At 44.6% G+C, this 103,587-nt stretch overlaps 4 protein-coding genes across 14 annotated transcripts; 2 read left to right on the forward strand and 2 right to left on the reverse strand.

Annotated features, from left to right (window-relative positions):
- Positions 1-919: 919 nt before the first annotated feature.
- On the reverse strand, positions 920-9,999 carry COPS4 (COP9 signalosome subunit 4). The gene is made up of 10 exons (XM_054633939.2): positions 9,773-9,999; positions 8,500-8,579; positions 7,599-7,750; positions 6,501-6,604; positions 5,596-5,749; positions 4,304-4,454; positions 3,810-3,980; positions 2,420-2,535; positions 1,975-2,059; positions 920-1,472 (listed from the first exon to the last, which is right to left on the reverse strand). Exons 1-10 carry the CDS (start codon positions 9,847-9,849, stop codon positions 1,339-1,341), a joined length of 1,224 nt encoding a protein of 407 aa, XP_054489914.1. The 5' UTR covers positions 9,850-9,999; the 3' UTR covers positions 920-1,338.
- A 177-nt stretch (positions 10,000-10,176) lies between these two features.
- On the forward strand, positions 10,177-49,896 carry LIN54 (lin-54 DREAM MuvB core complex component). Of its 7 annotated transcripts, none has more exons than XM_054633931.2 (15): positions 10,178-10,347; positions 17,233-17,406; positions 26,035-26,768; positions 32,299-32,419; positions 35,031-35,176; positions 36,651-36,806; positions 39,060-39,276; positions 39,973-40,046; positions 40,221-40,418; positions 42,184-42,275; positions 43,460-43,531; positions 45,842-45,944; positions 46,138-46,275; positions 46,996-47,198; positions 47,516-49,896. In XM_054633931.2, the coding sequence occupies exons 3-15, from the start codon at positions 26,070-26,072 to the stop codon at positions 47,715-47,717; spliced, it is 2,421 nt and encodes an 806-aa protein (XP_054489906.1). In that variant the 5' UTR covers positions 10,178-10,347; positions 17,233-17,406; positions 26,035-26,069; the 3' UTR covers positions 47,718-49,896. The 7 variants fall into 7 exon arrangements, with proteins under 7 accessions (XP_077033130.1, XP_054489906.1, XP_077033129.1 ...); XM_054633929.2 differs by lacking the exon at positions 10,178-10,347 and adding an exon at positions 15,815-16,117; XM_054633932.2 differs by lacking the exon at positions 17,233-17,406 and having other exon boundaries at positions 10,179-10,347.
- A 178-nt stretch (positions 49,897-50,074) lies between these two features.
- On the reverse strand, positions 50,075-55,297 carry THAP9 (THAP domain containing 9). The gene is made up of 5 exons (XM_077177016.1): positions 55,195-55,297; positions 54,927-55,122; positions 54,555-54,840; positions 54,145-54,295; positions 50,075-53,822 (listed from the first exon to the last, which is right to left on the reverse strand). The coding sequence occupies exons 1-5, from the start codon at positions 55,272-55,274 to the stop codon at positions 51,872-51,874; spliced, it is 2,664 nt and encodes an 887-aa protein (XP_077033131.1). The 5' UTR covers positions 55,275-55,297; the 3' UTR covers positions 50,075-51,871.
- Positions 55,298-55,545: 248 nt separating this feature from the next.
- On the forward strand, positions 55,546-96,205 carry SEC31A (SEC31 homolog A, COPII component). 5 transcript variants are annotated; one of them, XM_077177020.1, is made up of 30 exons: positions 55,546-55,698; positions 55,927-56,202; positions 56,743-56,825; positions 57,365-57,488; positions 59,589-59,787; positions 60,842-60,937; positions 62,441-62,581; positions 64,015-64,157; positions 65,098-65,197; positions 66,374-66,535; positions 66,699-66,851; positions 68,606-68,842; positions 69,401-69,475; positions 71,545-71,595; positions 72,311-72,388; positions 74,590-74,665; positions 75,250-75,428; positions 76,900-77,026; positions 77,146-77,291; positions 78,897-79,070; positions 80,373-80,546; positions 83,014-83,106; positions 83,716-83,845; positions 84,809-85,162; positions 88,256-88,303; positions 89,771-89,829; positions 91,734-92,006; positions 92,396-92,515; positions 94,628-94,699; positions 95,606-96,205. In XM_077177020.1, the coding sequence occupies exons 3-30, from the start codon at positions 56,747-56,749 to the stop codon at positions 95,783-95,785; spliced, it is 3,843 nt and encodes a 1,280-aa protein (XP_077033135.1). In that variant the 5' UTR covers positions 55,546-55,698; positions 55,927-56,202; positions 56,743-56,746; the 3' UTR covers positions 95,786-96,205. The 5 variants fall into 5 exon arrangements, with proteins under 5 accessions (XP_077033135.1, XP_054489168.2, XP_077033132.1 ...); XM_054633193.2 differs by lacking the exon at positions 83,014-83,106 and having other exon boundaries at positions 55,547-55,698; XM_077177017.1 differs by lacking the exon at positions 83,014-83,106 and having other exon boundaries at positions 55,547-55,698; positions 88,256-88,294.
- The last annotated feature ends 7,382 nt before the right edge of the window (positions 96,206-103,587 follow it).

Raw genomic sequence — 103,587 nt, forward strand, 5'->3', positions numbered from 1 at the left:
CACAAGCTAAAAGAAAAACAACAGGCTCCAAACTAATAGTGACTGTGTCAGCATTTCTCTTGAAGGGAGAGAAAATTCTCAGCCAGTACCACTTCAAACAAGTTACAAGTAATTTCCCTTGGAAATTGGTGGTCAAAATACCCCCTTCAGCCTATTCTCACCACTTATGTCATCACTTTGCTCTTACTTTTATGATGCTGTTGTACTAAGATGTGCAGCACTTGCACAGCAAAGAACATCATAATTGGGTCTACACTCACCAGACAGTTTATTACTGAGTAGTAGTGTCAACACACCTCAAAAAGAGGCACTTCTTCACAAACAGCAACAAGTGTAAGTATAGCAAGTGTGCATGCTGCTCATTCCTGTTTAAAGATTTTGATAGCAATTAGTTTCTGCTGTGCTTGACACCCTGAAACTTATTAATTCCTTTCTTCAGGGATGTTTGCCTCATCAGCCAACTTGGTTTTGTTTCTCTAAGCTGTTAAAGAACTGAAAAATATGATGGATCTAAGGTATGGAGCTAATATGCAATGGAGTGGATAATTGAGTGGATGGAGTTTCCAACAGATTGGAGATAACCAAGGGTAGAAGCCTCTGAAGACCCTAATATTTGTCATGTTTCTTAAATGTGTGTACCTGGCAAAGCACAAGGATGGCTAAAGAGTGCCTGACTCCAGACTGATAAACATCAGAAGGGGCACTTTCATGCTTCATTGCTGTGCATCAGCATTTCAAGTTAGTCCCGCTTTTGACATGACACCTTGACTTGCATTTCATAAGCAAAGAAAGGAAAAAAAAAAGGTTTTCATTTAACATTTTCAGGAGCTGAAAATGCAATTACAAAAATCTATTTTATTTCAAGTTACTGTTTAAGAAAAATATGAAAACAAAACCAAAAAACCAAAACCACAAGTCCTTACAACACTTAAACCAAGTGGCTTATCTCAGCCTTTATTAGAATAATTACAACTAAAAGAAACATGGTGCTTCTATTTTCACAGCAGAACACGCACCATAGGAAGTAATGGGCTACAAAGCTATAGCAATACAGTGGAAAAAAAATAAAATTAAATAAACCAAACCCAAAGCTTGCTGCAGACATTACAGCTTCTTTAAAATGAAAACCACAGAGCAGAGTGCAAGGCAGAGGCAGCAAGAGCATCGAGCTAAGCTCAGAGAACTGGGAGCCTGTCACACCAAACATGGGATCAGCTAGCTGTGTCCTAAGCCATAGTGAAAGCACAAGATGGGGAAGTGAGGACAGCGTTGTGTTTGTTTCCCAGTCCTGCTCAGCTCCCCCTGCCGGCACAGCAGGCAGGTGACAGCGGGGCATGGTCACTGAGCCATCTGTGCCTCCATGGCCTGTGCTGTCCACTCCGGGGCTGTCTGACTGATCTTCTCCAGCAGGTTGTTCACCTGGAAACACAGGGACTGAATCTGCTTGTCCCAAGTTGGCAAAGCTTCACGGGCTGAAAAGAAAAGAAAAAACAACTAATACTCAACAAAGTAAATCTTAGCAATTCCCTTGCCTTGTCAACTGCAACCTTTCCTTTTGCCACTGCCCTCACCTAGCTCACAGAGGAAGCCTTCCTTGCAGTGACACCAGGATCACTTCTGTACTCAAAGGCTGCAATTATTTGGCTGCCTGTTACAAGCCTAAATCTTGTGTTGAAGGAGATTGGAACTGAGAACTTCCCGAAGGAAAAAGTTCATAGAAAGAGACCGATGGAATAAATTCACTCTTTCCTGTGGGTAAGGGGCCATGCAAAGCCCTCTGCAGGGAGTGGGTGAAGTATCAAGGTTGTCCTTTATGGCCAACTCTGCCACCTCCTGGCTGCAGCAGGATGAGCAAGCTCACTTCAGGCAGAAGGGATTATTAAGAAAGTTCATTTCCTTATCCTGGCAGGGACCACCTCAAAAAGCTCACTCTGAGAGGTGCTAAAAAATAAATTCTACTGTGGCTGCACTTACTCTCAAAGTGAACAATTCCATCAATCTGATCAATGAATCCGTTCATGCGACCTTCAGTTATCATCTGAGAAGCGATCTTCTCCGCCTAGAACAAGGAAAGATGTCAGAAACGTAGTCCATTCTCAGAGGAGTTCCAAATTATTCACACTTAACAGTCTTATGGGTTTTTAACCAGGTCCACACACAGGGAGGAAGGAACCTACAGACAGCACTCATTAAATGATTAGACAAACTGTCAGTGGCATCTAACTCCACTGTTGTTCATTCCACATTGTGCAACTCCCACTCATAAGATGTGCTGGACACTTAACCTTCCTCGTAACATGGAATGTTTAATTATTCCCTAATACTTAACTAATTTTACTAATATTTATCACAGATATTTTCTCATGCCATTCATACTCCTTGTTTAAAAAAAAAAAATAAAAAGGTAGGCAATGGATACCTTGGCTGCAGGGATCTCTAGTAATGCTCCAAGCTCTTCAAAGGTAATGTTGTTGTAAAGTTTGCTTGCAGATAGTAAGTTGTGTTCAATAACAGCTCTGTCCAGAATACTGGAACCTTTAGGGTTAGATGAGGGAAAAAACCCCAAAACATTACTGTAAGATTGAAAGATGGGTTTATACAGTAGAGCAAATGAAAAAATGCTTTTTTTTCCCTGAAGTGTTACATGTGCAGAAGGTCCAGATGCATCTTCCTTACATCCCTGTTAAGCTGTGCAGAGACAGCAGACAGAAACAAATGGATGGCACATGGCTGATTTTAAAACAGATAAACCCTTTATTTCATTTCTAGAGTAAGCAAGTGGAGCCCTTGCTGTAAGACTTACTGTCTGAATTGAGGGAGTTTGACCTCCTGTGATCCTAGCCTGACAAGTGGGAAGACCATAGGGGGTTTTCTTATTGTTCATTATGGCTCTTAGGGGTACAATTAACCTCTCTCTTACTCTGCTTGTGATAAATCCTTATCTGATGTCTCTCCCCTTGACTGAACAGTTTTCAACAATAAAACTCATTGGCCCCTTAACCTCGAGCTGAAGATAAACACATTATTAAATACCAGCTAACCTGCATTCTTTAAGGACAAACAGTACAGGTTATAAATAAACAACAAAGTCACCAAGGGAAGGAATGCAGCATATTGCTAGCAAGTACCTTTAACCCAGTTTTCACTTCTGCAAGTACATGGTTACTTATTTTTCCTTAATCAACAATTATTTTTCACTAGGAAGGTTTTCCTGATTCAGAGGTATTTCATGCTTATGTATTTTTCCATTTTTATATTCTTCCAGTCTAGAAAACTGAGACCAGTGTGTTTAGGATACCAGTTAAGTCATTACCTGACATTTTTTCTGACTGTTCAGAGGTTCAGGACTTAGTGTCACGTCAGTGGAGAGGTGTGTGAGGTCCAACCCATCCCCTGACTATGTCAGGAAGCAGTTCCAATAAGTGTATCATCAGTACAGACCATTTATGGCTGCATGCCTGTCATGGGTTTCTAGGCACCCTACTCTTAACAGTGCCTGAGAATCTCAGGAGGACAGAGACTCCATTAGAAACACTGGGAAGTTTTCAGTGAAGAGGACTGTACATGGACATGGAAAGAAAATGTGACAAGTTATCTTCCAGACAAGTATTTCAAAACCTTAATGGCAAATCAGAAAGATGAACTATATCTAAGAAGTTTTACTATCTAACTATACATGCTGAAAAAGATTTCTTAAATGATGATATAACAGCAATAAATTCTTTTCCATGACCCTTCTTGACTGATTTGGGAGGTCTAACTCCCATGGATGAACACCTAGCATTACAAGGTTTTAGAGAAGTGCGTACCATCAGCTGTAGTCGCTTTCTGGTGAGGCATTAGCATGGCTGCAAACTCTTGCAGTTGATTTCCACGGATAATTCTGTCCAGATACATTTTCTCCAAGATCCCATAGGCTGCAAGCTGCTGGCATCTTTCATCCTTGAAGAGAGTAGCAAGCATGCGGGAACGCTGTTGGCCTAGAAAGTCAAGAGGAATTCTCATAACTGACCACCAAAACACTGAGTACTTAGAGTTAAACAGCAGGAAGTCACCTTTTTTCCCCAATGCATGCAAATAACAGCCAACAAAGCTCTGCTGAAGAAGGAATTTGGTTGTGTCCAGTTCAAAGGCAAAGACACTGAACTAATCCAACTCTGAGCTAACAGTCTGCCAACACTTAATTCTGACATCGTGTTTACAACTTTGGATTCCTCACCAAATCTCAGTAATACAAGTAATACACAGGCTGACTTGCCCCAGGGGAAATAGTTTTTACACAGAAAGGTAAGGTGTATTTTACCTGCTGATGCCAAAATAGTACAATGCAGCGCGTGTTTCAGTGCCTCCAGGCGCTCAGTCTCATGGACTATGCTCTTGTAGGACAGCTCGTTGTACCTCTGGGCAGCCTCAATGAACTTCCTTCTGTAGTCCAGCACCCGAGCATAGCAAACCTAGAAAGGAAGCATAGCTCAGCAAAAGAAAAGCAGCAGAGGTGGCTGCAGAATACAGGTGTGTAAAAACTGCACACTGTCAAGTGATAGCTTCCATAAACATTGCTCTTCTGCTTCCTAGGGAAATCTGTGCCTTCAAAGAATTAGCTTGACTTGACAGGTCCTTGCTAAAGTATCAGGGAAATCAATTGAAAGGACATTTCCCACCACTGCTCACATGTTAAACACTGCAAATATTGAAAAGCCAAGTATTGAGCCTAAGTAATTGAAATATTGTACAGCTGATACTGCACTTGTGTGAGTTTCCCCTTCACTACTGGCACTGACAGCTACCACTTAGATAGCAATTTATGTTTCAAGTATTTGCTTTTCCCTTTCAGCAAGGGAACACCACCTGATATTTCTTCCTTTCTTTGTGCTTTTCTAAGATTCACAGAAAATATTTACACTTTCAACCGAGTGCACACTTCAAAATGTAACATGGGATGAGGAAAAAAAGGAAAGGGAAACCCAACAAACAAAAACCACCAGATGCTGAGTTACTGCTTGTGGCATATCTGCTTCTGTCACAGAATTTTAAACACCACCACCACGCTTGACCAATTCTGTTGCACTTAGTCATCACTGCTCATCACTTACTACAATGGTTTGAGAAATTTGTGTATGAACTATGTACACAGTAAACCCACAAAAAAGCAGGAATGTCAGCAGTTAATTTACTACTTAAGACTTTAAGCTACTTTTATGTATGGAACTTCTTGAATTACTGGGGCGTGGGAGGACTACTACTGTGTCTAATATTGGATGCAATTTTTTCCCTTGCTTAGATGTATAGACAAAGGTGGAGGCAATATTTCCAACAATATTTCAGATGCTTTTTAACCTACATTTATTTTCCATCAGTAAAGCTGGCATTTAAGGAACCATTACACATTTATCTCCAAATGGTAAGGAATGACTTGTTTAATAACTGCTGAGATGTGTCTCTCAAGCTCCCAAAACCATGTAGCTTTTCCCTTTGTTTTTCTTCCTCATGATGAAAGTTTTAATGGCACTGCATTAAAGCATCTTAATGTGGAAATGTCTCCCTTTAGAAATGTCTCTCTTTAGAAAGAGAAAGTAATAAAGCAGGTTAGACAACCTTATAATGGATTTGCAACTGTTCATTAGTTGATTCATTCTGAAGCAGGGAAGCTCGGTTGATGTAAGCTTCTGCTTGAACTGGGTCATCATCCTCCAGATACAGCCTGGCAATTTTCAGGTAGGTCTCAAGTTTATAATCTACATTGTACTGCCTGTAGAGGAAAGAAAAAAGCAAGTGCTCAGAGTTGCTCCAGAACTACCTTTGCTCTTAGCTGCTTTAACATTTGTTATGAATCCTAAGCACTTGGCATCATTTGCTTTACCCTGCTTTCTTCTTCCCTACTGCCAAATTAGTGCTTTCTGTACAGAGTAAGGAAATTTGAGATAAATGCCAATACAGAATTGGCTCCTGCAAACACCAGCTGAAATAATGCTGCCCACAAGACACAAATGTACACTCTCATAATCTGTTTTTTGTGGACTGGAAGTTTGCCACCAGTGGTGAGCCACTTAAGAATCAACCTTGCATTGCAACAAATAGGTGCTAAGTAAGCAAAACCTACAGCAATTCCTTCTATGTGCACAATGAGAAAGGGGGAAGGACTGCCAGAGAAAACTAACTGCAAGGGTTCTACACCTAAAAAACCCAAACAAACCAAACTAAAACAAACCCCACCTCACAAGCACACAAAAAAAGTCCCCAACTGCATTTGTTAATATCCAAATGCAGTTACAAACTATGCCTTCATTTTAAACTGAGAAGGTGGGCACGTGGAAAAACTGCAACCTTCCAATAACCTTAGAAACAATTCTGCAAAGTAGTATTAAAGAGTAGTTTATCAATTAGACTAATTAATAGTGGGTAACTTCTGGTGCAGCAAACCCCAAAATTCTCACTTGCTGGTCTAGTTCAGTACAGAGAGAGCAGGTACAGCTAACACCACAGAACTGGGTGTCACATACTTTTGCCCTGTTTCCAAAGGGATCCCCACCAACACTTGTGCTGCGTTTCTCCAGTCTTCTTCTTTCTCATAGATTGATGCAAGATGTTGCCTTATTGAAGCCACCTGAAGGACAATAAAGTCAACAGCAAAAGTAGCCATCATTTATAGAGCTTTTAAAAAGATGAAACAAATCTTGCAAGAACTGGAGCACCAAGAGTCACAAGCCATTTCTTGCAGTTACATCTCATATCATGCCTGTGAGGTAGGAATGAGGTGATCTGTGATTAGATCCTCACGAGAAACTTCTGCTTTGGAGAGCAGCTGTCAGCAGGTAAAGTATCAGTGCTTACAACCTGGGTGTGTGGGTAAAAAAAAAGAAATCATCTGATGTATTTGATTTAATTTATGCATAATCATGATGACATACATGCAAGCCTGTTTAGCTCAGAGTAAAAGCTGTTAAAAAAAAATAAAGAGAAGCAAATAAAAATCATGGCAGAAACTGCCTTGACTTTCTACTGCAATACTAGATCCTAAGGGATTCTTATATAAACAGCTTCTCTAAGAACTCTCAGATGATACTGTGCATTTGTACAACAAAACACAGAATTGAACTGAAAAAGCAGAGCAGCATATTTAGTAGTTAAGCAGAGTAACAAAAAAATATTTTTTCCTGGTAAAATTATTATGGCTAAAATAAACACACAGAGAAAATTTATTTCATTTGAAACAAAGCTATTTTTCAAGGTGCATGCTCTTCACACCACCTGTCTGTTTTACTACTTGGCTAAAAGGCAATACAGTGAGTAGCAGCCTATCTCTCCAGACACCTCCAGCAGCTCAAGGATTGTTTCACTGGAACAAGCCAATTACTGGAAGCAGAGGAATTACATGTCCATCATCATGATGAAGTGACAGTCTGTAATCTTTGCACAGTCCTAAGTGCTCTCTGCATTTAGCTCAGGTTTTCCATGTACAGGACTGAAAAACTGGACTCTAAGTAGAAATATTTGTTTTGAGCACCTTTTTGAAAGGTTTGAAATAGTCAGCAGACAAGGAGGGGAAAAACTAAAGCCAAAGCCACAAGCCAAAATCTGTCTCACCATTGATCTCTCACCTGTTCTTCAAATGAAATAACTCTGGGCTGTATCTTTTCCAAGGTGAAGTGGTAAATTTCTTTGGCTGTGCTGTCAGGGAGACTTGGAAGATGTGTACAGAAATCTGTCAGCAGCTGCCGTGAGATCACCAGACTGACATTCTCATTCACCACTGGTTCAGAGGTGCACAGAAGAAAAACACAGAATGGATGCAGTATTTTTCAGTGCCTTCACTACAGGTGATAATTTGCTTTTACACTAAATTTGAATATTTAAATTTTTTAAACTATGCAAATGAAGGGGATTTTTTTTCCTTTTTTTATACAGGTGGGTTTTCCAATTCTTTCAGAAACTGTTTACACTAGAGGTCACCAGAGTTCTAACCCCTGTCAGCTAAATGAATTTTTCACCTTGATTTATAGTTCTCAGTTGCTGAAATATCTTGGACAAAGTACCTGTTTGGGCTAAATCTCACTAAGCTTACTCTCAACTTTAAAAACATTATAGGAAATATAATTTACAGAGATGTTCCAAACACCCAGTGCAACACACACACACACAAAAAAAAAAAAAAAACCTAACAATTTCTTGGCAATTTCACAAATGGGTGAAGAAAGAGGCTGTCAGTTTAAATCCCACTTGGCATCCAGTACCAACTTCAGCACTCAACAGAGACAGCTTTGTTTTCACCTTCCACTGCTGACAGGTTGGAAAGCTGTAATAACCACAAAGCTTACAAATCCATTCCCTCTTCACTTCTGAATGTGCTGATGAGGGCTCCTCTTCCTGTTGTGTTTGAGCTCCAACAGGACAAAAACATATTGCATTTACACAGTCTCACATAGAGCTCACAAATACACAGCCCCACAGACCTCTAGCCTTCACTCACTGTACAACCACTTACACCACTTATGCACTTACTTGCTTCTACAAAAGCTTTGAGAGCTTCAAGCTGTTCCACACCCGACAGCTGAATGGCCTTTTCCAATATTTGACGGTACCTGTCCATAAATAGATTTTAAAAAGGTTGAAAATCACACATTTTTTCAAAAAGAACTTCTGCCTCTTTGTATACTTTTTGTGTCAGAGCCCTATTTTTGCTCATATTTTCTATCCCTTGAGGTGGCAATTCTCCAGTTTGTTCCCAAGTGTCATAAACATTCACCTGGAATTGGTACCTGGCTCTTCTTAAATCCCAGGACTAGATTCTCAGATAACAGAGCTCAATTATTTTGTTATCTAAGAACATATGTGCAATTTTGGAAGTTTAAAATAATAAAATAATAATTAAATAATATTTTTTTAAATAATCAAATGCCCAGGATAGCACATAGAAAAAGTAATGAAAACTGTATTTCTCATAGATTCAGATTAATCAAGGCAGTCAAACATTCAAAATGCCACATTCAATGTGAGTGAGAAATAGTGTTGTGATAAATATTATGTTACAGCCACTTGACAGCAACACAGGTGTACTCCATGTGTTTTCAAGTGTTTATTCCTGCAAAAAAATAGCAAGTTCTCTTTTCTTGTTTCAGCAAGCCAATGAAATTTTCCTCAGTGTGTTTGACACTGATGAAGTACTACATCCACGTGGAAGCCACATTTTGAAGGGAAAATTTCCAAGGTTTCACACGAAAACCCTAAAAGTGACACCGCCCCGCTAGAACACAGGCAACTGGACAGGGAGCCAAAGAATTCCAGGCGACAGATCCGCACCTGCCTGGACTCTCTCGAGTGAAAACCTCTGTGACACATCGCGCCACGAGAAGCTCAACCCCTAAGGGCTGCCGCACAAAACACACACCTAATGACAAAGGCAGTAATAAAATGGCAATAATAAAATGGCAATAATAAAATGGCAATAATAAAATGGCAATAACTGTCAACAATAACAAGAGAGTCGCTGGTACATCCATGGCAGCAGAGGAAAACAAACCCCCGGCCTCTCGCTGTAGCACACCCAGGGGCAGCAGCCGAGCCCTGAGGGGGCTGAGCAGACCTGCCCGTGAATGAAAAAACTACACAGCCATGAGGCGAAACCTTTCTGTCTCCTTTTTATTCGAACAAACGCGGCCGCTGGGCACGACTCACCCGCGCAGCGCACGGCGCCCCCCCACCCCTCACCCCGCGGGCGGCTCGCACCCCTCGCCCCAACGCGGGGAGGCGGCGGCGGCGGCGCCCAGCAACTCACTTTCCGGCCAGGTCCTTGTGGGAGCCGCTGGAGTTCATCAGCTGCGCCAGGTCCTGCCTCACCGCGCCCGCCGCCATCTTGGGAGCCACCTCCTCCCACCATGGAGCCGCGCGCGCCGGCGGGAGGGGGGGGCGTGCGTGTCACGTGACAGGGAGCGCGGGCAGGCCGCGGAGTGGGGGGGGGAAGCGCGGGCGGGCCGGCCCCGCGCGCGGTTTGGGGAGGTGGGGGGAGATATCCCACGGGGTTATCCCACGGGAATTACACCGCGAGTGGGATACGGCCGGGCCACCACCGCTTCCTCCGCGGGTGGTGCCCGCGCGCGGCCCCGGAAGCGGACGGCGGGGCGGGGCGGTCCCGGAAGCGTGGGGCGCTGCGCCGGCGGTTGCCAGGGCGGCGCGGTATTATGGGATGCGGCGGGGGAATGGCGCGGGGCGCGTGATTTTGAACAAACGCGGCGGCGGGATCGGCGCGGGCGCGGCCGCCGCCGCCGCGGCCGCCGGGAGCGGCACCGGGGGGCGCCGGCACCGGCCAGAGGCATTGCTAGCGGAGGAAGGAGAAGAGCGCCCGCCCGCCCGGTGAGTGCGAGGGGCGGGAAAGCGGCGGCGGGAGGACAGGGAAGGAGGCGCGGGCACTGCTGACAGCCGCCTCCCGCCGGGAAAGAACAGGCCCGGCCTCGCCGGGCGCTCTCCCCGTGGCGGGCCGGGCTCCTGGCTGGCCCCGCCGGCCTCCCCGGGATAGCGCGGACAGTCGGTCCCGGCCGCCCCTCCGCCGCGGGGGTGCCCGCCCGGCGCGTCCCCTCCCCGCCCCGCCGCTCGCCGGGGTCAGCTGCGCCCGGAGCCGCGGCGGAGCGGCGGGGTCACGGCGGCCCTGCGGCGTAGCCAGGCTCCCCCTCGGAGCGGGGTCTGCGCGGGAGCCGCCGGTGCGGAAGGGGTTGGGGTTCGCGGCTCGGGGGCGGTGCCGGGGCGGGGCGGCGGGGGCAGGTGCGGCGGGGGCGGGAGCGGCGGTGACGGGCTGAAAATGGCGGATCTTTCGAAATACGGCGGCGGCCGGCGGCGCTGACGGGCCCGGGCCGCCCCCGCCAGGTGAGAGCCGGCCCGGGGGGCGCGGGGGGAGCGGCCGCGTTGGCCGCACCGCGCCGGGCCGGCGGCTGCCGGGGCTCGGCGCGCCGGGCCCGGGGCTGGCGGGGCCCGGCTGGCCGGCCCGGGGACAGCGAGTCGGGCGGCTCCGGGGCCCGGGCTGCTCGGCGACATGCGCCGGTCGGGAAGAGCGGGTCGCTCCCGGGGAGCCGGCGGGGCACGGCCGCGGCGGTGTCAGCGGGATGCTCGCTCCGGCTGTGCCCGCGGAGCGGGTGCGGTGCTTGCTCAGCTCAGCCCGTGCCAGGGCACACCTGTGGCCTGAGCGGGCGCTGCCCGGCTGGGGACAGCCCCCAGCTCCCAGGGAATGTGTTCGCTTCTGGCCTCTGCGGTACGAGAAAAACACGGAGCTCCTGGAGAGGGTCCAGTGGAGGCCACGAAGATGATGAGGGGTTTGCAGCATCTCTTGTACGAAGAGAGACTGTGGGAGCTGGGCTTGTTTAGTCTAGAGAATAGAAGGCTGCTGTCATTAATGCATATCAATATCTCAGAAATGGGTGCCAAGAGGATGGTAGCAGAGTTTTTGGTTGTGCTGAGCAACAGGATATGGATAAATGGCCGTAAGCAAAAATACAAGAAGTTTCACCTCAGCTTGAGGAAGAGCTTTATGTTGAGGGTGGCAGAGCACTGGAACAGGCTGCCCTGGGAGGTTGTGGAGTCTCCCTCTCTGGAGACATTTGAACCCCACCTGACCGCAGTCCTCTGTCACCTGCTCCAAGTGGCCTTGTCTTGTCAGGGAAGTAGGACTGGATCATTTCCAGGGGTGCCTTTCCAACTTAACAATTCTGTGAATGTAGCCAGACCATCTTTTGGGACAGTCCCAGCTTTTCTTGTCACCATCTTGCTTTTATGAGGTATATCAGAATGTTTTAATTGTTTGTGGCCTTAACTTTGAAGTAGGTAATGTACTAATTATGTAATGCTTGATATTGAGGATTTGGGTTCTGGAAAGCCCTGTGGCATTGAGAGCACATGAAACTGTCTACTGGAATATACTGTAATCAGGAGGAAAGCTCTCAGACTTAAGATGTCAGGTGAGGAAAGGATAGATACTTAAATCACCTTTCATTAGTTTCATCCTTCTGAACAGTTCCTTGAAATTTATTACAGTTACTCTAGGAAATACTGGATATAGAGAAATAATTTGGAGTGTTCTTTGCAATGTTTACATGAAACTGGTAATAGCAGATTATTGAATCATTGAGTGTGTGGTTATCATCTTCACAATAGCTTTTGGCTTTTTGGAGGCAAGAAGAATAGTGAGTTATCAGCTGAATGTATTTCTTCTGGCAGTGGAATCTTTTTGTAAAATAAAACGCGTTAGACTTGTCTTTCTTTTTTTCTCTTTAAACTATTATTTGTCAAGACATCCAGTTTAGATATCTGTCACTGAGCTGCATGCCTTGTACTGAGTTGCACCAACCTAGAGAGAGAGGTGTGCTTGTATTGCTCTGTAGGCCAAACCATCTTGTAGGCTGGCTTGGAGAATGTGTTTGAAAACCCAGCCCAGCCTCCATAATGGGATAAAAAAGTACTTCATGCTCGTTGTGATGGGGTAAGCTTCAGCAGTTTGTTATGCAAGGCTGCTTGTTCAGTTTACATATCAAGAACTATCTGCTGATATTTGGTTTGCTTATACTTTGATGTCCACACTCAGACCATTTGTAACTGAATGCTCTGAACAGTTCTGTCAGAATTCTTGAGAAGTTTTAAATGCTTTCAGGTGGAGTAGCTGCTAACCACAGGTGCATAAGAAGAGTGATGTCAGAATTCAACCTTAGATAAGAGATGTTATGAGATGTTGTTATCTCATACACTACAGTATCTTTCATTTTAGATTTGGAAAAACTATCAGACCCCCCTCAGGTTATTTTCCCTTACACTTGTTTGAAAAATGTTTTCAGGGGGAACTAAGGTAGATTGGGGGGGTTGTGTTTGTGTTTTGGTTTCTGCTTCAGCAACAAAGTGTGGTTCCTTATCTGTCACTTGATGTGACTGTGCTTTTGTTCTCTATAGGTGCTGTAGAGGTAGTGCTCACCTGCTGTGAGAAGCACATCCTGATGTCCTGCAGAGGTTGTGCACCACAGCAGTGCCAGGGTGTGGTGGGCACCTTCATAGCAAGTACCTAGGAGATAAACTCAGGATTCTTCAGGTTTTTAATTATTATTCGCAGTTTCAGGAGCTTCCAAAGAGAAATGGAAAATGTTTCTTGAATTCTTGTTTCGAAGGTTTGTATTTTGCCAGGCCTTATATTTGAATAGCTTGGTTTCCTCAGTTGCTCAGAAAGCTGATAAGCAGCATGTGGCTTTCAGTACAGCCTGTGACTAGGCTTGCTCACCTGACAACATTAGAAGTCTGGAAAAGAATGTTCTTGTACAAGAAAGAGGGAGACTAACAGAATAATCCCTTGATTAGTCATGCGGTGCAAAGATACATGAAGTGAGAGATTCCCATGTTCCAGATCTGGATGTAGGTTGGTAGCTCCTTAATTTGGACATCACTCCCCTTCAGAAGCATCCTTCTGCTATTGGATGTGTTGCTGCCCACATGAGGGATATGCCCTGAGTGTTGGGCTCTGCTTTGATCTGTTGTGTGAGTTCCTGGTACATACTGAATCCCCATCTCTAGGGAGTGACTGTTTTGGGGTTTCTGTTCCTTTGGAGTAAGAGCAGTTTCTGGTACAGACTCAAGCAGTCAGTCTTCCTTGGGTGAAACTATTGTTCCTGTGAAAAGTCTTTCAGGTGTGATCCCTTCCTTGGTGCTGCTCTGGTGCTCACAGACTTTGAACAGAGCTGTCTCAGTACACTGACTCACCAGAATTTGTTTACTACTTTGTGGATTAGTTTTCTTCCTGGGTTGGACACCAGTGTCAGTGGCATGGAGAAAATGGGTTTGTGACAACCTACAGTTGGTTTTGGATGGCTTTGCTCCTGCCTGGCTCATTCATCTGGGCTGCCCTTGCAGTTACACAGACGTTTGCTAGCACAAGGAGGAAAAATGGATGGAAGCAAAAAGGCAGATGCCAAAGGTGGACAGGAGACCTTTAGCAGTAGTTCTGGATTAATACACACAGGGAATTGAAATATAGGGAAAGTAATGCTGCTGCTCATGTACAGAGAGTCACAAATGCTGCTGTTTGAAATAAACATGCAATAAATGTATTGCTAGGATATGGCTCACACTAAATCCTAGGAAGTTGTAGCAGGTGCTTGTTTTATTAGTGTATAATTATCTGTTCGTTGACATGTAAGGTTTTTTAGCTTTTGCTTTTCCTTTTAAAATTATAATGGAAACATACATTACTCAGAACTTGCCAAGGGAAGAAGAATCTCTTAGTAACTGGTATGTGGACAAGTTGGTTTGTTGGGTTTTTTCTCTGTCCAGTCCTAAAAAGAAATCAGCTAGCACCTCTATAGTAACCATGGCAGTAGAAACATGAACTTAAGCCATCTTCCCATGGAAAAAAAAATGGAACAAACCCAGAACCCTCAACTGTGTAATATAAAATTCTCATGTACATATCACTTGAGAAGTGTCAGTTTAAACACGTAGCAGTTGCTAATTTGTGTACCTTGCCCATTCTTCTGATCTGCTGCACACAGTTGTTTGTGTGGTGTCTCAGGCAGCGAGCAGTCACTTAGCAGAATGTAGAGTAATGGGAAGGGAATGGTGTGCGTTGGTTGAGGGAATTGTGGTTGCCTTGGGAACTCTTTTGTGACTATAGATGGTTAATTTGTGGTAGAAGAACACCTGGTATTTTCTTAAGTATTCCTTGTAACTGTTGGAAAAAAGACTGGATACTTACACTGATTATGTGTTCAGCATTTGATAAGGAGTGAGGTTGAGGTTTTTCCTTGCTATGGTTTGCCATTGGTGTTGTATTTGGTCAGCCTAGAGCCATGATCCTCTGGGAAGCATGCAGACAAACTGCCTCCATGACTTGTCTTATGTGGAGATTGGGAAAGAGAATGGAAATTATTTTGTCTGTGTTCCACATACCTATTTTGTTACTGTGTTAAAGCTATTTGCTTTCACTCTGCTATTACATATGCAAACATGGTGAGTTTGCAGTCTTAGATGATTAATTTTTCCACTTACCCTTGTTAATCATAGCTTCCTCATGAATTCATCTTTTTCTGGTTTCATGACACGCATTTTGTTAAAGCATCTCTCGCTCAGTAAGCTTAAACAAAAGCCTCTCTGTTGAACAAACACAGTGCTGAGTGATTTTATAATTCTTTGCTTTATGACAAAACAAACTTTTCAGTTTTAGAGATAAAACATAGAGTGTCAGAGAGAGTAAGAAAATGGGGAATGCCTAAAATGAATGACACTATTTTCCCCATCATTGGAAAAAATAGCAAAATTGAAGAACAGCATTTAATTAGGAGAAATGTAGTACAGCAAGATCACCTACATGCAGTTGTGCTCTTTCATTTACCAGCAGAGCAGGGTGAGTCTTGATTAGACATATACTTCTGTGGAGGCTTTTCTAACAAATGAATGAAAGCATGTCTGGTGTCAATAGTTTCTTAAGAAATGCATTTCCTATTTTTTTTGGTGTCGTTCTTTGTGAATTTCAGTTGCCTAGAATAGTTAATGTGCTTGTTTGTATTTGTCAAAAAGGGATGAGAGGACACAGCAAATAAGGAGATTACCTAGCCTGTTCTTTAGTTTGTTTTGCTTATAAAATGACCCAATAAAAGGATTTGTTTCTCTAAGATTTATTTGTTTTCCCGTTAAAATCAACTTAGGCAAACAAGTAACCTTCACTTTCTAAAGTGTGACATGATTCAACTTTGCATAGGTAGGTGTTCTAAATCCTTTGCACTAGTAAGCAGTCAAGAATCTCTGGGAACTATAAACCTTGTGCTGTTATGCACTGATCTTTTCTTAAAATAAGTTTTCTCTTTGCTGGGAGAATGCCTGGACCATTAAATGACCAGTGGATGTTTTTCCATTTGCAGAGATTAGTTTTGGTGCCAGTGCTGTGAACTGGCTACACTGCAATGACCAGCAAGGCTGTAGTCAGTTTTGCACTCAATGATATTGGCAAAGTTTGTCACTCCTGTTTCTTGTGGACAAAACAAAAAAGTGCATTTCCCCAGGAGAGAAGCTGAAAATAGGCAAGAGAGAGGCTACTTGTGAGTTTTTACCATCACTACTGGAACGACTGGGAAAAATAAGAGTTCATTCTTTGTTGAACAGGAAGGTGAGTTTTGGTGTTATGTCAGCAAAAAGAAATAGGTTGAATAAAAGGTTTTGACAAGTTGGATGTCCTGGATTCTTAACAAAAATTCTTTATGACATTGATAAATGCAGCTGCTATAGAATTTGGCCGAAAGACATCCCATAGTTGTTTTCAACTTCTGTTTCTGCTGCTGGCTTGGTTTCAGTGGACTTTAGAGTTTGACACAAAGCTGTTAGGGTGTGTGTCCTGAGCTGGACTGTGGGAGAATTTACCGAGTGACAGCCTCTGGTTCAGGTGTGTCCAGCTCTTTGTGGGTGTGTGGTGCTGTTCACTGTGCAGTGATGAACTAGGGCAGCTGAGTCACACAGAGAACCTGCCAGACTGCAGGTCAGCTCCAGTGTCCTGTCATATGTTAATCACTGTTCATCTCCAGTCCTCAAAATTATGAACTGACAAAAGCTGTCAAAAAAAAAAAATGGCAAAAGCTTCTTTTTGTATACAAAAATTTGTTTTAGATGTAATAAAGAGATCTTGCTGCATAAAAAAAAGCCAAGCAACTTTTTCCATGGAAAAAATACAGTTATGGCTTTGCATACTGTTGTTCCTTCACTTAGGAATTCTGAGAAGGAGATGAACATTCCGGATCTGTATCAACTCAGGCAGTGTAGTGGTGACTTGTCCAACGAGTGGTTGAGCGTGTCTGGCATGAAAATCAAATTTGGAAGGGTATCCTGTAAGGACAGATTTGGGGCTTTTCTCAAGGTGTGCTGCTTGTTTAGGTTGGGTATTAGGAAAGGGGTCCTGCCCCAGAGAGTGATGGGGCACTGGAATAGACTTCCCAGTGAGCAGCATGGAGAGTGAGTGCATCTAAAGAACTCTTCTTCCTAACTGGCCTTGGCATGTTGTGTGGAATAAAGCTTCTCCAGGGATAGAGTGAGATACAGTGTTGATATCTTGCCCTGCCACTTTCAGCATATTGAAACCAAGGCTGTAAGAGATACAGTGTAGTCCTAGTCACTCAAATGTTTCTTTCTGGCTAGTCCTGTCTGTAAGTTTTTGGGGGTTGTTGAAGTACTTATCCAAAGCTGTTGGTTTTCTTAGCTACAGCTAATGAAACTTATGAGTTTGTGTTTCAGAAGCTCTTCAACTTGTTATGTTACAACACCTGAGACTTCAGAGATCTGAGCAGCCTGCATTTGAAGTGACCCACGTGGTATTGGAGCAGGGATGAAGATGTCACAGAAATTCCTGTTTCTCCTGTTGAATTGATCTCAACTCAAAATCTTAATGTGGAATTTAATTCCACAAAGGTCAGTCAGCTATTGCACAGTCGTAGTTCTTTAAGTAAGTTTTCCCAAAAGGAATACCGAGGTGCTTTATCTAGAGACTGAAGCGGGAAGGAGGTGTTAATAGTGGTTTTTTTGAACGAGGGGATCTGAATTCGGTCCTGGTTTCCTGCAGGTGAGCTATTTATCTTCAGCTCAGCCCTTCTGCAAATGAATATATTCTTGTGGAGTGTTGACATGTTTAAAGCTGGTAGAACTGCTGAGATTGCAGCTAGAAGGATGTTTTCCTGCAAATCACTGCAAAGTAACTGTTCAGGCTATCTGTATTTTTGTTTTAATGCTCTACTTGAGTCAAAAATGAAGAAAGCCACCCTAGATAAGTTTAAAAAGCAGTAGTGGCCATAGCAGCTTTCACTGCTGTTCATATCTTGACAGCACTACCTTTAAAGCATGGCACTTTTTTATCTTAAGGCTTTTCTCTGGTTTTCATCTCTGTGGTGTTCTAACTTTGAAAAGGATTGTGATTGCATAAGACACATAAGGAATTAAGCTTTTAGGACAGAATTTTCTGTGCCATTTTAGCATATTTTTTTGAAATTAAATACTTCACTGAAATCGGTGTCATATGGGGGAGGGATGTTTCAGTTAGAATGGACTTCATGTATTGTACCTAACTGGGCAGTGCTAGTGTAGTGTAGGTGAGATGCACTTGGACCATCATTGTGCTTCCCAGCCAGAAGTCTCAGTAAATCTGGTAGTTTACGATTCTGTTGTGATGAACTCTTGTTCATAAATACAGCTCTGAAATGTACTCTTGCTGAAATTGCTGGCAGCAGGCCGGATCTTGAGGGTGTGCAATATGATAACACCTGCTAAAAGTCTGTGGGGAACTCGATATCAAGCCTATGGTGGTAGTTTTCACACTTGTTGTTTAGAGTGTTCTTGGTGTGATATTGCTGTGTCTTCTGAATTCTTCTGTAGCCTCACATTCAAGGGGTGTCTGGAGTTTAGAAAGCAAGACCTTTATTTCAAGCTGTATATAGAAGACAAAAATCTGCATTTTTTGGGCCTAGTGATAAGTACTCCTCACATTTCAGGTTTGTTTGGTTTTTGGTTTTTTATCAGTCAAGCTAAGTTCACTACATGTTTATTCAATGTAACTTTAGATTCATAATGCCTTACTATTGACCTACTAAACATGGCAAAAAATGAAATTGCTTGAAGTTATTTTAAGGTTTTCTACTTTTAATCTCACCCCAAAGTTTGTATGGAACATAAGATTAGAAGCACTTGATTAAATGTAAAGGGCCCTAGAATCCACACACCCAAATTCCACAAGAATTTGGATTGTTCACTGTAGTGAACACCTTGAGAACATATTTAGTGGTCATAGCACCTGTGCAGTTCTGTGTTTCAGCTTTTGTGCTATGGCATGTTTTGAAGATGACTAAAACTGCCATGCAAACCAAGGGAAAGGTGAAGGGGAATGTTCTTATTTCTAGTTTCTATTTTATTTTTAGTTTGCCTAAAGCTCTGCTTGAAAGTAGAACATTGTTTCCCATTACAGAAGGCAATCTGAACTGCTTTGAAGTATTCTGCTGCATGGAATGTTATTTCCAGTACTTTCCTGGAAAGTTGCTGTGAGTGAGGTGTGTGGTAAACAAGCAGCAAGTGTTTAAGACTTTAACTAATGACTCTGAGTGCTTGGGGTTTTGTTGTGTTTTGTTCAGTAATACTGCTCAGTACCTCTCAACAGCTGGAATGTTCTTCCTTAATAATCTTCTTTTGTAATAGGTAGTACCTTTGGGCAATGTAGTATTTTCTTGTGATGGAAAGAGGGTTGTCCAATCCAGAACTAGATATCCTAGTGTTTTGAAATGCTAGTTTTCTAGGAAACAATGCACTCACTTGTACATGTAACATAATTCAACCATTTGCAATTTGTATGACATGCTGCTTTTATTGAAAACTTAGTTAAAGCTTTTGTCCTTTTTCTTTTCACCTTCCATTTTGCCTGAAAGGCTCTGACTCATGGGGGTTTTTGGTTATGTACTCTTTCTAAGGTCCTTGGTAGTTTAATTGTAAAAATTGCTTTTGTACTTGGTGTATAATTGAATTTCTGTGGTAGCATGCTGAGATTCCTTCTATGTGAGAAATAGTTTTGATGTGAAGAAAACAGCTATAGGTCACAAGATAGCTGAGTCTTCAAGTATATTTGTAGCAGCTGTTGTGGTGAAGGAAGAAGATGCAGTTGTGTAAAACTTGTCTGTTTTGAAGACAGTAAGACATGAATATTCTTGAAAACTTTTTTTTCTTTACAGCATGTCTTCAAAGAACATAATCTTTTTCTTCCTCTGTGTATTGGGTTTTTTTGGGCAGGAGTGGGTGCTCATTTTGTTTTAAGTGTCCTTGTCAATATTTTGTACTATTATCTGTTAATTACAGCAGCATGGAGAGCTTAGTAACTGTTCCATGGTTGAATGATTGCAACATGCTTTTATTCTGCTCCATCCCAAAAGCTGGAAGATTAGGAAGAGGAAGAAGAGTGGGTGAATGAATTGCTACCACAATTCATTGATTGTTTCCACTGGATTGTACTTAAATTGTTGCAGCTTCCGGCTGCTCACAGAATCAGGGAATGGTTGGGGTTGGGAGGGACCTCTGGAGATCATTTAGTCCAGCAGAACCTAGGGCAGGCTGCATGTTTGTGTCTAGGTGGGTTTCTGCAGAGAAGGGCACTCTGCAGCCTCCCAGTGCAGCAGTTCTAGATAGTGACCCCACTATTCCTGACTCACCCCAGGACACCATTGGCCTTCTTGACCAGAGGGGCAAACTCTGCTGGCTTGCATGGAACTTCTCCCCTGGAACTCCTGGGTCCTCCTCCACAGAGCTGCTTTCCAGCAGGTCAGCCCCCAGCCTCTACTGGTGTGTGGTGTAGGACCCTGCACTTACTCTTGATGAATTTCATTAGGTTCCCCTCTGTCCAAATCTCACTGAATTGTAGCACAACCTCTTGGTGTATTAACCACACCTCCCAGTTTTGAATCATCCACAAACTTGCTGAGGATGCACTCTGTCCCTTCATCCAGATCATTTAACAAGTTCAGCAGGAGCAGGCCCAGTACTGACCCCTTGGAGAACCCTGCTGGCTACACACCTCCAACCAGACTCTGCTCCAGATCACAGCCCTTGGCTTCCCTCTTCTGATACCTTTAGTTTAAAACCCTCCTCACCATCCAGACAAGCCTTTGAACAAAGATCTCTTTCCTTTCTCTGTCAGATGGACCCCCAGTCCCTCACAGACCAGGTTTCTGAAGGGTCTCCCATGGTCTGAGCTCCCAAACCCCTGCTGGTGGTAAAGGGGGTACCCGGGGCTGCCTTAGCTCCAGCATCTTCCCTGCTGTGATGGGTGTTTCCTCTTCAGTCTGCAGAGCAGTGAAGCAGTTTGGCAGGGGCACCTCAGCCTCTGGGAGAAGTCTCTTCCTCCTGCCAGTCCTTGCTGTTGGAAGCCTCCATTCTTCAGCATTATTTCCCCTGTCCCTTCTGGGTGTGATGGCGGGGGAGTTTTTGGCTCTTTGGCTGTGGGCTGTGCTTGGAACCAGCCATCCAACCTCTTTCCTACCACCTGCTGCAGGAGATCCAACACCTGGGCACACCTTTTGCAGATAGGTCTGCTACCTGTCCCTGCCCTGGCAGAAAGGTCTGGGCACTGACACTTGAGGGCTGGGCATTTCAAATTGCTTAATCTCTAAGTATTAAGGTCCCAAAAAATCAGATTTCTTCAGCTCAGCAGCCTTCAGGAGTTTAAATATCTGGCAGGATTGGAGAGAGCAGATAAGCAGAAGCTGAAAAATTTGAAAAGCCTTTAAGCAACTAAAATGTGGTTGGCAGCATCTCATGCTTCTCACTTATATCATCAAGGATCCATTCTGTATTTCCCTTTTCCTCATGTTCTTGCCTTTGTTCTAATGAATGGACTTAGGAACAAAATATATTGTGTTTTTAAACCTTTGCTAGTTAAGGTTTAAATAGGCCAATTTTATGAACGTAACCATGTAATGTGGGATTTTTGAGTTTTAATATCCTCACATGTGAGCCATAGCCTGCTGGAGGTCCTCTGCTGCACCTTGATTGGAAAAAGAAGAGATGGTTTTGGCACATGTTTTCATTAGAGTCCACTGTACTTGCAGTGAACAATTATTTGTTAGGTTGTCCACTCTTACTTTTCTGCCATTCATCTGACTCAGGTTTTCAGCCTCATTTTTCCCTTTCTTGAGGGCATTGTTCAAGAATGTTCTTTGTTCATACTTCATTGTTCTTCTTCATACTTCTTTTTTATGGGTTTTTGCATGGTTTTAGCTCAGAAATTGCAAATATTTTCTCTTGCTGGCTCTTAAGGGTGCTACTCTCAAGTGTATCTGTCCCAGCTTTAAAGAAGTGCTAACAGATACTGCTGTATCTGGCAATGATACTTAGTTTCACTTAGCATTTTCCTACTGGTCCCAAGAGAATCCCTGCTGCTTCAGATGTGTTGCATTTATGAGGCTTTTGATTTTGGGTGCTGTGGGTTTGTTTTGTACTTCAAGAGGTGTTCATATAAAAGCTTTTACTGATTTGGTTTCCTTATTTTCTGGTGAAAGTGACACTTGGGAATTTGGTTAAAAAATGAGCATTGCCAGGTCTGGCCAGTGTTCCTAGATCTGTCAGGTTATACCAGAGTGCTCCCATGGCTGAACATCACCAGGCCAGCAGGCACAAGTGGTGATGAGTGCCTTGGCCCTCTGCTCTGTTGTCATGGCCTTGCTAACGTGCATCACCTTGCCAGGAGTTGGTGTAAAGCTGGTCTCAGCAGCCTTGTTTCTGTATAATCTGAATTTATAAACGTGTGTTTTGCTTGCAGTACATACATAGCCTTGCTGGTGGTTTTGTAACCTGTCACCCAACTCAAACTGCTCATGGTTGCAGGCAGGAAGGTTGGCTGTTCTTAGTGAAATGGAGATGTTTCTGCATGTAATAAAATGCAGTTATTGTAAAGTACAAGACATTTTTATGTCTTGCATTTTATTTACTTCTTTGTAGATCACTGTGCTTAATTATATTGATTTTTTAATTTTCCCTGTTTAGTGTGGCTGTTCTGGTATTTTATCAACAAAGATGTTGATATGATTGATCTCAGTACTTTTAACAGAGTTTCTTAGAGATTTTGCTGTGACGTGCTAGTGATGGAGAAAAAAGATCAAAATTCACAGATGCCTGTCAGACACCATTCTGTATTTTTGCCTACAATCCTGATCTTCTTTATCCTCTTCCTTACAAATCCTCTTTATCCTTTACATCATCATATATATATTTCTTCCTGAATATCAAAAACAGCAATCTGTTTTATGAGTAAGATGATCACAGGTGGTTTGTTCAAGCTGAGAGTTTGTTCCTCTCCTTCTCCTTACTGTTCCTCTGCCTTCTCCTTACTTTTCAGAGTTGCTGGTCCAGGACTTTGCTGACAGTATGCTTTAGTCTCTAACTTTTTTGTAATGTGTTTGGCTAGTTGGGTGTTCTGAGCTAGCTGTGTTTACAAATCTTCATTATATGAATTTTTCAGTGAACTTTTATTTAATTGTATGGCCTTTTTTTTTTTTTTTTTTTTTTTTTTGCTAAAATTATCTGTTTAGTAATCTGAACCTAGCATATTTGCTGAGTTTCCTAGTCTGAAGCTTAAACACTTGCTTAGTCTAGATTGGTTTTTGTCCTTCAGGCTTTGAGAAAACACATAGTGATGCATGTTTTCAAGGGGCTGTAGTTAGAGCTTGTGCATTATTCAGTATTCAAAACATAGCTGCTGAAGTGAAGGAAACTTTCAAGGGTTTAAATAGTTAAAACTATTTGCTACCCTTTCTTGACAATCTCAAGGCTGTTAGGATCTTAAAAGAGGTTGGCACGTTTTTACTGTTGGTAATCGCTTTAGTAGGGGAGCTGGAAAAAGGGAAACTGTATAAAAGCATTAGTAAAAAATAAACAGCTGAACTGTTGAGAAATCCTGGCTAGATACCAAGAAATAAAAATCTTCAGGGATGTTGAAGTTGCCTTTGACAGCAGCCTCTCCTATAGCCAGGATGAAATTTTCATTGTTGCCTATGAAGTATCTATTCCAGTCGTGTCCAACCTGCAGTAAAGAAATGGAGCCAGTGGGTTGTGTTATGGTTCTTCTTGGCTGTTGTTGAGCACACTAGCCTGAATACAATAATGGAAGCTAAGTTTAAAATTACCTGATAATTGCAAAATCTTCCTATGTGATTGTCATAAGTTGTTCATACAGTAACTATGAGTAATGTTTCTTTCCTTTTCACTTCTCAGTTTCTGATTCCAGACTAGATGTAATGTATTTCTTTTTCTTCTGCATTCTGACTTGCAGTGGTTAGTTTGGACTCAAAATGCTGTTTAAAAGCCTGACTCCATGTATTTTAATATAATTATGCTTTCAGCTGGATATAGGTATTTAATAAGCACTTACCACTTTGTAACATAACCAAATGGTAAGGATAAAGAATGCACGTAACTGATGAACTATAAAACTACTTAGATTATATTTAAGTATTTTATGATCATACTGTTAAAAGATGCTAAGAATGACCTTTCTTCTTGGGAAAAACATGTACAAATGGAAACCAAGAGCAAATTATTTAAAACTACTTATAGTTAGTTAGAAAACCACCACAGAGTGAGGTGGTTTTCCCACTGTCTGATTTAGATTATTCTCTCCTTTTCAAACTTGGAGGCAATCATTAATGGATTGTGCTTGCCACTTGGAGTCTTAACTTCTGGAGCCAAGCCCGATGTGCATATCGGTATAGAACAGGATGATGCTTTGGTTTGAGGTTTATTTTTTTTTTGTGTCTGAAATAGTTTGAAGTTTTACTATCTGAGCCACAAGCCTTTGCAAGTTGCTGAGGTGACAGTCAAGTGACACAGCTCAGAAGACCTAGTGACCTTAACATATGCTGTCTTCACAAACAGTCTACTTTTGAGTAATCATCTATGCAGTTAACCTATTTGACTTTAAGGCAGCTATATGATACTATTGCTAATGTGTCCCTCAGAGTTGGCTGTTTTGTCTAGGGCTGCTTACCAGGGCTGGCATCACTGTGCAGGCATTACTGGGGGACAAATGCTTTCCACAGGAGGTATTTCTGGCAGTGACATCAGATAACTTTGTATCTTTAAATGCCTGCCAGTAAGTGAGCCCTGAGTTTGACTGTGAGTGCAGTTCTTTCAGAGCTCAGGCTTCTTGAGTGTCAGGGCCGCTTGGTCTGGCTGGCACTCTGAGGTGAGGGGGGTCAGTGGCACCCTTGGCAGTCAGGGGGGCCGGGACTGCTCCAGCATGGTCTCTGGAGCTTGGCATGGAAACTGTGTAATTCTAGCAGGGCTTTTTCCCCCAGTCCTTACACTTGTGGGTGAAATGCAGCTGTTCTGTAGTTAGCTGCTCTACAAAACGGGCCCACAACAACTCCAGAGGAAATAATGTCACCCCCGCATTTGGTCAATGTTTTCACTGGCACGCTTCCTCATGAATTAGTATTAAAACTCAACTCTGCTTTCCTTAGCAAGTAGGAAACAGAATTTGCAAGGGTTTTATCCCCTTGAGCTTATAATTAGTACTCAGGAGCATGTAGGCCGACCCACATGGTATGCTCACCCATCTGAGGCCCAAGTGTGCTCCTGGGGTCAGCAAGTGCAGAAAATGCCTCATGGAGCTGATCTGTTTTCAGACTCTTCACACTGATACAGCTTCAGGGGAATGGTCCAGTGTGGCCATTTCCAGCAATGTCTGTAAGGTTTCTCAGCGGGAAATAACTCGGGCTTTGAATCTCATTGCAGGGGTTTGTTTAATATATAATTTGGGTGCTCTTAAAAAATTCCTTTTATTTTTCATATGGTGCGTTATTTGTTTTGTGTTTAGAACACCTTTCAAATCAATCATGAATTTGTGTGTTATATTTTCTGGTGAGTATTGAAGTAAAAAAATTACTGAGCTCTTCTTTTCATAGCCAGCATCAAGGGATTATCTCTTCATCTTGTGAGTGGCAGGGCTTTGGCTTGATCCTGTGATAGGTGGCTGTTGATTGACCTTTTGGGGTTGTTTAAGTCCATCACTAAACAGTCATTTGTTTTTCTGAGATTTCCAAAATAAGAATTTGGCAAGAATGTTACGTCTGGTATGGATAACAAGTGTCTTGAGCAAGATAACCTGGTAATCAATGTTGGCATGTATGAAAATCTGTTTCATCTACAAATCTGCATCATGATCTATTAGATCATTGCTTTATACTTCAGTGAGTTTAGATGTCTGTGCCCATATTTTCAGAGGGGAAACACTGCTTCTTTGTGTACTGTGGTGTGAAGAGTGGACTGGTAATGCCTTTATTTTACTTCACCGAATGATATGGTAAAGGTTTGATATAAGTTATTACAGAGACTAAATTCAGCTTGGTGTGTTACATTTTGATGACAGATTTTTTCCCATGATAACCCTCCTGTGCATGCACAATACTTTCAGTCAGAAAAAATTTGACTGCATTTTCTTCTTTGATAATATTATTCATAAAACTTGGAAAATATATGTTTTCTGGAAGCCAATAACTTTTTTAAATATTGCAGTACCTGCTCCGGCCATTGCTGCCACAGCTTCTAAAATGGAGGTGGTTTCAGCAGAAGTGAACAGCTTGCTCCCTGAGGAAATCATGGACACAGGCATAACTCTGGTGGAGGACGACAGCATCGAGGCTGTTATCGTGTCGTCGCCCATGGGAGGAGAGTCCATTCCCATGGAAACAGAACTGGAAGAAATAGTGAACATAAGCACCACCAGCGACTCCTCAGCCACGACCACAGCCACAGTCACCACGGAATCGGTTCCTGCACCCAGCAGCCACTCGGGAGATGCAGCACTGACCACCACAACAACCCCAAGCCCTGATGTGAATGCAGCTGTAAAGCCTGCCTTTCCAGGTGGCCTCCATAAACTCGGTGCTCAGACCCCTGTCACTATCTCAGCTAATCAGATTATTCTGAACAAGGCCACTGATATTAAAATAGGCAGTCAGAGTATTAAGCCGGACGGGCAAAAGCTGATTGTAACAACTTTGGGCAAGTCCGGCCAGCCTATTGTTTTAGCATTACCCCACAGCCAGCTCCCGCAGTCACAGAAGGCCGTGTCCCAAGCCCAGGCTGGAGACTCCAAGGTACAAGGCCAGCAGATCAAAGTTGTCATTGGAGGTCGGTCGGAAGTGAAACCTGTTGTGGGTGTCTCAGCTTTGACGCAGGGGAGTCAGCTGATAAACACTGCGGCCCAGCCCTCTGTCTTGCAGTCCCAGCAAGTAAAAACAGTACAGGTAAAATGAGTTATGCTGATGAAACATCTTCAAACCAGTTCTGTTGCTGCAATTGTTGTCTGTTTCCTGCACTGATTGACACACTATTGCTTTCAACCTTTGCATTTATTCTTTGTATTTAAAAAATACAATGCTGCTCTTAGCCCATGCTTTCATCTGTGGATGCGTTTGCCATTTTATGCTGTTTGCCTCTAGCTACTGTCTAGAAACATAGGGTTTGCCTCAGAGAAAGTGAACTATTCAGTAGATTGAAGATAATTTTCTCATTGTTTTCATTTTATAAAAATAAATTCTACATACTTTCAGGAAGTCTGAATTCAACTTTATATGCCTGTTGTTGTTTATTCAAAGTATACACTCCTTTATGGAAGAGTAGCTTCTGCCTATTACATTCAGTTTGTTTAAATAAATTCTCTGAAAAAACTTCTAGCATCTGAAAAAGAACAGAAGGGTGTATCTTGTCTGCCTCAAATCTAGTTATCTAAAGCTGAACATTCAAGGTTTTGTTCCCAGTCTCTGGCATGGATCTTGAGATATTTGAAACCACAGAGAATCTGCTTGGATCTGAAAATGTGTTGAAAAGACTTGGGTTATGACCCAAAGGGTCTGATTCTCATCTGTTATGTGGCAGAACTTCTTTCTGCAGTGAGGCAGAAATAAGACTTCTTAAAGTGAAGGACAAGTAGAGCTCAATGCAGGGGATAATGGAAAAATATTTATTTTACTGTCTAAATAAAATGAGAAATTAAACTCTTAAGTATGCTATTAAAATAATCGGCTGCACATAAAAATGACAAAGTTTAAAGAACTTTATTAGCCAAATGTTCCTTGATTAGTGTTTCATGGCAGGTGAATAAGATCAATTCTGAATATTTTCTTTAAACTTGCAGATGATTCCTTCACCAATTTCTACTTCTTTTTGTTGCTACATCATACCTGGAAACATATTTAATAATGACCATTTGAAACATAAATGATTGTCACTACAGTTTTCAAGAAAGTCTCTGCTCTTTAGTCATCATAGAAACATTTAAGAGTGGATCAGTTCCTGTTATTTGGCTTCATTATTCACTGCCAAGTGACAGGTACAGGAAACTGGGGAGAACAACTTAGCTGTGATGTGGTTTTTCCTTGCATGAGATGATTTGTGCTGTCAGTGACTGAAATCAGTGGCTTGGCCATCGAGCCCTTCAATTTGCCATTGGGAATTCTTACACATTCCTTAGCAGAAGCTCTTGCTAATGGACTTGCATCTGTTTTTAAATCTAGTTAATTGCAGTTTGGGAAATTTTGTTTTGTTGTGGTTTCTTTTTGTTAAGCCATTGGTTCTCTTTGCAAAACAGATTGAATTGTTAGCACTTGACATTCCTTTTTTCCCACAAGGAGAGGAGGAAGTGGAAATGAAAAGCAAGAATCCAAGGTTAGAACCCGATATTGCAGGGGAAATGATTGCATTAGCACTTCATAGACAGTGCTTTTCCCTGTAGAAAATTTCTGAAGTATCAGAGTGACATATGAGGCTGGGTGAGAAGAGATTCTGGCTCTGCTCTACCCTGAATGACAGGGGAGGTAACCCACACCTCGAGTCCCTGTCTTTAGAAAATGAAGTGATTCTTTTACCCCATCACCCTGAATGAGCCACTTAATCTTTCAGTGAGTGGAAAAGGAGGCTGTGAGCCTGACACCCCGTGGATCTCCTGTAATTTATCTCTTGTGAATCACCTATTTCAGATGGAGGGCAGCACAAGACTGACTTGGTGCTGAGAATGAACTGGTGCAGATTAGATGACAAAGAGCTCTTATCAGTTCTTGTGGTCACTACCATAAAGGCTTTCTATATGGTTAGAGAAACTCAATTGCCTTGACATCTAATCTAATCTTGTAATCTAATTGTGATAGTTGAAGTCTCAGCACCTGAGGCATAATTGGTAGAGTTCAGGAAAATATTTCTTGGAATTTGACTCCTCTGCTTACAGTTCTGGATGTATGAGACTGTGAGGTGTTAATTGTGGCAGGGCCTTTGGCCTCATCCATACCCAGAGGTTAATTACTGTCCTTATAGCAGCTCATCCTGATTTAGCTGAAACTAGTGCCACAAAAGTGTGGAAAAAAACTGCTGGGCAAGTACATCTTTCAGCCTGTGGCTCCTGCCTGCCTACAGCCTTAAAAGTGGTGGTGTGCCTGCTGCTCTGCTGCTTTAGTCCAGGTTTATGAAGCAGGAGTTTGGCCTTACACGTGACTCTGAGCCAGATGTCCAGCCATATCACCATGGCTGCTGTTAAGTCTGCCTTGTGCTTGTTTTGTGTGGTAACTGGCTCTGGTTTTAACAGTGTCCATAGCATTGTTGCTACCATGGCAGGGCAGCTGCTAAGCCATTGTTGTGGCCTTATTTCATCTTTGAAAAGGGACCTTGTGCACTCCATAATCTCAAACTCCCATTCCTAGCTCAGTTTCTTCATCTCTGAAGTGAAGGTGTTCTTTTCTATTTCTAGAGTCCCTGATTTTTCATGCTATGCCAAATATAAATTATATAGAGAGTGGGTACATGGACAGGCTGCCAACAGGTCATCTAGGGAGTGGATTTATTGCTCCTTTGTGGTAGCTGACTGTGGATATCCAGCAGTAAATGTGAGGTATGAGTGTGCCTGTATGAATAGAACAGAGTCTGAAAACAAAGTCCAGCTGTATGAACTTGCTAGTTCATCTTTAGTGAAGAGTGTTTAGGAAGACAGAACTTGACCCTTGAAGTCAAGTTGCCTGCAGGGAAATCTCTTGACTTCTGTAGGGGAAGGAAGGTTGGTGTGTGCTCCTAAGTATAATAACATTGCTACAGAAGAGCTTGTTGCTCCAGGGAATGTATTTGCAGTCTAACTCAAAGTAACTTGCAGAGGGCATGCTTAGCTTACATAGGCAGGGGGATAATGCCAAGCTCCTTGTGATCAGCACAGGCAATGGCAGAGTGCCTCAGAGAACTTGTCCATTCTGAAGTATCAAAGGGACATCTTGATTATTTCCTCTGGCTTCTCCAGTCTTTACTGAAATGGGCACTGAGTTTCCCAGTGGTGGAAGAAGCTTCTCCCTGGTAGCTGGGGTTATCCAGTGCCATAAACCTCAGAAATGCTTGCTTGGCAGCAGGTAGGGCAAGGAGGGCTGGTTCTCATTTATAACCAACCACATTTATCTTCTTGCTGTTTCCTAAGCCCTGAGGGGATTCACTTGTTTGTTAGACCTCCCTCTTTATAGACAAACAGTTCACCTAAAAAGCAGGGAAAAATTTATTTGAGGAGCATACTGCAAATCGAGTATAAGGGAAGCAGGGCTACTTGTGTTGACCTGTTATTTTAGGATTTTAAAGTTGGGGTTTTTTTTTCTGAAATACTTGGTGTTAATGATCAGTAGTATTTTACACCCATTCATGTAAGTCATTTAAGCACATTTATTGACTGTTACTGGGAAACAACTGCTGTTCTCCAGAGCTGGCTGTTCCTGCTGACTGCTCATCATGTTCTGAGCCAGACTTAGCTCTGACTTCAGAGAAAAAGCAATAGCTATTGAGTTGCAATAATACCTTATGGCAAGGTAAGATTAATTTAAAACAGAAATCTCAAATCAAGCAGATGAAAGGTGTAGAATTGATGAGAAATTAAAGCATGTCCAAGCTGAGAAAAAAAGTTACGGATAAAATGCCTGCTCATCTATCAGCTGTGTTTGTGCTAAGGTAATTGAATCCTTGAAATTTAAAAATGGCTTTGAGTTAAATTTGTGAGCAGGGCTACAAATTAAGTTTCCTTCTTCAAACAACTTATGTTTCCAAGTTTTAGTTAATGTATTTCCAAAAAGAACAGGTTTATTTCTCCTCTGTTTCATTTTAGCACCTTGACAATTGTATATCACCCATCAAGCACCTACTGTGCCTGAGGAGCAGCATATTTGTTCTGAGATGGAGCTTTTCTCTGAGGAGCACTTGTAGTGTAACTGTGGAGCAGCACATGGCTTCCTTTAAATAAGATCCATTCTCTGGTGGTGCCTGGTGTCAGAGCTGCTCCTTGCTGGCTTCCCTGGCCAGGTGTAGCTCGGGCACACAGAGGTGCCCTTGGCTTTCCACAGCAGCCTGGAGGGCTCCAATGCCATAGCAGAGGGAGCTGCAGCTTCCCTGGCTGTGCCATGGCTGTGCTGCTGGGAGCTGGGGCAGCCTCATGTGTGCCTTTTGTGGAGCAGCTGAGGAATTTGTTATGTGCTGCCGAATACTTTGCATGTTTTTGCCTTATGTAGTTGTAAAAAAAGGTGTTTTCAGGCAACAAATTCTATAGATAGGGTTTTGTGGAGGAAACCATAACTTCCAGCCTACTCAATTGCTTCATTTGAGCATTTGTAACTGTCTCAGGCTGTCAGAAGTAGCTGTCAGCTCTGAATCTTTGCACATCAGGCACATTTCTGATTTGGCTGCTTGAGTAAGAAAGGTGGCTCTGTGCCCTTGAGAGATGGCTCCCCACATGGATGTTAATGTGGTGCCTCTCTGATATTCCTGGAGTTGAAGGCTGGTGCCTATGGGATGTGTTGGAGGAGAAGCAGGATGTGCCTCACCTGTGGGGTGGGTAGGTGTAAGGGCTTCAGTAAATGTGAGCACACAGCCTTCCTCACATAGACTCAGGCCACAGCCACAGGCAGCCCCTGCAGTCAGCAGGTTAAAAGTCTTTGGAAAAAGTCAGCCTCTAAATTGAACTATTCACTAGCTGGATGTCAATGTATAAAAACTGTTGGAATAAATGCAACTGGTAGTTAACTTCTCTCAGTGTGGAAGGGGAGAAAAATCTTCTTTAAAACTTTTAAGACTATATACTCCTGGTTACGAGGATTTCAAGCTGAAGTGATCTGTTATTGAATTGCTGTACATGTTCTTGGTCCAGCTGTGTTTCAGGAGACTGGATTGCAATCCCCTTGTACCTGGAGGTAGCCAACTGATTTGTTCTTGGCTAGTGAGTACTCAGAACTTTCAGGCACTGATGATCCATGTGCTTTTGGGGAACTGTTGCAGAAAACATTTTCCCCATTTGCAAAACAAGTGTGCTGCTTTGTCAAAATGGTCAAGAGACGTTTCAGAGCAGTAGTGGTCATATTTAAATCCCTGGGGACAAGTTTTGTCCTGGTTGGCTGAAAGGGAAGTGACTTCATTTAAAGCTTCGAATACTGAGAGTTGTGCATTTAATTTTGACATTTTTATGTAGACCAACCACACATAAGAAATAATTTCAGCATCTTGAAGATGAGATGTTTGCACAGAGAACTATCTTCTGAAAAAGTTGAGAGGGATTTGGCTATCCTACTTTGGTAGCTGGCATTCTGAAGTGTCCAGGATAATCTCCTAGTTCTTTCCATAAGGAGAAGTGGAGATGAAATGAAAGATACACAGTTATTCTTCTAATTATGTGTGCAAGTATTGCCCTTTTTATTTTTTAATGTACTTAACAATACAATAATTTAGATCCAAAATGCTCAAATTACTTTAGATCTTTTTTCCTCCATCTTTTAGATTGCGAAGAAGACTCGAACCCCAACTTCTGGCCCGGTGATCACCAAGCTGATATTTGCAAAACCAATCAATAGCAAAGCTGTTACAGGGCAGACCACTCAAGTGTCACCAGTCATTGCAGGTTGTACTACTTTGACTTGTTTTGCTTTGCCATTTTTTAAAGGCTTTTCAAAGAAATGGTAATTGTCAAAATTCTTCTGTCTCAACATTTTTACTGTAGTTTCTGTCAAAGTACCTCAAGCAATTGAAAAAAAAAAAATCAGAAAACTTTTTTGCTAGAAGCAGATAAATGCAGTTGTTGGTACCTTTATACTCATTTAGAATAATCTTGGTAATTGCAGAGTTGCTTTTACTGCAAGGTACTTTTACTTCATGGATTTTGGGGAGGAGAAAAAAAATACCCCAGTGCCACAGAAAAGATTACTTGACGAAGAGAAAGTATTTTCAGAAACATTTTATAAATACACAGGGGGAAAGGGAGACACATGCTTTTGTATTACTTTAATCTGCTTATAGTTGGACTTAAATGTAATACATGCAATTAACAGAAAAAAAATGTTTGAATGAAGAAAGTGAAAAAAGCTGTGTTGTTTTTGTTAAGTTGCTCACCTACTTCAAAAATCACCATTGCAGAAGTGTCTAGGAAAGTAATTAAGGCAAATAACAAAGGGTCTTTCTCTTTAGAAAACAACTCTATATATCCTTAAAAAAATAAAAGTCCAACTGACCACAGAACAACAGCAAAGGCACCAACAAAATTAAAGAAAAAAACATAGTGTAATACCTTGTTTATAATGACTGTATGTTGCTAAACATCTTAGGCATCTAATTTTATCTGAAAAAGGCAAATGTAGGAAGCTGGATTCATCATTAGAGCTTTGAAGGATGTCTAACTGCCTACAGATTTATCAGTCTAAGTAGGCCTAAAATCTCTCCCAGGTATTTTTCACAAATTTGTTAAGTCTTTACAGCACTGGGACTTGAGCTGGTTTTAAAAAGGATGCAACTGTCTCCTGTATTCAGAACACTGAGAGATGCCAGCGAATGGCACAGAGCTGGAACATAATCTTTTTCTTGAGTTGGCAGGCTGCCTGCAGCCTGACATGTGTTTCAGGTGAAAGAGGAATTCCCCATCCCAGTCCCCAGTTTGTCCCCTTTCTCAAATTCCCTACCAAATATATAGACCTGTAAGAAGATTGCTATGCTTATAAATACTTGAGTTAAGTTGTTTGTGTTTTTAAAAAAAACAATCCAAACAAACAAAAAACCCGACCCAAAAACATTAAAAATGACTTGCAGTTTTTAAATCAGTACTTTGAAAAATCACCTGTGCCTGAGCCTTCACTAAAACTATCACTGGGAGGTAAAGTTGCTTCATTAATTGAGAGGGAAATCTTTATATATTGGTTTTTCCTTCACCATTCCAAACAGCCAGCACAGCTTGCCAGCTTTGAGAGACTGGCATCACTTTAGAGAAGGTGTAACATTTGTGTTTGTGTTTTGATTTTTTTATGCATGTTTTCATGAATCTGATAAATATTTTTAATTGCCTGGAAATTCCTGCAAGCTGAGGTGGAAGTTGTAATCTGGAAAGACTTGTCAGTATAAGCTACCAGATTCTCTTTGGAAGCTGATGCTAAGGAGGAGATGTAGTGAGAAGAGGAAAGCTGTCACCAAGAAAATAACTCAAAGGATTGAAACTTCTAGATGTTTTTTTCCCCCACTGCTTTAGCAGCTGCTGGCAGCTATCTGTGCTGTTAATTAGACTGCACAAAAGTGGTTATTTTAGAGTACACAGACTGCAGAGGAAATCAGCTTGCCATGAGGATAGTGCTTTTTCTTGTTAGTTCCAGTTGACTTTAATTGTTATGCCACCAGTTGATTTTGGACGGAAAAGTTATGCTGGTATTTGTTTGTTTCTTATTTTTATAAATGTAGTACAAGAGAATGGGTGACAGAAGCTATGACAGAAATGAGTCTGAACCAAAGTGGAGCAGAGGAAAGCTCAGTGGTCAAGCATTCTTTGGAAAGAAACTTAGAAAGTATGGAAAAAAAAATCTGGGAGTTTTCAATATTCCTGAAACTGATGTCATGATATGGAGCTACTGTTTTTGATGTTTACTCTTCTTTGGCATTGTAAAAACAGAGAGAGTTTATGACACACACATGAAAACATGGGTGGTAGCGTGACTAAAAACTGTTAGGCAGTGAAAGAGGCAACCATCAACAGAGAAAAGAAAAAAAACCTCAGAGCTGATTGTAGACAGACCAAACATCTTTTTCTTGGTCACTGTAACCCAGCTGGTGTTTGATGGCTGAGGTTTCAAAGGAAGTAGTCCCCCCCACCATGGATGCTCAGTTTCTCTGGGCATTGGCAGCAGCCCAGGGCTTTCCCAGGAAGCTGCCAGGTGTGTGTGGTGCAGGTGTATTGGAGAGCTCTGCTCCTCAGGATGCTGTCCTGGCTGTCAACAATTGTCAGCTGAATGGCACAGAAAGCTCAATGTCCATTTTGGCTCTTTTTTTAAGCCTGAGCAAGCTGTCTTTTTGTTTGTAATAACAGCAATTATTTTCTTCTTTGTTGCTAAATCTAACTTAGAGTGCCAGTGTCCTTCCTGTCAGGTCGTACACTCTCAGAAGTAGGGATAAATTGCACAAATGGCAGGGAAAACTTTGCTTTAAAAGTGACTGTGACCAGGGATAACTGGAGCTGATGGTATCTTCATTGTTTATAGGTAGGGTTTTTTCACAGTCTGCTCCAGGGACACCACCAAAGACAATAACCATCTCAGAGAGTGGAGTCATTGGATCATCTTTGAGTACAACAACACAACAGACACCGAATAAAATAGCTATCTCACCACTCAAATCCCCCAATAAGGTAAGGACCTGTTCTGGCTGCAGCCTTCTATCCCTCCTGCACAGTGGTCTGAATGGAGCTCTCTGTGTCTATGCTACAAGCTGTTTATTATTACTCCAGACATAATAAACATGTCTCCAGAGTCCATAAAAATATCTCCAGAGTCTCCATTTTGCATCACAATGCTCTGTGGTAATGCCCTAATTTAGATTTTTTTTTCAACTGGCTCCCTTATTATGGTTTTAAGCAGATATGCATTACTGCATAGTTCCCCATTCCTGCCATTTTTTGCCATTCCCTAAGCATTGATTCTGAGAGCAGCTGTTCCCTCTTAGCCAAGCACTCAGACTATTTTTAATGCCTTCATAAAACATCAACAGGCTGTTCAAGAGGAGACCTCAATAATATTAATAGGTCAGCACTTATTAACCATTCCTGCTACTGCAAAGGCAATTTAGTCTTCCCAGATCACTTGTGAGGTAAATGAAATTTGCAGTGGTCCTTACACAGAGCTGGAGATTGGCACAGGTCAAGGTGACACTTGTGTTTCAGATTTGATAATTGTCTTGAGAAGAGGAATATTGCTGAAGAAAGGGAGATAGAGGGACAAGATGTACAGTGCAGGCCAACTAAAATATCATGAATAGTAAGCAAATTAAGAATAAAGAATTATTTTAGTTTGGCTATGCTTTAGTGTTGTAATGTTATACAGGTGCAGTAAAAGACTTGTGTTTGACAATTATTAGTAAGAGAAACAACATAAAGAAGTTAATTTTTATTCTAAAGCTACTTTTTTAACTAGGAGTGAGTGTGAAAAGACTCTTTAGGGTTACATCTTGAATTTACTGTTGATAAGCAATTCTAAGTATCTGGTTTTTCTTAAAACATAAGGAAGTTCAGAACAAAAAGTAGAAAACCAACCTTGGAAGGGGTGTGGTTATATAGAGTGTTTATAAACGCTGCACTCTGCAGAAATGTGGTCAGAAGACTGGATCTCTGGGAAACTGCAGTGTAGATTTGAAAGTACTGATGTTCTTATACTTTGACTGAATCAGTAGTGTGAGGTGAGAATTTTCTTTCCAACAGCTTTTCTTTGAAATTCCTATTTATGATGAAATAGTCATTGAACCAAATAGAATGCCTTTATTTAGAAGATCCCTCTTGACAATGCTCAGGCTTTAATGGGATAATTTCCTTAAAAAAACCCCAACAAAACAAATGGAAAGACAACCCCTTGCTCCCACCCAGATGCTGTGCTAGATTTCTGCAGGAACCTGTTGGTGCTGGACACCAGTGATGCCTTCAAGTTCCTCAGGGCTCTGTTTGCTGTTGTCACAGCCAGACCCGTGTGAGTTGTGGTTAAATGCAGGACCCTTGTTCACAGAAAGAGCTCTGTTCTGGTGGAGAGCTGTGCTGTCCTGAGGAGGGGAATGTGTATGTTCAGGGTCCTGTATCCTGCCCAGAGGTTTAAACTGCTTTTTGTTTTGCCAAGCAGCTAACAGTGGTGTCAGTGGCCTCCCAGCCTCCCAGCTCCCCCCAGAAGACGGTGGGCGTCCCACTGAATGTAGCGTTAGGACAGCAGATCCTCACAGTGCAGCAGTCAGCACCCTCCTCCCCTGGGAAGGCCATAGTCAACCACACAACCACCCAGGTACAGACTGACTTTCCTTTGTCTTCTGCTGTGTCTGTGTCATTGCTTGCTGGGAACTGCAGTGTTGGACCACGGCTTGGCAGCCGTCTGTCCGCCGGTGTTCTTGGGATGGTGTTTGCTTAGGAACTGGCAGAAGTAATGCCCCAAGGAGTGTATATGTACTTCTTCAGTTGAGGGGTGCAAACCAGTGCAAGCCCATACAATCTGTGCTGTTAGAAAGTAGCTTTCCAGTCTGGAAAGCCCCACTTGGTGCAAATTCTTGTTTCTGTGTACTGAATCTCCCAAGTCACGTGAAGAACTCTGTGACACGAGGAGGAGTTCTTTGGGTGGTTCTCTCTCTTCTGCCAGTGTTTCTATTGCCACTGCCTAGGGCTGCTTTCCAGGTATTTCTGAGGTTTGCAGCAGTGGAGTTCACATTCCTGCTGTAGAGGTCTGAGCTGAAACCTACAGAACCAGAAATTATTTATTTCCTATGTCTCATTTCTAGAAAAATGGGCTTTTCCATAATAGCTTTTATAAATGATTTTGCATTAATTAATCACAACACAAAACTGACCTTTCTTATAAATGACAGTTTTTGCTCTTTACCTCTTTTGTGATCTTAGGTAAATCTTTTTCTATCACAATATCTGTACTGTTGTTGTGGTAAACATGAAGGAATGTGTATGGGTGTAAATATATCCAGAGTATGGATATAGCTGGGAGTGGACACACATGTACAGCATGAGACCAGACAGACAGATTTTCTCAGTCTTATCTTACTGATACAGGAAATAATTGGAAAGCTGATATGGGATTATGGACACCACAGAGATTTGAACTGTTTTTTTCTCCAGGGAGAACTCTCTTCTGAAATAATTGTTAAAAGGTTAAGTGTCTCTACTGCAAGCACCCTAAGTGAGAAAATGGAGATGTCTGTGGGAGTTCTGTTGCAAAGCTATCTGACAGAACACAAGGGCTTCACTGGGCTCAAGAACATGCCTTTAGAAGAACTGTCCCTTGAATTTTACAATTTTCCCAGTTGTCCTTGGATAGCAGCTGCTCTTTTGTGTACTAGAGAGAACTGGTCTCCCTTTGACAATGTCTGTGACCATACTTGCACATAGTGCTTATTTTGATGCTCTGGCTTGTTAAGGTATAAAATGTCTTAAGAAAAATCAAAAATCCCAAGAAAACATCTTTTAGAAGAGCAGGGTTGTTTTTCTAGTAAAATGTGTGCAAATTGAGATTTCATTCATGTAGTTGCTGAAAGCTGGGCAAGTGGGAAAATGTTCTCATAAGAATTCACGTCATATTTACAACCAAGTGTAGTACTTAAACTTGATGTCAAGGACAATATGCTTTATACTAATAGTAAAAGATACTGAGAATAAAAAGCTGAGCTCTAAAAAAAAGTTAAATGGAAGGAGAAAAAGGAAGAAATCAAGTTTTGAGGTTGAGCAAGTCTGGGAAAAGAGGCTGTTATCAAACCAGTAGACTTATGGATGTGTATAAATGAAATAAAACTTTCTTGTTATTAGTTTTTAGTTTGAGAAAAGTTGGAAAGATGAACTTTTGCAAATTCCTGGTATACTGATACTCCAGCTGCAAGGTAGCACAGGTCTGCTGAGCTCCCTTTCTTTCAGCATTTTGCCTTTTTTCTTAAGGAATTTGTTTTGCTACTCCTCATTGTTCTTGCTTCTTTCATTTCTCAGCTTGTATTCTTTCTGATGTCTATCAGTTATGGATTCTGTTCCCTTTTCCTCACAAGGGTTGCACAGTGATTTCTGTGGATTAATTACAAATTTTCTTAACAGGAATCTGTACACACACAGATAAATTATGATGCAGTCCAGACAAACTGTTCTGCAAGTTCTTACCATGTGCTTTTAATAGTAGGAATATTTCTATATTTGGTTGTTTGATTGTGGAGGACAAATTGAGCCATGTTCTCTGTAGTCACTGGAAATAGTTTTGGCAGATGTTGTATCTTGTGAAGTGGCCTGAGTCACCCTACTCATGTAAATACTAGTTTACTCTGGTGTTTGGTGTAGAGCATTGAAAATGAAACTGAGTTTTCTCTGAGATGTTGAGAGGCATTTAATCTCTTTGCATCTGTTCTACTTTTGAAAGCAAAAAGAGGGTAACTGTCTTCCCTCTGAAGGGTATGAATGGTATGCTAGAGTTGCTCACTAACAAATTGAGAAATAAACATATTGATGTTCTTTCTGTCTTTGTACAAGTAACTTTGTGCTGTCTGTGTTGGCTTAACAGGCTGTGAAATCAGCAGTGCAGACCATTACTGTAGGAGGAGTGGGTACGTCTCAATTTAAGACAATTATTCCCTTGGCAACTGCACCCAATGTTCAGCAGATTCAGGTACCTGGAAGCAAGTTCCATTATGTCAGACTCGTTACTGCCACAACAGCCAGTAGTTCAACACAATCTGCCAGTCAAAATCCCAGTACGAATACTCAGCCTCTGCAACAGGGTAAGTGCTGCTGGGGACATTGTCTGAAGCCTCTGTTGGGTCTTTCTTTCATGTTTGTTCTGTAACAATTTAAATGAATACATAACAGAGATCTGTGAAGACTGCCAGATGTACTTGGTTTTATGGTAAGACTTCCATAAATTCCATATTCTGCCGCTACCTCTGGTCTGTATGTGAAAATGCTCCTTTGTGTCAAATTGCTCTGTAGTTGGGCCTGAATCCTGGGAGCATTTTAGGTTGCTTTTCCCTAGTTGAGCAGATTTTTAGGTGGTTCATGGCCTCTCTCATCTCCTCTATATGAAGAGGATGAAGGCAGGACACCGCACAAGCATATTGTCAGAACTCTTGTAACATGAAGATCCTTCCATGTAAATTGCTTTAGAAGTGTCAGGTGTTTTTGCTGGTTTCTGTCCATGCTTTCCAAAGGGGTGATGGAATAAAAGATTTCAAAGGGAAAAGGGATGTAAGGAAAATCCAGTGTCCAGAGGCGGTCTGCACCCTGACTGGTTTTTTAATCCACTGCTGTGAAATGTGTGCCAAAGACCTGTTTACAAAGGTGTTGTCTAGACCCAAGTGTTGCATGCCATGAGTCACAGTGCTAAGTACCTCTGTGTTATGCACATGTGAAAGTCTGAAGGGCTGAACTATGGATTTGGAGTGACTAACACACATTCCTGTGATGTTTCTTGACCCCAGCGAAGCCCGTGGTGGTGAACGCAACCCCCGTGCGTATGTCAGTTCCCATAGTGCCAGCACAGACTGTGAAACAGGTGAGTTGGCTTTAAGTCATCTAAGAGTCCTGACCTGGTTTGGCTGCACAGAAAAAAAGTCTGCTTCCAGCTCTGTAAAGAACTGTTCTACTAATCAAAGTGTGTTCTGAATGACTGAAACACTGATTTCATAAAGATTGAAAGATTCACTGATTTCAGCTCTTCTCTCTCCAGGTGGTGCCCAAACCAATCAACTCAACTTCTCAAATAGTCACTACCAGTCAGCCCCAACAAAGACTTATCATGCCAGCCACTCCACTGCCACAGATCCAGCCCAACCTCACCAACCTCCCCCCAGGCACTGTGCTGGCACCAGCCCCTGGCACAGGAAATGTTGGCTATGCAGTCCTTCCAGCTCAGTATGTCACACAGGTATGGCCTTTCCCAGAGATGGTTATGCAAATGTTGCTCTTGTGGAATATTCTACCTTTCCCTTAAAGGTTTCTCCTCTGTGACAGCCACCTGACACTGAGGCAACAGTTTCTGTTAGGGATCCTTGGCAGACTGATGGCACTTTAATTTCAATCATGGTTGCAATTAAAACTTTGTTTTCTCAAAGGAGTTTTTATTAGCATAATAGCACAGCATTTCTGTCAGCAGAATCAGTGTAGTGCAATTTTGAGTGGTGGAGTACAGAATTTGGAATGCCAACTCACTCGAATCACCTAGATCTCAACTTGGAATTTCTAATCACCTAGACCCTGCATATTGGGTCAGATCTTGATACACAGTTTGCTTCATCACTTTAGCAATCATAACCTAGACTTGAAAATCATATGAAAGACTACAAGTCACTTGGTCCTCAGAGGAAGCAGATGTCAGTGGAGGTGACCCTGGCCACTGGTGGTCACAGGGCTCAGTGTCCAGCAGCAGTTCCAGTCCAAGTTCATCACTTAGGACTTGGAACAGGTTGATTTTATAACTCCTCTGTGTGCTGTTACACTTCCCTGTTCCCTGACAGTCACCACCACCTGGTTGTCTGGGCGCCTGAGACTTCCATGGCCAGTAAGGAGCAGAGTAATTAGCCTGGCACCCAGGAATCCTGAGACCTGCAGTGAGGGGAAGAAGAAATCCTATTGGTTTGTCTGCTTGGTTCACAGGACCTTCAGGGCCTGATGATGAGGAGAAAGGGAGCATATATGTGACCTGCTTGGTCACAGAGAATGGCTGTTTTCATTATAAAATGGTGTTAGTTAATGCTAAGCACATTGCCAGGGGTCAGAAGCAGCTGGTACCAGTCACTCCAACTGAGGCCTAGGGATTAGTTTTTTGCTCTTTGCCAGGATCTGACCAGGATGAAAAGAGAATAAATGAAATGTTCTGCTGAAGGCTGAAGTTTGTAGAAACAAAGACTCTGATAGCTCCTGGCATTACTGGTACCAGACTGGTTTCTGTTTGCCTTTTGGTTTTGTCACAGTTGCAGTTTGACCCTGAATCTTGTTATTGTGTCCTTCCAGTCTAGTTCTCCAAATTTTACTTGAAACTAGCATCCGTTGGACCTCTCCTCTGAGGTTTGTGTTCCAGTCACAGCTTGTCCCCGTTTGCCTGGCCCCAGCAGGTCTATATCTTGCCACGTGCCAATATGTCCCCAAAACCTGTCCCAGCAGGAGCAAACAGCTGCTTCTAGGTAATGCTAAAGAAGGTTGCCCAGAGCAGTGTTGTTTGGCAGGTTCTTATGAGATTTTGGTTTCTTAATGTAAAAAGTAAATGGTGGGTTCAGGTATGCAGAGGAGCTGGAATGCAAATCATTTTGCTTATTTTCATAGTAAGTGGCTTGTATATAAAGGAAGCTATTAACTTGTGCAGGAAGTGATTCTGCTCTATTAGGGGGAAAATGAGCATGTTTTTAGGAACAGGAGCTGTTTGTGGTCTGAACATTTCTGTGTGTTAACCCTGTCATCTGTATGGATCTAGACACTGTAATAGACAACAACAAATACAATCCAAAATAGTATTTTTATGCTAAGTATGGAGGCAGGAAGTTGCCACTTGGTCCAAGTTCTATAAGTGTCTAAAAGTGTTCTTAGAAGCAAGTTATTTTTGTAGCAATATCTGGAAAGCTAATTTAAATACTAGCAACACATCCTCTTGTTTATAATTTCTTTCATGTCAGGCATTAACCTTTTTGTTTTGTTAGCTCCAACAGTCATCCTATGTATCCATAGCAAGCAACACTGGCTTCACAGGGACATCCAGTGTCCAGTCCCAGGCACGGCTGCCATTCAATGGGTAAGAATTCTGAAAAAAAAAATCCCAAAACCTCTAGAATAGGCTGCTTGAATAAGCATGAGGTCTTGGAGTTTGGTTTGGGGAATTCTCAAGTCTGCTGTGTGTGATTATTACCTCTGACTGAAGGGTATGGATCTCTCTGACATTTGAGCCAGTCTCTTGATCAAAGCTGTGTTTTCCTTTATGTTTTTTGAATTCATGTAGCAGGAAGTTGACCTGAAAGCTCCCTGTTGCTCTTGTTTTTTATTTGCAACAGCACCTGTGAGCTACAGGCCTCAACTATTTCTCAACATTGCTGCAAAGTGGTTCTGGACAATATATAAGCTAGGTGCTTAACACATGCAGAAATTCAGCCAAACAGCAAAATGGATCACGATAGGAGGCTTTGGGTTTTTTCAGTCTTGCATTTTTCCTTTAAGGATGAGAATAACAGCTAACATATATTATTTTCCCTTTGCCAATCCAGCAGGCTTAGCTGTTCTGCACAGTCCTTTTGTGTTACTGTTTGCTGGAAATTGTGAACATGAAGTTGCTTTTTGTTGCTGCAACCTCAACTGATGCAAACTAATCCCAAATCCAGATGCAGCTATTCAAATGAACGGGTTTGATTTAATCTCCCTGGCATTACGTGCAGAAATTGCTGGATAGGGATGGAACAAATCTCATCAGATGTGATTAGTGTCACAAAATCCAAGTCTTAGGAGCAGTTAAAGACTGTGTCTACTATAGAATTTATCTGAAAACTGAATACTGTGGTTTGACTTGCTTTCCCATTATTCCAGAGGGGGTATTTTTTTGTTTTCTTTCATTGTTTTAATTCCAAGGAGAACAGAAGAAAAAGCACAATAATGTTATGTGAATTTGGGTTGGATCTGATCCCACTGCACTTGAAGGGATTCTGGGGAAGGTTTCCCTGACTCCAATTTTTTAGTTATGCTTCCTCTAGCTTTAAAGCCTAATTTCTACTTCAGGCATGCATCCAAATTTGCAGCAAATAATCCATCTCTTTCTGGGTTGGAAAGGCACTATTTATAACAGTTACTTAAACACAGTGAGCCAAAAACCTAATGCAAGGGGAATAGAAAGATTTTTTCCAAGTTTTTATTATGAGCTGTTTACATTAATTTAAAATAGGAAGAAACTGATAAAACTGTGTGTGTATAAATGCCCTTTTCTCCCCCCAGAATAATTTCTTCTGAGTCTGCAAACCGCCCCAGGAAGCCTTGCAATTGTACTAAGTCTCTGTGTTTGAAATTGTAAGTACAGCTTGGTACAGTTTTTTTTCTTTTAAGCCTTATTTTTAACATCACAAATGTGCACCAAGTATCAGAATATAATGGTTTGAAGTATATCAGAAATTTTATGTTTAGATGCTGATTTATGGTGGACATTGGTGGAGATGTTGCAGAGCCTGTGTCATTTTGCAGCTCCTGTGAGCTATATGGACCATAACATATAAAATTGTCTTATTTTGCATCATGTACCATGGTGGAACCAATTCCAGTCAGCAGTTCTGGTTGCCTTGTTGGTACCATGAGTGAAATGGTATCTCTTGGTATCATTTGTGAGCATTTACTGTACTTTGGTGAAGTGCATCAGTAATACCATCCTAGATCAAATACTTCAGAAAAATTGGGCTGTGTATATTTTATTAAAGAGTTGAATAGACAAGTGATTCTTCACTGATAGGTCTACCTCTTGCTTATCCATGAGATATTGTGCTGTTCCATTCCATGTATTTGTAAGAATTTGACACAAAAGCATTTGGAGCTAAGGAGAGTTTCTTCACCTTGGTCAGAGTCAGTTTACTGATATTTCTGGGACAGGAATGGGAGGAGATACTGAAATTAATCTGTGGTTCCCTGAATTCTAGACAATGAAGAGGAAATCAGGGGTGTGGTACTTGAAGGGGAAGTGATGCAATGGCATCTGAACCCAAGTTAAGAAGTTTGTTTAAACTCTTAAGCTTGGATGTCTTTTTGTGTAGTGCACCCACCTCTATATGGGAAGGTGTGCCCTGTGTTACCTGGCCTTCTCTATTGCATAGCAGGAAGATATGTAGCTGTTTTCCAGATATTTTGCATACATGACTGACCTCACAGTGCCCAATGCATGTTAGAGGTGTAGGGATTAGGTTTTGGTGCCTGAATGTGCCCTAAAAATGCTGGGAGAGGAATGGCATCAGTGGGAATAATTTGCACCTTCAGAATACTCTTAGGAAGCAAACTGTTCTTGTAAATCTCTGATGTTACCTGTTCTGGGCATTGGTGAGAGCAGATGGTTAATTCTTTCTGGTACACGTGCTTTCTCACTAGTAAAACCTTTTTTTTTATCTGGAGGGGAACTTATTTTTTCCCAAATGCTCATGTAAGGTAGGCACATGGCCTATTCTACTAAGAAGTCAACTCAGTTAAGTTATTTGCTCTGGATTTATGCTGGCCCTGGTTCTTTTGGAAACCAGGACTATTCTACCACTGAATTTTAAAGAAGAAAGGAGAGCTATTACAGGTTGTAAAAGCTTTTGAATTAGTTTGTCCCTGGGACCATTCAAGATGCTAAAAATCTCCAAAATCCAGTTCAACCTGAAAAAGGGTTGCAGTGAGCTACAGGGCAACCCTAATCTCATTTATGTCGTGCTAGGCTGGGCAAGCCACAGAAGGCCAGTTTAGCAGTGGGTTTAGGCTCCAAAAAATGACCACACACCCCCAGCAGGATTTGAAAAGCAAGTGAAGAGGATCAGCAGGTTTTTAGGAGGTGGTCCTGGAAGTTTTGAAACATGTTGGAGTTTGTTGTGGCCTAAAGCCATGTTTGAGCTGGGAATGAATGTGGAATTTCTATGTATTAGATCTGTGAGTCTGTGGGTTGGTGAGATGTTGTTTTTGATGGGAGGCACCAGAGATACATAAGAGGCATGGCAACAGGATTGGCTTTCCCTGTCCATGTTTTGCTGCTTTTTGTTCATATATGTGCATCCCTTTTTAAAGTCTGCTTTATCCTCATTCAGATCCTTCCCCTGATCACCTGTGCTTCAAAGTCTAAGATGTACCAATTGTTATTTCTTTTCTATTCTTCCATCCCAGCTTAAGGCCAAAAGTAACAACAAAAAACGCTCCTTGCTGGGTTAGTTTGCCTGTGAACTGTCACTCCAATTACTTGCCTTTTGTTTTGGCTCTCTGAGGGCTCCTGGCTGGACTGACTGGGTCAGGAGCTGGCTGTGAGGTGGCTGCAGCAGACTGGCCCTCAATATGTGGGTGAGCCAAGAGTCTCTCTCAGAAAAAGTCTCATTAACTTCTCTGGCTTCTTGGGAGATCTGTGCTATATGATGAGCTCAGAGAACACCCTTGAGCTCCTCCTGTGTCTTTAGACAGCAGGCTAGACTTGCACTAGAGGATTTTGGTTCTGCAGTGAGGTTGGTACTGCTTGTGTGTGTGGAGTTGAGCTTAGGGTGACCCTTACCCATATTGGTGCCAGAGTAGGGACTTCTGGTACTGCAGTGTGGGAGTCAATACTCACACACCAATGTAATGGTCAATATTTACAAATGCCTTCTGCATCTTCTGTTTCAGGTATTGTGACTGTTTTGCAAACGGTGAATTCTGCAATAACTGCAACTGTACAAATTGTTATAACAACCTGGACCATGAAAACGATAGGCAAAAAGCAATAAAGGTGAGGGGCCTCTTCCCCTGTCCCCTGGGATCAAAGTCATTTAGCTTCTTTTTTCTGAAGCTCCAGAGTGGGGCAGAGTGGGTGTATAATGCCCTGATCTCCTCCCACATGTGCAAGGCTTAAGTTCTTTAATTGCACCTCTAAATTCTGCTCCCTGCATGCAATGACTGACCCTTTGGGTCTGCATTGACAGGCCTGCCTGGACAGAAACCCTGAAGCCTTCAAGCCCAAAATAGGGAAAGGAAAGGAAGGAGAATCGGATCGGAGGCACAGCAAAGGGTGTAACTGTAAACGCTCGGGATGTCTCAAAAACTACTGCGAATGTTATGAGGTATGAAGCATTATCTCATTTGAAAAATAGGAGCTTTTCCCCTTTAGTGTAGTGACTTCTCTCTTTTGTTTGTCTCTTCCTTGTATTGCTAAAATATTTTCTCTTCTGTTTGTTTCCATTCCTGTAATGTTACCTCTTCTCCCAGAAGTTTGCACATAGAAAGCAATGTACATGGAAAAATTGGTTGCTACTGTTCTGTAATTTTAATTTTAAACAATTTAGCAACTTTGAACTTAGGCTTGGATTTGTTCTTTACTGAATAGCACCATTTCCTAAAGAAATCTACTGTACCAAGTCCCTAGGAGGAGTTGAAGCAGCATCCCACAGATGCTGTGGGATAGAATGTGTCTGTGGAATTCAAAAGCAGAAGTTGTTACTTCATCTGCTAACTGATCAGTCTGTGGATGTAGAGACAGTGTAGAGACAGACTGCCCCTTCTCAAAACTCAGCTGTCTAAATTACACCTGAAACTGGAGGTTGATGAAGAAAGGGTTGAGTGGGAAACCACTTATTTACATTCTATGCTCTATGATTCAATTGAAGTATACATCTGGGACATCTCAACTTGAGGTAAGAATTTAGAGAGAAGACCACTGCTTGGGAGTTTGCTCTAGTGGTTAGTTGGTAAGAGATTAAAATAAGATCTACTTTTTGTTGTGGTTTCTCATAAGGGGAGTCAAACTTGCAACAGGTTTCTTATGTTTTGTTTGTTTCTTTCAGGCAAAAATCATGTGTTCTTCCATATGCAAATGCATTGGCTGTAAAAATTTTGAAGAAAGCCCGGAGCGAAAGACATTGATGCATTTAGCAGATGCTGCAGAGGTCAGGGTGCAGCAGCAGACTGCTGCAAAGACCAAGTTATCTTCCCAGATCTCAGACTTGCTGACAAGGCCAACACCAGCACTCAGCAGTGGTGGTGGGAAGTAAGTTAATGCTGCACCCTCTTTGAGTTGTTTTTGATGTGTGTGACAGGTATGTCCCTGCCATCTCTGAGCCTTGTTCTGTGTAAGCTGTAAAGGGGGGAGCAGTCAGGTGAATGGAACACTTTGTTCCTGTAACAGTAGGGATTCTGACCCACCAGTTCCTTTGGCTGTTAACTGAGGCTTATTCACTGTCTAAAGGCTCTTGGAAGCAATGGGACAGGTGAAATCCCATCAGTCCTTGGACCAAAAAGTTGCCAGCCCTGGAGTTAGTCCCTTTGTGTTTTTGCAGACACTAAGTGGATGTTCCTTTGTTTCAGGCTGCCGTTCACATTTGTCACCAAGGAGGTGGCCGATGCAACCTGTGAATGCCTCCTGGCACAGGCAGAGCAGGCGGAGAAGACGGGCAAGTCCAAAGCTGCAGCAGAGCGCATGGTCCTGGAGGAGTTTGGACGCTGTCTGATGAGGGTTATCAGCTCTGCAGGGAAGTCCAAAGGTGACCCTTGTGCCATGAACTGCTGACTCGTGCACATGAGCCACAATGAAGCGGACTGAACAGAACACTTAAGGCACAGGGACACTTTGGTTTAGCATAAAGGATGGATTTAATAATATTTGTTAATTTGGTGCTTGTTGTAAATTGACCCATGTAAGATTGAAACGAGAAATTCTTTTATAACAAGATGTAGAGCCTTTTAAATCTTAGCTAAATCCTCTTCTATGTCAGACAATGCCTAAAATTCAGTTCTTCTTCCCAATGTACAGCTTTTACCCTGGGTTTCTTAAAAATTAGATGTGTTCTCCCCTTTTTCCCAGAATAATTGTCTGAAGGGCATATATAAATTATTATAATATATATTATTTACAGTGTATGGATTTGCATCACTGTGCATACAGGAAAACACAGGTGATGTCAACAGCCAGGTCATGCTTTTGCTGACAGGCCTGTAATATGGAGGTACCAGTGTATCCAAGATAATTCAGAAAGGAAATAGGTAGAAATAAGCATATAAATGGAAGGTAGTACTTGTATTTAGGACCTGACACAGCATGTCCCTGAAGTGCATGGAGCACTGTGAGATGCATAGGCAATAATACAGAGGGGTTGCTTGCAGATGCAGCACTGAGCAAGTGGTGGAGAATGTTTCTGGAGCAGGGCCCAAGGAGTATAGAGGTGAATGGCATTACAGGGAATTTTTGATAGGAATGGGGCAGAGTGCTCAGGTGTTTCTTAAGCTGGAACTTGAAGCCTAAGAGAGTGGCCTGTCCTCAGCAGTGAGGAAGAGCAGCCACGCCACAATGCCAGACTGTCTGCCCAGCGTAGTGTTACCTAAGTGTGTAGCAGATTGATGCTGTTGTTTGGGTGAAGCTTGGTTTTTCAGAGGTCTGCAGCAGCCTGATCCCTCACTGGAAGAAGGGCTGTGCAGTCCCTTGTTTTCTAGTATCAAGCTGTAACCTTGGGAAAGTGTTTAGGCCTGAGAAGCTGAAGTCACTGGAGATGACAATCTGCATCTGAATCGACTTGCAAATGCAGGTAAGGGATCATGTTCAGCCTGCTGTGGGTATTCAGGATGCTGCTTCTCTCCATGCTGGCAATTTACTTGGCATAAGGGCTCTTTTAGTGTTGTTTAGAATAATTGTGAGAGCTGTGATCAGAGAAAGTACTATCACAGAATCAGGATTGCTACAAAACCAGACACAAATCCTTTTACACTAAATGGGGGGCAATCAGCTATAGCTGGGCACAGACTAAAGCAGGGTTTTTTTTCAGTATTTGTTACAGGCAATATCAGATCACATTTTTGATAGTGGAACACATTAACCTGGTGGGTTACTTACCTATCATGAACATCCATTAACCATGTTTAATCACAGGCATTTTTATTACCTGTCTCACTGCAGCCTGAACTAGCTATTTTTTTTCCAAAAGGGATTTTGCATTCCTTCTATACAACTGTAAATACAGAGAAATGCAGGGCCAGGCTGGGGAGAGGTAGGGGCTAGGCACACCAGCAGCAGAGATTTGTGCCTCTGTGTGTGAAGGCAGTAGGGTGGGAGGGTGCTTCACCTCCCAGCCCTGTGCACTGCACAGAAGGCCCTTGACCCTTCTCTGGTGCCTCCTTGAAATGCCTGGGAGGCATGAAGGGCTTGGGAGGCAGTCAGCAGCAGTGATGGGCTCACAGACCAGGTCTGACCTGCCTGAAGGGCTCTGTCTGCTAAGGACATCTCCCTGAGCATAAATTGCAATGTTTGTGCAAATCTCTGAAAAGGGAATCCACCTCTCCTGTAAGTAAATGCCACATTTTTTCATTATTAGGACTTGGATTTACTAAAAAATCAGTGCAGTAACTTTACCTGTAGATAGTGCAGATATTCTGTTCCCTTCTAGTGACCTAATATAGTCTGTCCAGTAAGATTTGTATAAATGTAAATTAGTGTAAGTGAATAAAGTAATACCTACTTACGTTATTTTTCAAACAGATTGCAATATGCCTTTTGTTTAGACTTCAATCTGTGTTAATTTTGTATATATTCAGTGTCTTACTCTAAATTGCACCTTTTGTGATGTGTATTTATATACAGTGTGCAAAAGCACTTGTGAAATTTAGATTACAGTTGTAATTATGTATGATGGCATTGCTGGAGAATATTTTGCTTGTAAAGACTTTGAAGGTGCAATCAAATGCTCTTAGTTCTTCTATTTTGTTTTGAACAAGCTTTCTCAAATATTAAGCTTGGATTCCTCTCTCCCTTCTCCCTGGTGTAGAGTGTATGAATTGGTTTTTGTACTTCCTTAGCCATTTGCATCAAACTGCTGGACAAGATTAACAGTCAAGTTCATCCAGTTACATAAAAAATAATTGGGAATGGGACAAGGATTCATTTTATAGTTCTGTTTACATCCAAAAGTAGAAAAATTAAATTTATATTTACAAGACCTATTCAAAGAATACACTTTTCTATATTGTACAAATAAAGCAGTCAGATAAATCACAAAAAATAAACATTTATACTATTCTGTAAATACGATTTTTTTTGCACTCCTTTGCTTCAGCACTGACAAATATACACAGAAGGTTTGTCACTGAAATATCAGAATAAATTGTAAACACTAGGTCCACTTCTGATGCAAGTACTGACTTGGATTTTCAGTGTGAGACCAAATGCTACCAGAGATAAATAAATATCCCTTGGTTATTGGTGTGCTGTCATGCACAGCAATCCATGGCACAGTTCATAACTACTCATCTTAGGGCTGGAGGTGGACAGTGCTAGTGTTCCAACATTACGTGATTGCAACCAATCTGTCACTGGGATTTCAGCAGCATTTTGCCAAACGTTGTCCCAAAAATCACATATAGAGGGGAGGGAATAGTTTCCTGCAAAGTCTCTTGCAGCTGGAATGGCTCTGTGACTGTGATGGCTTCAACATGGTTTTTTTGCATAGATATTTGGATTGGGAAAAGAAAAGTCCAGAGGTTCTGGTTTGTTCCTCCCAGCAGTGATTGTATGAATTTCTGTGGTGCTGCTGCTCTCAAAGCAGAGCTTGAGGGGTTGGGTGCAGCAGAACTAAGGGAAGGAGGAGAAACCCAACCCAACCAGGGACAGTTTTGTCAAGTCACTGGTAGGCAGAAAGATACCTTTAATATTATTACTGCGAAGGATGTGGCAGATCCCCAGTTTTCATCCCAGTTCCATCATGGATCTTGAAAGTGACTGAACAGCAGCAGGCTTTGTGAGAATTAGTTGCCTTCCATCTCTATGGATACAACTCCAGTTCTGCATGGCAAAGGGAAACCCCTTAGCAGCAGTTCTGCCAAACTCTGCTATTCCAGGCAAAGCACTGGAGGCAGCTTCCTTGCCATGGAAATGAACTACCAGAAGAAGCCTGTCCTACTCGGTGGCATCAAAGCTATGGTTCAAGTGATCAGTGGGGGGTGCCATGTGCCCTGGACTGCAGGATACAGGCCAGCCCTGGGAGGATGGGGCCATGAAATGGGAACTGAAATGCTTGCCCTGCTGCAGCACACCCATGTATTCCTGCCCCTGGAGGAGGGTACTGGTGCTCCTGGATGCCACTGGACACAACACTCTGGTCATAGGCTTAGCACTATCCAGAGGATCTAGACTGGACCAGCATCTTTAGCTGTTTGATGGGACATTGGAAAGGAGATTAGAACTTGTGTACAACTTGAGTGCCACTTGCTTCTCACATCTTTATTTTCCTATTTAAGTAGAAGCTCTGCAAGCTTTCCTGCCCCCAGCTTTTATAAAGCACGTCTTTTTGGTGAAGTGCCAGTGCATGTGATTCCCTGCAACCAACCCCATAAAATATCAGTTTTCTTCTGGCAAGAGCACTAAAACCACCCAGAACTTCCAGGGACACAGCAGAGTCTCCTTCCTACCCCTGCCCCAGGCGCCTGGAGCAACCCTGGCTCATCCTGACCTGCCATGAAGTTTCATGAAATACTGTAGGACTGCTAGATTAGGACAGGGGATCAGATAAACTTCCTTGCTTTGCTCAGTTAAACTCTGGTTAGGAGGTTTGCAGTGACCCAAAACACCACTGTTTATCAACACTAGTTTTGCCAGCATTGTTTCCTCATGTGTGTTGCCTAGATCTGTCCAGCACTGAGCCTCAGCAAGGAACAGCCATCCTTGGAACCACAGAGTACTCAGTAAGACCATGTGTGGGTTAAGCTTGACTGACAGCTACCCAGTGGTGATGGAAACAAATGCTTTCCCTTCAGTGTCTTCAATTCATGCCTTCCACAAGGGTATTTCAAATTCAGGTGTTGGGTGGGGTGTGTTCTTACATTTAAGTAACACCGTGTTATTTCCTTTACTAAGACTGTGTAGTGGTTGTTGATGCTCAGCTCCCCCTCAAATAAATGCTTTGTGAGGGTGGGAAAGAGGGGGCTTTCTCCCAGAAGCTCCTGGAAGACTTTCTGTTCTAGACACAAATGCCACAGCTTGGTATTGTTGTTGGCACTTCCTACTTTGCCATACTGGTTTAGGACTTGCTCTGAAATGCTTGTTATGTGGTGCACACTGGCTGAGGGCAGGCTCACACCACCCAACTTTTTTATGTAGAGCACTGACCTGCATCTTAGCCTGCTCTCATCTGCCTCAAACAGAGAGGCAAGACAAGGCTCACACTGCAAGTCCAAGGCCAGCTGCTCGGCCACCCAGCCAGCTGTGCAGGTGAGGCTCTGTGCGTACAGTGACAGGTCTGTCAGTGCATTGCTCAGGGCAGAGCTGGGCAAAAGCAGGCCTGCACTGTAGGGGTACTCTGGGGCCAGAGGCCTCCCAGGAGCTGGGTGATACTGGGCACGAATGCTGCCCAGAGTCAGAGGTCTCCTCTGAGACAGGGATACATCCCAGGGGCTGGCATTGCCACTGCTGGGTGGTGAGCCGGGGGCCAGGCTGCAGCTGGCCAGCAGTTTGTGGTAAGCAGCCTGGAACACAGCACAGGTGGGGCTGCCACTGCTGCCACAGGCTTGCTGGAGGGCCCTGAGAAACTGCTCCAGAGGGTCCAGGCTGAAGGCATGTGTGTGGAGGTGCTGGGAAGGAGTGCCTTTTAGACATGTGTGGTTGGAGGAAAGCCACTTGAGGCTTTCAGCATTGAGCAACAAGCTCAGAAATCCCAGTTTGCGTTTGCTCTTAATAATGTATCTCCCCACAGAGTCTGTTAAGTTGACAAAGCAGCTCCTGGCCTCATCGAAAAGGTTGCTTATTTTGGTGTAATTCCCAGCTAGCAAAGGCTCCTTTCCATAGGGACCTCTGCCATAAAATACATCACACAGAGAGCTCATCAGACGCACAAACTTGGCAGTCCCGCTGCAGCTCTGAAACGAGGCAAGGCCCAGCTTCTGGAGGTGCTCCAGTGCCTCAGCAACACCCTTGCTGAACAGCAGGGTGGCAAGGTTGACCTTCAGGTGGTAACTCCCTTTACTCCCAGCCCTGCCCGACTCAGCACTGCACGGCTCCAACACCTTCTGCTCGCCCAAAGCTGCCAGCTCCACCACATGCTGCCACCACATGGTGTCACCGAGCCACTCGACCTTCTGGAAGCACTGCAGAGCATTCCTTATCAGCAGGAGGGCATGAGGAACATCAAAGAAGTATGCGATGCTGTGAGCAGAACCAGGTGGATGCTGGAAAGTGCACTGAATCCTTTTGGGATCTATCCTGATGCCCAAAGCTCTGGCAGTCTCAGCTCCACGAGCAGAGGCCCCTGATGTCACAGCCAGAACCACGACCCCAACGCTGTTCAGCTTATGGATGGCCTGACGGAGGAGCTGAGCAAGGAAGGGGCCAGATGTGCTGTTCACCAAGAAATAGCCCAGGGGAGCTGTCCAAGGGCTGGAGATGCCGACTGCCATGAGGACTATCGCTTCTGATGCCAGCGGAGCTTCGTCAGCATCAAGGATGCCTGCTCCCAAGTCAGCAAAGCCCGACAGCTGCTTGCTCCGTGGGTCCCACTCCTGCTGCTTCTGCAGGGACACGTCCTGTACCAGCACGGCGCAGCAGCGGCAGGCCTGGTCCCCTCTCTCCACCTTTTCCTGAAGCCGGAGAAAAATGTCACTGCTGAAGCCCGCAGCAGCCTCATTACTAGACAGCCAGCTGGAAAAAAAGAAGGAGGATGTGATTAGGAGATGTGGTTCTGGAAAAGTTGAAGCAACAGGCAGCTCTTTTTAGCACTGAGGACATGGTGAGCCATGCCCCAAGCTGCAGAGCAGGCTGACACATGCAGGGCAAAGAAGGCAGCCCTGCTTGCCTTCATGCATAGTCCGAGTTTCTTTCCTCTCACCCCAGCGGTGGGAAGCCAAGGAAAGCACTGACCATGCAGGGAAGTAACAAAGCAGCTTCAGGACAGATCTGTTACACCTATTTCTACACGAGTACTGGAAATACATTCTGAATGAATGAATAGCAAAAAACTTGCTTTGTAAGGCTGTAAGGATGAGGGAGGGGAAGAATCTTCCGTAGGTAATCATAGGCCTTAATGTGGTAGAGATGGAGAAGACAAGCAAATTGCCTCATTTCTGGTGAGTAGTCTGCCATCTGCCTCCAGCTGTGCAACTCTCGAGGCAAATCTGCTTAAGAAATCACAAAAGGGCAACTTTAGTGAAAGAAATAAATGACTGGAAACAGAGGGATGCATGACACAAATGCACTGCAGAAAACAAGGCAACAGCATGGCCTCTGGAACAACTCGGTCCTGAAGTCCGGCATGAAGTGCAGGTCTCAGGCACGGTACCACTGTGCCCCGCCTCCTCCTTGGCACGGGATAACCAAAGACGCGAACCGGGGGCGAGGGAGCGCACTCTGCCTCAGCGAGCGTCCCGGCAATACCTGAAAACTGCGCCTGCAGCAAACTCACGATTTCCTCAGAAAGCTGCCGCTTTTCCGCCAGCTCCCTGAGGATGCTCGGCACGCTCCTGCGCCGGGGCGCGGGGCCGCATCTCCCGGCGGCCGCCGGCGGCTGCTGCTGGTGCCGCGGGGCGCCCGGCGGCGGCGGCTCGGCGGCGCGCTGTCCCTGCAGGCTGTAGTTGTGGTCCCCGGCGGGCGGGCTGGGCAGCGGCTGCTTCAGCGCCCGCCCGGGGGTCCCGCTCCTCCTGCGGCCGGCGCCCGGCGGCTCCTGGCGGGGGAAGGAGAGGGGAGGTCACGGCACACGGCGGAACCTCCCGGGCGGGAGCGGGGAGCGCGCCCGGTACCCGCCCGCACCGAGGGGAGGAAGCGGGAGGGCACGGCCCCGCGCCGCAGTTTCCGCCGCAGCCCGTAGCGCTCGAAGTCCCCTTCGGCGAAGTGTCGGGAGCAGAGGATGGCGCCGGGGCCGGGCCGCCACGCCCGGCGGCTGCGCGGGTCCACGCGGTTCACGGCGCGAATCCACTCGCGGCGCTGCGCGGCGTCCACCGGGAACCTGCGGCAGAGGGAGTTGGCGGGATGAAGGCGCGGAGGGCCGGCGGGCGGGGAGCGGGGCGGGCGCACTCACTGGTGGAAGGAGATGCCGCGTTCGCGGCTCCGCCCGGTGTCGCGCGCGGTGCAGCCCAGCGCGGAGCAGCTCCGCGTCATGGCCGCCGCCGCCGCCGCCGCGCCCGCCGCCGCGCGCGCGCCACCGCCCGCCCGCCCATTGGCCGCCGCCGCCGCCCGCGCGCCCGGCCGCCGCCTCGCCATTGGCCGGCGGGCCCGTCGGACCGCGGCCCCATTGGGCGCGGCGGCGGCGGCGGGAGCGGGGACGGCCCCAGCCAACCGGGAGCGGCGGCGGCGGCGGCGCAGCCAGTGGCGAGGGGCGATCCTCAGCGCCAATAGGAGCCGCGCCTCCCGCCCCTATTTATAGCGGGGCCGGCAGCGCCCGCCGTCTCTCCCGCTGTGCCCCCGCTGAGCCGCGCCATGCGGCCCGGGCAGCGCCCGCCCCGCGCACGGCGTCTGCCCACCGAGCGGCCGCGGAGCCCGGCGGGAGGCGGCAGCGGAGCTGTGCCCCGGCTGCCGTGAGGAGGTGGGTCCGGGGCTGCCGTCCCCGGCTGTGGAAGCCGGCCGAGCTCCCTTGGGCCGTTCCCCCGCCCTGCGGAGGCCCCTGTCCCGTGATGAGCCTCACTGCTGTTCACATCATGAGCACGCCATGATTACTGCCCTTGAGCTGAGGACAGGCGGCCCCCGCGCTGCTGGCGCTGCGCCCCGGCTCCCCCCGCTCCCACCGCCCCTAACCCGTCTCCCTCTTCCCCAGGGCCGATGGCTGCTCCCACCCCGAGGGACACGGAGGACACGCGTGGAAGGAGGCGGCTGCACATCCCCACACACACCCTCCGGCCACCACCACCGCCACCACCCCCGGTGCCCGTAGCTGCCCGCCGCTCCCGCCCCGTGCCGGGAAGGCGCTGCCCCGCCGCCGCCGCCGCCCGGAAGCCGCGGGGCGCGCCCGGAAGGCGGTGGCGGCCGGGAGGCGGTGCCGGGGCTGCCACGTTGGAGCAGTCCGGGGACGGTGAGCGCCGGGGACGCCGAGGTGAGGGCAGGCACGGCGCAATCCTCTGGTTTGCAGCTGTTCTCCTCCGGCTCCCGTCGAAAACGGGGCGAGGGTGGCGGTCCCGCCGGCCGGGCGGGGCGCACCCGGGGCGGGGGAGCCCTCGGGGGCTGAACGGGACCCGAAAGGAGCCGCTGAGGGTGTTGGGCGGCACGGTCCGGGCAGGGTCCTCCCGGGGCTGGGTCTGTTTCGTGGGTTAGGGCAGAGAGCTGCTGTAGGGTGCCTGATGCCTCGGTGCTGTGGGAAGAGGGTTTGCACAGCTGCTGAAGCTTTGCCCACGTTTTCCTGTGTTATGTTCCGCACCCGTCAGTTTCCTCTACGTGTCAGTGCTATTCTGCTAATGGAGAGTTGTTCCTCCCCTCCCCCGGGTGTCCTCTGGAGAGGATGGCCTGGGTGTCTGTCTGAGGGATCTCTTTAGGAAAATGGTCCCTCGGACGAGCCCTAATGCGGCTCCTGAACCCGTGGCAGTGCAGCCTCACCATGCACCATGTAAGCATCACCTCTCTTGGTCTTGCTTTCCAGCACAATGAAGCTGAAAGAAGTGGACCGTACTGCCATGCAGGCATGGAGCCCTGCCCAGCAGCACCCCATTTACCTGGCCACAGGTGAGTTTTTGGGGAACATGTGCTGGCAGACCTGGGGCTGTGTGCGGTGGCTGCACACCATGAATGAAGGGGTACACCATTATTGAAAGCTGTAGGAGTTACTCTGTGTCCTGGGGGCTGGAGTGGGGTGCATGTTGTGGGGTTTTGAGTGGAGTTCTTGAGTTGTGCTGATAAAAGCATGCTTTGCATTCTGCAAGTGACAGCCAGCATCCTCCTCTTTCTGCCAGGGAATGGTGACACCAATCCCAAGCACTAGTCACTTGTGGCTCCTTTGTAACTTCAATCATGTTCTGTGCATCATCAGGGAGAGGTACTTGCCCAAAGCTTTTTCTGCTCATAGTCATTAAGAAACACCCAAACAAAGAGCTATGGGGAGGAGAGTTGTGTGGAACAACATCTAAGTAACAGAAACAGAAGCCTGACCCCATCTCAGGATCCTTTTTGAAAGGATGATGTTTTTGTTCCCCTTCTTGTGCTGCATTTGCAGTTACTGCTCTGTGTATTGTGGCCTTCTCACTGCCAGGCATGCTTCCTCACAGGTACCTCAGCTCAGCAGCTGGATGCCACCTTCAGTACAAGTGCTTCTCTAGAAATATTCGAGCTGGACTTAGCAGACCCTTCACTGGATATGAAGAGCTGTGCCACATTCTCCTCCTCACACAGGTAGGCAGTGTTGTAAGAGAAAAGTACAGGCTGTGGAACTGTTATGTGTGATATGCATAGAAATGTCACTTCATGTGGTTTGGCTGCACTTGTTCAGGAAAGAAGCAGAAGTTCAGCACTGAAAGATGAAGGCAAGTGTGTGCAATTGATGCTGTGGGGCAGCAAGCTTGGACTCTAAGAAAGCAGCTCATGACAGAAACAGAATTGACATAAACAGAATTTTTTAAAGTATATGTGTGGACTCTTTGTCTCAGGAAGCCTCTGGGATTCACAAGAAAACAGAAGAAAATGTGAAATGGTGAAAATATGGTGGCAACTTTTCATATTGCACCATCCTGTGTGTATTTAGGCATTTCAGGGGGACTCCTGTAACATGACAAACTTGGGTTATGTTGTGTGTGTTCCTACAGCTGGGAAGCCAAATTCCTGGCTGCACAGCTCCACTTAGCTGTTAGTGCCTTACTGTGTGCTTATCCAGGCAAATATTGTTAGCATCAGAGCATCCAGTTCCCATCTCTTGTAGCAGCTCTCTGGCAGAGCTGATGTCAATATGTCCTACTGACCTGCTCAGAGCACAAGGCAGTGTTGGATCTTTGAGTTTTGTTGTTCTACCTTGTTTTATCTGTGGCTGAGATTCTTCAAGACTTGCTATTTGCTTTCTGAATTTCTAGAAGCACTCCTTAGAGCCAGGATGCTCCTCCCTTGATCAGCAACACAAGAATTTGACTTTGCCCCAGAAAATGCATTAAAAATGAGGTTGAGGGTTGCTTGTTTGTTTCTAATTAAAGATTAGATAGCAGTGTATATGTCAGGCTGTATTTTGGTTTTCAGCAAATCATGTCCAGGTGATTAGACCCACAAAAGATAAATCCTTAATTGCCCTCCAAGCAAAGTTTTGCACTGCTTTTATACAGCCATGCTTTATCTTGGAAAGAGTAAAGGGCAAAAGGGAAGTAATTGCACTGTTAATTTTTGGGGTTTTTTCCTCATTGTTTCCTGCCTTCATTTTGGTTTAAGTCCTGTTCAGTCTTGCTGATGATGCCTGGACAGCCCTGTCAGCTACTTCATTCCTTGTAAACTTGCATAGTTAGGCACAGAAGCATAAAAATCGTACCCAGGAATGGGTCTGTCTGAGATCACAGACCAGTTTCCATTTGTAGCATCATTCTTTGGTGAACCTCTGCTGTAATCTCAGCACTGGGAGCCTGAACACTTGGCTGTTATGGTATTTCTCACCCAGCATATGCTTTTTGGGTAGCTTTCTGCAGTCTCTATCTTACCATGCTAAAGTTGCTGTGATTTAAAGAAGTTACTTGAAGATTGCCTGGAGGTAACAAATAGATGAGCAATATTACAGTGAATGCTGAGGTATCTCCTTGCCACCTTCCAGTCAATGTGGGTTTGCTTTCTGCTTGCATTTGAGCTGATAAGTGGCTGTGTCATTTTATGCAGAACATACTCATTCTTTGCATGGCTAAACAGCAGGAATGCTGTTTTGCTTAGGCAGGAAGTTAATTGAGTTGAAGGGAATTTGGGTATTTACAGATGGACACAATAGTGTTCTTAATTTCTGGAAGTATGTTTGATTCCTCTTGAGTTAGCCTGAAAATAGGCTGTGGTCCAAGATTTGTGTCTGTGATGTTGGCTAAGCTTGCTGAGTCCCTGGCATGGCAGACAAAACACTTGCACATCCAAAAGCACAGATATGGAAAAGCATATGGAATTGTTCTAGTTTCACCTGTTTCTTCTCCTGTATGAAGCTGCTTGCAGATAGTAGAGTTTTTTCTCAGGCTGTGGCTGGATGGGCTGACAGCCCTTACTTTGATGCTGCTGTTGTGGTTGGGAGCACTTACCTGATTTTGCAGCCAGGAGATTGGAGATGTTGTCAGTTTGTGGGTCATTGGTTGTGCCTCTTGTTAATGAGCAGAACTGGGACATGTCTTCCTGATGGAAAGGGTTGTGCTGAGACTCATCCTTAGGGAGAAAAGCAGGCAGTGCTTTTCTCTGACTTTAGCTGGGGTGAGCACAAGTGGGATGTATCAACCTCCGGGGAGCTGGTGGTGGATGGTTCTGAGACTGTGGGGCCTCTGTGTCTTGCAGGTACCACAAGCTGATCTGGGGCCCTCACAGCATGACCTCAGGGGACAGAGTGTCTGGAGTCCTGATTGCTGGGGGTGAAAATGGCAATGTCATCTTGTATGACTCAGCCAAAATCATAGATGGAGAGGCTGAGGTAATAATAGCCCAAAAGGACAAGCACACGGGACCAGTGAGAGCGCTTGATGTCAACATGTTCCAGGTTGGTTTTTGGGCTGTTTCTCTTAACATACCATCAATAGAGGGGTGGCCTATCTTAACTCATAACCTCAAATGTTTCTGCTGCTTCCTCTTCCCTGAAAAGCATGAACTATATTTGGTGTTTGAGTGTCTGTATTTAGTAGGAAAAACCGGTCCCATTACTGGCATTTCATATGTGGAATGAAAGTTCTTTAATTTGTTCTTTCCCCTCATCAGTTTACCTTGTCAATTTAGTTGATCTGTTTAGCTCTGCTTATTTGTGAAGCAGAGGTGCTCTTCAGGGTGTTTTTAGTCAGTCTCTTCTCTTAGCCTCTGTGCATTGTGCCAGTCACACAGGAAGGAATAACAGGCTCTCATTCATGTTTCTGGTGAGATCAGTTTTCAGGTCTCTCCTTTGGGGATTGGGTAGGATCCACCTTCAAGGCCTGCTTCCTAAGAGGAGACAGCAAGGAAACACAGCCATGGGGCCTCTTGAGCAGAAGGGCTCTCAAAACCAACAATCCTTCCCACACCACTAATGAGCATTTACTTCCTTCTAGATACAGTGTGTTGGTTTTTCCTTGTTGCCACCAGCTGTCTGAGAATTCATTGGATTTGTTTCCTAAATAACACTTCTGTCCCTGCACATTTGCCTCCAGCAAGGCTGCACTGTGTTCATTGTGTCCTCTATGAATTGCTTCCTGTCCCTTTCTGCCTGTTGTGAGCTCAGGACTTGCCTGTTATCAGCCACAAAATGTGACCAAAGGGCACTTGGTGACCTTGGCTCATGTTGCCCTGCCTGGACTTTTGCATCCCAGGTGCAGGAGTGCTTTGGATGGCTGCACTCACTGTGGGCAGGGCAGGAATGTCACACTGTGCAGAGCAAAGCTCTGTGGTGGCCATAACTGCAGCACTGCTCCCTCCTCTGCCCTGTCACTCTTTTCCCTGTATCTTTTCCTATATCATGAGCAGATAGGGGAAATTTGCAGAGTTCTGCAGATCTGATGCCTCCCAGCAGCTAAGACTGGGAAAGCTGATGCTGAAATACTCTTAATGTCTATTAATATTTCCTACAGACTAATCTGGTGGCCTCTGGTGCTAATGAGTCTGAAATCTATATCTGGGACTTGAACAACTTTGCTACACCAATGACACCAGGAGTGAAGACGCAGGTACCAGATTTGTGTTTATTAAATTCTCCAGAGCAGACTCAGGGAAAGATGCATGGCAGTTAGATGACAGCTGATGGAAATTTGCAGTTTTAAAGCAGTCTCAGGAGCATGGAGGAGGGGAAGCCTCTTGAAGTCAATCTTGGGTAGTGGCTGCGTGCAAGGGTGACTGGATGCTGCTGCTTTTGTCGCCCCTGGGGAGCAGTGTCCTGGCTGTGCCTGTAAGTGCAAGTGTGCACGGGTCCATGCAGTGAGTGGTGTGCTCAGCTTCCCCTGCAGCAACCCTGCATGGGCTGTCTTCTTTATCCACAACAGACCTGCAGTTTTGGCTTGCTGCACAAGCCAGCTGTGTCATGTGGCAGTTTTTTGTTAAGAAATTGTATTTGGCCAGGGAAAACTGTGGAGTCCCCTTAATCTTTGGGAAATGTTGCATTTTATCAAGCAGCAAGCAGAGTCTCTCAGACTGCACTCCTTTTCAAATACCATAACCATTACTTGTCTTTTAGTCTTCCTCTGCCTGTCTCACTGCATGCACAAATCTGAAGATGGTGGAGGTACACAGAGAAAAGGAGGAAAAAGATAAAAAGCAGCTACTAAGAAGTCAGATGATGAGGCAGTAGGTTTTGCAGTTACCTTGGTGGGTTTCAGGGAGTGGTTTAATTGCTATGCTCAAGGTCCAGTGTTTAGCCTGTGTCTCTTAAAGATGATCTGTGGGGAAAAACAATAGTCTTTTGTGCTTTTTGCCTTGTGAAGGAAATGGAAGAATGGGAGGAAGTGGTTTCTATGCAAGTACACTTCTGGTTGCTGGAAAGTGGGTTTATTACTGCATGATAATTTGGAGACAAAAAAGTGTGCAAATGGGATGAGCAGTAATCTTCAATTTAAAGATTTTTGGTTTAAACTCTGTGGGGTTTGGTTACTTGGTTTAGTTCAAGTAATTTATTAACATGTAGGCATTTAAAGGGGATGTTCACCTTAGAGATCCCTGTAAAAGACTTTTTATGTCTAATAGTGATTTTTTTTTTTTAGGCTGGGATATCTTTTAGTCCATATGCATAATGACAACTAGAAATAATAGGGCAACAAGAGCTGGGTTTTTGGTCTAAAAATAAGAATTGGTATGGAATGAAAAAAAAAAACCATGGAATTTCTCAGCAAACTTTTTTTTTTTTTTTTGCTAAATAAAAACCTAATAGTCCAAGATAAAAGAGCAGTTCATATGTCTGGATATACTTTCACAGAGTAATTTTCTGTTCTTGAAGATAGTTTTGCTTAGTCTTGTTTTAATAACTAATGTGTAGTACTGTAAAGCAGAAAATAACTAAACGGAGAAATTCTAAACATCAGTGTTTTCAGGTGTTGTACACTACAGCACGTGTAGAAAGGAAGCCAGAACACACCCAGTACACGGGGCACTCTCCTTGCAGATTTCCCACTTAGCAAGTGCTGAAAAGAGCAGGGTTTGAGCCTGCGGGGTTGTGACAGGCTGTTGTGTGTGTGCCGCAGCCTCTGGAGGACATCAGCTGCATTGCATGGAACAGGCAAGTGCAGCACATCCTGGCATCCGCCAGCCCCAGCGGCAGGGCCACCGTCTGGGATCTCAGGAAGAACGAGCCCATCATCAAAGTCAGCGACCACAACAACAGGGTGAGTTCTCTAGTTCTCTCCCTAGTTCTCTCCTGCAGCTGCTGGGTGCTTGCACAGAGCTGCAGGGATGGGTCAGGGCACCCCTTTTTGTGTGATACATGTGCCATTCACATTCTCTGAAAAAATCCCTTCACCCAGGATTTCTCTCCTGGGAAGCTGAGAGGCCTCAGAGAAAAGGAAACCAATTCTTGTCTCATTTGCTTCTCCTGTGTTGTGCTCTCTGGAATGTGTTTGGAGATTGTTTACCCACAGGTGATTGTTTCATTGGATTCTGGTGTGAGTTGTTTGGACTCTTTGGCCAATTGGGGCCAAGCTGTGTTGGGACTCTGGAAAGAGTCACAAGTTTTCATTATTATCTTTTTAGCATTCAGTAAGTATCTTTTCTGTATTCTTTAGTATAGTTTAGTATAGTATTCTTTAATATAATATAGTATTATAAAGTAATACATTAGCCTTCTGCGAACATGGAGTCAGATTCATCATTCCTGCCTTTGTCAGGGGTCCCTGGCAGATACAATAGACAGAGATCCTGCTGCCTGGCCCTGTTTGCTCTTGGGAGTATATTTATGCAAGAGGGGTTGTCAGTATTATCAGTTAAAATAGCCAGATGCAGGCTGAAGCAAGGTAAAGCACACAGGTGTCCTATTAGAGTGATGGTTGAATTTTGAGAAAGCTCTTACTCATCTGTTTGGGGCTACCACAGAAAGATTTTATTGATTTTGCACAGAGAAGCGTGGCATTGAGCAGGTTACAGAGGTGCTCCTATAGTTACAACCACCATGCCACCCCTTTAGGCAGTGTAAGTGCAAAAAAGAGTTCAACTCGTGGAGAGTGACATATTTGTATAATTTTGTATTGTTTTAAATAGAATATTGCTATAACAAACTCCAAAGATACAGCAAGAGTTAAAAATGAAACTTAGAAGTGGGTGCTGGGGAATAGCTCTTTCCTAACTGTATTATTATTTTGATAAACTATGTCACTTTCAGTGTTTTCTGTGTTTGTTGCCTGACATAACAGCAGCACAGTAGGCTGTCTTCATCATGTGATGGTAGTCCTGTGATACAATGTTCTCATGCCAATAACCTCTGCCTAATGATGGCTTTTATTAAAATAGCAATAAAAATAATAGAGAAAAAGGTTTATATGTTGAGCTTTAGTGTTTTCTCACATTAAAACCTAGGACTGGGAAAAAGTCAGCACAGTGTAACCTCTCTGAAAGGACCTTGGGAAACTGAAGTGCAAGTCTCCTCATTCACAAGAATAAGGAGAATTTCCCAGTCTGAATGCAGTCAGAAACAATGCCTGGAAAGACAGCTGCAATTTCCCTTGCAGTGGTGTTTTACCATACATACAGACATATTTGGGCTAGTTTTCTTTTTCCTTTAGTGCTGCTCAGCTGTGTGATGCTTTGGCCCAATGTCTCTCCTCAGATGCACTGCTCAGGCTTGGCATGGCACCCTGAAGTTGCCACCCAGATGGTTTTGGCCTCGGAGGACGACAGGCTGCCTGTTATTCAGATGTGGGACCTGAGATTTGCCTCCTCCCCACTTCGTGTTCTGGAAAGTCACACAAGGTATGAGGCTTACATGGAGTGGTGTGCTCCATGGTATTTGCACTGTTGGTGACTGTCCTGCTTTGTACATCCCACTTCCTGCTGTTCCCTGGGGAGGAAGGCTCCCGTGGTGCTGGCAATTTCAGCAGCAGCCAGTGCTGTAAGCTGGCTTGCTGACCAGCCAGCCCTGTGCCATGAAAGCCTTGTGGTTTTGGAGCTTGGTACTCTGAAGGAAACTGGCTCCAAAATTAAACAGAGAAACCCACCAGGCTGCTGAAACAGTGAAGCTACTTGTTTGTTTCTAAGTATTTTAAGAAGAGGAAGCTAAGGAAAAAAGAATTAGTAGTAGTTGATTTTGGCTGAATAACATGCTAAGGTGCACCCAGGCACATCCTTCTGTGGGTTTGCACAGTTTCTGTGCCCCTCAGTCCCTAAATGCCTTAATTTTGGATATAGTGGATGATTTTGTCAAGCAAAAATCAAATGGGTCGATTTTTTTCGTCCGTCCTCCATTGTTGGTGACTTTCCTTATTGCTCAAATCCAATGCTTGATTTAAGAAGGGAGAACAGTGTTGTGGCTCTTACCAAAACTGCTGCCAGTGGGTTCTGCTGAATGTCTTGCTAATAAAAAGCTGAAATACTTCCTAGTCACTGACCTTACCTGTGGGTTTGCACACTGGGTGTTAGTGACACTAAACCATATGGTTACTAATGGTTCTCCCATGTGATTGTTGCATTTAATTTTCAGATACAATGGCTGCATCTTTATACCTTTTCATGCAGAAAATAGCAAACATCTATTTCAACAAAACAAGGGCTGATAACATTGAAAAATTCCTCCTCTTGTAAGAGGAAGGGGTGGAGAGGGCATTTTGATATGGAATGCTGAACTTCTAAATATGCTTTGTTTACCATTTTGCATTTACATTAAGCTATTTTTTTGTTGTGGCTTTTCATGCAGGGGTATATTGGCCATTGCTTGGAGTATGGCAGATCCAGAGCTGCTACTTAGCTGTGGGAAGGATGCTAAAATTCTCTGCTCCAATCCTAACACAGGAGAGGTATTGTATGCATACCACTTCAAAGAACCCAAAAATGTCTGTTCAGAGGCAGCATATGCAAAGCACATATTCCTGTGCTTGCATTCCTAGGAATGATGCTTCTGTGGGATGCTGCCCCCTATCCTATTTGCTATATGCTTTACTTCTGAGTTTGTCGTGGTGGTGCAGGATTCCTTACTGGTGTTGTCAATATTACACATTTGTCCTTGAAGTTTCTCTCTTACTGAGTAGTGATGTCCCTGTTCATTATAAGAGATGGAAATGGCTCCACTTAAACTAAATATATGCTTCCTACTCTTTTGTTTTGGGTCCAGTGTGGCAGGACCATGGTTGCAATTGCCTTTTTCCTTCTCTAAGAACTTTATCCAGCCAGGAGGGTATTTGTAGATTGCCATAGTTGTAGCAGATCAGTGAGAGCCACTCAAATGTGTTCCCACCCCACCCTTTTGGGCTTGGGAATATCTTTCAAAGAGAATCCAGAACTGTTTTCCAGACAGTGTTTGTCCCTAGACCAGGAAGCAAGGCTTCAGACATGCTGGAGGGCTCATTGCCTCCAGTGGGCAATAATTGTGGAATGGGAAGTGTTTCTAAAATTTAGACATTGGCCCAAAAATGCAAAAGCTGTGCAGTGTTAGATGAGTTATCTGAGCTGGATCCTGTGCTGTTATGAAGTTTTAAAAACTAAAAACGAGTTCCATGGGAGACAGCATTTTGCTGACAGATATCATTTTGTTCTTTGAGTTTCTCCTGGTTTATGGTTAAATATCTGCTGTAGGGGGAGCTTGTCTGTTCCAGGGCACAAAAGGCTGTCTGCCCAGGGTGCAGGTTTTACCATTTTTAGTTTTTCTGTGGAAACAGACTTCCTCCACACAGTGTGTGAGGATCCCTAAATCAGCTCTGAATAAGCTAGTGTGAATGTCAGCAGCTCACAGTGGGACAGCACAGACACACCTCACCTGTATCATTTGTCCTGTGGGGATTCAACAGAAGATTTAATGGGAGGAGAAGGAGATGGAGCAGTGGTGTGTGGATCATCAAGGTTTGCCCGCTGTCAGTGTGTATGGTGATGGGGAGCAGGGAGAGCAGACCAGCCTTGGGGCACACGGGAAGGTTGTTGCTGTCAGGCAGGGTGCTCCATGAGAGCTCTGATTTGTTGGGCTTGGTTTTGCTCCCCAGGTGCTGTACGAGCTGCCCACGAACACTCAGTGGTGCTTTGATATCCAGTGGTGCCCGAGGAACCCTGCTGTGCTGTCTGCAGCCTCCTTCGACGGCCGCATCAGCGTCTACTCCATCATGGGCGGCAGTGCCGATGGCCTCAGGCAGAAACAAGTTGACCAGGTGTTGAAAATTGTTCAGAATAGGGACAGAAAGTGGGGGAGGAGGTGAACAAAATATGGGAAGTTGTCAGTGTTGCCTGCAGCCCTGCTTGCAGGAGTACCAAATAGATGTTTCATTTATTAGAGTAATGTCACTTTGGTTTTTCCCCCTTGTGTTATCAAAGCTCTCCTCGTCTTTTGGGAACCTTGATCCCTTTGGCACGGGCCAGCCCCTGCCTCCCCTGCAGCTCCCCCAGCAGACTGCCCCACAGAGTGTGGTGATGCCTCTGAAGAAACCACCCAAGTGGATCCGGCGACCCATGGGAGCATCCTTCTCGGTAAGGACTGTGGGATTCACGTTCTCTGAACCTGAGAGAAGCAGAGAAAAGAATGATCAAAACAATTCTTATCTCATTTGCTGCTCCTGTGTTGTGCCAAAGTAGAATGCAATATGGAGATGTTTACCCAGGGTGATGGTGTTTTGTTTCCTTGGCCTGTCAGGACCAAGCGTGTGTGTTGGGACTGTTGGGTGACAGTCATGAGATGCTGTGCAGTTGAGTGCAGCTGAGTGCTTGGCAGATTCAGTTTAGATGTAGTGTAATACAGTATAAAATAATATAGTATAATAAAGTAGTTAATTATCTGATATTTCTGATAATATCCTTCTGATATCGGTGGAGTCCTCCTCATCATTCCTCCCTGCCAATGAATACTGTAAGAGACAGGGATGGGCAGGGCTGGCCTGGCAGGTAGGGAGATAGTGCTGCCACCTGCTAAAACCCTTAAAAGGGGGGAGTTCAGTGGGGTGCTCCACCCTGGGAGATCTTCCTCTTTGTTATCATAATGGGAGATGCTCAGGGTGCCTTCCAGACAGGGCACTGGCGACAGCAAAAGCCTGACCAAAATGCTTGGGATAAGAAAAGTGTCTGAGAGACATTTGTTTGTATCTTGGCAGTAGGGCTTTGCTTTTGTTTCTGTGCACTGCTTGCTTTAGGGTAAATAAATATACACTGGGGGGATGAGACCAAACTGGGCAAGTATCTGAGACTTCATAGTTTCAAACTGCTCTCATGTAAGTCAGTATGGTGGAGAACACTCAGGTTAGCTTTGATCAAGGTAACAGGAGTTGCTGTAGCAGCACAAGGGTAGGTTCCTCCATGGCTGGTTCATTTGCAGAGGAGCCAGCTGAGGAGATGGCAAGCTTAGCTTTTTTGCTCCTTGGCTCCACTTTTGGCTTCTTTTCTAAACCCACAGGCCATTTATTTGGGAACTTCTGGAGATTTTAGCCTGTCCATTTGAATTCAATTTCTCTGCTGCAATACTACACAATTTTCAACATCATATATCTGTTTATTCATGATCTGATGTGCAAATTAAATGCAATTTTCTCCTGTCAAAAAGAAGTGATGTTGCCTAGCCACTGACTGATGTGTCATTTTATGATGTTTATTCCCTTATTTGTCCTGGTTTCCTAGGAGCCAGGTGTCAGTCTTTTCCCTGGCTAGGCTTTTGCTTTTTTCTAATGCAGGTTTTACTGGATTTGCCTGTGTAAATTAACTTACAGCTACAGAATGAAATAATATCATAAGCCCCTCCTAATTATTTTCCTGTGTTAATTTTACCTCTTCAAATGTTGTCACAACTTATTGCCTATCTCTCAGTAGAGTTTCAACTGCTAAACAGCCTGGCAAGAGCAGGGCAGACATCATGCTTGAGCATTTACTTAATAATGTTAAGTAAAGGTTTCTTTGGCAACTGCATTGCAATATCATTAGATACTCCACTGTTGCTGGGTACTGCACAGACCCACAGCTCCAGCTCTCAGTTTCTGGTCTTCTGTCTTTTGTCTGAGAAAAAAACAGGCACAGGAATGTCTGTGCTTATAAATCTTATCAATGTGAACCTACTTATCCAACAAGCTCCTTACAGACATAGAAGTATGGGATGGGGGAAAACAAATAAATGAGCAGGTGTCAGGAGTGTTCAGTTATCGGACAATAATCATATATATGTTATATAAAATACATTTTGATACATGCTCCCCTGATGTGTACTTGTATTTTCACATGCTATATGTGTGCTTCAATTCCAGTTTGGAGGCAAGCTGGTGACCTTTGAGAATTCCAAGCCTCCTCAGCAGCCGGGCATGGAGCAGCAGCAGCAGCATCCCCACGTCTACGTGAGCCAGGTTGTCACAGAGAAGGAGTTCCTGGCCCGCTCAAACCAGCTGCAGGAGGCTGTGCAGTCCCAGGGCTTTGTCAGCTACTGCCAAAAGAAAATGGACATGGCCCTGGCTGACTTTGAGAGGAACGTGTGGGCCTTCTTGAAGGTAACAGGCTGGCAGCCCTGCAGCAGCTCCCCAGGGAGTGGCACAGCCAGGAGGTGGTTCCTTCTGCACATTGAGCTCAGGAGGTGCTGGGAATCAAAAGCTGCAGGCTGTGGGAATAATTCCCATGAGCCCTGGCACTGCAGGAGACCCACCAGAGGAGGGAGGGTCCTCGGGACCAGGGGGGTTTGTGGGGAGTCATGGCAAAGCAAAGGTGTGGGTGAGGTTATATCCCGTGGTTTTGGACATTCCCCATCAGCTAATACTTGTACAGGGAGCTGGTGAGAAGGATTAAAGCTTTGGGATAGCTTTAGATGGGCTTTCACTGCTCACTCTAAGCATGTAGAGGTTTCCAAGTGAAGCAGATAAACACATGGTTCACCTGCAATAACCAGATGGAAGCCTTGCCCACCTGCTCGGGTGCCCAAGTCACTGAAGGTTTTTGCATTTCTCTTTATTACATTCGGTCTACTCAGTCACTAAATCTCCCTGGGTCATTTGTGCCAGTGAGGGAGAAAATGAAAAATTGTGAATTGCAATATAGTTTTTAACTTTTTAAAGGTGAACTTCGAAGAGGATTCACGTGTTAGATACCTTGAGCTCTTAGGATACAGGAAGGATGATCTGAAGAAGAAGGTAAATATGTGAGATAAATAACTTTTGAATTTCAGAGTTTAATTTCAGAATCTTACAGAAAACACTTTGCTCTGTTGGGTTTTCTCATTAGTTGTGTCTTCTTGCAATATGGACGTTCAGTGGAAATGCCAGAGCAGGCAAACACACTTCAGAGGTGTGTCTGCATCTGGCTGTCCATTGTTGATGAGTGAAATTCTCACTCATCAAGAAGCTTTGATATTTATTGATTCAGGCTATTCATGTAACTTTGCTATGTGACACCCTTCTACTTGAGCATGGTGGAATGGCATCTGCTTTTAGGCTTTCTGGTTGAAGAACATGTAAGCAGTTTTCATTAACTAGGAAAATCTGGGATAGTCTTTTTTGTTTCTGGGAGACATCCTTCATTTTTGAAAGAAAAAGAGAAAAAACAAGCCCAAAGGTCAAACGTGGTTACATTTTGGAAAAGCAAAGTTTGGATTACCAGGAAGCAATTTGCATATCATTATAGACCTTTCTTCCCAGCTGGAAGATTTTTACTCAGTGTTACAGGGAGTTACCTGCTGTGCCTTCTGGCTCTGTTGTTTTCAGTTGTCTACCCAGGAGCTATCTAGTATTTCTTCAGCTCTGTTTCAGTGGATTTTAACGTTTGACTCATTTTCATTATATCAAACTAATGTTTTATTTTCAGAGATTGGCTCCGTTAAAGTGTATTGTGCTCACAAATTAAATGCCTTTCAGGGCAAAATTAATGTGATTGTGGGGAAAAAAAATAATGGTTTTGTTAACAGTTTGTCCTCAGCTTCTAAATATTTGTCCAAAGGCAAGCATAGCAAGGGTAATCCTGTTTTTGAAAAGCAGATCTCAATTAGAAAATCCAGTTGAAATTCAGTAGTGGTTCTGCAGAGTGGCCTCATGAGATTAAAGCCCACTGCTTGCTTTTGCTTTGGGTTTATATGCCCTGTGCATGGGGAGAAGCTGGGAGAATGGGCACAGCTGAACTGGGTAGCCTAGATATAATGGGAAATAATGGGCCTATCCCATTATTTCAGTATTTAGGGGAACAGATTGAAGGAGCTACAAAGTCCTGGTTTTATGTAGCTGTTTTCTGAAAACATTCCACGCAGAAGTTGACTCCATGTTTTTTTAGTGTGAAGAAGCAGCATAATACAGCTCATCTGAAACTTTGTGATACCCAGATGGAAAGCTCACTAGATCACAACTTGGTTTTCCTATTATTGGTACCATTAGGAAAGTAAAAACAGAGATCACAGATTTCAGCTTCTTGTAATAAGCTGTGAAGAACGTGGGAAGGGTGGGTTATATTCTTAAAACCTGTGATTCTCATGGAAGCCAAGTCCTGGATTTCTCATTTTTATTGTAAACTAGTGATTAAAAAAGAAAGAGAAAACTGTCTCCAGAAATTTGAGCTCAGCTCTCTACACAAACCAGCCCACAAGGGTAAAATAAAGCCTACAATACAAAAAATAGTAGATAATTTTAGGAGCAATGTGAAACCCAGGCTCCCTGATGCTGAAATAATATAGAAACTCTATACATGAAATTGTTGGTTTTGAGAGCCTTAATTGAATCTGGAGTTACGGTTTGCTTTGCAAAGCAGTAGAAGCTGGGCATTTTAACTCTTTTTTTACCTTGGAAAATCCTAGTCCACAGCCAAATGCCTGATGTCAGGAACCCACAGCTTCCTGACAGGCTCTCTGTTCCACAAGGATTGTCACTGCTTTATTTTCCCTGACCAGAGCAGACAGAGGATTTTGTCCGTCATGTTCTGATACTGATTTTATTCCCGTAGTTTCCAGCAGCTCTCTAGTGAGGTTTGAGGCCCTTGAGCTGACAATTAAAGGTTTAAAGGTGTATGGCAGCTGTTGTTTCCATCAGAGCTTGGGGTGCAGGTATCTTAGCAGTAAATCCATCTCCAGGCTGGAAGAGGAAATGGCTTTAGTTTTATGTTAAAGTGTTTAATTTCATGTTCACTGTTGTGCAGGCAACATAGTAGCTACATGTGCCAGTTTTGCAATCTGAGAATTTGGTGCCTCTTTAAAAGGGTACTTACTTAAATCATTTTCTAGATCACATCTGCTCTGAATAAAGAAGGTCTTGCAGATGGTGCCTTGGGAGAGGTAAGCAAACACATCTATGTAACTCTGTGGTTACTTTTATAATGCCATAATAATTTGTAAAGTAATAATCATTTTTCTTTCCACTTGATAGCTGTCCCAAAGTCACAAATAATGCAGCATGTGGCAAGTTCCTACATTCAGTAGGATGAAGGTGTTATTTTAAAAAACCAACCACTTCTTTTCCATTCAGATGTTCCCCTCCTTTTCCAGTGAAGGGCTCTCAGTCACAGGTTTTAATATGGGTCTCACTGGCACCTGATAGCAAGAGCAGCACCTTCATCAGGCTTTAAAGAAAGCAGGACTGAGTGTGTGGTCCTATAACTTGTCCTGCAAGAGTGGTAACTACAGTTCAGGCACTGCCCACACTGTAATTGCAGTGGCCTGAGTCTACAGCAGGACTCTGCAGTGCTTTTGTGGCACAGACAGTTCAGAGTCATCTGTAGCTGCCTCATGGGGAAGAAAGTTTGGGTTTTTTTGCATGTTTTGAGGCAGCTGAGGTGAAAACAGCACAAGGTACTGTGTAATGACAGAGAGCAAGGAAACCCAGCTGGGCCTCTACCCTGTTTGTGGGGCTCAAGAACATATTGCCAATGCATTTCTGTGATTTTCAGTCTGGTTCTAACTTGGCTGGTGGAAGGGTGACAGTACTCTGCAATGCAAAGTGTTTCTGCCTATTTTGCTGGTGGATGTTTATGGCATCTTCTCTCTGCTGAAGGCTCCTGCAGAATCTGATGGATCTGTGCCAAATGAGGGGGATGAAGGCCAGACTACAGAGGAGGAGTTCTTGGGAGAGGTATCTGTTGCCCTCTAGACTAACCCTGCTGACCTCCCTGTATTTACTTTGTTCCTTTTAACAGCATTTCATTTTCTTGGCTTTTCCTACTGCTGAGGATATACAGAAATACCAAAAATTATTTATAATGGTAAAACTGGACTCTTGCTGGGATTCTGTTTCATCTGCTTCAGGCAGTAGGTTCAGCTAGGTTTACTGAAGCCTAGTTTATGTTCAGCTAGGAGCACTGAGTTTGTGCTCAACCATGTCAGCATTTGGGATCCTACACACTATTTGGATAGGATTGTTTTCAACCCTGTGTTTTACATATGAGAACAGGTCTCTAATTAGCACTAAGGACTGAGCCTCTGCCTTGTGAGGTGTCACTAGCACTGAAAATAGTGTGAACAGGCCAACTTCATTCTTCCCCATTCCCTCAGTCCCCCTTTTGGGTTAGAATTTGGGCTGGTAGCTGTGCTTCCTGTGCTTGCTGCCTGTCTGCAGCTCTCTGTGGAGATGGGGACAGTGGTTTAAGGGTCATGCCTGTTGGGCTGGTGCAGACATAACAAACAGCCTGTTAAAGACATCAAAATCAGGATGCTTTCCTTGGGTTAGGTGCTTGATTGCTTGTTAGTTCTGTAGGCTCTGTAGTGACAGATGTGTGTTTCTGACAGTGTAAGGGGTTTGCTGTATGCAGTCATGAAGATATTGGATATCTCATTACAAATGTCTCTTCTAGGAGAGAATTCACAGCCACACATGACCTTAGCCTACCTAAATATTTGTGAGCCTGGCCTGAAGCCACTGGTGATGCATCAGGGCATGCTGTCACATACATAAAGTACCTGGATGGGCACATTATTCCTGTGGTAGTCACAGTGTGCTCTCAACCAATAGCAAACACACATCCAGTGTTATCTGACAACAAAATCATTTTCCAGATGCTGTGTCTTTTTCACAAGCCAAACATAAAGCTTGTTTCAGACTTGCTTCCCCCTCCAAATGAATGTCTTTGGTCTACTGTGTCCTTCAGTTTAGCTGAACAAGCAGGGTGTTCCTGAGCTCCCTTAGTGTACTGGAGCAATGGCTTGTGACAGTGGAGGTGGTTTGTGGGCCAGGTTCTGCACTCTGCTTAGCCTGTGCTGTGAAAGTGGATGGTGAAGAGAGACTTCTCTTTTGGTGCTATTTTTTATTATTGAAATGTTTGAAATCCCAAAATCCAGGTACTCACACAAAGTGGTCTTAATTCTGGGGGAGTTTTATAGAAAAAGCAGCCTCTGTCTACTGAACATTCCTGTCCTGAGTGCTACACTGGACTTCTGTGTTGAAAATTAAGCTTGTGTTCATGTGTAATTTGCTGAATTAAACTGGGGTGTATGCCTGGTGCAGAGGCTTTCATGGATGAGCTGAAATTCAAAGTGGAGCAGGGTGGAACCTAGGTAGCATTAATGGTAGACTGTTCTTGGTAAGGGTTAAGGCTGAAAAAGAAGGAAAGAAAAGGATTCTGAGTTTCTCATTGTAGCTGTAGCTTTGCTTGGAGGGGGCTGTGTGTATATGGCTACAGATGGAAGTTGGTACGCAGGATCCAGGTGTCTGGCTGCTGGTACTTGTGAGATAAAGGAACTTTAATTGGTAAAGCAAAGAAAAACAAGGAATTAATTAACTGCTTCCCATGAGCAGGCAGGTTTTCATCCCTAAGAAAGCTGAGCTTCATCACATGTAACAGTGACTTGGGAAGAGAAATGCCATCCCTGCAAACATCCCCCTCTTTCTTCTTCCTCCAGCTTTATATTGTGCTGAGCATGATGTTAAATGGCCTGGAATATCCCTTGGGTCAGTTTGGGGTCACCTGTCCTGGTTGTGTCTCATCCCAACTTCCCATGCACTCTGCACCTTCTCACCAGAGGTGCATTAGGAGAAGTAGAAGAGGCCTTGGTGCTGTGCAAGTGCTGCTCAGCAAAAGCAACATCTCTGTATTATCAACACTGCTTCCAGGACAAAACACACAGCCCCATCCTGGCTACTCTGAAGAAAAGTAACTTTACCTCTGCCCAAGCTGGCACACAGGGATAACTTTCCCTTTTAAGTTAATGGTCACTGAGTTGACTGGTAGTCTGAAATTCTAAATTTAACTTGCAGTGCAAGAGCCATGTGGTTTTAAAATGTTTGAATTTTCTAAGTGTTTACATAATCTCAGAAATTATTCTTTTCCTTTCTTTTAGACACTGAAGGACCATAAAAAAGAAACTGAAGATTTGGGACCTGCAAAGACAACATTTAACATTTCTGTTAGTGGAGGTACAAAAAAACCTTGATATTGATTTTATTGTATGTACTGTTATTTGTAAGTACTGCTGTTGATACTGGTGTTCCAGTGAGAAGGCAGATGCTGCACAGATTGTGAAGGATTGTGATTACTTGCCTCTAACTAACTTGAGACATGCAGTCTCAAGGCACTTGAAAATACAGCTTTTTTAAGGAAGGAAGGAAGTTGTAGAGCACTTGTGTACCCCCTTGCTGACATGCAGCTGCTCTGAGTGATAAAAGAAGATACGCTTGGTCAGGCATGAAGTGCTGTTTCTACAGAACCTCCCAGGGGATCTTGAGTAACACAGAAACCACTGACCCCTGTCAAGGTTTGGCTTTTTATGGCACTGTTCAGGTAGTTGTTTTAGGGGCCATTTAGACCTCTAGGAACTTGCTCTGTCATGAGGTAAGTAATGTTTGACAATGCCCCTGTGGCATGGCTGTGCCCCTGTGAGTACCTGGCTGGGAGTGGGCTGTGCCAGCGTTGTACAGTTGGACAGCGTCACCTGCTGCTGCATCCATCCCTCTGTGGCTTTTGTGGCAGCATTTGGAAGTGCCCCCCTGTGTCGTTGCAGATGTGGATGGGCTGATCACACAGGCTCTGCTGACAGGGAACTTTGAAAGTGCAGTGGATCTGTGCCTGCACGACAACCGCATGGCCGACGCCATCATCCTGGCCATCGCCGGCGGGCAGGAGCTGCTCTCCCGGACTCAGGAGAAGTACTTTGCCAAGATGCGCAGCAAAATTACCAGGGTATGTGTTTCAGGTCAGAAGTAACATGCTCATATGCCTTTGGCAACTCCCTTTTTCACCTTAAAATGTTTTCTTGCCATTTTATAGATTTATTTCTGGCAGATGTTAGTAAGTGTTCAAGTCGGTAAGATCTCAGAGCAGAAGGATTTTTGTTACTCTTTTTGAATTGATAAGGGGACAACAGTACACAAGAGTATTCTTTGTCCCATCTCCAGTGTCTCTGAGTTGCATATACACCAATAGATTGTCAACAATAAAGACAAATGCTTTAAGAAGGGCACATTTTCAGTCAGCTGTTCTGTCACTTTTTTCACACGTGACCCATGCTCAGGGCCAGCAGCATTATGTTGATTTCTGCCCATGATCAGCCTTCACAGATTTTGCTGATGCTTTGTTTTACTGCATGCACAGAAGAGAGAGCAAAGTATGCCCAGGGTAGATTAATCACCCTTTGTCTAAGAGACAGCGTGTTATGGCCAGCTGGTTATTGTTATTTTCAGCTTTTTGCAGTGCTGGGGTTGCTGATGCTGCCTGTGCAAATCTTTTCTTTTTTACTACCAATAGGAGAAAGAAGTGACAAGAGGTTGAAACTGGAGAAGTGCCTTTAAAAGAACAGTTGGTTTAGCAAGGGTGGCAGCTTTTAGAGGAATTTCTTCACTGTAGTTCATCCTTTAAGAAAAGGTGTTTTTATGAAGAGCTGACCAGTTATCTGTGCCTATGCTGACAGGCAAACATTGACCTTGTAGTTAGGATGTTTTATTTGTTGTTCAGGTGTGTTTTTTCTCTTCTGGTCCCAAACTGCACACATACTGCTTGTTCAGCTGTTTCTGAGCTTGAAGTCTTGGCATGAGAAGGACTTTGTTCACTCTAGAGCAGCACAGCTGCCAAGTCTGTCTTTTGTCCAAAGCAAAATAACTGGAGGCAGAGTTTTAGAAGGATAAAACTGGAATTCCATTCTGAGGGCTGTGCAGAGGTGGCCTGTGTAGGGTTACTACAGCCAGCTCAGGTTTATATTGCTGCCAGCTCTTTATGCAGCCTTTTCAACTGCTCCTCACTGGTCAGCTTGAGACCAAGAGCTTAAAGCTGAATGAAACAGTTTAAAAAACAAAAGTCATACCTCTCCCTGGGCATTGTGTAGAAGACTTTATAGCTAAATACTTGGTAGGCTATCTTTGTCTGCAAAAATAGTGCTGAAAACCATTTGCAACAGCTTGTGGAGATTTGTGTATTCTTTTCTTGTTCATTTTGTAGCAAGAAAAATCAGCCTCTGCATGTTCTCTGAGCTTGTTTTGTGATTTTTTTCCTTTTTAAGTAAGATGTGCTCTTGTGCAGCTGTTGAACTGCAATGCAGTACCTGTCATGACCCTGGATATAGTGGGGATGAGTACACTGGAGCAGATCCAAATTATCCTGTGTATTAAACAGAGGAAGTCCTAACAAGATCTTAACTGTGGTCTCTCTCCTGCTCTAGCTCATCACTGCAGTTGTAACAAAGAACTGGAAAGAGATTGTGCAGTCTTGTGACCTGCAGAATTGGAGAGAGGCCTTGGCTGCTGTGCTCACTTATGCCAGGCCAGATGAGTTTACAGCCCTCTGTGGTAAGGACTTTTCTTAGACTGGATAATTCCAGAGCAGTATCGTGGCTTTGCTTGCAGCTCCTTGGCAGGTTGCTTCCCCCAGAGTGATTTACCAGCATCTTTGTTCTTATTTTATCTAGATCTCCTGGGTAGCAGGCTGGAGAATGAGGGGGACAGCGTTCTGCAGACACAAGCTTGCCTCTGTTATATTTGTGCTGGCAACGTGGATAAACTTGTTGCTTGTTGGACCAAAGTTCAGGATGGAAACAGCCCCTTGTCCCTTCAGGTTGGTAATTCATTTAAGAAAGGTGTTTGAAATAACAGACTGCAATCATTTGGCTCTTAAATTATCTAGTGTAGAGCTTTGCTGTCTGATGTACATTAGGATGCAAGCCTTTCCTTTCTGGAAAAATAACACACAGATAGGATACTGGAAAATGTGCTGGGAAGTACAGTGGCCCTTGTGCTTGCCTTGTTCTTTGGGCAGTGGTACTAATATATTTCTTGTGTAAAATAATAGTAGTACTTAGTGTTTTGGTAAAGAAGGGCCTTCCAGTGCTTGCATCTTTTGTGGTTAGGAAATATTTGTACTTTTGGAAGTTCAGGAGAAGAAATCAATAGAATTAGATTTAAATCTGGAGAGGCAGTTGTAGGAAGGTTCTCATGAGAGTTTTCCCTGGGGGTTTGCACATACAAAGTTTGGTTTCCAGCAGTGAAATAGATTGCTTATAGCAGATATCTTGAGGGAATAAGGTTGATGGGTGGAATGAAGCAGTAATGGAATAATTTATTTTATAATACAATGCTAGTTTCTTCCATCTGTTTAAGGCCTTTGAAGAACCAGTTTTAGAAAGTATTTACTTGATTATACTGTGAGACTCTTTAGTTAATTGAAGGAACTGATGTGTATCTGAGTTTTGCTTCATGTCATTAACTCTCTGAATTATCAAAATAATTTGATTTTGAGGGCTTTATTTACAGAGTTACCTTCAGTTTGAATTTGCATTTTGATTGCATGGCTTTCGTCTCTCAGGCTGTAAAATTGGAAAATGTTGTTGACGTCCTAATTAGGTGACTTGTTTACTATGATAGTGGCAATAGAAGCTGTTGTTTTGGGGTTTTTTTCACTTGCCTTTTTTCAAGTGCTGATTTGTAGGGAAAAACAAATGGTTAGAAAACAATTTTTATTATTAATGTATGGTTGAAATCTTTTGTGTGGTACACTCTTGTAAGATTTTTAAAAGGGCTTTAATTTTAGGAAATGAATATTTGTAGTATCCTTTAGTATAAATACAGTAAGAAAAACATAAGAAAACAGAACAGAAAATATTCCTATAATTAAAGGCTAGAAGGAAACCCAACCAAGACCAGCTCTGGTGTTGGGGGATGTGCAAGGAAGACGGGTTATAGAGTATTTCTGGTGAAAACAATTTTGCTGTAACAACCAGAAAAGTATGGACAACTCTTCCAGAGGAGTTTTTAGATCCTTTGAAGATGGGCAAGAACTGACTTACTGAAGCCCTGTAAACGAATGTGCAGTGCAGTAGTGGTGACAGGTGTGATGTTGTCTCTGCTCTGAGGCTGTCACCAGATCATGTTATGAAAGCATCCACTTGGTGGAGATGCTCAGTGCTGATAGAGCCCTGAAATCCTGTTGGATAAAAGCAGTTCTTGGGAAATCTTTTGGCTCTGCTGTTAGGAGGTGCTTGGAGGGTGGGTGCTGTTCCATGCCCTGGGAACAGCTGTGCCTTTGGTGCAGCAGGGAAACCTGCGCTTGGCTTGGGCTCCCCATAGGGTGAGAGGGGTCCTGCCAGGGACAGACTAAAGCCAGGCCCTGCTTCACTTTGTTGTTCTCACTTGTGAGTGGGTTTCCCTCCTCCTGATCTTTCAGGATTTGATAGAGAAGGTGGTGATCCTGCGCAAAGCCGTGCAGCTCACGCAGGCCGTGGACCCGAACGCCATGGGCGCCCTTTTGGCCGAGAAGATGAGCCAGTATGCCAACCTGCTGGCTGCTCAGGGCAGCCTGGCTGCAGCACTCTCCTTCCTCCCTGCCAACACCAACCAGGTAAGGGGCTCTTTGCTCCCTCTCTGCCTGTGAACAGGCGTGCTTCAGCAGAGGTCTCTGCATGGTGTGGTTCTGTGGTATTTTCTCAGCTCTCCAGACAGAGGAGGAATGAGTGAATCTGACTGCATGTTCTTAGAAGGCTAATTTATTGTTTTATGATATTGTATTATGGTGTGGTGTGTGTTGTGTTGGGTGTTGTGTGTGTTGTGGGGTTTTGTAATGGTTTTTTTAAAATTTTTTTAATTTTTATTTTTTTTAATTTTCAAAATTTTTAATTATTTTTATTTTCATTTTTTATTTTTAAATTTAATTTCTTTTATTTTTAAATATTTTTAAATTTTATTTCTTTGATTTTTATTTTATTTTTAAATTATTTTATGTTTTTATTTTATTTTTTAAATTTTATTTTAATTTTTTATTTTATTTTATGTTTTTATTTTATTTTATTTTTTTATTTATTTTTATATTTTATTTTATTTTATTTTAATTTTATTTAATTTTAATTTTATTTTATTTTTATTTTATTTTATTTTAAATATTATGTTATGCCATACTAAACTATACTAAAGAATAGAGAAAGGGTACAGCCAGAAGGCTAAAAGATAATAATGAAAAACTCGTGACTCCTTCCAGAGTCCTGACACAGCTGGACTGTGATTGGTCATTAAGTTAAAACAATTCACATGAAACCAATCAAACAACCACCTGTTGGATAATCAATCTTCAAACCACATTCCAAAGCAGCAAAACACAGGAGAAGCAAATGAGATAAGAATTGTTTTCCTTTTCTTTGAGGCTTCTCAGCTTCCCAGGAGAGAAATCCTGGCCAAGGGATTTTTCCAGAAACTATGACAGTGACATGGTTCAGCTGCTTGACGTGCACCTTGGAATGTGACAGTCAGGCTGTTCCCCTCACCCTGCACTGGCCTTGCTGAGCTGGCAGGCCTGCACAGACTCCTGCTCCCTCTTAGTTTCACACCCTTGTGCCTGCAGCCGGTGACTGCCAAAGGGTGTCCTTCCTGCAAGCCAGACATGGCACATGGAATGCCATAAACATTGGGTTGTTCTCTTCTGACTTCCCATCCTCCATCAGCTGATATTTGTAGACAGTTTGGGAATGAGGCAGGCTGCTGTAAGGCAGTTCCAATGGCCTCAAGCCTTGTGCAGAAAAGACTTATTCCAGTGAAATAAAGCAGGCTCAGAGGGGGCTCATCAGTGAGTGGCCACTCAGCCTCTTGGTGTGCTGCCCTGGGTGCCAGGCAGTGCACCTCAGCTCCCTTCCCTGTCCTTTTCTGCTTGCAGCCCAACATCGTGCAGCTGCGGGACAGGCTCTGCAGAGCCCAGGGGCAGCTCCCAGCAGGACAGGACGGCCTCAAGGCGCCCCATGAGAGAGAGCCCATGGCCAAAGGGAGAGCTGGCCCTGCGGCGGGACGGATGCAGGCACCCCAGGCTCCAGCCCAGCAGTATTACCAGCAGGTAAATGGCCTTTGCCAGTAGGGGAGGGACATGCTGCTTGAGTTCTGCCCAGTGATGGATGTAATCATTTTTTTCTCTTGATCTGAGGCTGTGTGACAAACCTCTACTGAGAGCCTCGTGGTGAAGGTCACTGGTGCTTCCTTTCAGTCAGTACAGATGCCTCCTTTACTCCTCATCTGGAAACATCCTTTAAACACCTGCTTCTGAAGATTAGGTGTTTCCCCCTTTGTTTGAACATGTGCCAAGAGCAGCTGTGTGGGAGAACAGCACTGCAGGAGTTCTGTGTGCTTCCTCTCACAGTCCCTGACGTTTTTCCACCCCTAGCTCTGATTTTGGCTGCAGAAGTTGCTGAGCAGTGGTTATAGCAAACTGAGGGCACTTTAGTGCAGCTGTGGGTCCAGCCTGCTGTGAAAACACCTTCCCAGCCAGGTGTAAGAGGGCAAGGGCTGGTGGGAAGTAAACTGTGTACAAGAAAGACCAGGTGAGTATGAGACTAAAAAGGGAGCTGTGCAGGGAGGAAGAGGAGAAATGGGGGAGGGAAATTTTCTGGTTTTACCTCTAACCTGAGGATGACACTGCAGCAGAACACACTGGCCATCAGGGCAGCGCGGTGCGTTGGGCAGCCCTGGCTGTGTGTGTGCTTAGAGCACAGCCAGGTCTCTAATCCCCCAGCACAGCACTGCAGCTCATCTGGCCCCCCTCTAAAGGTGCTCTGGGCTGGGCTTTTCTGGGAGCAGAACTGTGTTAGGGTTGTGGGTGTTCTCCTTGGGCAGAGATTGGCACAAGCAGAGGGATCTCTTCTCTCTGCTTCCCCCAAGCACTGCCTGCCAGAAAAACCAGGGCAGGAAGAAAGGAGGGATGAAAAGATGGGGGGGAGTTGGGCATTCTCAATGTCAGCAGTAGTGTGTGCTTCTGCCCTCTCTCCAGGGTGTTAGCAAGGTAGATTTCAGAAGGGACAAAGCCCTCATCCAGGATTTACCTTGCTAACCCCATTGCATATGGTATTAAATGCATCATCATTTATAATCAAGCCTACTCTGCTGTCTGTGTTTTTGGCCTTCTTCCTTGTAACCAATGAGTTGCCTTGAGAAGTGAAGCTCTGTGTGTCCTGTTTGGCTCTGGAGAATAGCAGCTGTCCTCTAGATGCTGAGATATCAGCAATGCTTTTTTTAAACCAGAGTTCCCTCTTTCTCCCACTGTTTCTGAAATGCCTCAAGCAATTATTTCATCAAGGCCTGCTCATTAATTAAAGGCTGGGTGTATCAGTACCCCACGAGTTCACTGGGAGTTACAGCCCCCTGTCTTGCTGGCTTTTCAGGGAGTTCATCCTCAGCAGGAAGGGCTTGAAGGGGACAGGTGTCAGTTAGAAAGGTTCCCAGCTGATGAACCAGAATGGAGAGAAATGACATGTTTGAGTGTTAGGATACTTGCTTGGTTTGACTTCTTTTAAGAAGGTGTGTATGCAGGACTTGTTCAGGCTTGAGGCAGCCTTTGTTTAAATGCTGTCCCAAATAGGAACATGTTCTTAACACTTGGATTCCTTTCAGCACAGTTTTGTTGAACTCTCTTTTTCATCTGAATAAACCAGGCGTGAAAGGGGGTGAAAAGTCTTTGAGATTCTCTGGTGATGAGTGATGCAGGCATTAGCAGTGGCTGTTGTGCAGCTGACTGCACCATCAGCTTAGCACTGTGTGGGGTTAGACACACAGAGACTGAAGCCAGCTGAGCCAGCCAGGGCTGCAGGGTCACAGCTTTCCCTCTGCTTACATCCTTGAAGCCCAGCCATGTGTCCTGTGTTGCCCACTCCTTGCTCAGGAGTGTGCCAGGCCCAGGAAGTTCTTGATTTCTGTCCCATCAGAAAGGTAGGAGTGGTTGTATGGACTTGAAGCCGTTTGGAGTGGCAAAGAAGGAAGATGGAGGAAAGGAGCTACGGGAGACTGGCTGGGAAGCAATTACCATTAAGATGTGTATTTGTGCATGTGCAAGAGCTGAATATCAGTTTTTAACCTTTCAAAACTATTTTTTAACCTTTTAAAATTCATCTGAAGCTCAATTTGAACAGACTCCTTCTGTGTGAGGCATATGTTTGAATTTAACATGGAACCTGGGGCTTGCAGCTGTGGTTAGTGATGCTCACTGTCATGGACCAGTGGGGGGGGCTTCTGCAATAGGAAAATGTGATGAAAGATGGAGACCTGGCTGACTGGCACACATAACACTGCACTTGCTCCACAGCCTATTGCAGCTGCAACACTGTGCTTCGTCCTCACTCTGCAATTCACTTTGGCTCCAGTGATTTTTGTCTGCCTTGAATGCAATTCCCTTCTTCCTCTGAGATTTTATGGCTGTTACAAGTGCCAGCATGCAAACCTTCTTGCGTTCACTTCTTTGCATCTTGATTTGTGAAACCCTTTAGACTTTTTTATTGTTTTGTTTTCCATGATTGGTATTTCTTTGTTCGATTCAGGTTAGAATTGCCCCTACTGTCACTACCTGGAGTAACAAAACTCCTACTGCCCTTCCCAGCCATCCTCCTGCAGGCTGTCCCTCTGACACACAGGTATAACCTTCATTATTCCTCCCTGAGCCTCTGCTCCACCCCAGCGTGTCCCCTGGTGTAATCTGTATTCTTGGCACAGTCTGTGCAGATAGATGGACGGAGCAGCTCCCATGTGTGCTCTGGTTTTACTCCTCTGCATCCCCTTACTTCTTTTTCACCAATGCCCAGAGGAGTGGCACTGGAAAGTCTTGAGTGGGAGCTCAGTGTGACCTGAGTCTCCCCAGCCCTTCCCCACAGTGGAATATCTGAAGTAGGATTTTTCCTTTCCCCCTTTTCCATGGAGATCAGAAGCTGCAGAGTTACCATTTAAGTTGAGTTGAAAGATAGCAGGGAGCTCTTCCTTATGCAGGCAGGTGTGTGCTGCTCTGCTTGCTGCTGAAGTCACTGCACATCCAGCTGTGCTTTCAGTGCTGTGCTGGGCACCCTGAGGCACTGGGCTGGTTGGAGGCATTTGCCCCTGTGCTGTTGATTCCCTTCTTCCAGGGAATATGGTTTCAGGCCTTGAAACGTGAACTTACCCTTTTGCTGCAGTTCTGCTTCAGCACTGCATTACCATTACTAATGAAATCCCGTCTCTCCCATTTTTCCTGTAATTTATTTTTTTGACAGGGAGACAACCCACCTCCTCCAGGGTTTATTATGCCAGGTGCTGTTGGCCCCAGCATGCCACCACAGCAAGCCACATCTTCCAACTACAGCATGTACTCGCAAGCAGGAACGCGGCCAGCATACCCACAGAGTGAGTAACAGCAGCCTCCCCCTGTCCCTCCCACCCAACTGGGCCAGCTCTAACTCAGGGATAACCCTGAGTCCCCTCCTTGTGGGTGGCAGTGTTCAGACCAAGCCAGGCCCACAGTTCTTGCAGGGTGGGGAGAAAGGTGAGGTGACATCTGAGGGTTGTCATTTCTTGGTGGGGTGCAGGCATCAGACACCCTCTGTCAAACATTCCTCCTTGCTGAGGTGCCTGCCCACAGCTCTCAGGCTCACTGCCCAGCTGGTCTGGCCCAAGGTTGTGCTGGGGTCAGAGACCCCAAAGTCTGAGGCCTGGCAAAGCAGCACAGGCCTGGCAAAAAGAGACACAGCTCATCTCATTCCTCATTGGGGCTCCATGGCAATGGGAGAGGGGATGAGGAAATGAGGGCAGTAGTAGAGGTAAGTGAAGAAGGGGGCAGAGCCCTGGCTCACCCAAAGCAGGGACTGAAAGTACTGGCATGAGGGAGGAAAAATGGCCATAGATGGGCAGAGGCAGTGAAATCAGGCTGCAGTACCCACAGTGAAAGGCTGTGAGCTTACATTCATTCCAGAGTCTTTATTCATTTCCTTGGCCTAAGTTTTCCCTTTGTGAAAACCTGGGACAGGGCTATCCTTTCTCTGAGAGCCCCTGTGAGGATTGCAGTAGTCCAGAAGACAGCAGTGTCCATGTGTCCAGCCCCACCCCAGGCATCATGGTGGCTCTGGGCTGGAGGGTGTGTGTGGGAGAGCAGCAGTCCTTTGAGCCAAGCCATCCTCTCTGTGCCTCCCAGTGGCAGGATGGGGATTTAGGCAGCCAGAGTTGTGGGAGCCAGGATTTGGCTGGGCAGGTAAGTGGTTTTGGGGTGTAGGGGCATGAAGAGAGGAGAGTCAAGTGAAGAAGGAAGCAGAGGCAGATGAAACCTGCTGCTCTGTTGTGAACTCACTGACTGTTTTTTCTCCCTGTTTGTAGCATATCAGGCCACACAGCAGTACTCTGGAACTGGGGGACCAGCTCTCTATCAGCCTCAGCAGCCTGTTGCTGCCCCTGCTTCAGCCTCTTACCCCAGCCCTGCCCCTAACACCACCCCTTCCTACCTGCCCTCTGCCCCTGCCCACTCCATGCCCTCCCCGCTGTACCCCGGGCAGCCTCAGCCCTCCCCAACCAGCCTGAATCCCATCTCTTCCTTCCCTGTTCCTCCTTCTGGCACGTCCTTTCAGCATGGCAGGCCAGGACTTCCAGCAACTTCTGTGGCTTATGCATTACCTACTGGACCAACAGGTACTCTGCCTGCAGCCAGTGACCTTCCTGCATCCCAGAGAACAGGTCTGCGCTTGGACAGGGGGGCAGGCAGGGAGGAGGGAGGGGTTTGCTCTTCACCCACTCAGTTCAATATGCACTTCTTGCCTTGTGAATGCTCTGTAAAAAGTTTGCTTTTGCTTAGAGATCAGTTCAAAGCATTTCTAAACCATGACATCACTCCTGTGCATCTGTGATAGGGCTGTGTTGACCTTGCCACTGTCACAGAGCTTTTGTCTTGCCCAAGACAGGATGCTACCACAGGCTTCTTATGTTGTATGCTCTGATGGATCATGAAGGATCATGGCTCAGTTTTAACATTGGTGTCAGAGCCTGCACTGTGACTGGAGAGCAAAGTACAAAAATGAACAAGTTTTCCTCATCGCCGCAGACAGGATGATCCCAATTCTCCTCACTGAATGATTTTGCAGATGTGATTTGCCCATGTCCCTGGCTCTTGACAGCCTGTTAAGCCTGGATTGGCAGCATATTTAATTCAAACAGTATTTCCCATAGCATCAGCTCTCTTTCATTATTTTATCCCTAACCTGTTATTGTGCTGGGATTTACTGAGGTTATGAATGCCTTAAAAGAGAATCAGAAGTGATTTAGAAATGCTTTTACACGTCTCTTCCCTGAATGTGGATTAAAAGCATGTGTGTGTGGCTGACACTTAGGAGCATGTTGGAGCATGCTTGGTGAGAGAGCACTGGCTGAGGTGGGGCTCCATGTCTGCTTGTGACTGCCTGGGTGTCACTGCTGTGGGACAGTGGCCTTGCCTGCCATGACAAACCTTCCCTTAGCAGCCTGTGAAACAGCAGCTTTGCATGTCAGACAGTGCAGGAAGAATCAGCAGTCCTTTTCTAAACCTGCTCATGAGCACCCTTCACATCCAGCTGGTCCAGCTGAAGAGTCAAGGAGCAGATCTGGGAAACAGAGGGTACAGGGAATACTGGGCAAGATTTGAGGGATGTTTTGGGCATATCTGTTTTGCTGACAGACACTAGTGTGCCCACTGTCATTCCCTCTCTTATTTTAAAAGTCTGTTAGGGGTGATGCAGTGCAAAAAAAGCATTTTGCCTTTGGCAGCATGAATCCTATGAGTAGGTGCTCCTGTTCCTGTCCTTGAGGCTGGCAGCTCACAATACTCCCTTGTGTTTGGGGGAAAAGTGGTCTTTTGCTATGCCAAAAGATAGGACTGGTGTAGGACTGCCAGAATTACAAAGGGAGAAAATGGCTTTTCCATCCACCATACAGCCAGACTGGTGTCCTTTCTGCTTTTGGAGGTGCTGTAGTGTGATCTCTCCTGGCCCCACGTTACAGGGCATGTCAAAATCTCTAAACCAGAGGAATTATTAAATTGGAAGGAGGGAGAAGTGTTGGATAGGGTTCTAGGCCTGGGATGTCAAGCAGCACATTATAAGGCAGGCACCATAGCTTCTGCACCTCCAGATAAATGCAAGGAACAAGAAAATTGTTCTTTCTTATCCATTTTACTGCTCAGCTTGCATCACTGGCAGGCACTTCTTGCAGTGATGTGACATAACCCACATGGCATGCTCAGAGTGGGTTAAGCTCTTTTCAGAGTTAAAAATTGTTCATATTAGGCTTTTTATCAAACTTTCTGAGAACTATCAGTGCTGCTTCTGTTTTTCTCAGCAGCTATGGTGAGCAGGGTAGCCAGTACAAAGTGTCAGAACTTCAGGAACCCAAACTTGGGCATCCTCTCTGATTTCTGCAGCCTTGGGCTGAAATGCAGGGGTGGACTGCATGGTGAGGTGCTGAGCCCAGGATGGCTCATGCATACACACAAGTGATGATTGCAGCTGGAGAACTATGGAAAAAAAGATGAAATGTGTCTGAAGAGCTCACTCTGTTCTCTTCCAGGGTTTAGATTGCACCTTTCAGAAAGCACACCAACAAGAATGAAAAAAAAACTTGTTTTCTAAGTGCAGCAATGACAGTGTACATGCTTAATATGCTTAACCACCAACACAATTTGTGAGCAGCTGCACTGCCTAGTGGGGGATGCCTTGGCATGAGATCCTCTAGAACCACTGAGATCTGCAGCCAGAAGTAGATCTCACCTGTAGCTCTGAGTGTTCTGGTGCAGTGATGCTGGTCCTGCTTTTGTGCATGGTGATGATCTTATCTGGGAACATCATGCTTCACTTTGCAGTTGTGACTCATTTAAAGGCAGGAATAACGGAGGAAGGAAAAAAATATCTCAAATCTGAACTCTTGAAAAGAGTTCACACCTGACCTTTGAACTGGCTTGGATTTAAAGATGCATGTAAAAAGGAAGAGTTCTGTAAATATTTTCTGGATTTTTTTCAAAGGCACATAACATCGGTATGTTAAGCTGTGCTTGAAGCTTCTGTAAGCAAGAAAAGCCCACATTTAATTTTATATTCAACCCCTTTCACTTTGTTTTGTGTTAGATCTTAGAACATACTTTCAAGGGAGTCCTAATTTTCAGCATCTTGAATCTTGTTTGAAAATGCAATAGAGCAGCCCTGAGCTAAGCAAAGTGTTTTTACCAGAAGTATGAGCATGCCAACCCTGGGGACAGGAGTTATCTTATCCCTCTTTGGAATGGTGAGGGCTTTACTGGCTTCATTTGCCATTGGGGTTTGTTGCTCAGTCTGAGCAGGCAGTGTGTGTTTGTGTGAGTGTAAAGCTGATGTGTGAGCATGCTCCTGTTGCCTAAAGTCAGGGACTTCAAGCATCTCTTGAAAAGCTTTCTGGAATGGTAAAATGGTGTTCAGAAGATTGTGGCTAAGAGTAATGGGCTGTCAGCTGCACTGGAATAGAAAATGAGAACATCAGAAGAGGGAAGAAAAAGGGCCAGAACACTGCAGCATTTGTTACAAACTAGAAACACTGATTTACTGCATGGAAAGAGCAACGGGCTTGTTTTGGGGGAAAGTGGACAAAAGTAATTTCATGGAGGGGTTTGAACAAATGGCTTGTCTCCAAGCTGGCATTGTAATTTGGTTAGGTGTTTTTTCTGCTGATGCATGTTGTGAAACTAAATTGCTGGTCAAAAATTAAAGGCCAACTGCTTTATTATTTTTGAAAAAAAGTATTTTTTTAGTTATCTTTGCATTTTGTCTGCAGAAAGTCTACCATCTCAAGACCAGGCCTCTCCCTTCACAGGTGAACTAGGTACCACCTAACCTGAAAATAATTGCAGCCACTACATGAAATTAATTGAATGGACATCAATTATGTGAATGTTCTTTACAGAGCATTAAGTGTGATGCTGTTTGCCAATTAGACTTTAATCAAACTGATTTTTAATTCCTTAATTGAAACCAATAACAACATATCCGGAGTTTTTAACCACAGAAACAAATTCTTTTTAAATATTTTCCTTTTTTAATGCAAATTATTCCAGGAAATTAACAGCAGGGACAGTCTGGGAGATTTTTTTAACGTCCTATTCCTATCAGTTAGACTCCCTGTATCTGAAATACTCTGGGATTTTCTGGATAAGGAGGAATAGAGGAGGCTGCCAGGAGATGGCATTGCCTTTGGTTAAAGAGAAAGCAGCTGTGAAAGGGGTTTTGAATAGTTGTTCATTTACCCCTTTACCATGCTCTGGATGTGGAACTTGCTTGACAAAAGCCTGGGAGCAAATGATATTTCAGATAAATTGAGCAAATTCTGCAGTAATGTTAACCTGTGCTGTCTAAGGTAAATTCATCATCTGCTGAGTGAAAAACACTGTGGTGAAAAAGTCCATTGAGCAGGGCTTTGGTTTTGTTGGCTTTTTGTGGCTTTGTGCAATAAATCCTGATTACTGGGGCACTGCAGTTAATAATGCCTGGGTGTAATGCCATGGGCCCAATTCCCTGTGCTCCATGAGGAGGTGGGCAGCTCTTTCCATGCACTGATGGGAGCTTTGGGGTGCAAATCTCACAGCTGCAGGGGGCTTGCTTTCTTGGGAGAGCACAAGGGTTGGTGCAGAGCAGCACCCCAGCCTGGGAGTGAATCTGCTCACACATCCTCTGTGCTTCCAGTTGTAAACAAATCACCCCTGGTACAGAAAGCCAGATTTTCCCACCTTGCTCAAGCAGCCCTGCTCTGATTTGGGGATGCAAAGCACCCAAAACCATGCTGTAGCTGGCAGGGGAAAGCTGGGTTTATGGCTCTTTGGTGTTTCCAGGGTGACTGGGTGAACCTGGCCTGAAATGCTTAAGGCCTCTGATGCCTTTTCTTTTTGTGTGGTGTTTTGTGTGGTGTGGCTGGGGAGCTTCATGTACAAATGTCATGGATAAGCTCTCTTCACATACACAGTCTGGGTAGCAGAGCGTTTTGGGGCATGGTAGGCCCTCTTCAAAGGCATGTCTGCTCAAAGCTCTCTTTTTCTGCAAGAGAATAAAAAGTTAATTATTAGGTTATTAGCTTGGGAACAGTTGGCCAAGTTCCCAAACCTTGCTCAGTGGAGCCCAAAGGGTCTGATGGCAGGGATGTTGGGAGGCTCTGGCTGGCACAGGAGATGTTCTGGCCCTCAGGGAAGGGCAGAGGAACAGGCAGGTCAGGGCCATGGCATGGATCTGGCCCAGCTCAGCTTAAGAAGGCATCACTGCCCTCTTCCCAGGTACTTAAAGTCTCCTCTTTCTGTCCCAGGGCCCCAGAACGGCTGGAATGACCCTCCCACCCTCAACAGAGCTGCCAAGAAGAAGAAGGTACTCTAGCAACTCCTACCTCAACACAACTGAGTGCTGATCCCTTGAAAAACAATAGTTTAAGCTGCTGCTGGGAAACCTGTTGGCAGGAGAAGGGAAGAGAAGGCTTAGCAGCAAACAAAAGCTGCATCTCATGAGCAGAAATGGCCTTTATGTCTCTCTAATATGCATTATCCCTCTCCAAATGTCTAAGCCTCTAAAGAGATGGTGGGTTTTTGCTGAAGTTGTGGTTGTTAATAACAACATTGTTCGTGGTTTGGAGCAAATACTTCTAACTGTTTTCATCTGCAGTAAAGCAGCAGAGTTTTGCAGGAGATGATATTTAGGCAAAATGAGGAGGCTGTGCAAATTGTTATAGATTATTGACATTGCTGGAGCTGAAAGCAATTTATCCTGATTAAGGGCCTGACCCTGAGAGATCTGTTGAGAGTAAGACAATTTCCATGATGGAGATAATGTAGTTTTGCAAAATGGATTTAAATTGCAGCAGGGCAGGATAACTGGGAACGCTTGGCACGGAGCAGAGTGAGCCTTTTCATCCAGCCCTGGTGCTCCTGCAGGCTGGAGTATCTCCACAGCAGTCAGTGTTATCCACCACTCTCTGACCCTGGGAGGCAAGAGTTAGTCTGGAGTATGTAAAGTGTGGAGAGAACAAAATATTAGAGCAGCCAAGATAAGGTCTGGGTGAAGGCAAAGGCAGAAGCCTTCTTTACCCTTTGGGTTTTGGTCTCGGCAGTTCAAAGTGAAGAAGCTTTAGGAGGCTGGATAGAGAACTCTTAGTGCCAGAATAACTGCTGGAACAGAGAGCTCAAGAAGCAGCCTTGTGCACACGAGATTTTTGCTACTTCTGTTGTGTGTGTGTGTCACAGCCAGAATTTCTGCCATAGCCAAGGCTTGCAAGATGGCTCCTTCTAAATGAGGAATGTGTTTGTTGCATTCCCTCTTGGGTTTTTAACAAATCTGTCAGTCATGTTTCTATGTTTGTTTCCCTTCTGTCCACTGTCTAAGGGGTGGTTTAGGATATTATAAAATGACTCACCACATGGACTGTTATAAAAAAGAAGAAATATCTGGCATTTCAAGCCAGAATTTTCAGCTGTTTTCCTCCTAACTAACAACTTATTCACCACTCAAAAGTTTATTGCTGTGATTCATTTCTTTTATAATTGACTTTGTTGCTGGATTGGGAATTTTTTTTTCCTATCCCAAACCACTAGCTCAATTCTAGCATCATTCATTCAGGGTCCTGCAATCTTCCCTCTTTTTTTTTCCATGCACACCTGAAGAAATGTGCACATTCCCATGGAAGCCCTTTCTGTTGTTTTGATTCCTGCATCATGTGTAGCAGAGGCCAGTAGCTCATTTTGTTTTTTTCTTCCCTGTACCAAATGTTTGTGAAAACCCCCTATGTAAAGACTGGCAGATGCTCAAGGATGAATCTGAAATCTGCCTTAGTGCAGACCCGTGTGCCAGAAGCTTGGAAGGCTCTCAGAAGCTTTACTGGGGCACGTTGCTGGCTGTGACCTACGTACTGTACTGCATGGACAAAAATACACCCTTGAAAGTGAAACACAAAAGTCTAAATATAATGACCCAATAGTAAGAATAGATGTAGGTGTGGGTTAGTTTTCTCTTCTAATAGTGCTGTGGTTTGAGGGAGAGTGGCTCTGGTTGGAGGTGGCTGCACTCAGCTCTTGTGGCCAGGGGCAGGCTGGGCTGCACAAGGCACTCACTGTGCAGCAGAGGGATGGCTTTGGTCAGCCAGAGCGACATCTGGGCTGTCTGCCCCTGCTATTTCTGTATCCCACGCTCCCAATCACTGTGCCTTGGGAAGTCTGTGAGAGCTGGGTGTTGTGCAGTGCCTGCAGCAGCCCCCCCAACATGAATGCCCTATTTTTCCCCAGGTCCCTGAGAACTTCCTGCCCCCGGTGCCCATCACCGCCCCCATCATGAACCCGCTGGCGGACCCGCAGTCCCAGATGCAGCAGCCCCAGGCTCCAGCACCTCCCAGCAGTGCACCCAGCTTCCAGCCTGCCCACCTCCCTGCAGGGCAGATGGTGCTGCAGGGGGGCTTCCAGCCTGCTGCCCAGCCCCTGGGGCCATCCACCATGGCACCCACTGCTTCCAAACCCAGCACAGAGGGGGCCCCGGGGGCCCCCATTGGCAATGCCATCCAGGTAAGGTAGCCCCAGCACTGCATGGGTTGGGTTGTCCAGCAGTAGAGCCTGCCAGGCAGGATCCTCTTGTCCAGGCTTTTCTTGTAGCTGCAAAGTGTGCTGTGGAGTTGTAGGCACTGGCTTTACACCGTGCTGGCATTTTGCTGCTCTAATCTCTACCTAGATGGCACTAATCCTATAGTCAGTGTGGGCCAACAAGCTGCTTCCTTCTGCAACTTTCACAGCTTCCCAGAGGGAGCAACAGCAGGTGCTGGTAAAGTCACCTCCACACAGCCCCAGGGAAGAAATAGGAGTTGTGCCAAGCTGGGCAATAATGCCACTCGGTTTAGCTGAGAACCACATGTGGGCACAGTGACCTGGAAAAGCCTCACCTGCTCTCTGTTGCTCAGCATGTGCAGGCACTGCCAACAGAGAAGATCACCAAGAAGCCCATCCCTGAGGAGCACCTTATCCTGAAGACTACTTTTGAAGCTCTCATCCAGAGGTGCCTGCTGTGTGCCTCCGATCCGGTAGGTGATTCTGTGACTTGTGATTTCTGCTAACAAGCTCATTTCAAAGGGAAACAACAGTTACCTGGGAAAGGATAGGCTAACAGCTTTAACACAGCCTGGAGCTGGATAGGGAAACATTTCCCATGGCAGCCAGTAGCCTGTAAATGAGCTATCCCTCCCAAAGCTTCTCATTTATTGCTGATGGCCAGTAAATTACACAGCACCACAAAGCCCAGCTGCTGACTGTTCAGCTCATGCCTGCCACGTGCTAAAAGGTGGTGCTGGTGGCATGCAGAGAGCTTTGTGTGCTGAATTTGCTCGGTCAGCAGCACAGACTCATGCTCCTGTCAGTTCAGTATCACTCAAGTGCTCAAAATCCTTTATTTAAAGGCTGTAGAATGCATTACATACATGGGTGTATGTGTTGGTATGTATATATAGTGGATTCTGCATTCCCTTTGACCTTTGCTTCCTCTAAGTGCCCCTTCCCCCAGACAGAGAAGGCAAAAGCATTCCACTCATATCTGCACCTGGGGATTGCTTTTCTGCTCTGCCAACACATTTTGCTTGCTTCTTGTTAAGTCCCAGATATTTTTAGGCAGTGAAAGTGTTTCAGCCCACAGAGACAAGAGACACCACCCTGACTGTACACATCAGTTGTTGTCAGAGCAAATACAGGCACTGCTCAGCTATTGCATTCTGAAGGGGAAAATGGGAATAGGAACTAAAGAGTGAGGAGAACAGCAGTTTGCACTTACACCAGATTTGGCTGGAGAGATGTCTTGCTGTTTCCTAGACACAATTTATTCCTCTCTGTCCTAGCTGACCATCTGTAAAATGAAAATAGCATCTGCACCTTTTCATGGGCTTTGAAACTAATGTTGTGTGGTCATGCATCTGAGAGTTAGGCAGTCCAGAAGAACTGGGGTTTCTTACCTGCTCCTCCTGGGGGACTTTTCCTTAGATATCTCAGTTCCTTGATGACATAACTGCTGCTGAGGAGTTTCTGCATGTGGCCCAAGATCCATGTGCTGTGTTCTCCTTTATGCCATCTGAACAGCTTTCCCTAATTTCTAGCACAGCAAGCAGCCAGCAGTTGGTCTTCACCCTTGAGCTAGAGCATTCCCACAGCCTTTATTTTCTCCAGGCAGTTATTTAATCCAGAGAAACATTTCCTCTTGCCAGGGAAAATGGCAGTTATCCTGAGTGCAGATGGATTGATGCACAGACTGATTTAGGAGGAAATTCCACTTACTCTTGTGCACTGATGCCATTTCTGCTGCTGTTGACCAGCAGCTTTTTTGTGCTCCTGCAGTTGTGACCTTGATGCTTTATTACTGTTTTATTACTCTGGAGTGAAATCTACAATTTTAGATGTTGTTTTTTAAAAAAGTGGATAAAAGTTCATTTCTCCAGCAGGTGCAGCTCCAGATGAAATGTACTGGGGTTGTTTTAAAAGCAAAGGCAATTAGTGGCAAAAATAATTCCAGGAACATCAGTGGGTGGTTTACTTTATAAAAGTCATAGAAGCACAAAGTGTCTGTAAGGACAGACTGGGTCAGGCTATTAGCTTTTCTGGTAGGCTATTAGTTTTTCTGTTGACACTAAAAACTTACAGACAAACTGCTGGCTTTACTAATCACATGAGGAAGAATATAATTAGGTTTTGTCATAAATGATGACTGAGTTGTACACAGTTAGAACTGGAGAATCTGCATGTGCCAATAAACTCACTGATATTGCTGGATACTTCATTCAAAAGTAAGAATTTTATCTAGTTATCACTATGCTTTTTCAGTGAGCCATAGGAAAAAAATTGTGCTGCAACTCAGAATTCTGTCACTTTTCTTAACAGCTATGCCAGTGGGGTTTGCAAATGACTAGTGGCTTTTGGGGTGCACCTCTGCAGTTTTCTATTTTCTGTAGACAGCTGAAGAGTTCACATGTGGAGAACTACAGTCATGTGGTCTTTCCTAGCAAAATCAGGGGAGTACAGAACAAAGAATCCAAACAATGTGTTAGCAAAATGTTGAGAAAGAAATTTGATGTGCTGCATGGACCTATTTGCCATGATATCAGATTGGTCTGGTATTCTAAAAATTGCTGTCCTTCGATGTGTTTGTCTTGCAGCAAACCAAGAGGAAACTGGATGATGCAAATAAACGCCTGGAGTTTCTGTATGACAAACTTAGGGAACAGACAGTAAGTTCTGTTTTACTTCCCCCATCCCTCAATCACATCTGACCAATGACTTCATTGGTGCAATACTACTTCTGCAGTATGTAGCAGGTGCTCATTTTTTCTTTGGAAGTGTGCTCCACATCCATTTATTGGAAGTTTGCATGGATTTCTTAGAAATCAGCCAGTTCTGTGCCTGGCCATGCCTGTGCAGACTTTACAGTGTTGTTTTGGGATTGTTGTGTCATGAGTTTTATGGTGCTGTGCAGAGGCTGTGCTGAGCCAAAGAGCAGAGCTCCTTGCAGCAGGCACCACTTCTCCAGGCAGGCACCTGCTCCAGGCAGGAACTGAGACACACAGCCTGGGGTCAGAACAGAACCCAGGGGACTTTGATTCTGGAGGCTCAGTGACTTCACTGGAAGGAGATGTGCAAGTACTTTTGAAGATCTGGTAATTTTTCCAAAGCCTTTCAGGAGGCTTTGGCAGAATAAAGGACTGTGCTTAAATGTCTCTGTACCTTAAGATTAGAGTGATGTAATCCTCTTGTTGTCAGGCCACATTTGCTGAGCAATTAACCGTACCCAAAGGCATAAAAAGCTCAGCAGGTTTTTCTGCTGCCAGGAGTGTGTCACAGCAGGTCTCCCACCCCAGGGAATTGCATCCAGGCAGGGAAGGCTTGCAGGGCATAGCAGTACTGCAGAGAAGGTTCCATTCTGGTTGAAGTCTATTGTTAGACTTTTCCATGACTGTTCCCAGTGTGGTGCAGCTCTGAAGATGGCTATCCAAATAAAGGAGCTAAGTGCTGCACCTTCCTGAGAGCCAAGCACCACACTCAGAACTTCCTTTGCTTTCCCGGTTCCTTTGCTTTCCCGGTTCCTTTGCTTTCCCGGTTCCTTTGCTTTCCTTTGTGCTGACCTGCCTTCCTTGCAGCTCTCTCCGACCATCATTAGTGGCTTGCACAACATTGTGAAGAGCATCGAGACCCGCAACTACCAGGAGGGACTGAACATCCACACACACATCGTCAGCACCAGCAACTTCAGCGAGACCTCTGCTTTCATGCCAGTCCTCAAGGTTGTCCTCACCCAGGCCAACAAACTGGGGGTGTGAGGTGTACCCCATTGCCAAGCCCTGGAGGTTGCTTTCCCAAAGAAGTGCATTTCTGCCGCAAACATGCGGGAAATGGACCGAGCGCTCGTCCTCGCAGCATGGCGCAGTAGAGCTGACAAATGGCATTACACCCTCCCTGCAAAGTACCTGGTTCTAGAAGGGCTGTGGAGCCCTGGTGCTTTTCTTCTTATTTTAATCCTTTTCCCATCCCTAACGATTCTCATCTACAAATAGTATATTTAATGGGTGATGTCCCACGTTGTCAATTTTTAGGTGCATGTTACGCTGCTCAACAGTGGCTTTTAATAACAGATGTATGTGTTGAAACAACAAGATAGGTTGTGTATTGGACCCTAAAACAGATTCTTCCCTTCCACCCCACTGTTCCTTATCCACCAGATTAAAAACAGTCTGATCATGTTACAAGTCTATTTGGTCTTTCATTTTATGAAGCTGCTTGCAGTTCTGTTATTACCATTTACGTGTTAAATAGCTTAATTGTGCACTGGGGCAAATGAGCAAAATAAAAGCTAATGTGATATTTTCAATAAATGTAAATTTATTAAAATTTGTCTCTATGAAGTGCAGTAGAGGGATTTTGAACTGGAGTACAGTGGGGCTGCTTTCTGTTGTGTCCTGGGCATGAGAATACTTTTGTTTTTCCTCTTTTTATCACTAAACGGTCTGTGTACAACACACAAAGATCAGCACTTGGAAGAAATGGCTGGGTTTGGGAAACAAAAGAAGCAGTTTTGCATTAACCTAAAATATCACTCCTTGTGGAATGTAGATTTGGCAGTGCATACTGGAAGAAATAATCTCAATAACAATGTCAATCACTGCTGGCTTCTGTGACTTCAAACAGATTTGTTAGGCAAAACAGTTTTATTTCCTTTCCAGCATTTTCTTACTTCATAAGCTTTTAAAATTGGTGAACACAAGGTTTCAACTTGAAGTTACCTTATTTCAGGAGTTTAAACAACACTTGGAGTGAATATTTTGATCTAGGTTATAGGTTTCTAAGCAGTGTTACAAGTGTTCTTGTGTAAGTGAACTTATAGCAGTGTATTCGGCACCTTTGTGTCTTGACTCAAGGTTGAAAAGAAGTTTTAAAAGAAAGAACACATTCAAAGGTAAACAGGAATGAAATAAATAAAAAAAACCCAACCCTCAGCAGGGTGAAAAGCAGCTGTGCTGGGCTGTCCTGTGCTTTCTGTGATGCACTGCTCAGCAAGGAAAAGAAAAAGCAGTCTCAGTACTTCAGGGCCAAACCAGCAAATAGGAGGTAATGCTTGAGGAATTCAGGAGCTGGCCTTGCATGTGCTTTCCCTGAGTGTTTTTGGGAGTTCTTGACATGGAGCAGGAGTGGAGGCATGCACTGGCACTTGTGAAGGACAGGCAGATGTTCCATATTTTGGGAAGCTGCTGTTTCTGGCAGTGACAACTGGGGAGACTGATGTTGGTGCAGGGCTGTGGGCAAAATCACTGCTGTAAATTGGAAGCTCATAAGTTGGGAACAAGAGCAGCAGGATCTGAGAGTAATTAGCTGGGAATATCTCCTGTGAAAGCCAAGGAATGCTTAATGACACAAACCTTCATCAGACTTGCATCCATGTCAAAGAGAATGCCAAATGAGAAGGGACTCAGCAAGGCACATATGCCAGGGACAGGACTGAAGAGTTTATTTAATGGGAAGAAATTAAATAAACTGTGCTTGTTCCCCTTGTGAAGAGCACAAGGGAATCAGGTTGATTGGAACTAGAGAGCAGTGTCACATGAGAACAAATATGACATGAACTGGCCAGGTGTGGGTTTGGTCTGGAAATTGAAGTGGTCAAAAATGAGACCACCAGATAAGAGGGAAATGAGGAGGATTTTGAGGTGATGGTATCCTAAGAGTACCCTGATGCTGCACCATGGCCTGGACACTGTCAGCAATGGAGTCATCTCCTCTCCTTGCTGAAAAAAAATGCTGTCTTCCACCTCAGTCACTGTCAGGAGCTCAGGAAAACAGCACTGCCCAAGTGCATAACGGGAGTGGATGCAAAAATCTGCTGCTTCTCTCCTGAGGGCAGCTGAGATGAATTATCGGTTGTGCCGCCGTCTGTTCATATCTTCAAGGAATGCCAAGCAATTAACCACCCATCTGATGGGATAAATGCAAATGGCCATCTTCATTTACAGAAGGCAATGAAGCCCTGCCAAGTTAGGCTGGTAAAATTATTTGGCCCCAAATAGCCTAATTTTGATCTCACTGAGTGTGAAGAGATTTATACCTTTGTAACACCAACGAAGGCTGCAGAGTTGTAAGAAGGGATGGAAGGAAATTCAAGGATGTATTCTGAGCAGCATAGGTGTTGTCTGATGGCAGCTGACATGAGGAGGCACCTTGCTACTTCAGTAGCCACCATCCCAGCAAAAGGGCCAGCAGGAAAGGGCGGAGTTAATGCAGTTGTGTCCTGTTTGCTGGAAGCAGGTGGGTATGTGAGGGCAGCAGTACTGCAGAGAGGCCTGGCAGCAGGCAGGACATCCAAGTTAAGCACTTGAGTGAAAGTGCTTTTTTGTGTGCCTGTAAAGCTCTGCAGTGGATTTACTTTGGTTTTGCTGGCAGAGGTGTGAGGTCAGCATTAGGCATGAATGTTGGAGATTGTCTTTAGTTGCTGCTAAAGACAGCAACTAAAGACAATCCTGTGCACAGTGCACATCAGATCTTTCCTGTGTAGCACCTTCCAGATCACACACAGTTCCCAAACATGAAGATTGGTAATGTGGGTTATAGTAAAATGCAGGGAGCCCCCAAAGCAGGGAATGATTGGCATCTGACTCCATTGATTCAGAATGCTGAACAATTGCTTTATTAAAACTATGCTATATTACATTATACTATACTATACAAAGACACATACTAAAGAAAAACTTGTGACTGTCTCCCAACAGTCAGGACACAGCTTTGAGTGATTGGTTAATTAATATAAACAACCATCACCAGAATCCAATTACCAAATCCCCTCAGGTAAACAATCTTCCTAACACATTCCACATGTGCAAAAACAACAGGAGCAGCAAGTAGAGATAAGAATTGTTTTCTCCTCTTCTCTCTGTGCTTCTCCAGGAAAAAGCCTGGGAGAGAGAATTATCTCTCTCTCTCTCTCTCTGTTCAGAGAATGTGAGTGCCACAGTGGGTTTACTGCATAGTAACTGTGTGTCACTCAGCCTTGAACAAGGGCCAAGGCCATTGCAGAGGATACTGAGGTATGTAATAAATACTGTACTGATACCAGGAACAGTGTCAGCATGTCCAGCCTTAAATGGGTAATCTCCCAGCCTTGACTTGCTGGGTGCTGGGTTGATCGTTCCCATGTTTCCTCTGGAGATCCTGCAGATCAAACAGATAACAGCACCAAATGGCCAGTCAGTGTGGATACATTTAATGTAATCCTCACCCAAAAGAGGCTGAACTGATTAAAATTCCTCTGAGCTTTAGAGCTGCAAGTTATCCAGAAGAGCATCTAATTATGAGGGATTTATTAAGAAGCAGTAAAAAGGCAGCTGCAGCTGACCTCACCCAAGAACTCCATGCCTGCCTGGACTGCACACGGAAGGCTTCTTGATAAAATTGTTGCACAAATTCTTTGCCAGGTAGAGAAGAAGCACTTCAACCCACAAACATTGATCACATATTCCTTGTCCCTCTGATGTTTAAGGCTTTGTTTCCTTCTTCACTTAAAATGTTCATTTGAACAATGCTTTGGAATCATGATTTTTCATGGCAAGAGAAAAGAAAAAGAAAAAAAAAGGCCACTGTTGACAACATACTAAACATACTAAATAGCTCTGCACTGAAATGTGATGGTAGCAGGCAGGACTGAGTGCCATTAAAATAGAGTCAATGTTCACATGAACCATTCACCACCTTTCATCATCACTGTCCTCTTTCTTTCTTCTAGGCAGAGAATTCTAGAAGAATGCTTAAAATATATCAAAACCAATCTTGGGTTTAATTATATGCTCTCTGCTGACTCAGTTGCCTCAGGAGGTGTAGTTAGTAATTAATAACCACAGACTAATGTGTTAATCTCAGCAGACTAATGTGCTTTGTAGCAATATCACTCATTAAGCCACGCTCTGCTGGGTCCAGGCCCATCAGGAGTCAAGGCCAGGGCTGCACAGAGACCCACTTGGGATGGGGTAAGCTGGTGTGTGCCTGCCTCCCCTGCCACTCTCAAACCCTGGCAAAAGCCTCTCTCTGACCTCCCTTGGGTGGCTTTCTAAGGCAGGAAATAGTCAGGTCAAATAACTGCTGGACAAGGACAAAGAAAATCTGGAGCTATGCAACATTAGGGGTTGGGTTTTGCTGTTCCTGAAACCTTTGTGATAAAATTGTGAAGATACAAAGACCTTCAGGCCCTTCCCAGTCTCAGCTCCAGAGGAGCATCCCAGCCTGGCTCACCCCAGCGAGGCAGAGAGCCTCTAGGCCTGGTGTTACCTGGCAGTAAGGGTTTTTGGTGGCACAGGCATCCACCTGAGCAGCTGCTGCTGCTGCTGCTGCCCACACAGGCACTGACACACAGAGCACAGCAGGCAGGGGCCATGCACAGCTCTGAGTGGATTCCCTGCAGAGTGAGGAAAGAAAACAGGCTTTGTCTAAGGAGCAACACCTAACTCCAGCAACAGGGCTGAACCCTGAACCCCTGCAGGGGGTTTTCTGCTGGAACAGGAAGCTCCACAAGATGTAGATCTTTGTTCTCACATTGGCTGTGGGACACTCAGCTGTGCTGGCAGAGTGACCTATAACCTCCTTGCTCCCAGCAGCACAGAAGTATCGTTGTGCCCAGAGACAGCTGTCCCCATCAGCAGTGGGAATGTGCCAGTGAGGTATTCCCAGGCTGGTGTCCAGGCAGCCTTTCACACCTCAGTGCAGATGATGGATGAGCCCTCTGTCAGTGGTGAGGCTGAGAGGATGTGTGATCACTTGTGGGTGCACTGAAGCACTTCCAGAGCCTGTGCCAGTGTGCTCAGCAACCTGGTGCAGCATTTCAGGCAGGCTCAGTCCCGGGGGAATCACACTCCTGCCTGCTTCCTGAGAGTGGATTTGAGTCTGTAGTCCAGCCCTCCCACCCAGCAGTGAGATTTAAGCAAGACCTGTGTGAGGCAGACCACACAGTGAGATCATCTGAAGCCAGTGCACAAGACAGGAACAAGAACTATGAACAGGTCCCCTGGCCCACAGCTCAGTGCCAGGTGCCCCTTTTACCTGCACAGAAAAGGCATTGTTGCAGCAGGGGAGGCCAAACTCAGGCATGACAACAGAAAGTCCAGCTGGAATTGCCAGCAAAGGCAAGATGGAGGCTTGCAGGTGAAGGCTGTCACCTTCCTCTCAAAACACTGCCTTGAGTTCTCCTTTTCAGCTTGTCTACATTCACCATTGGGTACAGCAGACAAAACCAAGTTGTTTCCAGATCTCTGAACTACACTCAAGCTTTTTTTTCCCCTTTTTTTCTTCCAGACTTGCACATCCTTCGCTTTTAAAAATATGAACTCAGGAATGTTTACTGAGAAAATCTCCTTTTAACTCTGTTGCTGTTTTGGTTGCAACTCCCCAGGTTTTTTTTTTCTCTAGGCAATTCTGGCTCACGGAATGTTTTCCAATATTATTTTTTTACCAAGGGAAAGTAGGATTCAGATTTGCAAAATCTTTTCTTTGCATTTCTGGGTACTAGTAAGACCTTAATCTGAAAGTCCAGACCTATCTCTGCAACATGTAGTCCTGACATTACAATTTGTGTAGCCGGGTACCTTTATTTGAGAGAGTAGATGTTTTCACAGCATCATGTCCTAAATTTGCTGCTGCCCACAGCCACTGCAATGATCCTGGGACAAATGCTGATGTTGTCACTGAGTTGCCACTGCCCAAGCAGTGATTTCTGGGAGCAGGGAGGGGAGCAGTGATGGGCTCCATGCATGAGCAATGACACTGTGCAAGGACATTCTCAAAGAGGGTACTTAGGTCTGCCTTGGGCTTCCTCTGCTCCTCCATCAGAACCAGCAACTCCACAAGCATTAGGGACTGCTCTGGAACCATCTGGGCTGGGTACCACATGATATCCTCTCACAGACACATTTTATGAAAAATCCTTTCCTGAGAGGCCTCAGGAACAAAATGTAAACAATAATTATCTGTTGCTGTGGAATGCAACAGGTGGATCTGTGATTGGTCTCATGTGTTGTTTCTTATTAATGGCCAATCACAGTCAGCTGGCTCAGACTCTGAGAGTCACAAGCTTTTGTTATTCATTCCATTCTTTTCTTTCCTTGCTAGCCTTCTGATGAAATCCTTTCTTCTATTCTTTTAGTATAGTTTTAATATATCATGTTCTTTTAACATAATATAATAAATAAGCCTTCTGAAACATGGAGTCAGATTCTTGTCTCTTCCCTTGTCCTGGGACCCCTGGGAACACCACCACAATATCCCCCTTACAGTTTTGCTGCTGCACTTGCCAAGCTTCCTCTGCACGCAGTCAGCTTCACTTGGAGAGGGACACGAGGACTTCTCCTTCACAGAAGTTACCCAGCAGTGTCACCCTAAGCATCAGCACTCCCTACAGCCAGAGGACCTTGGCCACAGCAGAGCATCTTTGTTCACCTGCTTTCCTGCATTGGCTACTCTGTAAGCAAACTGCTGGGAACTAGAGACAAATGTGGGGTATGAAACTCACAGGATTGTGTTCAAAGGCTCTCAGAGGGAACCTTCACAGATGTGTTCCTCAGTGACTTGAACTAGTTGGAAATCTGGCAAAGCAATTTGTATGTGTTTGCTTCTTGCCAGGGTGGCAGGAATGTCTGTGGAAGGCAGCTAGGAGGCTTCAGTGCCACCTGCATCTGCATGAGAATACAAGACTGACATCTATCCTGTGCCATGCTTGAACAGTCTGCAAAAACAGGTCAGGATGAACAGTTACATCCTGCCTTTTCAGAGAGATCTGCTCCCTGGGTCACCGTGCTTCCTTGCTGCCTGGTAGCATTCCCATTTCATCCACCTTGAGCCCTGACATTCCTGCCTTAAACACTCAGGGCATCCTGTCTGTGGTCTGCAGAGGTGAGCTTGGGCTGTGCAGGTTCCTTCTGCATTCTTCCCCCACAATGATGAAAAAATCATTGACGGATGGAGTCTTCTCTCCTGCCTGTCCCCAACATCAGAGTCCAAGCAGGAAGATGAGTGTCACCTATTAGATCGGTAGTTAGGTACACTTGAAATAAGCCTGAGAGTTGACCTTGGGCACCTGGAGGAGGTCAGGGCAGGAAAGCACAGCACAAGTTAAATCGCCTTCTTCCTGTGGTCCTGGTGCAGCAAGTGAAGGACGTGGCAAGCTGTAAATCATGGAAAATCTGGTCCCTGCCAGGGCAGAGGGCTGATCACGCTCCTGGCTGCTCCCTTTTTCCCTCCAGTCCTCCCAGGAGCATTCAGCACCAAACAAAATGCATCACAGGCAAGCATTTTATCTGGAATCAGTGCCTGGTTCCCACCTAATGCCTTAAACCCTCTGTATGTTGCCTGTGCAAGCTGTTCTTGCTCGGCGGCAGGCGAAGCACCCCGCTAGTGAGAGGGAGCTGCTTTCGCCGCCCGCTCCTCCGGGCCACCCTTGTGCCGCCGGTGAACTTGTTGTCATTGACGGCATCCCCGGTGCCCCGGGATCCCTTCCCTCCTGCACAGCTGGCAGCACAGGGGGGGACACACCTCGTGTCCCCCGAAGCCACACCTGAGCGTTAAAGCAATGGTGGGACGGGGTAAGCACCAAGCG

The sequence above is a fragment of the Agelaius phoeniceus genome, chromosome 4 (genome assembly GCF_051311805.1).
Source record: "Agelaius phoeniceus isolate bAgePho1 chromosome 4, bAgePho1.hap1, whole genome shotgun sequence".
Taxonomy (NCBI): Eukaryota; Metazoa; Chordata; class Aves; order Passeriformes; family Icteridae; genus Agelaius; species Agelaius phoeniceus.

Coding starts and splice junctions, on each gene's coding strand:
- COPS4 (XM_054633939.2), bottom strand. CDS start 9,849: ATGGCGGCGGGCGCGGTGAGGCAGGACCTGGCGCAGCTGATGAACTCC. Junction 6,605..7,598: donor TTATTTCATTTGAAGAACAG/GTGAGAGATCAA, acceptor ATTGTCCTTCAG/GTGGCTTCAATAAGGCAACA. Junction 2,060..2,419: donor TAGAGATCCCTGCAGCCAAG/GTATCCATTGCC, acceptor TCCTTGTTCTAG/GCGGAGAAGATCGCTTCTCA.
- LIN54 (XM_054633931.2), top strand. CDS start 26,070: ATGGAGGTGGTTTCAGCAGAAGTGAACAGCTTGCTCCCTGAGGAAATC. Junction 42,276..43,459: donor GCACGGCTGCCATTCAATGG/GTAAGAATTCTG, acceptor TTCTCCCCCCAG/AATAATTTCTTCTGAGTCTG. Junction 46,276..46,995: donor ACTACTGCGAATGTTATGAG/GTATGAAGCATT, acceptor TGTTTCTTTCAG/GCAAAAATCATGTGTTCTTC.
- THAP9 (XM_077177016.1), bottom strand. CDS start 55,274: ATGACGCGGAGCTGCTCCGCGCTGGGCTGCACCGCGCGCGACACCGGG. Junction 54,841..54,926: donor CCTCCCGCTTCCTCCCCTCG/GTGCGGGCGGGT, acceptor TTCCCCCGCCAG/GAGCCGCCGGGCGCCGGCCG. Junction 53,823..54,144: donor CATCCTTACAGCCTTACAAA/GCAAGTTTTTTG, acceptor CTTTTTTTCCAG/CTGGCTGTCTAGTAATGAGG.
- SEC31A (XM_077177020.1), top strand. CDS start 56,747: ATGAAGCTGAAAGAAGTGGACCGTACTGCCATGCAGGCATGGAGCCCT. Junction 59,788..60,841: donor TTGATGTCAACATGTTCCAG/GTTGGTTTTTGG, acceptor TATTTCCTACAG/ACTAATCTGGTGGCCTCTGG. Junction 65,198..66,373: donor CCAATCCTAACACAGGAGAG/GTATTGTATGCA, acceptor TTTGCTCCCCAG/GTGCTGTACGAGCTGCCCAC.